Source organism: Epinephelus fuscoguttatus, linkage group LG24, assembly GCF_011397635.1.
Source record: "Epinephelus fuscoguttatus linkage group LG24, E.fuscoguttatus.final_Chr_v1".
Lineage (NCBI taxonomy): Eukaryota > Metazoa > Chordata > Actinopteri > Perciformes > Serranidae > Epinephelus > Epinephelus fuscoguttatus.
The window spans coordinates 16,299,721-16,407,953 of record NC_064775.1 but is presented as its reverse complement, the minus strand read 5'-3'; the positions used below and the strand labels follow the sequence as shown (position 1 = coordinate 16,407,953).

The following is a 108,233-nucleotide window of genomic DNA, read 5'->3' as shown; positions in this document are numbered from 1 at the left end:
CTAGCATAGCTAGCTTGTGATGTTTTTATCTTGTGAATAACGTCATGTGACATGCTCCTCTGGGAAAGCAGCTTGGTTTTTCTCCCGTTTTTGAGTTTAACCGACGAAGAGTGAAGATGTGGCCGTGTGAGACAGCAGCCATGGTGCTGGGCGGGTGGCTGTGTGTTACACTGCTGGCTGCTGTGTCCGCAGACACTGGTAAGACCACCACACCTAGTTACAGTCAGCGTGTCTTTAGACGTGTAAAAGTGTATGTTGTTTGGTTGTATATGTATGTGTATGGTGTGTGTATATGTGCAGGTTGTGTCGCCGTACTGGGATTTCCCACATGGCCCCACCCAGTAAATAACAATATAACGTTAACTACAGAACATTTACACTAATGTAGGCTAATAATCTACAAAGTGCATGAGAGTTGACACTTCAAACACAATACAACACAATAGATTATAATCTACCAATGGAATAGAACTGACATGTATATTGCTGAAATAAATAAATAAAAATAAATAAATTTGCATGGTGATCACGTCTATATATATTTTTTAGAAGAGGAAATATTGAAAAAAATGTCCCAGTACAAAATAGCATGGAGTTTAAATTATAATGGCAAGAGCTGAAAGTCCATTTTAATAGTAATTTTAAACATTTTTTATGAAGTTAATGACAACAACAGCAACAAGTTTTACCTCCCAAGTTACAGAGTATTGTTTTGCACTGGATTGCCATTGATAAATTCGTAATGCACATTACATTTCTTAAAGGTCAAATTTTTTTTTGTCATTGCAGTTCCATGCATGCATTATTTGAAATAATTTTTGTTATTGAGACATTGGTTATTAGCATATTAAAACACACTGAGTCTAGTTTTAAGTTTTAATGTAGGAGGATTTAACAGCATTTCATTCATAGTAACCAATTGTAAAAAGGTTTTTGTAGCAGTTAAATTTAGAACAGCCAGACCATACAGACATATCAAGGGCCTCATTTTCACAGTAAATTAAGTAATTAATTTCATAATAGTATGGATAGCTGAATAATACTCACATGATGACCTCTGAAAATGTTTTAATTTTATGAAGTTAACTTTTAAAGACTGAAGATTAAAATTGTTAAATTGGTGTAAACACTTATTTATGTCACCCCTGTTACTCGTGTCATATCCTGTTACTCTGGACAGGTAACAGGGTTGACCATTTCAAGCTAATTTGCTTATTGCTAGTTAAAACAAATGCTAGCTAAAGCCCATGCTGTGTACTCTGAAAGGCAGCCACCTGTAGATAACATTATGAGAAATAAATAATTGTTTAGATTTATATGTTAGAGAACGGTAACGGGATTTATGTTGCTTGTTCCTACTGGGAAAACCTTAATAAAACATCAAAAATAGCATATCAGAGATGATTTACTGCTCACAGAGATGCTGTTAGTATCCAAGTTTAGAGATAACTTCCTGTAAATCATGTCAAATCTGGCATGTACTTTTATTTTGGAATGACCTAGGTACACCTGTTCAGCTGCTCATTAACACAAATGGCTAAACAGCCAATCACGTGGCAGCAACTCAGTGCATTCAGCCATGAAGACATGGGAGCAATCGACAAGAACACATTTGGGTGGAAGAACAAAGATATTGCTCTAGTAACCTACAATGTTAAAGTTAAATAAATATACCCACATGTTATGAGCCTTAACTAATATATCACGCTTTAGTACTTTGGCTAAATCAGAGCCATAGCGATAGCTATCCCGTTAGTGGGACAACAAACTCTGAGAACTTCCGAGCAAATTTTAAAGTATGCGCTATCGTGATTTAAGTTTTAATGTCTACATTCTCGCGTAAAAAATCCAAAACTACATTCCAAAACTGTAGTATTTTGAAACTTGTAACTTACAATTGCGGTTCCTTTCCTCTGCCATTGTTGCTGCAAAATGCATTATGGGATACGTGGCTGTCCCAAGTCCACAGGTTACCACCCGATGTATCCTCGACAAAATGGGTGGCGCAAGTACACATTTGGATAATTGACTGTACTTGGCGAGATGTGGGATTCTGAATTGGAACAGTATTTGGGCTGAGACTGATGACGTTTCTCAAGTCCACAAGAACACAAGTACAGAGAAGAACGCAGACTGAGAAACAGTCATGGTCAAGACAACCTGCAACCAGTTCAAACCGAAACATATGAAAGATGATTAAAGTAGTCTAGCAGGAGAAATAGGTTCCCATGCACCTGCTTGGCATTGTTTGTAACTTGTTTTTAGGACCTTTTTGTGCCTAGTTAAGAATTCTTCTTGTTGCCAAGGTCAACTCATGGCCCTTGGGCTTTATTTGGCAGCCATCTTGAATTGGCGAAAAATGCCAGTTTTACAATTCCTGAACCAGACAACATACAAAGACAAATTAACCCACTTTTTCATATAATTTAGACACCATGAATCAAACGGAAAGGTCATTGACATGCTACAGCCACTCTTTATTGGTTAAAAAACAACAACAACAACAACAACAACAGGCAAATGACATATTTTAGGCTCATAACAATATAACTTTTGCTATTTTGTTTCACAGTTGTTTCCAGCAATAGCCAAATGTAGCTACTTTATTATCTTACATCAGTCTCGAGGTGATTAAATGGATGAGGTCTATGATACCAAGATGAGTCAATTCCAGGATGGTGAGGAAGACCTCAAATCAGATCAGGTACCTGATGAAGTGTGAATAATGCTCACGAACATCAATTCAAGATGGCCGCCAAACAAACCCAATGGGCCATGAGCTGACCTTGGCAACAAGAACTCTTAACTGGACACCATTAGGGTCCTAAAAAAACAGGTTACAACCTATTTCTCCTGCTAGACTAAAGTGACTTTGAACGTAGCATGGTTGTTAGTGCCAGATGAGCAAGAAATCCAGAAAACAAGACTAATACACAACAGGTGTGAAGGGAAGACTCTGGGAACAGGGAGGGACTAACGAGACAGGTGTGACAGAAAACAGGCAGGAAAACACACAAAGACAGGAAGTAAAACCAGACACGACACATGAAGGGAGAATCTACAAAATAAAATAGGAAACTGGTTAAACATGAATGAGTAACATAAAACAAGGAAGAACAGAGACACAAAACCCCAGAATAAAGTTCACAGGATTACAAAATGTTAACAAAAACCCTGAGTCATGACAAGAATAGAATAGAATAAAGCATAGAGAGTATGGTGAAGCAGGGTGACCCAGAATCTAAATGTGTAAAGTAGAGGAGCAGTTGTACACCTTTAAGCAGTGAGTAGAATAGACTAGATGAGCTAAATAAAGGATTGGAAAACCTTTATTTAACTTGCTGATTCAGCATTCGTGCTTCTAGGAAAACAAAAAGCAGAACAGAAAAGTAAGAATGAACCAAGCAACAGAGAACATGGAAGAGGAGAATAAAAGAACGGAACAGAAGCCAGTTGAATAGAATAAAAAAGAGAGAGACCCACTGTCAGATCCCAACCTCACAGATTCGTCTGTAAAATGTCAGAAAATAGTGAAAATCACCCTTAACACTTTCTTATGACCAAGGTGACAGATATTTCATTTACAATGATCCAAAACAGAGTAAAGCAAGAAAAACAGCACACTGAGCCTCTTGCTGTCCTTGCAGAGATTTCAGTCTACAAGAAGCTGGGCGATGAAGTCGTCCTCAAGTCAGACACCACTGCCGGCACCATCACCAACATCATGTGGAAGCATGGTGAAAACATCGCCGTCCAGTGGGATGGAGTCGAGGTCGATCGCTATCGTCAGTTCAGAGGTAAACTGAGCGAGTTCAGCTCACTTCTTTGGTATATGTGGGAACAAACGTGCTCCAGTCAAATGTTTTGATTGATTAATGCTGAAGTGTACAGTGGTGTAAGCTCTCTGCTGAGAAGCTAACACTCTCTATGCTGGTTTTAAAGATCGTGGTGACCTAAACATCTCAACTGGCGACCTTACGATCAAAGAACTGACTAAAAATGACAGTGGACTGTACACACCAGAAATCAACAACATGATCAACACTGCAACTCATCTCTTTATCATCTGTAAGTGCGGAAATTACACACAGTTTATTCTGGGAAATCACATTGAGAAACTGAAATGACTCTGAATTATTATGACTCTAATGGATTTTTTTTTTCCTGCAATAACAACAGCTCCCGTCCAGAAACCGGATGTTAGAAAATCCTGTGACGATGAGACCAGCTGTATTTTGAGCTGTGATGGAGACACCACAGGTGCTGAACCATTCAGCTACAGCTGGATGTCAGATGACAAGGTCTTAGGTTCATCTAAGACGCAACATATTTCAAAGGTATGGTTTACTGCACACAGTGTGATGATGTTCGACAGTGTGTGTTTTCACTATAAAGTTTTGTTAAAGTTTCTTTAAATGTTTACCAGTTACTTTTCAAAATCCACATGAGCCACTCCAACCATCAGCACAGATTAGATCCACTGCACCGATGTTGCTTCAAAAGAAAATAGGTCACTTTCAAAGCTGGTTCACCATGGTAAATGGACTGCACTTGTATAACGCTTCTCTAGTCTTCCGACCACTCAAAGCTCTTTTACACTACATGTCACACTCACCCATTCACACACACTTTCACACAATGGTGGCTAAGGCTACCGGACAAGGTGCCACCTGCTACTCAGGAATCATTCACTCGCACTCACACACCGATGGAACAGCCATCAGGAGCAATTTGGGATTCAGTATCTTGCCCAGCGATACTTCGACAGGTATACTGAAGGAGCTGGGGATCGAACCGCAGATCTTCCGATGAGTGGAAAACCCAAGAGTCACCCAAGACTTTTTACCCATACTTCCATCAACAAAATGGTTTTAAGTTTCAATAGTAATAAAACGTTTGTTCAACCAAAAATAACCCTTCCATTTTCATTCCTTCAAGGTTCTTTCTGACTGAAAATGAATGGTAGGAAGTAGGTCAGGGGCCACTGGCTGCATTACTTTACTTCCAGGAAACTTTACAGAGAGCGAGGGCAAAACAGCATCGCAGATCAGTCGGAAGCTCACACAAGCTAGCTTAAATAAAATCACAAAACTAAATGCATGTTAGATTTTGTGTCACACTGAAATCTGTGACCTGTCAGATTCTGTGACCCTGCATCAGAACTCCCTTAAAAATTGTTCAGTTTTGTATGTTGTTCGGTGGTTAGGGTTAGGGTTTAGGGGCTGGGTCCCAGATTCTGACAGTTCACAGAATTCAGTGTAACACCGACATCGATATCTTCACTTTACCTATCTCTCCTCTGATTTGTGTGGGTGTGTGAAGGGGCGACACGCTACTGCAGAAAAAAGATATAGGGGTTAGCCTTTATCTTTGGCCAGTTCCCCACAAGAACCTCTTACTCAGGGCCGTTTGGTCTCAGGGGACCCAAAATCCCCTTTCGGGACATTTTTCTGGTGAAGTGATGTAGATGCAAATATTAGAGCACTAAGATGGCATTAATAGTCATACAAGTATGAACTTTGGCAAGGAGTATCCTGACACAAAGGGGAAAGTAGCAAAATAAGAATTTGAGGCTTGCTGCTAGCCTACTAGCCTTCCAGAGAATCTACATGCCAGCAATGTGAACCCGGAAGTGTTGAGTTCCCCCAGAGTTTTATGTTAGAAATGTACAGAATGGGTCCCCAGCATTTAGAAACTGCCGGATGCTAACTTGTGTATGTTGGGCAATTTGCATAATTAATGATAATTAGTATGTATTAGCATAATCACCCACGTAGGCAACTGCTTGTCCGATTTGGACGGTATTAGAGTGGCTTTGGGGGTTATTAAGGATGCTGAATCCATGTCTGACATTTTCCAAATTCAAAATAGCTGTTTAAACCAGATGCTATATTTCAACTCCCCGGAGCTGACTTTGATTAATTTAATGGGATTTCGAAGTTTTAAAAGACGCTGAATCGATTGGACAGGCTTTAAAACGAAAGAACTTCATGCAATTTTTCACAATTGATGTATAAGTATCCACAGATATCTTCGTCAGAGGTGTTCATCAGCACGCTTCTTGTTTAAATCATAAGTTTCAACTTATTACTTATTACTTATAACTTACAAATTTGGGTGCAAATTATCGCATGTTGTCAAATTTCGTTTTTTAGTTTCCATTTTTCAAACACATTTACACACGGGATGACACTGAGTTTTACATACATTTGGTACACTAGATTGTAAATATGATTTGTGTGTGTAAATGTTTGGTTATACTAACTGTTTCACTCTACTTCCAGGCCACCAGTTTAAGTGTAACTGAGTTCAGATGTAAACTGTCGAATCCAGTCAGTCAGGAGCTCAGCGCCCCACTCCCCAACCCGTTCATTGTCACAACTGATCGTAAGTCATCACACTGAAAACACTGAAGGAAATGTCTCATTAAGTTCAGATGTGTACAACGCTGTCGCCGCTGTTGTCGTTTAACAGCACCTGCAGGAAAACTGAACATTTCCACAGGAGTCACAGTCTTCATCAGTCTGCTGATAGCTGTGCTGCTGCTGGTTGCCGTTCACAGATGTAAAGCAGGTGAGAAATCAGCACGCGATGACTTCAGGCAGATGTATGTGATTTGTCTGTATTTTATATTAGTCTAATAATGATGAGAGAAAAATGACTTTCTAATCTTTCTGTCTGATTTCTTCTAGGAATGTGGTTCTTCCAAAAATGTAAGAAACCTTTTAAAGTTACAAAAAGTTTAACAGAAAATACTTTTTACATCATTTTAATAAAGAGGAGTAAAACTGTGTAAATCCTCAAATTGTATGCCCATTGAGAGATTGTTCATGATCAGCTTATAAGAGACTTATAATAGTTCATCAGAACCACTGGAGGTCAGAGATTGGCAACAAACCATCTGACAGTTGAACTGAAGTAACTTCCTGTTTACCACACACTGCATTACAACACTATACTTTGGTTTATTCACCAGACGTCTTTTACTCAGGGTTAAACGTAGACCTGATTGACTGAATGTTTACTGTGAAATTAATGCTAATTAATATGGAAGCCCATTTCCGCCAGTATAATGGAAAAAAGAAAGATCCCGTAAGTCATAACAATTAGAAACTTCCTCAAAATAATAAGCTTTTCGTTATTACCAAGTCATTATTTTGAGGTAATTAAATCATGAATTCTAAGTCGTTATTTTGAGAAAGTTTCTCATTATTTTTGGGAAAAAATCTCATTAGTTTGAGATAGGTAATTCATTATTTTGGTATAGGTTATTATTTAGACAAAGTTTATCATTATTTTGGACACTAAGTAATTATTTTAAGATTCTAAGTCATTATTTCGAAAAAAAAATTATTTTGAGAAAGCGTCTCATTATTTTGAGATACAAAGTAGTTATTTTTAGATTCTAAGTCATTTCGTGACAGTTTGTCATTATTTTGAGAAAGTATCTCATTGTTTTAAGATAAATAAGTCGTCATTTTGAGATAGGTAAATCATTAATTTGAGAAAGTATCTCAGTATTTTGAGATAAGTAAATCTTGATTTTGAGATACGTTTATATTTCAAGAAATTTTTTATCACAAATACTAAATCCTTATTCTGAGAAAAAAATGGTATTAGTTTGGAATAAAACATCATTATTTTGCGATAAGTCAGTCATTATTTTTTAAAAAAAAGAATTTCCTTTTTTCTTTTTTTAGATTAGTTATTATTGAGAGTAAGTTTCTCATTATTTTGAAATCCAAAGTAATTATTTTTAGATTCTAAGTCATTATTTCAAGAAAGATTCCCACTGTGTTGAGAAAGTATGTCATTGTTTTGAGATATATGTTATTATTTTAAAAAGTTTCTCAATAAGTCATTATTTTGAGTTAAGGAAATCATGATTTAGAGATAAGTTATTATTTCAGTTAAGTTTTTCATCACTTCAAGATACTAAATCATTATTTTAAGAAAAAAAAATCCCATTAGTTTGAGATACTAAGTCATTATTCTGAAGTAAGTAAAAAAAAGATTTCTCATTATTTTGAGATAAGTTATTATTTGAGAAATCTTATCTTTATTTTGGAAACTAAGTAATTATTTTTAGATACTGTCATTATTTTGAGAACGTTTCTCATAATAATGACATACATAACCTCTTTTTTTTTTCCATCACACTGGCGGGAATGAGCCTCCATAAAATAAGTAGATATCTGGGCTTTGGTGAAGTTCTTTCATGTTCATATGAAGCAGACTGTGATAAGTACAGACTCTTAACATATTCTCTGCTGTGATTTCCCCCCTGCAGCATCCATGCCTTGGGAAGCAGGTCAGTCATTTAAATTATTTACGCCTTTATACCTTTTTAGACCTTAAAACTCAAACTGCTTGGACCTTTACAGATGCAATAACAGCCTACTTCTGTCATGTATTTTCTGTTAATGTTACCCACCACTGCAGACTTCTGGAGGAAGCATGAGAGAGAGTCTTGTAAGTTTCAGTCTGTTTTCTGTATTTATGTTTCTAACTTTTCATCATGTTGAAAAAACTGATATCCGTACATGCCTATCTTTAATACAGCAAGAGATGCTGCTGAATCTAACGGCAGGGCTGCTCAAGGGAAGGGAGAAGCAGACGGTAAGATACAATCACTTGCCTGTCACTAAATATTATCATTTACAGCAATATATGACAATATGTGTGTAACTGTTTTTTTTCCGTCATTTGGCAGAGGAAACACCAATGAAATAGAGAGCCGAATGACACCAAGTCACGACCTGTCAGGTGTGGAACAAGACGATCCGCAAGATTCACAGTGAAGCTGAGCTATCCCTTAACAGTCATGTCAGCACCAACGCCTCATATTTAGATTAATATAGCCAAAATAAAATATATTTTAGACATAAAAACAGATCAAATGTAGGAATGAGGGCGTTTAAGACTCTTGAAAAGACGTTTTTAAGACTTGAGTCCTGCTGCTTGTTTCGAAAAGAATACATTAGTTTATTTATGTGCTGGAATCTACCTTAAGTCACGTCTATTAAAACAACATTCAAAAGACACAAAAAAAGAGGTACATAAAAGTTATCTAGCATGAAATATAACCATATATAGCCAGGATTATAATCAAAGCTTTTAGACTTGAAGCAGATCTTCCTGAGGTCTGTTACTAGATTTTTTTAAAGAGGCAATGAGGGGCAGCAAAGTTAAGACAATACCAGGAAAGCGTGCTTTTCCTGTAACGGACAGCGTACCTGACACCGACTAACACCTCGAGCTCATTAAAGCGAGCAGGTCTGCTGTGGATCCATGCAGCCTCACAATGTTGGGGAAGTGCTTGGACTGTGTAGGGAGGACCTGGACTAGCAGCGGAGGGGGAAAAGAGATGCCATTGTTTGGTTTGGGCCGCTGGCTCGACCAACAAGCAAGGCATTGTACAGTACTTTACTGCTGACTTGTCAGCAGCAGCTACGTGTGTTGTGAACAAAATATTGAGAGATTTCAAACTCAAAATAAGTCAATCAGCTTTTTTTGTTATTTTTATTTTGATTTTAATGACTGTTTGGAGTGTTTAAAATGGAGGACAGGTTTGTTTTTGCACTTGTCTTTTCTTACTCAAAGTTTTTCCTCGTGAAAATAACAATAGTTGCACTCCAGGGTTAAATCAGCCTTTTTACTGTATAACTTTAAGATTATTTGTTAAACTTTTTTAACACGAAATGCAGCACTACCTGTGGATGTAGCACTACCATTTTTAAATAGTAAAAAAAATTATAGGTGCTACAAATGTCCCACAAAACGCACTGTTATTCATACCCTGTCCGCTTAGTATTTATTGTGGCTTATTAGTGTTTTAGGATGTGAAGAATGTAAATATATAAATGAAGTGTTTTTTTTATAGGCTGTATTTTGTTTTTAAATGTATATGTTTCCTACAGTAAAATAAAGGAATGGTGCAAAGCTGAACCACTTGAGGGCAGCAAACTACATGTGGTAATACAGTTTAAATCCATGTCTGTGAAAACATGGATGCTTCACACACATCATCCCCCCTCGGCAGCACAGAGGATCTACACAATCAGCACAGTTTCAAGGTGGACACCCAAGACTAGTGTCACCAATTCAGTATCTGACCAAATGCAACCTCTTCCTTTTTTTGAGTCATGGTGTTGAATAATGGCAAGAAAAGTGTTGTATGCCAAATACTGTGATGTCAACCTTTGACCTTTTGGATATAAAATGTCAACACTTGATCAGTTTATCCTATTAGACTTAAACGTTTTATAATATTAGACTTATTTTTGTAAAATTTGTCATAATAAGCAAGCATGAATTCTTGAGTTCCAGCCTAAAACGTGTTTTAAGGTCAAAGTGACCAAGACCTTTGACCACAAATTCTTATCAGTTCATTGTTGAGGCCAAGTGGCAAGGTGATCTTGAGATATAACGTTCATGAGACTGGGGCAGACGGGCATATGGGCAGACGGACAGACAACCCAAAAACATAATGCCATTGGCCAAGGCTGTTGCCAGCGTCGAGGCATTTAAAGCAGCTGCAGCCTTTCAGAGGAACAATGAAAGTGTATTTCTAGATATACACCGATCAGCCAAAACATTAAAACCACTGATAGGTGAAGTAAATTACATTGATCATCTTGTTAGAATGCAGTGTTCTCCTGGGAAACATGGGGTACTGGCATTCCTGTGGATGCTACTTGACAGACACCACCCAGCCAAACACCACTGCGGACTAAGCAAACCCCCTCATGGCAACATCAATCCCCAATGGCAGGACAATGCACCATGCCACACTGCAAAAACTGCTCAGGAATGGCCAAATTCTCCAAATCCAAATCTAATCGAGCATCCTTGGGACATGCTGTTATATCATCTCGCAACCCACAGGACTCAAAGAATCTGCCGTGACAACCCTGGTGCCAGATGCCACGGGGCATCCCCAGACTTCCTTTGCCCATACCATCGCATGTCAGAGCTATGCCCAATCCATAGAGGCCCCACTGTGGATGGGCTGTACATCTGGGGTATTGGCATGTCCCACAGATGGTCAGTCAAATTGGAAACTGGGGAATTTGGAGACCAGGTCAATGCCTTGAGCTCTTTGTCACGTTCCTCAGGTCATTCCTGAGCAGTTTTTGCAGTGTGGCATGGCACATTGTCCTGCTGGCATCATGTTTTGTATATTAAAGAAATGTAAATTTAAATATAATTTGTATATCAATTACTTACCCCAAGGTTCCTTAAATTGGTGAAGCAAACTGTGAAATCCTCACATGCCTCCAGGGTGAACCAAGAATTCTAAAACAGACAATTCCTGACAAAGTCATAGGGGTTTGTGTTAAAAAACAGCTGAATTATATCAAAACATATAATCCAAGTTTAATTTATCCAGTCATATTCTTCTCCCACATGCATTTTCACTAAAAAACACATTTAAAAAAACTGTTTTAAATGTACTGTGCATACGACTGGATAAATGACACTTGGATTATACTGCACAAGTTGTGTGAGTTGTAAACAGGTACTGTGACATAGTTTTGCTGCTGTTAAAGGCGGACCCCTTTGTACTCCAGTTCATCAAGAATTTTCAGTTTTTGGATTCTTCGATCACGCTGGAGGCATGCAGGAAGTTTTCTTGACAAATTAAACTTCAACATGGGGTGAGAAATATTACTTTAATACACTTACAAATGACCTTATAGCTGCAGATTATATAGTATAATTCAGTGGCACCAGACAGATCAAGGCCACATACAGCCAATCAAATCACTGCTCATTAGTGTTGTATTTAATGACGGCCCACATTTATACACAGGGCAGAAATTTAAACGCAGTGCTTTTGTTCTTGCACCCATTTTTCAGAGGTTTAATACTTTGTTATGGACACAAAAGTAATGCGAGATCCTAAAAAAAGTTGTTTTTTAAGATCAAACCGCACATTTTAGAGTGACTTCAACAAAAGAAATGATGAATATGGTGCAATAGCAACACTGAATGAGTTGCTGAGTCGCTGCTTACTTTAAGGACTTCAGGGCTCAATGACACGACTACTAACTGTCAAACAGAAAACTCGACCAACAACTAGACACAATGCCCTCTTACATTTCTCTGCTTTTCAGTCTCATGTTTGCTTTTCTTCCTCAGATATCATTTGTAGACTGAGTTAAACACCATTGTCAAGAAAGAGAAATCAGGTCTTGTACGTGCTGTCAGCCTGGAACTAGATTCATCATGCGGGGGGGGAGGTGTTCATCACATCGCTCTGTGTTCAGCTGTAGAAACAGTCGAGATTAAAAAAACACTGACCCCCTATTGAGAAATGCAGAAAAACAAATAAGAATCAAAGAGCGTTTGATCGTCATGCACTGCAGCTGACCAAACAACTCGAACACAGTACCATTATCTTGTAAAGCACCATTTTTACTCGTAGGTTGTAACTCAATCTTCAAAAAACCTTGAAATTCATAATTTATCAACACAGTGCAGCATCAGGAAAAAGATTCAAAAATTAAAAAAAGAGGATTAAGGAGCTTTTCATCCACCAAATGTAATTTAATTGAATAAAAAATAAACATCTGATTAAAGTCAGTGTTTTTCTTTTTACAGCATTCAGACAGATTCACAGTTGCATTTAAGTATCTCAGCAATTATTTCAAAATCACAAAATTAAAAAATATCTATACATCCTGAATGTGGGTACATCTCCAAACGCAGTCGCTACTGTTGTGCCTATTGTATGAAACATTCTCTGGGATTAAAATCTAAAGGGCCACACCTGCTTTTTAAGTGAGCAAATGGATGTTAATTTAAAACCTACTTATGTTGGCTTTGTAGTTCCTTTTGCATCACTGCCTTCCTATGTCCTCTGCAGGACCAAGACAAATGCTTCCTGCTGTTTTTGATGAACCTAAAAACAGCCGTACTTGGCCGAAATATATCGTCACCCAGCATACTGCTGAAAATTAACACTAAAAATAAATTTTATGTTTAATATCCAAATTCAGTGATGTGCATTCAGACTAATAGTCAAATAAGCCTATGTCTGTGTAAATTACTTTCACATTGTATCCAAAGCAACACATTCTGCAGCCTGTTTCAATGTTTAAAATAAAGATAATTCAAAATATTCTGATGCTGCAGCTTCTAAATCACAAAGAGCGTTACAGCAATTCCAAGAACTGCTAAATATTTAATGACAATACATAACACTGCATAAAATCTGCAGTTTACAGTTTCAAATAAATGTATATCATCTGATAGCCTTCCTTATATCATTATAACAATGTGATATGAAAATTTGATTATCAATACAGAGAGGTAATTATACTGATCCGATCAATTTTTCTTTTCAAACATATTCAAACTGTAACATCACAATAGGAGTGTGAATGAACGAAATAAAAGTGATATCTGTCAAACCTGAAAACGCAGTCTGTTTTAAACTAATACTCAGTGATCACATAGTAATCATGGACCTTTATTTGAAGGGTAAATCACTGTCACTGAAACAGGACAGTTCAGCATGTTACAACTCAAAATCCTCCTTGTTCGTTTCCTGTACAAAATACAAACGAAAAACCCTCTGTCCATCGCATGAATGGTCCCTTTCTCTGTGTTTAAAGGGATAAGTCAGATTCTTGAAGTGGGGCTGTATGGGGGACTTCACAGTCAGTGTATTACCTACAGTAAATGTTTTATACTTCTGCATTGAATCGACACCGTACCTACAGCATAGGCTCCGCGTTGACATAGACTCTATGCCGTACCCCATGCTATAGCCTTTCACAGATGAGAAACAGTAAATTGTGAAGACAATAGAGCCCCCACAAAATAGGAATTTAAGTATTGTGTGCGATTTATCTTTTGGGAAATTTATACTTCGGGACTTATCCTGGCTTCATATGGGCAGAGGAAATCTCAGCTCGTCGCTAGGCTAATTTATGCAATGTAAAATGCCATAGGCTAATGCTAATAACGTTAGCATGTTATATTTCTTTGGAAAACGAGTTTAGTATAAGACAGTTGTTTTGTCGGAGAACTTAAACGAGTTTTGTAATGGAGTGTAATTTTGTAACCTTACCTTTGTTAAATGTGGCTGTTGTACCTGGCTTCATATAAGAAAAGTTCGCTAGCTGCTAGGCTAATTCATACAATGTAAAATGCCATAGGCTTGTGCTAATAACGTTAGCATGTTGTATTTGTGGGATAAATGTGTCCAGATAAAGACAAGTGCTTTGTCTGTGAATACTGCGAGTTATAGTGAAGCTGATTTGTGTACTTGTGCTTGACATTGTTGATATTAAGCCATGTTTGATGTGTGTTTTGAATCAACTAAACTTTAGAGTACTTCACAGTAACTGCAGAGTCACACAGACACAGCACCGCACAAGTATAAATGCTCACATCGGCATAGGCAAGGTCTGCTGCAAAAGTATAAATCCCGCTTGAGTTTGAAGAAGCAGACAGGAGTACTGTAAGAGAAGAGAAGCAATATAGTGCTGTGGATAGTGGCAGTCGATTAAAATGGTATTCAAGCCCCATTCACACAAGACTTGTAATAACTGGGACCTCTGGTAATTTGTAATAATTGGGGAGGTCATCCGTCTTAATCCCATGTGACTGCCGTGTCCGTAAAATGTCAAGTTTTTGTTGAGGTTTTTTGGTTTTCTCCACACCTCTTATGAGAATTATGGGTCCTGCATTGGCAATTAGAAATAAAAGTTTTGATAGCATTTTGGATGCAGGAGGTTCATCTCGCTAAGACTCAATCACAGAAGAAGCAAGCCGAAATCCATCAGACGAGCAAACACACAAACATTACTGCTTTTGTCAGTGGAGTCTGGTGGCTTTGAAAAGTCTGCTTCTCCAAACTGGGGGCGTGCCAACAACCATCTAATGTAGGTAATACACCATTTATGGATAAGTACATCATATAACCACAATTCAAAAACCTCTGCACTAACCCTTTAAGATGATTTGTCTCCATATGAAAGCACAGTACCACTTAGTGCTTTGTATTAAATAAAAAACGTAGACTTCTCTTCTCAGTTGCAGCAAACAATCTAATCATCAAAAGCCGTCGGGCACAAGACGCCCGTCTGACTCTTGTAGTGCAGGAGCTTTAGGTAGCAGAGGAGGCACTTGATTGAGGCTCAGCAGCTAACACTGAAACCACTCCGTCGACATCAGAGAATTAAAATTACTGATCCCGCTGAGTCTGAAGGTTCTTAATAGCAAAACTGGGATCTTAACAAGATACTGGCAGAAAACACTTGAAAGGCGATAAACCTTTCCTGTCATTATGCTTTGGCACTTTTGCCGTTTGACAAAGGCTGTGCCTCCGAATCTGCAGCCATGGGGCCGAGCTCTGTGGGCGCCGCCTGCTCATCAGCCCCGCCTCCTCCACTGTGCTGGTTTCTAAAGTGACGGATGAGGACCACAGCCGCACAGACAAAGTAGACGACAGTGAGAATGGTGAAGTAAACGAAGTACACCAGGAACTGTAAGTAAACCAAAAAAAAAAAAAAAACATCTTAAAATCAGATTTAAGACGTGTAAGACAAGTCAGTGAAAATCACAAAATACTAATGGTGGATGACAAAAGTCTGACCTTGCTGACATCAACAACATTAATCTTGTTATTACCAGAAAAACCTGAACTTGAAACATTTCTCAGATGAAGGTTTAAGCCCAGTTCACACAAGTTGAAACGGGCAGCTACATGCAATGCACCGTTCTGCAACGTTGTGAAAACCTGCACGTTCACACCAAGTGAAAGTAGATGAGACAGTGTATCATATCTATGCAACAACTGTATTTCTGTTCTGATTTGCAGCTTTTCAGACCTATCTTGTGGCTGAATACAATTTGTAGCTTCTTAAAATATGAATGAGGATAGAGATAGTGAGATACAGCTGCATTTTTAGTAGTGATGAAACGGTGGAAAACATAAAACGAGCATCAGATGGACTGTATTCTTCATAAATACGCCACAATTATATAAAGTACCAGCGCCAGCAGGTGAACACCCTGTCTGCGGTCATTTTGACTTGACCAGTGGACTTCAATACAAGCCGACTGGCTGTTGAAACACGTGATGTGCTTACGTTTTAAAACCACCCGCCAGCGATTTGACCAGCTGATTCGCATGTGACACCATCAACTGGCTTGAGTCAAGCTCAGACTGCCAATTCACACTTCTGCAACCTTTCTCTGCGACGTTCTAAAATGGTTTTGTCTCGGCATGAATCTTTGGATTGAACTGGGCTTTATATCAATAAATGTAATTTAAGAAGTTCCTCATTATTTCAAAACAAGAGGACTACATTCTGTTTCTTTAGGACAGTCTCAAATGAGGTTAAAAACGTTCACTAAAAGTGCATTTTTACCACTGACGTTCAGAATCTGATAACATTATGAAAAGGATCCCTACAGAAATAGACCTTTTCGTTAAGAGTAAGATGCTTTTTGTTAGACTAGAAACAGCCCCGAAATCGCCATCGTCCAACTCACCAGACTTTATTTAAATTAACAGTAATCTTTCCATAATGTTGTCAGACATCCAAAATGAAAATCTGAGCCTGTCAGTGGCAAAAACAAGCACTTTTAGTGGACATACTGTAAATTAATGGTACACAAATGCCCTGAGTGATTACACTGCAGCCTGTTTGGCGGCTGCCAGCTGAGGTGCTCCCGCTCAATACTGGACAAATTAAAAAAAAAAAAAAAAAATACTGATTACATTAGTCGCTAAGACACAAAAACATTTGAAAATGGTCCTTTGACTAATGACTGTTTTACCTGAGAGTGCACATCCAGCGCCAGGCCTCTCTTGTCAGAAAATATCAGGTTGATGACGCTCTTCAGTATGGTCCCCAAAAAGGTGTTGATACCAAACACTAAAGCACACAGCTCCTTGGTGAGTGATGAGGCTATCTGGAAACTATGGAGAGATGATAAAATGACGAAAGAGTGTGACGCTACGTGTTCAGGAAATTCAAAATGTATCTGTTGCAATCACACACTCACTGTGACTGTAACTTTCTCCTGCTCCACAGTTTCAACTCAGGATTAGGAATAAATGGTGTGTCTTGAACAGTTAAGTTTTGTAGCTTCATATTCAGACAGTAAATGGTATATTTCATTTGGCACTCACGTGGCAATAGGCACCAGAAACTGGTAGAAGCCTCTGAAGAGGACGTAGGCCACGTAGCAAACCCAAATGTTGTCTGTGGTGCCCATGAGGAGCAGCAGGCCTGCCTGCAGTGCTGTGATGACACCAATGACCAGCTCAGACCAGATGTTCCAACGGATTTTCACATAACCAGCACTGAAAGCAGTCAGCGCACCTGCAGAAACATAGACATCGATCATAACTCTATGCATCTGGGTTGATTTAAACAAGCAGCCTATACCTAAGAACTACTCTGTGTTTTATTCCATTCTTTTATCTCTCATCTTTTGCTTCTGTCATACTATCATGGTGGAAATTGTGTCATTTCACCACAAAAACAGTGTGTACAGTCCTATTTTAATTAACCTATTAATTTTACGATAAAAGGATCTAATGTTAGTATATAGTTTACTGTTATTTTCAAGAAATGTCGAAGAACTACGTAACTGACACCACTTTTAAAGGACAATCATTTACCTACTATATTCTGTTTTACAACATCGCTTTTACCACTTGCACATGACGTCAAGGTAATTTAAACCAACTGCTATGTGCTTTTCAGCTGATTAAAAGGGCAATGACTGATAACTAAACCTGATGTGATCACTTATCAGAATAAAGACGGAAGATCAATTATTCAACCTCATGACTACATGTGACAGAAGTCCACAGTCAGTTAAAGAGTAAGTTCATTATTTTTGAACCTAGATTTTATTTTGCCATGTTTCTGTGTCTAAGTGACTAATGGAAACAGGGTTGCTTGTTTTTGTCACTGATAGGCTCAGATTATTTTTGCTCAGTGTCTGACAATATTATGAAAATAATCCCTATAGAGATAGACCTTTTCGTTAAGAAATAAGACCCTTTTAATTTACTGGAAACAACCCTGAAATTACCATCGCCAAACCCACCAAATTCCATTTAAATAAACAGTAATTTCATCATCTTAAAACACACTTCATTCCAAGTAAACAGAAACCCTCAATTCACTCGGTTCAATGTGAAAATATGCTGGCTCTAAACGTGACAAAATTAATGTTTTTGAAAATGGAGTCTGGTGTGTTTGACAATGGAGATTTCAAGGCTGTTTGCAGTTTAACAAAAAGGATCTTACTCTTTAACAAAAAGGTTTGTCTCTGTAGGGATCTTTTCCATGATGCTGTCAAATATTTAAAATAATAATAATTTGAGCCTGTCAGTGGCAAAAACAACCTTTAGTGGACAAACATTGACAGTGGATGGTGCACAAACACCCAGAGTTACATCTAAATTTAGATTGCAAGCTGGGGTTGCATGCCATCATGAATAAAAGCATTGGACTGTGAAACTGAAACCTGACTGCTTTATGAGCACTGAGAAACAGGTCTTCCTATAAAAGTATTATAGCTCCAGAAATGTCTCACTCAGCAAGGTAGAAGCTGCCTCCACGGCTCCATTGTAATGGTCCTTGCTCTCCGTTGGTGGGTAGACTTTGTTCCACAGGATGTGAACGTAGAACAGTACCAGGTAGTACCCTGTGGAGTTGAAAATCCACCACAGGGACCATAGCCTCAGGTTGGGCCTCCTCACCACATTCCCAACCTCCAGCAGCATCTGTACAAAGATAGAATCCTTCCAGCGCGATGCAGAGCACAGCAATGCTGCCGAGGACGGGCTGCTCTCTTTTGGGTTCATTTTGTCCAGCTCTGATTTGGTGGCTACTCCTGCCACTTCCTTTTGCTCTTTATTCAGCGTCCGGTTGAAAAACAGTGAGCGTTTAGGCCACGGCAGGCACAGTGAGAGAGTCAGACCAAAGCTGACGAAACCCAAAGACAGAGCGCAGAGGGTGCGGAAGCTTATTTTGATCAAGGAAACGCACACCTGGCCCAGCACTGAGCTGGTGAACACCCCCAAGAGGACTGAGGAGCGTGAGTATCCAGCCACACGCTGGTAGAGACTTGGACTGACCAGGGAGAAAATGTAGGAGGAGTAGGCCACGCGGCAGGCCATGGTGATGCCGTAGAAGAACTCCATGAACTGCATCTCAAGGAGGGTGGTGCCCAGGAGCAGAATGAGCCAGATGACCACCTGGCTGACGCCCTGGATGACCAGAACTGGCTTGTAGCGCAGAAGATCTGTCAGCAGGAAGGCTGGTACCAGCACGGCCATGTAGGAGTACGTCAGCACAGGAGTGATCTCATTGGTCACCTGGAAATGACAGTAAAGTCATGAGTGAGGTGCACGAAAGCTCCAGTGTTAGTTCACAACATGTAGCTCTGCTGGAAGGACACTTAGTGCCTCAAGTGTAATTCAGTTTTAGAGTTAATCGACTTTCCTCTAAATTTCCAAGATCTCAATCTTATTGAGCATCTGTGGGACGTGCTGGTGCCGCACCAGAGGTCCTACATCCACGCCTCAAAAGGTAAGAGCCAAGTCCAATCCAGAGTGGGGGCCCTGACCTGTTGAGGCGTGGACATAGGACCTTTGGTGGTGACCTGTAGTGTCTGGCATCAGAGTATTGGTGGTGGATCCTTTGAGTCTTGTGGGTTGCGAGGTGGGCTACCGGCACCTCCCACTGATGCATGATCAGATTGGGCTCTGGGTAATTTGGAAGCAACGTAGACACCTTGAGCTCTTTGTCACGTCCCTAAGGCCGGTTTTTAGGTAAGGCATGGCACACTGTCCTGCTGGGGGGCCACTGCCACGTCAACACGTCAAGTGGCATACACATGAATACCAGGACCCAAGGCTTCCCAGCAAAACATTGCATTTGATTGTACCAAGATAATAAATGTTGTTCACTTTATCTGTCAGTGGTTTTGATGTTGTGACCTTCACATGACTGGGATCAATTTTAATGCTGCTACCATCATTTTTGATTTTGACTAATACATATGCAAAATCATTTGTAAAATCGATTTCTATTTAAATCTGCAACAATTAGACAATAAACATCCTTTTTTTAAAATATATCAACTGATCATTTGTCATTTTTCAAGCCAAAGAATGCCAAAGTGTCCAAAAAATGGCGGCTTGTTAAATATGAAGATTTCCTGCTTTTATCTGATTTACATTATTGCACGCACACACACACACACACACACACACACACATATATATATATATATATATATATGTAGGGCCGAACCATTTAAAATATCTAGTTAACCGGTAACCGAATATATTCGGCCGAATATTGCAAAAAAACACACATTCGGTATTCGGTGGAATAAGTTAAAAGCAAGGCCGAATAACAGCGCCGTTTTGATAACGCAATCAAACAGCATGCCGTGACGGCCGGAATAAAATGTCGGTAGTGTGGCGATCCGTCCGTCACAGCACTCGCATTTGCGACTAAAAATAGTTTTGAGCGAGCAAAATAGGCTTAAATCATTCAACACGCTGTGCGAGCAGCCTGCAGATTTCAACCAGCAGCAGAAACAAAAGGCGAATCCCATCAGTTGTGGGTTGAACGGGGGTCACAGACACAGACAGTAACGTTAATGTATTCCTGTCAAATACGGCGGCCATCGGCTTACCGGGCGACGGAGAAGTCGGTTCCAATAATATCCTCTTCTTGGTGTCATGACTGCCCAGAAGTACCTGAACAGCCGAGCCAGCCGAACACAGGTATGTGATGTGTCAGAGGAGAAACGAGCCGTTCACATTTCTGTCTTTGTTCAGTAACGGTCCACAAACCTCACCGCACTTTAGGGACTGTTCATTACTTATGAAGGGACTTGTCAGGGGAGGAGGGTGGCTGGTTGATTCTTATTTTATTCATTTATTTTATTTTGATCCCCCCTATGTTAATCACTTATTGATGCTGTTTTTGAAGTATGAATAAGTCAATAAGTAATTTATTCCATTGAAATATCATTGATGTATTATAGAAAAGTGATTTATCTTTTCATAAATGACAAAAGGCACATCTGCCTCATTTTCTCTGTGGTATCATGATACTACTCAGAACCATGATATTTTCATTGGTATCGCACAGTGGGTCCCAATTTTGGTACAGTGACAACACTAATCTGGAGGGGGTTCATCTGCAAAAACTAATGAAAAACTAAACAATGATATTCGGTATTCGGTACTCGGTATTCGGCCAAGCGTTTAATAATATTCGGCTTCGGCTTCGGCCACAAATTTTAATTTTGGTGCATCCCTACTTTGGTTTCAGGGTAAAATACGAAGATGGAAATAAACAAGTGGACAAGACAAAAGCAGTGTGCCGACACTGCAGAACAGCGGTCGGGTATGTACTTGGAAACACGTCTAACATGCTAACGCATCTAAAGCGACACCACCTGAGTTTGAACGTTAAAAAAAGCAATATCTGGTGCAAACTACGATATCGTCGTCATTTAAAAAGAAAGAGCGTTTCCCTGACCACTGCGCTAAAGAAATAACCAACGCCATTGGAGTTGAGTAAAATTGTTTAAGCTGCACTTTAGATATTGAAGAATGTTTTGTTTACTGCACTTTAACAAAGTGGGAAAGCTAAGTAAGTTCCCTAGTAAAACTGAATCTGAGCAGGCTTTAAAGCTGGCCAGCTGCACTATACTTTTTATTTTAAGTGAGTAAAACTGTTTAAGCAGAAATTTATATTTATATTTTTCATTCAAAAAATGTGTTAAAAAAACAGCAGGATTTTATATATATTTGTTTCATTCAAAAATTGGGTAAAAAGAGTTAACTGCTGTGGTGGTATGTTTTAATAAGGTTACCAATAAGTAAAAGATATTTACATACGGTAAATACGGTACATACCGAACCGTGATTTTTGTGTACCGTTAAACCCCTAATATATATATATATAATATCTGGTGTTTCTGACTGTTGGTAAAACAAAACAAGACATTGGAAGACGCGACTGGATTGTTTTTACACTATTTTCTGACATTTTATCAACTTAACAATTAGCCAATGAATCGAGAAAATAATTTGCAGATTAATCGCTAATGAAAATGATAGTTACAATCCTAATAACTGATGCAATTTAATTTACTGTATGTATCCTGACAGTTCTGCACTACATTAGAACAAACTCTTCACACATGTCAAACACAAATCCAAACAGCATGTCAGTTTCAATTATATGCTTGTTTGACAACAAGTCTGACAACTGAATTTTAAAAATAGAACATGATATGAAATCCCAGGATTAAACTCAAAACACATTTGATTTCAACATAGTGAAACTGGTTCAACTGGAAGAAGTACAAAATCTCTCTGTCAGAGAGAGCCTGTCTGACTTTGATAAGACCGGGTTCAGCTTTAGGTTGTATACACTGCTGGGCTACACATGTAACTAAATAACTTAAATCAGGAGCAACTTGTTCCCTTGGATTTAGTAAATACAGGACTTTGCCGGGTATGGCGGTGACACCAGGGTTTGAAATTATCACCAGCCACCAGCCAACTGCTGGGAAAATATGTAAGTGGCTGCTAGATTTGCTTCACTCACCAGTTGGAAGAAAAATGGTTATCTATTGAGTGTCTAGCAGATTTATGTCCAACTCTGAGCAACACTGTTTCAGATATAAACAAACATTAAGGTGAAATGTGTCCGCAAGAGGTGACTGAGCTGCAAAACTGCCATTCTAATCTCGCAAAGGGTGTTTTCCACACACCCTTGTATCTATTTTGACAGATGCTGAAAATATGTAACATTTTCTCCTGACTTTTTGACAGGAAATCAACTTTTACTGCAAGGTCACAGTTAATTCAGAAAAAAGAAACTAGCTAACAAAATGTACAAATCATAGTCCACTGATGATTTATTAGCCATTCCTTTCTTGTAAACTTTACATGTATCTATTGCACTCACTGACCCACTTTGGAGGAATGTGAACTTTGACCACAGTAAGATGGATCAGCAGACTCCCCACCGGGCATTCATTAATTCTACTGTGTAATGAGTGCTTGACTGCATGTAGAAAAACTTATGAAAGAGTCTGACAGGTTTACTCTGGACTCTCTGGACAGTTTTTTGTGTATGAACCTGGGGTACAACTCTGCAAAACAATGACAGGAATGATGTTCATTTAAGGCTTTTTTGGTCAATATTTACCGTCACTGCACAAAGACAAATGCAGCCTGAGGACAGCACTGACCTCTTTCCTGGTGAAGTTCTTCTCATTGCTGAGTAGATACGGTGTAATGAATGGCTCCCCAGGCTTTACCGACGACATGAACCCATAGAAACACAAGAATATTACAGCCCACTTCCACTTTCTGGGCTCCTTGGTTTCCTCTGGGGGACCTTCGGAGGGAGACAGGCCCTCAGAGGCAGAGATAGCCATCTCTATGTCTCCATCTTCATGTCCTGCGCTGTCTTCAGATGTAAGCGCCTTCACGTCCATCTCTTTCTCCTCTTCTGATCTGTCCCCACTTCCTGCTGTGTCATCTGCAACCATTGTGTGTCAGCTGGACAACTCTGTGAGGCAGAGTCAAACTTTTTCTGCTGTGTCAAATCACCATGTGAGGATTTGTTTTGACGTTGAAAAGCTTCCTATTTGAGACGAGGAAACAAATGTTGACAACCAAACAGTTTCAATCAAGCTGTCTCTCTGTGCATGGGGACACTGAAATGGTATAAATGAACCATTTAACAGGATGATGACAATTTGGTTAAAATGCTACATGCTGTTGTTTGCATGTAAGAGAAACTGTTGACCTTTGCTCCATTCCACACCGTTACATATCCCGACAGCAAGCTATCCTGCAGTTAGGTTTCGTGTCATTGTTAAACCTGAAAAGACAACAATGTCGTCAGTTAGTATCAGACTGTTTTGACACTGTGCAGACAGCTGACAGTAGAGCGCAGCTGTGTTGTTTTGGTGTGTGAGTTGCCAAGTCTCCAATATCATGGAACTAGATGTCACTCAGCTTGTGGTGCTCAACGCGCCAAAAAATGTCGTTTTAAAAACTCAACAGCAATGTCTCTTTCCAGGAAACATGATCCGGTTACTCGAGATAATCCACAGACCTTGTTGTGAGCAGTTTCTTGTACGAACTATTTTCTTTCTCCCAAAAAACACCCGCTCACTGGATCACTGTGCAGAAGAAAGCATGCAGGTATTCACAGACGTGACGCTCGTGCTCATGATAGCACAAGATGTAAACAATGTCCTCCCTGGCTGTGATGTAATGGTAAGCTGGGCTCAGACTACTGGAATCCTGCACAGGAATCCTGATCCTAATCCTAAATTCAAACTGATTTTTAAATTTGGTTGCATCAAGCACAGTAGGAAAAACTTCACAGAAGTTCTCCTCTCTAATCTCAAACATACACACACTACAAGAATTGACAAAATGGTGCATGACACACTACAGGATATTCTTAATATTATTATGCCAGAGGGAGCCGTTACCACCTCATGTGATCCTGTGGGGAAGCTGATGTACACAAAAAGGGGACTGACCTGATGTGACAACTTGCTGTGATGTTAACAATGCTTTGCAATAAGATAAAACAGAAGCAGAAGGCTAAACGAGTCTTTATGAGAAAAATGGTTGGGGAGATGAGGTCAACACTGGTTGTCTATTCTTCACCAAGAAGAAGTGACATTTTAACCTTCAGTTTCAATATCTGTCAGCAGTAGAACTGTAGCTAACGTTAGCCACAAGGGCTAGAATGTTTACTGCAGTTTGGCAACACTGTCAGCTGTTCTGTATTGATGAAATAATGATTATAATCATCCAGATTTTAAATCCTGAATACCAAAAATGCTTAAAATCAGGGCAACCATGATGATCCTGTGAGCAACTTGGACTGGATCTGTAAACGTTACACGTAGTAGTGATTCAGGGATAAATCAGCCCAAAACTCTTGTAGTCTTGGCCTGGCTTAACTAGCTCATTGGTGCTAGGTCAGTAGATGTTGCTCACAACAAGATCTGTGGATTATCTTGAGTAACCGGGTCATGATTTCTGGAAAGAGACATTGTTGCTGTGTTTTTCAAATCTGTTTTTTGGCACTTTGAGCACATCAAGCAGCTGAGTGCCATCTAGTTCCATTATACTGGAGAGGAGGCAGACATCTCTACTGTCGATATCTGCAACACTCTGCAACTCACACCAAAACAATCTAGATTGATAAATAGCACTGCAGGTAAGAGGAAAAATATGTATATTTGGTTTCAGGATCTATGTCTTTAATTCAAACATGGTTACAATTAGGGCTGCCATGATTAGTCGACTAATTGATCATTAATCGACTATTAAAATAATCGGTGACTATTTTAGTAGCTATTTTTCATAGAAAAGCACTATAAAAGTACTCCAAAATACTCTTACTGCAGCTTCTTACATTCAAATATTGGCAGCTTCCAAACTCTCCCGTGACAGTGAACTAAAACCCTTTGGCGTGAGTACGAAACAAGACATTAGATGACATAATTTTGGGGTTTGGACGAGACAGACCAACATTTTAACACATTTTTTGATTAAATGATTAGTCGACTAATCGAAGAAATAGTCGACAATGAAAATAATCGTTAGTAGCAGCCCTAGCTACAATTAATCATTATTACTATAATTCCGTGGCTTATTTTTTCCATAAATCAACTGTTTCGGTGTGGAAATAGTGATGAAAAATGCCTGTCACAAGTTCCTAGAGTCCAAGCAGATGTCCTCTAATAGCTTGGTTATTTAGGTAAGCAGCCAAAAATCCAAAACTACTTATAGAGTAGTAGGAAGACCAGCAAACAAGTGAGATAATCTGCTACACAACACAGGGACATGCTTGGGTTCATCAAGGGTTCCCACTTATATTTTCACTTTAAATTCTAATAACAAATAATGCATTTATTCTGCCTAAGTAGAGATACTTTCTAATGAGTCATATGTATGTGAAACACAGTGTTCCCCAGTTGAACTGACTGCATGGTCTCAGTTACGTGTCAAGAATTTTTAGGGGGAAATGCAAACAAGTTGCACAAGCCATTCACCGGGTAACACAGTGCGTTAGCCTGCCAGAGATTCACTCACTGTTACTTTAGCTGCTAATGTGCTAAACCTGGCTGCTGGCTTGTATGCGTGTCACAACGAGTCAGACGTGCGTGAAATCACGTTAAGGCATAATTTATAACACATGTACTAAATTATAGCTAGCTAGTAAGCTAGCGTACGTTCTGTAGGTACAAAAACAAAGCACTCTTGTAAGATAGCTTTTGTTGGCACAAATAAAAAACCTAATATTTAAGGCAAGTCCCTGCCAGTCACTGTAAGCAACAACAAGCTAGCTTTCTATTGGGAAATAGCCGTTTGGTTGTTTGTAATTTCAGGGTATAAGAAACTGAGTAAACGTTACATACCTCGTGTGCTGTGCTCCATCTGAAGCTTCAGCGCGAGAAGGCTTTCCCAGTTATTTTCACATCGCGGTGGCTTCTGGGAAATGTAGTTCTGCAGTTTTACTGCTGCGACACAGCAGGTAAAAACTTTAATGAACAAAACAACAAGAAATGTAAAAAGGAATCTCTTTTAAGTTTTTTTTTTTTCATGTTTAATAAAATCCGAGACAAGTTAAAGACGATAAAGTTCCAGAAATTAATGTTTAATTTCACATTTTTGTAGGCGATTTTTGGGAGAGGTTTGCCCGCCATCTGCTGGACAAATCATAGTGCAACGACTAATACAAATTATTCTGATAATTATTCTAAAAGCAGTTATTATAAAAGTAATGCAGATTTGTGTTGTAATATGATATTAAATGCATAACACGCTGTATAATATTATAATTAGCCTAAGTGATATGATGTGTTCTGGGAAAAAAATAAAAAAGTAATAAAGGGACAATTCATCCCAAAATAAAAATAAAAACAGATTTTTCCTCTTACCTGTAGTGCTACTTAATAGTCGAGATAGTTCTGGTGTGAGTTGCCAAGTGTTGGAGATATGGGCCATGGCAACTCGCATCTGAAAACCTGCTCCAACACATAATTGTTGTAAGTCGACTGTGTATAAGCTAAAAAGAAGCAGACCAAGAAATCAGATGTAGCAATTTGGATAACAAAAAAAGAGTTTGCAATAATATTCGAACATTTCTGTTAATCCTGCTGGTCCACACATAGATGCAGTAAAACATATGACATTTTTAAAGAAATTTTACTTAAATGATATGTAAATATATTTTCTACATGTAGTTGAGGCAGCTGTACATGCTGCAGTGTTGCTCCCTTTACAAGCATCAAAATGATCAAAAGTTAATGGCAAAACAGTCTCACCACAAGGTACATTAGTGGTACCAGACATAGCACTAATTCTTAAGCAGATGCAGTTTGGTTAGTTCATTCTTGTCCTTCTAAATTTCTGTTTTCAAAGTCAAGAGTGAACTCTTTATCTTGATTATGAAAAGCAGATGTGCAAAATTGCTTGGCATCCATTTCAAGCATCAGATACTACGTTATCTTTTGCAGCTTTGTCACATATGTTTGTATTTTGTTAAGCCAAGAACACAAAAGATTATTTCCACATGATGAGTTCTTAATATTTTATTGGTTAGAAAGACCCTGTGAACACTAACCAACCACTGGTCTACACAATTAAAGCAGTCAGTGTAGGAAGGATTGCAAAGCCTTTTATTTGTAATGATGAACAGTATTTACAGCGTATACAAACCTTATAGGGAATATAAATAAACACAGAAACATCAGCAGGATGATAGAAGTACTGACATAGTGAAGGGTTGAATTCCTCCTGTGTATTTAAAATACATGTCCTCCAAGATAACATTGAAATCATATCCTAAATCCAAATGTCGGTCCACTCTTCAGCAAGAAAAATGGAAATCAATACAAAAAATGAACATAGTTTTGATTGGCTTTGAGGGTTACAGCTGTCCATAGTGGATGCAGACAACAGTAAATTCAATAGATGGCAGCAGTGCACCACAAATTAAAAGCAGAGAATGTGTGACACTCAATATATTACAGATTTTCAGACTTCAGATGGAAATTACTTCCTCTCTGATTTAGGGTTAGGGTTAGGCTAACCCCTAACCCCTAACCCTAACCCTTAGTGAGAGACAAGGGACAATAAAAAATGCTAAACATTATTTTTTAAAGTCCACTGAGGCTTCAGAGAACAGTTCCGTTGCTCTCTGAGGTCTGAGATGTTGACCTGCTGATCTTTGACACCGACACCCTCTCCTGTCGGGATTTCCTCTGAAGAAGTCGCATCATATTGTTCCTGAACTTCTCTCCCACAAAGGCATAGAGGACCGGGTTGATGCAGCTGTGGAACAAGGCCAGGCTGTAGGTTATAACCAAAGCCAAGTTCATTGATCTCCTGAAAGCACAGTCAAACGGTATCAGATCAGCTCTCAGGAGTGTGTCCACCATCATGGTTATGTGGTACGGCGTCCAGCACAGCAGAAACACAATCACCACAGCTATGATCACCTTCATGGCGCGGTGCTTCTGGAACCCGCGAGTGTGCAGCAGCCTTGCGATGGTGATGCTGTAGCAGGTTATCATGACAATCAGAGGAAGCATGAAACCAAAAATATGGCGGAACCCGCGAGTGGCACTCCTCCACGAGGAGGCACTGCCGATGTCAAAGCTTTCAGAGCAAATCATCCTCTCTTTGTCAGGGTCTGGCTTGAAAGCATCGTTGAAAAGTGCAGGCAGAGCGAGGGCCCAACCAAAGGCCCACACTGCTGCACACAGGAGCCGGCTGCACATCCTCTGACGAGTCCTTAGACTCTCGCTGGCGTGCACGATCACAAGATAACGATCGATGCTAATGCAGGCCAGGAAGAGAATGCTGGTGTAGAAGTTTGCTTCGATGATGAGGCTGAGGAGCTTGCACATGAAGTCTCCAAAGATCCATCCATTAGTGAGTGCTACAGCCCAGAACGGGATGGTTAGGGCCATCAGACCATCTGCAATTGTCAGGTGAAACAAGTACACATCCGATGAAGTCAGGGCCTGTCTGCTAGTGCCGATCACCAACCCCACTAGCAGGTTCCCTGTTATTGCCAGGAAAAAGATGACTATGAGGACGAGACACAGCGTCACAGCTGCTGTAGGAGCCAGCGGTTTTATCTCACATGGTATCATCTTTGGATCCGGAACATAGGGTGTTTGATTGTCGTGGATGGTATCATTCAAATAATCATAGTCAAAGGTGAAGATGATTGACTTGGCTATGGATGGAAAACAGATTGATATATATACATTATTACATTACTAAAACACTGATTTAACCTCTGACATTAAGATAACTGAAGCTGCAGAAGCTGCTCTATGTGCTGCCACCTCTGTTGCTCAGGATTGACACCGTAAAACATTTCTGGCATTAAACAAAATTAGACTTTAAAAGATGGAAAAGGACTGCAAGAGAATGCATATTACTTTTCAAGCTTTAAAAAAATTCAGCCCAGTCACCAGAAGAAAATGTTGGCATTGTACATTTATGCAAACCTCGAATACGCTACATTTGTAGTTTCAACCCTATCATATCAAATTTTCTAAAATAGGAGGTGACTTTGTCATCAGTATGCAGAGGGCATGTGCATGTGACATCGCTGCTTTTCCTTCCTCGATAGTGCCATGAAGACGGCTTCTCTGGCCGTGACTGTGCCATCAAAACTGTGTTTTCATACCCAGACTCGATGGGCACAACCAAATGGTTTTTTTGCCCAAATCTAACCACAAACTAACCACAGTTAAGTGTTGAGTTTCAACAAAGTTTCAACAAAGCGAGAACCTCCAGAGCTGAAAAATGAAAACTGCAGTTCCTTGAATGGCCACTTGAGGCTGGCTTCAGAAGCCAGTCAGTCCTCATAGACCCCCATTAAAAATGCCAAACTTTACAGGTGAAATAAACATATTTACAGCCTGGTACGATAAATGGTTTAAGTCTGTGTAGATAGTTTTCCATTCGTGACAACTGTGCCAGGGGCAAATTGCTATATAACATACCCTTTTAAATTTTTATCAAGGCTCAAAGTTACACCTAATCAAGGGTGTGGTCGCTTTGAGTGTCTGCAAGGTGTCACCACATCCTGTGAGTTAGATCTTTCCGTTGCTCCTCTACAGCTCCACCCTCCCGTCTAAATCTGGTCACCTCTGACTCCAAAAACCACGTCAATGTGGCTTCAACATAACAACATACAAATGTAACAAATCCGTGGTTTGCAGAAATGTACAATGGAAACATTTTTCTGGCAACTGATTTAAAAAATTACAATCAGCTATTTCCCACAATTTGCGGTTGCCTGATTGGCATTATTCAGCTTTAAAGCAAGCCTGAGCGAATATTACTGAACAGCAGCTTCTGTGGCTACAAGTGACAGATAGTAAATACTAAAATACAGAGACACAGTAGTACCGAAAGTTTGCTAATATTAGCTTACATTAGCCACGATAAGGGCTGTAGGGTGCATTTGAATTCAACTTAAGGTTATTTTGTTTTTTTCATCATTTCCACCTATGAGAATGAACTACTTCAGACACTCACCTGCCATTATGTAGCTTTCAAAGAAGACAACAGCTCAACACCCAAATGAATCTGTGCCAATGAGCATCTCTTTAAGTGTGACATATGTGTTTTGTGGAGTTTTTTTTTTTGAGAGTTGACCCAATATCCTGTTCCTTTTCACAATACATTACTGCATGTGCCTGCGTCATCACATGTTTTTGCTGCAATATGTCTTTTTAACAAAGGACATCCTGAGGTATTAACATTAAATGATGAGACTCATAGGAATACATGCTTGGTCTACCAAAGCTGATACAAAAACACAGAAAATAAATAACCACAAAATAAAACCAGAGATGAAAATCTTATCCAGCTTCTAAAAAAATCAAAATTCAATTTAAACAAGTAGAAATTATTCTTGAATTGGACTGATCATATCTGGAAGACATGGAGTTGTAAGTAGACAATGCTTAATAAGGGAATAACATAATGATGAAATAATAACTGTGCCCTCAGGCTTATGGCAACATGCCACAGAAACTGCAATAAAATAAATGAGAACATGTCAAATTAAAGTGTTTGCATTGTTTTTAACGTCTGAACAGTCCAGTGGAGAAGTATGTGACCGACACTCGTTCTCATTTGTTGTGCAAAGGACAGGGGCTGTGACCAAGGTAACGATGTAGAAATGTTTGCATCACAGAGGCTAGAAACAATCCTACACAGCCACCTCTGGAATCTAATTCTACAATACAATATCACACTCATGAGAGGAGCATAGGTTATTTGACAAATAACCCAGCCAGCACAGTGTGTGGTGTGTGTGTGTCAAAGTGTCTCCCCTGTACTGTCCAACCAGTCAGGAAACCCAAGCAGGAAAAACACACATCATAATGTGCAGGAACAAATGTTGATTATTCAAATGTCAATTATGAATAAAGCTTTGAGCTATTGAGTGGAGATCCGATACAGTGAACATAATTTCTTTTTGTCCTACATGCATGTTTTGGAGCAACCAGTTCTAATTCGCAAGACGTCCACATTAACATGTAATGGGACCCTGTTGCAAGCCATTGGGTAACCTGGGGTGTGTTCTAAGGTGTTTTACCACACTTTCTGGAAATGAAATATTTTGTTCTTACTCTTGCCATTGCAAAAGTCCAGTATCACTCCCCTGTTTTGCTCCCACAATGTGTCTACTGTCCAAAAATAACCAGTTAGCAGGTATACTGGTTTTATGAAGTTAAGATCAAGTGAGCAAGCAAAGGAACAATGATAACCACACGTTGGTAATGACAGGGGACCACACTGATAGAAGGGCCACACTCACACGCTCCTCCTCTCGATCTTCGAGCTAAATGTGTATCCAGACAGAGAGGTATCTCCTCTACCTCCCCTTTGTCTCCATAAATCACTTCATTCAGGGTCTGAGAGCTACAATGCACAATTATCAACATAGCAGCTTGTTGCATCACTGACGTCGTCCCTACAGCTGTCACATAACACAGACATAAAGTCTCCACATCACTAAACAACAGTATTGTAGGTCTCAGCCTCCATCAGGAAGCGTGGAAGTCCCCTGACAAGACTGGCCTGTTTTTAGTTTCTGGTTACTTTGGTAAACACAGTTTGGATCAACAGTACTCAGAAAATAAACTGAAGGGGAAAAAAAACACTGAAAATGGCAGAAAAAAGCAGAAGCAAGTTACTGTCAGTGATGTCTTTGTGTTTCATCCTGTCTTTCGTTTTTGCTGTTTTGTTCAGAGTCCTGGGTGAAAACTTAAATATTAATTCAGATTTATTTAACAAAGAATTCATGTTTTACCGCTTAAATTACATAATTCCTCTAAAAACTTTCGTTCTTGAGTTAGTGATAAAAAACCATGGCTATATAAGTCAACAACAACAGAGTGAAACTTGGCACAGGTATGAATCTTCTTGGGAGCAAAGATAGATACAGCCCCCTTCTCGTGAAGCGCCTGACTGACATCAGACACTGTTGTTTTTCAGTTCTTTCATCCTGTTCCAGCGAAGAGGAAATCATACACTTTTTGGCAGGGCGATTTTCATCTGTCATTCCCTGAAGTGCTGAAAACATTGCAGAGAAGTTCATTGTCTCATCAACATGTTTGTTTCTAAAGTCACGCTCGAAACTGGGGACGATTTCTGCGAATGATAAGACTGTAATCCCTTTAAAATTCCAGCTATGCTTGGAATTTAGTTTATCCTGAGTGTGACAGTATCCATGCGTTTCCCATAAGATAACAATTTTTATGAGTTTCTTTATTTGACAAAGGACTGCCTTTTGGACATTATTCTGCTGTCACCACCCTGATGTCCTCTGAGCTCTTTATTTTCTGTAGAAGTATTTATTTTTTAAGTTTATTATTTATTCTTCATGTCTATTATTTATTCTTTATGTTACTTTATTCCTTATCTCATTGACTGTTTTAATGTGCTGTTATTTTCTTTATCTTTGCCTGTAATTTGACCTTGAGTGTCGAAAAAGATGCCTATAAATAAAATGTATAATAATAACAATAACAATTTGGGATATAATTGTGTCATATTTTTCCATTTTCAGATAATATACTCATACAAGACTTATGGGGAGACCTGACAGGTAAAACAGTTATTTTATGCATTGGTTTACTTTAACTTGCATGTATAACATGACTTGCAAAAAGCACATATTAAATTAGATAATGCCTCATTTGGATATTTAGACATCAAATTTCCGAAAACTAAGACTTTGTAGTATTATTAGTATAATTTATTAGTATTATAGTATTAGTGGTATCATTTTTTTTTTCATCTATAAAGGCCTTTTTCTTTTTTTTTTTATAAAATGAGTTTTTCTCAAACTCAGCCAGAAATCTCCACTTCAGCTGCACGTAAAAACACCAAACTTTACAGTTTTATTCAGATGTATAACCTGAAAGCTTTCACAAAGGGATTTATTAATATATCATTCATAGCCTGATTTATTGAACATTTTATTCCTAAAACATGTCGAAAATGTATTTTATTATGGCTGCTGACAGGATTTTAAATGATCAAAGGAGGAGATTCCCTCTATAAAAACCTTTGACTCAAGTAAGACAACAAAAAGAAACAAAAATTTTGAAAAAAGCATTATCTAATTGTTAGACTTTAAAAATAGAATTAGAAATGTATGCAAATCAGCATATATTTAATTAGATAATGCAACATGTGCATATTTACACAGAACAAGAAGTAAAGGTATACACAAAAAATGGGGAGGTTTTATGGTGACATTTATTAGTTAAAATGTTTTCCCTATTCACCTGTAGTGTTTCCTCTTATTCAGTAATCCAACAGTGTTACAATACTCCATCACAAGTAGAAGTCCAGCATTCAAAAATCCTATTTTAATAAAAGTATAGATTAAGTATAATCAGCTAAATGTACACCACATATAAAAAGTAGAAGTATTTGTTCTCCAGGAAAGATTGTCCCTGTGACTAACGTATTATCATATTTGACATAATTAGATTGTTAATAGTGATGCATTAGTGTAATATGCAGGGGCTAACTTATGCAGAAAAGCTACAAATTGGTGCACAGAAATCCAGAATGCAGGAAATTAGTGTTTGATGGTTGAAATTTTCTGGCAGAGGACAGCCAAACCCACCATTTCAGGTGTTCCCCCAACGTTGAAACAAAACCTATGCCCTTGTCTGCAAACAAAAAAAATTCATAACCATAAATACTGTTCTGGTCTATATCGTACTCAAAAAAAAAAAAAAATACTATCCATATTAAGAATATTGAAACTTGTTATTATTTCAAACACTTAACAAAACCTAAGAAAAGGTTTTGTTCCTAAGAACCCATCCAATTAATCAATCTTGACATTTGAGACATGGCATGTTTGTTGTGCCAACTACATGGCACCTGTGTTTCCCCTTATCAACATGCCATGTGCAGTGCACTCAAGCATCAACATCAGAGTGAAACCTGGCACAGGTATGAATCTTCTTGAGAAACTCAGACAGAGTCCCCTTCTCTGGAAATGTTTATCGACATCAGGAATGTTCCAGTGAAGTATTAGCACAAGTATTATTTTATTGTTGCAGCTGGTGAGGGCTGGTTACTTTGTATACAGTTAGGTAGTTTAGTCCAGTCCCCTCTAGGATCACAACTTAAATCTGAGGGGTCATGAGATGATCAATAGGAGAGGAAAGAAGAGAAAAGTTGTGATATACAAATTTGTATTCACTTTTTTTAGGGCTTAATCTAATCCAATCTTCTTTTTCTTTTCTTTTTTGCTATATATGTTGGATAATTTTCAAACTTCAAAATACTTTAGTGAACCACATGCACCACAAATGAGCCAGCCATCAGTTGCTAAATGCTAGTTGTACATGTATGTTTATGTCTTTTAGGCATTAACAATATAGTAGTTCCTGTATTACATTCTTGAACTTCTTGTTTTAAAACCTAGTGTATTGTGTTGGTGGTGACAGCATGGACAATCATTACTGACAATTGTTTTGACATACCTTGTAATCTGACTCACACCTTTGTTTAGTTTTACTACTCCGAATACTTCCCGGGTCCCTGGGAATCTGGAGGACAAGGGCGGTTGCTCATTTTGCACGAATGATAATCCATCTTTGCTCATATGATGTGACACCTACCACAGATTTGTTACTATATAATATCAGACAGGTAAATGGTGCCGAAATGGATTATAATGTGTTAATTTCAGTAAGGTTTCACAAGAAGAGATGATTGAAATGGGAAATTCAATATCAACCCATTTAAATCTATTTTCAGACACTTTTCTCTTTAAAAAAAAAACTTCACCTTTTATGTCTTATCTTTCGGATATTAGGACATTTATTTGATGCTAAACTGCTTTAAGAGAAATAGATAATCCTATAGAGACTTTTTACATATTCATCCATCTCTATGCATTACATGAACCCACATTTCTTCCTTGAACAACATTTTGGACATTTTTGCACATAACTACCACTTCTAAAAACTGCTTAGCTCCTTCGTTTTATTATTATTGCAGAAATTTTGTAGTATTTTTTAAATGTTTATCTATTTTTCATTAGAATTTCTTCTATTCCATATGTATTCATCTTGATTTTTGCAATACTTGCATTAATTGCGAATTTATTTATTCTAAATGCGTCAATGTTATGCACCTCTACTCCAGAGGAAAATCTTGTATGAAAACCTACTTTACATCAAACTGTATTCAATCAAAACTTGTTGTTCCGATTTTTTTACAGGCAATATTGCGGGCCGCCTCAACCTACGGGGTCCTGAGTGTAAAATACGCGGAAGTGGCAGGCGGAAGGAGCCTCGACGGAAGCGGTCTGGTCTGTCAAGGGAGGAAAAAATTAGCAGAATTTGACACAAAGAGGTTAATCCCACCAAATAGCACCGATCATTCCCCCTTCTCCTCGACACCGGCGTCCGCTGCAATGATCCTGTTAGAAATCAATAACCGCATTATAGAAGAGACGCTGTCGTTGAAGTTCGACGGCGCATCCAACGGGTGAGAAATCATTGTTACACCTGGCTAGCGCTGCTAACGTCTGCTAGCTTCCCCTTTAGCGTTTCACTCAAGATGATGGCTGCATTTAATGAAGCAGGACGGGGTTTCAGATGCAGCCGATAAACGTTTGCAGCTTTGCACAACTTAGCTAGTTGGTCGTGTTGTACCTGAAAATAATCCTCTTAAATACACAGTGAATTGTGTTGCTGATCTGCCGTGACTGGGTGTGTCTGCACGGCCGGTGTTGTGCCAGAATTTGTAACCCCAATGATTTTTATCTTTCCCGGCGGTTCTCCTACTGTCTGTGGAGGTGAAATATCAAAACATTTCAGACTAGTTTGCTTCCACTGACTTGGCAGTTATTAAGTAAAATATTTTAAAGCAGTTTACGAGGTTGCATAGCATTAAAAATAGCTAGCCGAGCGCTATGTCGCAAGTGTTTGTGGTTTGGTTCATCGGTATTAATAAAGGGCATATCGTTGGATATTTATGTGAAGCTGCAAACTTTTATTAATGACTCGACTAGCCATTTATTAAAGACATTACCTAGTAATACTCCTAGCTAGTGAAATACATTATGTAAGGAGTGCAGGTTTTGACACATCAGGTCTGACAAGAGAACAAAAACTCATATCCGGTTACCTTAAACCACGTCATTAATCATTAACCACACTGTAACAACACATGGCTGCTATTATTATATCGAATTGGGTGTTTCCACTTAATAAAGTCCAGTTATTTGCTTTCCACGGCACCACAGGAGCAGTTAGCGGCTACATGCTAGCTAACCATCGCCCCTCTCTCCAGCTTCCGCATTCCTGTAGTCAAGCTGAGTCAAGTCTTTGCCCAGCAGCTGCTTCTTGGAGCAAGTATGCAGTTTGGACAAGCTGCTGCAGCATCCACGTTAAAAAATATCCATTTGCTACTCACTGTATATCCCCAGATTAGGGGTTTGACTGGTTTAATAAAAGACTATATTGTTCAGGTGATTCATTAAACTAGTGGTAACATGTGTGGTGAATTTTCATAATCAATTTAATTGCAAATTCTCTTCTGGATTGATGGACTAATTATTAGCCTATAAAATGTCACGCTTTCCTGAGATGATGCCTCCAAATTTCATGTTTTGTCCAACCAACAGTGCAAAACCCGCATATATTACATTCACTATTACATACATGAAGCTGGAATTATTAATTATTAATTTAGTTAATCATGGGCATATTTGCTCAAAAATGACAAATTAACACAGACTGAGCTTCACAGTATTCTAAAAATTTAATCGACACAGGGATATTTTCCATGTTGATATGGTTATCGATACACGGGTGCCAAGTATTGCTCTTTTTGTTATAGAAGTTATTAATATTGCAAATTCAAATTACACTTTTGATAGTCTGTCAATATTATAATCAATTGCTTTTTAGTCCAGCACAAACATTTTGCTGCATTAAAAATGACTGAAGTGAGATGAAAACACTGAAAACTTTCATGGTACTATAGATAGATTAAAACGGATGTTGTCTGTCTTTTGGAGACAAAATCTGCAGTGGAAAAAAAAGGAAATAAACTGCAATATATGACAGTATATGTTTCCATTATACTCAGCATATTGCAACACATTTAAAAATCACTGTTATCATATTGTGCCTTATATATCATGATAATATTCTATCAGGAGACCTCTGATTCCCAGAGGTGATATTTTTAAGCAATAAAAGCAAACATTTACTGGTTCCATGCTTCTTAAATGTGAGGATTTGATGCTCCTCTTTGTAATGGATGGTTATAAACTGAAAAGATTTGGATTTTTGACTGTTGGTCAAATAAAACACACATTTGAAGATGTCACCTTGGGCTCTGGGAAATTACACAGGGCATGTTTAATTATTTTCTGACATTTTATCACCAAAATTATTAATACTTGAATGGAGAAAATAATGGACAGATGAGTTGATAAAGAAAATGTAAATGTAAATCAAATGTGAATATTTAGCTCAACTTGATGATTATTGTTTCTATGTGTTAATCATCTCCTACTTTTATTTTCTCCTTCCAGAACCAAGCCAGAGGCCGTCGATGTGACGTTTGCAGGTAAGATTATTGGCATCTCATTTGACAGCTTGCTCTATACTGTATGTAGTTTCTGACCACACGGGTGATACATAACTTGGTTGCAGATTTGAGAATGTTTTTTTAGTGTAGTGATGTTACTGTAAGTAAAACCAAACCATTACTGAAACTACTACATTGCTATTTGATTGCTGAAACACACAGCACATTTTCCAACAGTAATCACTTACTGCTTTTTGCACTATGAATATGATAAAGCTTTTAGGCTGCTGCTAGAGGTGATACAGATTTTTAGCTGTGCTTGCTGCTGCTGTCATCACACCAGTTATCTTCCTGTTATGTAACCTGTTGCACATGCTCAGCTCTGCCAGTAACTGCTGCTTGATGACACAAAGTGTTACATCTCACACGTGAAACTGACTGAAATTATCTTGTGTACTGATATGAACTGAGGTGACTAATTAAGATGGCACAGTTGTCCAAGTACAAAATGTGTCGGTGTGTCAAGTTGCCAGACGGCAAGGGTTAGGAGGCTGTCCCTCGTTAATCACCTACAGGCTTTGATGTTGTTCATTTGTGCTGCAGATTTCGATGGCGTCTTGTACCACATCTCCAACCCCAATGGGGACAAGACCAAAGTGATGGTCAGCATCTCCCTGAAGTTCTACAAGGAGCTGCAGGAGCATGGGGCTGACGAGGTACGACACACGGTTGAGGGAGAAACATAAATGGAAGATAATGGGAAATGTTTATCTGTGCCTACCCAGACAGAAACTGGGCCTCAGCAACTCTCCATTCTGGCTGGTTTCATATATCAATACCGATTTTCATGAACATGTGTGTATACACAAACCATGGCACCTGCAAGTCTTGTGTCTTAAATGTCTTTTTTTAAGAGCTGAAATGTTCCTGTCCTTAAGGTTTTACTCCAAAAAGTAGTTCACTCCAAAAATCAAAAATATTTTTACTCTCATCTATAGTGTTATTTATCAGTTTAGTTTGTTTTGGTGCGAGTTGAGAGTGTGTTGGAGATATCATAATATATATCGGCTGTAGAGATGTCTGCCTTCTCTTGAATATAAAGGAACTAGATATCACTTGGCTTGTGGTGCTCAAAGCACCAAAAAAATACATTTGATAAACTCATCAGCAATGTCTCTTTCAAGAAATTTTGACGAGGTTACTCAAGGTAATCCACAGACCTTGTGAGCAGAATTACACCTGCCAACTGTATCACCGCGTAGGAGGAAGCATGCATCTACTCATAGATGAGAGCCTTCTCTTCAGCTGAGCTGTAAAGTTAGCTATCTCATTGGTGCTATGTGAGCTAGCAGTAGATGCACGCTTACTTCTTATCGGAGAGAAGGCAGATATCTCTACAGCCGATATCTCCAACACTCAACTCGCACTAAAACAATCTAGACTGATGAATAGCTCAACAGGTAAGAGCAAATATATGTGTTTTTGATTTTTGGCGAAACTGTCCCTTTAGGCTTGAGTTTAAAAGTCTTTTAAATGTGTCTGCGGTTTTCACACTCACTTCTCCTCTAGTGTAAAAATAAGCTGGTCATGCAGAGGTCAACAGCTGCTTTCATGATATACTTCTGATTTCTATGATAATTCTCTTTTAGGTTAGCAGTTTAAACTTGCAGTCACACAGCAAACATACACTGCTGCAACAACAAAAGCACTGTCCCTAAGAAGTCAGGGCAAGAATGCTGATACGTTTCATTTCAGTCTGGTTTTGGTGTTAATTTAAGATGATAAAGTATCCAAAAAAAAAAAGCAGAATGAGGTCATGCTCTTTGCACACACATACACACACACCTCCACCACAAGAGCTCTGTTGCCATGTAAGGAAAAAAGCAGCTGCTGAGGCTTCTCATAGAAACAGGAAGTGAGTTTGTGTGACTCACCCCAGGCGAGGAAGTGCTGACTGCGAGCAGCAGCCACTGTGTTTGAATGTCTTGGCTGCCGTCCAGCGCCTTCCCTCCTTGTTCCCTAAAACTGAAGAGCGGAGGGATAAGTGAATGGTTCAGCAGTGTCACATTCAGTTTTTCAGCCTGTGAAAAGTCTATTTGGAAAAGCAGTCAGAGGGAGGCGGGGCGTTATTTGTTAAAGGGCTTGTTTTGTTGTTCTTTTCTTCGTTTTTCATATTTGCTTTATTTGGCTTTGCTGCTCAGATTAGAATTAAGAAAAATACAGTATACTACACTCGTAGACACGTTCATAAAAAGACTGCAAGTTTTACGGCTGCTAAACCTGCCAAGACAAAAGAAATGTAGAATTCTTAAAACACCCTCAAAGGATGAAATCCATTTTAACTGAGCTGCCGAGCAAATAGCGCTGTCTGCCCCATCTCAAGGTCCAAATCATAAAAGATACTGACCTATAATACTGCAGCACAAGCACACATAACGTTTTGCAGCTGAGTGCAATTATCCCCTCATTGCGTCTAATTACAATTATCCATGTGGAAAAAGACTAAATATTGCCTTTGTGCAAAGAACACAGTAGGAAGAACAACAGCAGAAAGAAACTGAAATTTCAACCGACACGATGCAGAGGCATTCCTCAAACTTGGTTGATATTTTGCAATGAAGATGATATTCAGTGTTGTGTGACATCAATTCTACACATGCTAAAAAGCAGAAATCTTCCCAGGGACAATAGAGAACATGTTTCGGACAAAGCGATTTTCCCGGGGATGACTTCAGAATGAAAAGATGCCGTGAACTCACCATCAACGTGTCAGGAAGAGCACCCTGTTGTTTCCCTGTTAATGCCACATTGTAAACAACAAAACCCACGTTCAAATCGGCAGTAGGAGAGCTAGCTAACTTTAGATGTTATTGTTAACAGTTAGCATCAGAGGTTGTATTAGGTTATGTGTGACTATTTCAAGCACTACTCAGTAAAAATGAGCATTGAGCAAAGTTAAATTATAAAGTTATAATGATTTGTTCAAATGTAACCTCGTAACATGTAATTTTTGCTGACAAACCCAATTTAAATCCGTGCAAACAGCTCAGGAGCACTGAGACGCAATCTGCTAGGCAGCGCAGTTCAAGATTCATTTCACTCTTTGAAGAGATTTTGAAAATTACAGTTTCTTTTTGTCTTAATTGTGCAGTTTAGCAGCCGCATTCTTTTGTTGAACGTCAGTGCATTATCATCATACCTGATTTTTATTTGAATATTACAGCAAAGTCTATGTCATGTCATTCCACAATGACAGGTATCCATTAGAGAGGACGCCCCCATGTTTTTGAACACACAGCTCCTTCCTACCATAATAAAAGCCTGTTGCTGTTCAGCGATTTGTCTCTTTCTCTGATTTTTATTGCGGCTGACATTTCTGCTCGTGCCTTCTCTTCTCTTAAACCACCTGTTTAGTCTCAAAGGGATTCCCACAGGCTATGAAAATCACTGAAGTGTTGGGAATTTTGAAAATCAAAGGATGCCAGTTTAATCAAAAGAAATCTCCTTGACTCTAGGGTACCAAGACTGTAGTTTAAAGTTAATATTCTTTTTTCTTTTGCTGTTTGTCTCATTTTCTGTAAGGTTCTTCTGTATTTAGAGAAGTGAGATGCAAATAAAGGTCATATTTTTAATTACAGCTGCTCAAGAGGGTCTATGGGGATTTCCTGGTTTCACCAGAGGCTGGTAAGTTCTCACAAAGCTACTGATTGTTCCCTACACCACACAACCACTTTGTTCCTCATTTCTAGAACACATTTTCCCAGTGTTTGTTAGTTTGTGGTAGCTCACTTGTTCCTTTAATGTTAAACTGTGAAATGGCTATGAGTTGTTACTTGCTGTCCATTTTGTATAATCTGTAATCCTCCTGTCCTCCCAGGCTACAACGTGTCCCTCCTGTACGACCTGGACGCGCTACCAGCCAATAAAGATGAGGTTGTCCACCAGGCGGGGATGCTTAAGAGGAACTGCTTTGCCTCAGTGTTTGAAAAGTATTTCAAGTTCCAGGAAGAGGGCAAAGAGGGCGAGAAGAGGGCCGTGGTCCACTACAGAGATGATGAGTCCATGTACGTGGGGGAGACTTTGAAAGCTTACAGTGTCAGATTTATTTCCCTTTTAGACAGTAAACTGAGATGCGACCAAGTGAAATAAATACACTCTTATTTATTAGAAGATGTGGCTATAAATAATTTACTGTTCTAGCTGGCAATAAAAAAAAACAGCTGATAATGAGACTGCTACCTTTGATGTTACACAGCTAACACAATATTTACAGTCCTGTGGATTGTTGGAATGTTTCTGCAGTAGCTCTCCAGTGTGGGAAAAATGGCGTAATCCTCACAGGATTAAGCTCTTTCTTTTTTAACTGTTTAAACCTCCTGACATGTCCTTTCTTCTCAGGTATCTGGAGGCTAAGAAAGACAGAGTGACAGTGGTGTTCAGCACAGTGTTCAAAGACGACGATGACGTCATCATCGGCAAAGTCTTCATGCAGGTGTGTGAGGCCACATGTATGTAAAAGAGGAAATTTGCTGAGGCTATACTCTGCTTAAGCAAACAAGTCAACAAGCCAGTGGCAAAATGGCTGCTAGTTACACTGAATTAAAACCCAGTGTTAATGCAGTCGATTCAGTCAACTAAAAAGGAGCTGTTCATACTTACTCTCACTGTTGTTTATATACTAACTGTGCATTCCAATACTTACTATCATGCCATACTGTTTAGACTGCCACAAAAAGATTTAGTATGTACCAATACATAGGCTGTCAAATGCAACTGTGCTACATTACAGAGAAATACAAAACTGTACTAATGAACCTTCATTAATATAGGCCTATATTTTATCTACAAGTGCACGTCACACACTGAGCGAGCCGCCTGTTAATGACGCTGTGGGCTAATGGGCATGTAGCTACTGACATGTTTCAGATGATACGTCATGTTTGTAGTCGACCAATGAAGATGAGTTTACATATCACCTTGGGTTCGTCCTTCACCTTCTCAAAATGATCCCACACTTTGGATTTCCTGCCCGACATGTTATTAACTAGCCTGTGGAATAACCGCAGGTACCAGCCCTGTAAATTAGGGGTTGTACACCTACAGCCTGGAAAACCTGAGGTAGGGCGCTGGGTGCTACTCTTTGTGCCTTTTTTGTGCCAGCTTTTAAGAGTGTGGCGGCAGGTTGCGTCTTTTTTTTTTCCTGCAACTAAGCGACCAATGAAATCTAAACAAAAAACCATTAAGATCACCAACAGCAAAAGGACACAACTATGAAAACAACAATGACATTATTATTGGTTTGTTTGTTTCCTTTTAATTTTGGAATTGAGTGTAACTGTAGTATTTGTATGACAAGTAATTAAGTTACTGACTAGAGTGTTACTCTTACGTGTGTTTTATGAACATTTGAAATTAATAAAGTCTGCTGTACACTTACTTGTCCTGTGCAGGAGTTCAAAGAGGGTCGGCGAGCCAGCCACACAGCCCCCCAGGTGCTGTTCAGCCACAGGGAGCCCCCACTGGAACTGAAGGATACAGACGCAGCTGTCGGGGACAATATTGGATACATCACCTTTGGTTAGTACCTGTTAAGCTTTGGCTGAATATGTGTGTGTGTGTGTGTGTGTGTGTGTGTGTGTGTATATATATATATATATATATATATATATATATATATATATATATATATATATATATATATATATATATATATATATATATGTGTGTGTGTGTGTACACTTATGTATTTAGCAAACCAAGTTAATAATTTGACACTGATGTGTATGCACTGTTTTTATGCTTTCAGTCCTGTTCCCACGTCACACCAATGCCAATGCCAGAGACAACACCATCAACCTCATCCACACCTTCAGGGACTACCTGCACTACCACATAAAGTGCTCCAAGGTCAGTTCAACTTAACCAGAAGATCAGCCATGCAAAAAATCAGAACTGAATGCTCCAGTTTCCTTTCAAGGATTTTAAAACATTCTGTAGGGCCAGGGCACCTAGAAAATTAATGCAGTACATAGTAGTATTTGTTCTGGAGTTAGAAATGCTTGTTTTTCACAGATAATCTGTGAATTCTTGTGTTATTTTAAGACTTGAGGCTGATCTCTTAGAACATACAATAAATTTAGAGTCTGAGAATCTACCTGAAACTGATTAAAAATGAAGGAGGCACTTGTCAAATACTCACACTACAAGCTGAAAGTCTACAGGCGAGCAACAAGTCACAGTAATAGTACATTCCATCCTCCTTACAGTAGAGAGCCCAGCCTCAGGTGAGATCAAACCAAGCCCCTTGCTGACGATGACTTGCTCTGCCTCCTTCAGTGATCATACAGGTTCTTAGGGGGCGTTTGTGTACACATTACACACACACAGTGAGACGTGATTCACACAGGCTCCTCTCGACTCTAAACCCTAATCAGTGCCATTTTTTGGCTGACATACATTTCATAGGTATGTGTAGGCTTTTGTGTTATTTAACAAGTGCCTGCAGATAATGGAATTGGATGCTGGAAGCCTCAGACAGCGTGGAGTCTGCGTGGGTGACACAACAGATGGTTTCTCGGACAGTTGTGGGTGGTTTAAGCTTGGGAAACAGGAGATTACACATTGTTAAAAAATTGGTTTTGTGTCTGCTGCACATTGTGTTTTAGATTAAGATGCTGCACCTGATACAAAATGTTGATATCGTATTTCTCACTCAAGAAAAATCTGCATGTGCATCTTTAGTTGATAGATAAACTACGCCGACAGGTGTCTTTGTGATGAGAATCTCTTATGCGTAACATCCTCTCTTCTGCAGGCCTACATTCACACACGCATGAGGGCCAAGACGTCAGATTTCCTCAAGGTGCTGAACCGCGCTCGACCCGATGCCGAGAAGAAGGAGATGAAGACCATCTCGTAAGTAACCTCGCTCATGTCGACACCCATGAAAATTGACATTTTTGCTTGTCTAATCATGAAACACAACGCCATGATTCTATGTTTGTGGTGTTGTTTTGATGCCATGAATCAGTTTTAGGATTTATCCAACTGTTTCTTTTTCAATCTTAATTTAACATATTGTATATTAGTGTTTAAAGCCTCCACTGTTCAGTAATCTTCATCATGAATCCTGAGCTTCATCAAAGCTTTGAGATACACTGTATCTGCATTTTATTTTTCTGTCTGTATCTTTGTGTGTTTTTGAGGTGTGTGGCTGTGTTTGCCCCCTACTGTTTTAACAGTGTTTAACATGAGTCAAGCAGGAATTTTTACAGCACTCTGCTTTGCTAAAACCTCCAGACAGTTGCACCGACACTGTTTTTAGCCTTGAAACTTTGAATATAACTGAAAAATATAAACTGTCAGAGCACAGAGAGTCTTTGTTCTGTGGTTAATGTGTAACTGGAATAAGCAGGGAACCCCCATTATAGCTGGCATTTCCGTGAGCTTCTAAGACGGAGAAACGTTTCATATGAATTCTTGGTTTGGCTACAAGGTAGTTAAAGATGTCAACTAAGAAATGTGAAACAAACGAAGTGTCAATCACATATTGTTTGCTTGCAGATACAATTATATCACAATCCTGCAATTACGAGTAAAACTGTCAAGTCTAACTGACAAATATGACAGGTGACATACCATCTATACACAAGATCTGATTGTGTAACTGGATAAGCAAAACAGAGCAAAAGAAACAGCTTTGTTAATAACTGAAGAATACTTTTGCACAACCGCATCAGAAAAGGTCAGATGCATTGCTACAGTTTTGAGCTTTTGGTTTGACTAGTTTTAAAGCAGGGTTCAATGTTAATGTTTTTAGGAAATCTACATAACAAAAGTCAACCTTTACTTGCAAACGCACCTTATGTAAAACAATATCATTTTCTCTGCCTCGCTGTCAAACGTGTGGCAAACTGCACAATATATAGTTTCGTCCATATTCTTTAACCCCACCCAACTAAACTTGTGTTTTCAGGATAATTCAAGTGCTCGCTTTAGCTCATAGACTTTGTATGTAGCCGCCACCATTTTCTTGCAAGTGCCCGATTTGTCCATCCTGTCTGATAGATTGATAAATTGTCCGATAGACGCTAGATTTACTAGCCCTTCGTGGCACCTTATTTGCCCCAGACAATTTGGGCAATCCATATTATTAAGCCCTGTATATGGATAGTAAAGAATTTTTGAAGTGGGGTGTATTACCTACAGTGGATGTCAGTTGGCACGGCCCCAGAAGCAGCCACAGAAGCTAAGCAATGTACTGCTGTGGACGGGGACAGCAACAAAACATATTTCAGCCACCTAAAAAATGAATATCAGTCAAAATGTATGGTATATTGAGACTATTTTCATTGCTTTACCTTGCCGTCAGACAGCCCTTTCCGGCACTGAACTGAAGCTGTTATATCGCTCTCTTCAAGCCATCAAACTCTACCAACAGAAAAAGCATTTTTACCTGTGGTGCAGTGGTAGACGAGCAGCTCCTGTTTTCTGTGAGGTAAAATTACTTATTTGTGAAAGGACTTTGATGGGTTTGAAGAAAGCGATATAATGGCTTTAGTTTTCAATCAGTAATTGTTGTCTGACGGCAAGGTATGACAGTGAAAATATTCTGAATATAGTGTCCAAACTGGGGGCGTGCCAGCTGCCATGTACTGTATGTAATACACTGACTACAGATAAGTACCTCACACAACCCTACGACCGAACTATCCCTTTAAAGGAACTGTTAATTATATGCTTGTTTGACAAAGAAAGCAAATTAACTTTCCCCCCAGAAATCACTTTTAGATGTGGTTAAAGCAGCCAAAGGATGTTTCAACATACTGTAGTTCCTCATTTGAGTACCAGGGAAGGTAATAACTTGTTGGGTGACATGTCGTTGTTTGGGATCTAATGTGCCTTTGTTCAATTTTTCAGTGGAAAGACCTTCTCCCGCTGAGGCTGACCCCCCCACCAGAGAAATCCAAACCCCAGTGAGCACGCCCAAACGCGCTACACTGAGACTCAACGCCACATCGGACAGGACTCCAGGACGCCTCTAAATGCCCCCGCCCAGCCCCCAAATACGTGTCCAGTCTTTTTTTTTGTTTTAACGAATAATAATGTTGGCTCTATGTAGGGAAAGCCAAGGCTCAAGATAAATGGAAAAAAGGGCATTCCTTGCTTTGCATAGTTAAAGAGAATTATTAGTCCTATATAAATATATATATGAAAAAAATTGAAATTTTTGATACGATATCTTTTACTCCATTTGGTACTCTTGCTTGCCCCTCAACCCCTCACCATCCAATATCCATGTATTGGATGATTTCAATCCCCCCCATTCTCCCTCTCTGTGCTTTCATGTCGTCTGTACCATTGTCATTTGAAAAAATAAATCACTCTTACAAAAAAAAAGCATCTCTGGTAGTATTGTGTAGTGACTGTGACCCTTGTGCAGCCACTTATGTTTTTAAGATTTTTATTAGACTATACAATTTTTTTTTCCTTCTAGTCTAATTATGCTGTTAAAATATATTTCATTACAATATATTAGTAAGCTTTCCAGTTTATGCGTCTCCATTTTACAGTTGTGTTTTGACTTTTCGGTTTAAGTATTACATGATCCTGTGTTGACTGAGAATTTTTACCATCCTTAAACTCACTATATTCTTTTAAAACCACTGATGTATCTGACATTTAGGAGATTTTGGCTGCATTCTGAAATGCATGCTTTTTAAAGTTATTTTTGTACGTACTGCAGCTAGCCTTACAAAGTACGTACTGTTGCATGCAGTATGCATAGTCGGGACAAACTACTTTGGCATTACACTGCACCCTGAACTTTGACCCTCTTGCTCACATATATGTTACCTCACCAGAGATGGAGGTTTTTTTTCACAAATAATGCAAAAGTTGTGAGTATTAAAGTATGTTATATGATGTTTAAAAACACAACAGCCCCATAATTCACATGTCAGAACAGTAAATGAAACACTTGTGGGCATCTTTCTTTCAAAACCAAACGTATTTATTTACTGACAACCTCTTAGTGGCTTTACAGGTTTGGCAACAACAGTAGGAAACAGATGTGATACTTGGCCAAGTGACAGAAAAAAAAGCTTTTTAGGATCAAACTTCAGCCACTTCACTCTCTTTCTCTAGCTCTTCATTCTCAGAGGAGGATGAGGAAGAAGAGGAAGATGAAGAGGAGGAAGAAGAGGAGGAAGAGGATGAACCCTTCTTTTTCTTGGGTTTTTTCTTTTTGCTAAGTGCATCGGGAACTGCTTCACAGACAGCAACCTTGTCGGCCTTTATGAGGTCTCCTTCCACCACTTCAGGCGGTTTATCTGCTTCAGGGGCTTCGGGGGGAGTAGATTTGTCAGAGGGGGAGCTTTCTTGCTTCACGAGGGTTTCATCTGGCTGCTCAGGAACCTTATTGTCAGGCTTTTGCTGATCTGGAAACAAAGATAAATCCGATTTTACATATAAAGCTTCGGCTTTTCTTCAGTCTGTATGATTCCCATGCAGTGTGTGTAATTGCATGCAGTTACAGGGTGCAATGTGCCAGCAACAGTTGAGTGCATCTTAAGTGATATGTAGGAGTGGTATCGATTTTCTCATCTCACTTAAAGCAAGGAAGCAAATACATTTCCCAAAAGTATTCTTCCAAGAAGTGATGTAAAGGATTTCAAGTTTAACTCTACATGTAGTGCTGTTAACTAGCTGTTGGTTTTAAAAGATAAAAAAGTGTAACCCATATGGCCGACAACATTTTTCAGAGAGGAATGTCAGGTTAACCCTTTCTAGGTCTTTCAATTCTCCAGAAAAGAGTCAAATTCTGACATATTCTTTTGGTTTGGTTTTGTTTGTTTGAAAGGAGACAGTCAGTAATTGACCCAGGTCTGTCTTGGTGGTGGAGATACATTTTCAACCAGGTCACAGCACGAACATGATGGAGTCTTTGTGATTTTATTTGAAATTGTGTTTCAAATAAAGGCTGGATCCAGAACTTACCGCTACGCACTGCATCTTCTAAAGAAAACTCCAGGCTGTCAGGGAAGAGCGAGATAAATATGCTAACAGGTTGGAAACCGGTACACTATGCTTTTGTGTGTGTGTGTGTGTGTTAATGCTGTTCTTTTTTAAAGGGACAGTTCATCCCCAGATTTTCAAATAAGCCAATAGAATGCATCCAAAGCTGTGACATCATTCATTCATCATGAATTATTTCTGAGCAGTCCCCACCTTTCGATGTCAGTGGTCAAGCCTTGCATCAGTCGCTGGTAGTTGTTGATTTCCGCCTCCAGCTTCATCTTCACACACAGCAGGTTCTTGTTGTTTTCAACATGGCGCTCCACCTGTGCCCTCACCTCCCCCAGCTCCACCTCTAGCTTCAGTATCACCTGGTTGAGGGGGGCCAGGCGTTGACCGTTCTCCACTTTGGTGCTCCTCAGGGTCTCCTCCAGATTGTGGATCTTGAGGACAGACATGAAGGAATTTTTAAGGCACCAAAGTCACACAATGACAATGATCGTGGCAGTATTAGAGCAGCAGCTCCTCTGTTCTACCAGGTAAAAGTACTGTTTTTGTCAATGGAGTCTGGCTATAGATAAGTTTTACTTTTAATTCAGTTCTCCGTCAGACAGGTATATATGTTTAGGAAGTACTGAGCATATGACTGGATAAATGAGACTTGGATTATACTGCAAGAGTTATGTGAGAGTTTGTAAATTGATGTTTTGATAGAGTTTTGCACCTATGACTTCAATTCATCAAGAATCTTCACTGTTTTTGGATACCTCACTCTCCATAAAATCAACATAACACAGGCTAAGAAAATGACATACAAGTGATCATTTGGAGGGTGACGTAGTCCTTTAAAAGAATACATAATACATCCCTGTGACTTCTCAGGGGCCTTGACCTTTTTCATGTTCATATTTTGTTTTGTTATGTAAGAGCAGATCCAGGTGGCAGTGAGACAGATAAAGAGATTGTCTGGCTTAAAGTATCAGGTTTACAGTATAATGACAGGGGAGTCAGGAATGTTTGTAAGGAGAACAGGTACGCTAACACACCTGCAGGTGGTTTTATCGTTCCCGACATGATTTGATAAATATTTCAATATTTACACCCCCTTAGTGACTGGTATCTACTGTGCGTCTGATGCCAGAGAGTTCAATTTTCAATTCAATTTTATGGCAGTGTGACATAATGTATCTGAAAAGGCTTGTGTGTGGTTACCCTGCTGTGGAAACTCTGGATCTTAATTTCCAGAGACTGCTTCTGTTTGAGCAGATCCTTCAGCTCTGACTTTCCAGCTATCAAGTCCTCGTTGTTTTGGGCCTCCACCACCTTGATGTTATCAAACTGGAGAGGGGAAATCAAGATGAAGATGAGATAAAGAAAGGAAGAAAACAATGACTGACTGTAGGACGATACAAGGAACGTACCTTGCTCTGGTACCACTCCTCTGTGTCCTTCAGGTTCTTCCTGGCCAGGTTATCGTACTGGTTGCGGATCTTGTTGACAACCTCAGCCAGGTTGGAGTCCTGAGAGTAAATCTCCACCTTCACCTCAGAGTCCTTGATCTTCTCACGCAAGACATTCACCTCCTATGAGAGCCCCAGTTACAAGTTTGCCTCAGATTTTAGACAATATTTTATTAGTTGATCACAAAGTGTTTGTTTCCACTCTTACCTGTTTGTGCTCCTGCTCGAGGCGAGCCAGCTCTTCCTTCACCAGATCAATCTCTTTCTGCGTCTGCATGCAGTTCAGCTTGGTATCCTCGATGTTCTTCTTCAGATCATCTACATCTTTTTCTAATTCTTTCCGTGCCTTTTCCTCATCGTTCAGCCTGCACACAGGTAGAGGAACCCACTAATGATCCATACAAACATCACTGACACCTAGTGTTTGGTTTTAAATTGGAATCTGAATATTGAGTATTGATTTCCCCATTTTTTAAAGCTGCATGAAACTCACTTGTTCTTGAAGTCATTATTAGCCAGTTTGGTGTTCTCAATCTGTAACAGCAGCTTGGCATTGTCCATGGTGATGTCTTTAATCTAAGGAGAGGAATGTATGATGAATTTTACTGGTAATATTGTTATTTGGAAACAGTTATTTGATTTAGCTTTAAATATGTATTTTCTCATATTTCTCATATTCTAATAAATAAATAAATGAGATGACCAACCTGCTTCTTGAGGTCATCCAGAGGTTTCTCAACCTGATCCCAGGCGCGCCCCTCAGGTGCTTTCCTCTTGGCCAAAATCTCATCAATCTGTTTCTCCAGGTCGCTGTTTTCCTTCTCCAGTTGTCTCACCCTGCCTAGGTAACCCGACAGTCGGTCATTCAGACCCCGCAGTGTCTGTTTGTCGTCCCCGGGTGCGGCAGGCGCGGCAGGAGCGGCGGAGGCTGCAGGCGTTGCTGGGGCGGCGGGGCCGGAGTCTCTGTCCGTGTCGTTGCGCAGCACGTTACGCAGCCCCTCCAGACTCGCCACGGACACCCTGGAGCCTCTTCCTCCTGCTCCACCAAACATGCTGGCAGCAGTGTTTGAAGGCATTATGACTGCTTGATGAGAGAAGAGCTGACAGTGACAGCGGGCGCTTCAGGCTAGGGAGTCCACTTCATGGATGTGAGGGGTACAGGTAGGTTTTATACCTGTTTTTTACGCATAAATCCGCCCCCAGCGGTGCCATTGGCTCCTAGTGCCCAGCACCACATCTGGACAAACTGGTTCCAACTCAAAATTCAAGTATTTCATGTTGACTTTTTATTTTTCTCACTGTAATATTGCACTTGTCCTCTCTTGATTGGATGGATGCAGAGTTTTGGGCAGGTGATGGGTGGTCCTGGCCCACCTTAAAAGCAGGTGATCCGGAGGGCTGAAGGTGCCTTCACTGCTCACCTGTTCAGTGTCTGGGTTTGATCTCGCTGTTACAAGCTCAATATGTCCAAACCGAGAGATTACAGCAGCCAGTCCTACTCCCCCGGCAGCACGGGACCGGTGAGAAGCTACCCGACCAACAACATCGACCCGTCGGGCAAATCCAGGGAGAAGGACGACATGGTCGGACTCAACGACAAGTTTGTCAGGCTGATCGACAAGGTTTGTACATTTTTAAAATCTATATTTTTTTTTTATTATTTTATTTTTTTAATAAAAAAATATTTATTTTAAATAAAATAAAATAAAACATATTTTTAAACTATTTGCTATCACAGTTCGGTTAAATTAATCAGACGGTTAATTAATATCTAAAGCCTAATATTAATTATTTACCACTCTTTAGAGTAAAAAGACATAGGTCATAACTAAGTAGCCTACATTTATCTATTTACTTAAAAAATTTAAAAAGACAAAAAATGTAAAGAAACTGACAACACAGTATTTAATGTAGACCTATTTTTCCCCCCATCTTTTTAGCAACTCTATGATTCTACAAATATTCTACTTAATATAATTGAATATGCATTTTTATTATTTTTTCCAATGTATCACTCATTTTCTTTTGTTTGTATTTGTATCCATTTATTTTTCATACACTCATTTGAACTTATGCACAATTTAATACAGTATGCTAACGGTCAAAAAACAAAACAAAAAAACAAACAAAAAAAATCAGGTTTTGATAGAGGATATAATATTCTTAAAACATGTTTCCAATCCGGGAGGATGATTTAGTAATTAATTCAGTGACCTGAGGGCATGAAAAGTGTCTCCTTGCCTTTACCACACACTTCATGTAAATACTGTTGGAGGTAAATGTAGGACGCCATCTTGTGGATAATTAGATAACTTCAAGTCTTGGTTCTGTGGGTCATCAACCTGTCACTCAAGCAGATAGGCCTTTACACGGTGGTGTTTTTATGTGGAAATTAAAATGGTGAAGCAACAACAAGTAAAACCAGAAAATTAGGCCTACACAGTAACAATTACACCTGCTTTTTAACATTTCTCACACACTTCAACACAGGTGATAATAGGACCGGGTACACACACCTGTTGTTGTTTACAGTTCGGATAGTCTCTTCCTGCTGCTCTCATGTTTGTTTACCCTCTCAGAAAGATGCTTAATATCCTGAAAACCTGTTCTTGACGAGGTGACACCCCTCCGAATATTAACACTCACGAAGCAAGAAAAAAAAACGTCTTCTCTGACAAGCTAGCAGTTAGCAGTCAGCCATTTTGTCACGGAAATACTACTTTACTTAAATTTGATTGTTTTTTGTTTTGTTTTGTTTTGTTTTACCAAAGGTTTGGTTTTAACAATATCCCACGGCTGGTGGGCATCGATTTGTTTTATCAAGTTTTTCTTCAAAAGATAAACTTTACAATTTGTATGGTAGAAGATTATGTAAACTCCAGTCTTTAAAATAAATACTAACTGCTCAAACAGGCAATTAGCTTTGAGCATGCGCACTGGAGCCAAGTGCAACGTCTGTTGCATTCACGTGCTCTTCGGACTGTCGTAGTTCCCTCGTTCGGAAGTCATTCTTCCGACTTTGCTGTGTTTGAGAGCTTTAAGTAATGTGGAAACAACAGGGACTTTACAAAGAAGATGTGTTGTAGAGTATTTTATTGATCAAAGTATTTAAACAACACCTTCATAACAGTTTGAAGCTTTATAATAGGAAGTGATTTTGGCCTTGACTTGCTACATCCAACCTAAATCTACTAAAATATTCCCTTACCTGATGCTAATATCATCGCTTGACTTAGCACATTTAGCACCCCGGGTAAGCTTCTTCTGGCACCCCAAGAGAAGAATTTTTTTTTAATATATTCATTGTATTTATTACAAACAAGAACAAGTGAGAAAACAACACAAAGAAAAACAATAGTAATAAATAACAGATAACTACAGACTGACTGTTAGCACAAGGTCTTTGGATCATTTTCCCTTATATGTTCAATTACTTAGAAATTCTTTTAAAAAAAATTACTCTAGAATTACATACATTTCTAAACTACTCAGTTCCACAAAAAACACATTTTTCTCTTTTACCAGCAGGTGGCGCTACCCATACATAGGCTATTTGGAGTGTGCAAAAAAATCACCTCACCTGTCATTATCAACATGAACCACATAATAATAGCCTGTGTACAGTATATACTTAGACCTGGCATTCCTCAGATTTAGCATGCCTCAGCATTTACTTCATTGCAACATGTATGTTTTGTTTCTGCTGTCTATGTTCTTTTCTCCTGTTCTTCTCACCATGTCCACCACTTTGTCTGTCTCTGTTTCAGGTGAAAAACCTGGAGGATGAGAACAAAAAGCTCGACACCAAGCTGAAGATCCTCAAGGAGCAGGAGGACTACGAGGGGAAAATTGACGACATTGTTAAGCATGTGGAGGACGAGTTGGAGCATCAGATTGAGGCCTTGCTCCGTGACCAAGAAAAGCTGAAAGCTGAGTTACACAAATGCCAGGAGGAGGTGGAGGACACCAAGAAAAGGTCAGCAGGGTTTAAACACTCCAGACTTCAATATGTCCATTGGTCCTTATGGAAAGAATTTCTCTGTTGTCCACAGTCACAAACACAGTATATTCCCAGAGAACTCAAAACTGTGTCAATAATATCATTGGCACAAATGTTTCACCCTTTATTTTCTCATTGTTACAGATATGAGCATGAGTTTTTGAAAAAAGCTGACTTGGAGAATGAATTTATTGTCAAGAAAAAGGTATTGTAAGCTTTTTCTGGTGCTTATTTATTCAAGCATTCAGAAACATATTATGTGTTGATATTTTGAAAGCAATTTCTTAACTGGCATCCATGTACTTACGTATGTGTATATGTTTAATGTATGCATGTACCAGGATGCAGATGAAGGTCACTTGGCGCTAGTTGATCACGCTCTGGAGCTTGAGGACCTGATGGGAAAACTGGACTTCCTCAGGGTTGGCTATGATGAGGTAATGATGGGGTTTATTTTATTTTATTTTCACATTTCACAAAACACAGCAACATTTCACAAAACACTGACATTTCACAAAACACTACAACATTGTTGTGTTGTATTTGTCAAATGTCAAATTTTGACTCCCAGGGCCACCGTATATTTGGCCTGGAGGGGAAATATAACATCAAATATGTGAATTTTTCCCCCCTCTGACTCTGTTGTACCAATGTCTGTCCCCTGCAGGAGATCAAGGAGCTAGAGTCACAAGTCCAAAACGAGACAGTGGTCTTACGTGACAACAGCAAACGGTCTCTGGACATGGATGAGATCATCGCGAGTGTCAGGAATCAGTATGCCAACATTGCCGCCCGCAGCAGGGAGGAAGCCGAGCAGTGGAACCAGAAAAAGGTGAGAAAAACGAAGATTCTACGCAATAAAACTGTGTTCTTAAGACCAGCTCTACATTTACTAAGTGACCAGTGTGCTGTATGTCCCTGCTTAGATGGATGCCATGGTCTTCAGTGCAGGACAGCGTGAGCAGGAAGTGCGTGAATTAAGGAGGGAGATCTCAGACATGGTGCGCCACATTCAGAGGCTCAATGGGGACCTGGAGGCTCTCGCAAGGAAGGTTGTGATCACACATAAACACTTCTAGAGTTAAGGCATAGGCACACACTTCTAACTGGCCTCTGATGTTTTCCGTCACTCTGTTTTTATGTTAGGAAGAGGCCCTGAAGAAGGACATCAATGACATGAGGACAGAAGGTGACAACAATGTGATGAAGGCCCGGGCGGACATTGCCCAGCTGGAGGAAGCCTTGAGGCGAGCCAAGCAGGACTTGGCTGGACAAATCCGTGAATACCAAGAACTGATGAACCTCAAGCTGGCCCTGGACATTGAGATTGCCACCTACCGCAAGCTGCTGGAGGGCGAGGAGCAGAGGTATGTCAGCAGTGCGAGACATCAGTATGTATCAGTGCACTGACTCATGTTGCTGTTTGATAAAATACACCGTGATGGATTAATGCTTGCACTAACAACTGTCTCTATTTCTCCATCTCTGTGAAGAATGAACTACCTCATGCGCAATGCAGGTGAGAACCGTTCTGACACTTTCTCTCAAATTTCTGAAATCAGCAGCTCCAAAACCCTAAAAAATCTACTAAAATGGTCTTTCTGGGTTCATTTGGTTGCTTTGTGGTGATTTTTACTTTTTTACATGGATTCTAGACAAACATGATGCACTGATCTAATACTGATATCACATATCAGGCCAATACTGACTCAAATAGCAGGATTGGGTCGGTGACAGTGAGGCCAATCAATTCAGTTCAGTTCTATACACCTAATTACACGTGTGCTGCTTTTAAAAGCTTTACACTTGAGTTGTAATTTCTGTTAATTTCAAAGATTTCTAGCAACTTGCTGGTGCACAATTTTTTTTTTACAATGTTAAAGCAATGTTAAGATCAAGCCTGATGTTGCCTTAAGGCCCAGACACATCATACAGACAAAACAAGTGGTGACGAAGGCTGACTGTTGCATTGCCTGTGTCTCGGCCAAAAAGCTGCACATGCAGAAATCACAAACGTCCAGTTAGCATCTAAGTTCCATGCCTGCATGAGAAGAAATAACTCTCCATCGCAGCAGACGGATTTGTCATTCAAAAGAAGACCAACAGGATGGTTTTAAGATGCTAGTTTGTCATTTAGCACATTAACAATATGACCTGATGTTGAAAGAACAAATGATATCTACTGTGTAATAAATACAATAAATATAAATCATAATATCTGGGGGGAACACATTTGCCTAGGGCACCAAATGTGCTAGGTTCAGCACTGACTAATACACTAATGTCTGTACACCAATAAAGCCCTCAATATACCAGAATGCAATGCAGCAAATGTACATAAAGTAGCAGCTTGCCCACTTTGGACTTGTACCACCTGGCTTAAATCTTCCCTGTCAAGATGTTGCTGTAAAGAATTCTGGGAAATGAAGGAAATTACTAACTGCGGTAAACAAAGAAGGTTAAGGGGACCACAAGTATTAAATTTAATATAATTATAATATATGAAATATGCTTTAAAATGGACACAGTAACAAAAACAAACTCTGCATCCATTTCACACATTTCAGCATTCTCATGACTGATTCATTATTTGTGTCCCACTAAAATCAAACCTCTCTTTCGCTCAGATATCTAAAAACAAACCAACCAATCCAAGTCCTTACTTGCACGCAGACGTTCACCTGCCATCGAAGCAACACCTGCCAGAGAAGCCACGAGGACCAGAACCCACCATGTTCCCGGCAGCTTACCCCGCCTCCAAGAAGCGCCTGCTGATCCGGGTGGAGGTGGAGGAAGGCAGAGTCGTGTCCGAAAGCTCCCATTACACTGAAGGCTGACCGGCACTCTCCATCACCCCTCCACCTGCAGCATTACAGTATATCCGCAAAATGTGAATTTGCAAAGCTCAAATTAAGTGAAATTTAACTCTTAGAGAAAAGTGTTTTTAAATGTAATAATCATCATGCTTCTTTTTATGTACTCTCTGGTACAGTCTAACAATAGCTTCTTGGCAGGCTGAACGTTTTTCCTAGAATCTGTGCTTGAAGTTGGAGACATTTTGTTTATGACAAGCATCTTTGTTTGCAATAGCAAAGACGTGTTCCTGGCACAATCGGTGTATTTTTCAGCTTTCGTGCAGTTGTTTCTTTCATACTTTTTGTGGCGGGGTCTGTAACGGTGTAAAGGTTTCTTAAGGATGTGAAAAATAAAATAAGGAACTTGTGGCATTGTGTAGGTGGTTAAAGGAGTGTTTCTGTTCTGTTGGGCCACATCTTGTTAATATCAGGAAGAATGTTAACAAAGATAATGTTTCCTACAATCAGGTCACATTAAGAGGAAGCAAACATGGATCTGGGGCAAAACTGCACGCTCGAAATACTGTAGGTTTTCAGACTACTTTGGAATTGTTCTCCTTCCTTCACATGTATCTGCAACCTTGTGCCTCAAATATTAAAATAAAGGAAATCAGAAGGCTTTACTGTTGAAGTAATGTCTGCTCTCTTTCTTTCACACAAACACACAAATAGTTACTTAAAGACATTTTTGGGATATGCTTATTGTCTATTTTGCCAATAGTTAGGTAAAAAGACTGATGCCACCATCATATCTATCATATCGGTGGTTGTGTCGATATGTTGTAAATATGTAGCTGGAGCGAGGACATGGTTAGCTTAGCTTAGCCTAAAACCTGTAAAGTAGAGGTTGGAGTAAGTCACACATTTGCAAGCCACAAGCAGGTCTCAAGTTAATTTGGTGTGAATCAAACAAGTAGAGTCTTTTTAAGTCAGTCAAGACAAGTTAAGTCACTTGAAATTCTGATGATATGGTCAAATGTTAGCTTTTAGGTGACGTTTGACCGGCCAGTGAGCTAATAAGTAAACTAAAAAGACAGATTCTCACACTTTTTTGTTGTTGTTGTTTTTGTAACAACAAATGAAATTAAATGTCATGATGGTCATGTCTAATTTTTGGGCTGCAGATTTTTGCATACCCCTGTTCTCTTCTTACTACAGTCACCAATAACATTATTCTTGAACCCAACTTTTATCATTTTTTGGACTAGCCACTTCCATAATACCTTGTGCATTAGCCTGATGACAAAGGAGACAAAGAGACACAGGTGAAACACACTGAGACACAGGTGAAACATATTAGGGCGGGGCAAGCAATCACAAAGGAGGAAGACTTGACAGGACGTGGGATCTGAAACAAGACAAGACAATGGCTACCAAAATAAAACAGGAAATACAGGGATGACAAATAAACGTGGATTTAGGTGGCCTGACAGGTCATGGCATGTTTATCTTGAAAAATACAAATATTTAAGTAAAAAAAGTCCTTTCGAGTGATCTGTCTCGAGTCTAAGTCAAGTCTCAAGTCATGAAGTCAAAGTCAAGTCAAAAGGCGAAACAGGGAGGTTTCTTATCAAGCTGTTGTCATGCACTGTTCGTATGTTTTCCCACAAAAGTAATGCACCAAAATTTGCACATATGCAATATAACAATAAGCTAGTAATTTGTGCATTATCCATGAATTTGGGAAGGCTGCGATCACATGATGCTGACAGACGTAAAGAAGGAAGAGGTCTGAGGCGTTTAGGAGGCAGGTAGGGGTGGTGGATGGGTCACAAAACACAGGACTTTCCCCTGAAGACTGGTGTTTAGATCATGTGAACATCTAACCTCAGTAGCTTTACTTGCCTAAACCTAACCTCCATAACTTCATGTTAAGTATGTAACTTCACATTAAGGATATAATGTCATTTGTGGGGGGGCTATTTTGTAGGATATCATACAAACTGCTGTGTGTGCATTTTCGTAGGATATCATTCAGACTATTGTATGAGGATATGCTGACCCTGTTGACACAGTATTTCTTATAAAAAGGCAAACTGACATTTTTACACTTTTTTTTTTAAGAATTAAACAACCTGTTAATTAATAAGCTCTGGAGGTGCTGGTTGGCAGATTTTGTTACATTTGGGCAGAGCCAAGCAAAGCTAATATAGAGACATGAGAGTGGTATCAGTCTTCTCATTTCACCATCATAAATAAAGCAAATGTGCTTCTTCTCAAAATGTTAAACTATTGCTTTTAGAATCCAGACACAATTCGGACAAATGTTTTTCTTTCCACTCAACACAGATGGCAGGCAGTCATTAGGAGCCGGAGCCCAACAGTCTCGTCCTGTCTTCATTTTTCCCTCTTCGGATTTCCGGATATACGTACAAACCAATGTGGAAAACATACTGGAACATGGCTTAGCAAAGCAACACATACAAAAGACATACAGACGATGTACCTTGCCCCCATGATGAAATCCCATCCCTCCTAATGTCCCATAGCAGTTCAGACATTGTTTGCTCTTTAATTTGATTAAAGTCTGCTTTTCCTCTTCAGCTTTTCCACCCACATACTGTCTGTGTACCTTTAAAAACACACTGTGACTGGGGACACAAATAGCATGACACACACTCTGTGTTTGATCAAGTCTCAAATAAAAATCCAATTTCCCTTGGGTGGATCTTTACGACAAAACCTTTAGTCTTTATTAAATACAAGTATCTCTGAAGTCTTATTTTACAGTATTTAACCTTCCTGTAACAGTTTATCTAAATATGGCAGCTAACTCATTTCCAACTTGCACACACGGTTTTCACCTCATGTTTCTTTCCTGCATGTCCTTCCTGAAGCTCTATTTCCTCATGTCTTGTAGATGAATTAGGGACTGTGAATGCATCCCTCTCCCCTCTTCAGCCTGCATACCAGTATATAGATAAACACTAGTGAGGGAAGTAGAAGTAAACATTGCAGGCACGTGGGTGACAGATGGAGAAAGTCTTAGCACTGGTTAACCAGAGCAGGCAGCACAAAGAGAAATTATGATGTCTTTGAGCTTAATTTTTAAGATGCACAACACTGACACAAGGGTAGTTTTATTTAACCTAACTTCATCATGTTATCATACTGAGAATTTACATTTCAGGCATTATTATACCTGCTAAACACTAGCACGTTGGCAGCGTGAGCATGTTGCTCAAATGGTGTTATAGTCGTCTTTGAGACAATGATAAATGTTGTCCTGAAAACATGAACTACCTTTTCTTCATCTTTTCAATTACATCTCCTGACACAACTCTGAAAGTATAATGGAAAACCATCAGAAAGGGGGAGCCAAAGACAGAAATCATATTTCATAACCCAGTGTAGTGGTGGTAAAACAGAAAGTGGCTTTTTGTGTTCAGATCACTGATAAATAATTTCCTCCTGCAGGCCTTGACTAGTGGACTATGGAAGATTATTAGGGCTAAGGGAAAAGGGAGGAGAGGAGGAAGGTTTTTTTTGTTTTGCACTGGGATGAAAGACAAAATAATAAGAATAAAGTTGTCATATTTAGAATAAAGTAAAAGTACCATTTTGAGAATCGTCAAAATGACTATTAACTTTACATTTCAAGATTAAAGTCGAACTTTTGACAATAAATCAACCACTACTGTTAGTGCATATGACTGCCTCCGTGAAATGCCTTGTGTAGATGATTTGCTGAACTTCAGAATTGGCTTTAATAAGAAGGATATTATTTTTCCTTCAGCGCATGAACACAGAGTGCTAATAAATATTAGGACTTTGAAGAGAGCACTGTGTTTGATTAGGAGAAACAAAGTTAGCAAAACGTCAAAATGTTAACGTGCACACAACGTGAAATTCTAACATCATTAGACATTTAAAATATCTTCAACCTGATTTTCTGATGTCATATCGGCATCCGGTACCAGCTGGGTTTCTTCTCAAGATTTCAACTTTTCTCGAAATGCAAAAAAAAAAAAAAAAGAAAAAAGAAAAAATACTTCCTCCCCTGATCTATTTGTGTTTTACCTGGCACTAATACTGGAGATTTAACTTTATTCATAACATTTGGACTTTGTTCTTGACATTTTGACCATTTTCCTCATGCAAAATAAAAAAAAATCTTCCTCCCCCTTTTCTTCCCCTTATGCCTGGCCTTAATAATCTTCCATAATATAGGTTACTGTGGGCATCAACCACCATCATTTCTTCCAGATACATCTTCATAAATATTCCTATTTGTCAGTATTTTCTCAGACTGCCACCTCCTCTGATCCCTGCGTCCTTCGGCTCCATCTGTCTCTTAGTTTCTGGAGTAGTTTGTGTGCAGGTTCTGTATACTGCCTGTTGGCTAGTCCGAGCACCAGCGGCACCACTGCCATGCTTCCAATACCAGTGCACGACAGTATGATATGAGTGGTGGAGCTCCACTTGGTGTCCGTCATCAAGAACGCCATGCAGACGTGCATGTAAATGAGATAGGGTACCCAGCATGCGAGAAATGTAAACGACACTGCCACCACGCATCGAGTGTACCGCAGGTTCAGCCTCTGCTCTCGGTCCGAGGCCTGGCTTCCCCGCTCCACTGAGCGATGGAGGCGACAAATGTCCTTCAGCTGGCCTCGGGTGATCCATAAAACATGGCCAGTCATGCCAGCGATGGTAAGAATAGCAGGTAAGACGAGTCCATACACCTCCAAGTAGATAAAAGCATTGGGGAATACTCGCCTGTACGAGCAGCACGTGGTTTTGTTTGTGAAACAGTTTGAAAGTGACGTTATATTTTGGCTACCTGCACAACAGCCGTTCCAATCTGGCCCTGTCCAGTTATTCCACCCAAAAGCAGGTAGAGATGCATACAGAAGTGGTGGCGCCCAAACCACAAGCAGTGCCAGAGGAAAGCTGCGATGCATCCACAGGTTATTGTAATGCAGGGGGTCAACGATGCAAATGTAGCGCTCATAGTGGACCATTACCAGGTTGAAGAGGAATGCCAGGAAGAGGAAGTTTGGGAACACGTGAGCCACCAAGCAGGAGCTAAAACTCAACTCCCGGTTCAGGCCCATTAAAGGGATAAAAGGCAGCGCCACGCCTGTGCACAGATCTGCCACTAACAGGCTGAGGAAGAAGTAGTTGGTCGTGTTGTGGAGCTGGCGGTTCCAGGCGATGCCTAAGATGATGACAAGGTTGGCCAGGATGATGGAAGTTGACAGCGGTATGGTGATGGCATAGATGAGGTGCTCCCCAGAGAGCAGAGCATGGGAATCGTTGCAGTCCATCATGTGTGAAATCTGCCGACTTCCTCCCCTTTGCAGCTTGGCCCCACTCCCTTCAAGGTACAGCTGCGGGGAAAGAGAAACATTGTTAAAGTAGCTGCCGAGGCCACAAAAGCTAGTTGGTAAGGGCTCGTTTATGCTCAACCTCAGACATGTATACAAACACTAACGAAACCCTGCATTTATTTCATCCATATTTGTGCACGTTTTCTGAAATCTTATAGAGGAAATGGAGCAGTACAACCGAAAGTTGTGGCGGCAGTGTAGCGTAGGTAAAGCAAGACATGACCCTACTGGTAATACAGTGAAAAGAACTGTCCATCCACTCTGCCATCTTGTGTCATCTAGTGGGTGTATCTATGCCAACATAAAGGACGCATAGAAGTATGAGGGCAGTGATGGTTACAATGTTTAAAATGACCCTGTCTATCTAGGTGCATAAAAGTAAGGAAAAATGAGCCTTAAGATGAAACCGTTGTGTGGTTTGGTTTCATGTATCACATCAAGTAAATTGAGAGTTCTTGCTAATCTTTTTTGTGAAAATGTAGTTTGTTGTTGTTGCTCCAAAAGCTTTAACAGACTCGAAGGAACTTGCAGAGGAAATGCAATTTACTGAAGATGAAAAATGAGATTTAATAGAAAAGGTAGCAGGCTGTGGAGCAGAGTGGATTATCAGAGATGGATTGTAGAATCAAACCAGCAAGAGGAAAACTCTAAACTGTGAGCTATACTCCAGATATTCAAGAAGATACAGTTATGGGAACCTCTTTAAAGTCAATTTAACTGAATAAATGCTACAACTTCACAGCTTGACATTTCAGCAAAGATCATGCATTGTGAAGCATCATTTAAACTCCTGGGGTGGCACATCAAAACCAAAAGCCGTAACTGAATATCAGGAATTTGAATACTGGCAACAGGTGACTTCAAGTTTAGGGGAGACTCATGGGTACCCATACAACCCATTTTCATTCAAATATCTTGAGGTGAGAATTCAAGGTATCCTTTTGAAAATGGCCATGCCAGTTGTTCCCTCACAAACATTTAGCCTAACTTTGGAGGATTATTTAATCCCTTTTCTGGTACGGTGCATCATGTGTCACGCGTTAAGCGTTGCCCCTAGCATACACTGGACATGTCGCACTGCAGCTCGTTAATAGACAACCGCTTTTACTGAAACATCTGCACCTCTGTGTTAACTTAAGATCACAGAGTGGAGAGTCCCTTATTAAAGGCAATATCTTTTTGGCCGTTGTCTTTATAATGACGGAACCGTGGGTCGTTTAGCTCGGGATATTTCTCGACCTCAACAACAAGTCTCTCGTCACCCAGTCTTTGTCACACAAGAAATATATCCATATATATCCATGGTGAGGGGAGGAGTCGAGCTGCCACAGGAGCGGAGAAGAAGAGCTGCTACGGGAGCTGGTACGTACAAGTGAGCGGGGGGGAAATGCATTTAATTCCTGGGGCGACGAGGCTGGAAACAGGACAGTGGTGTAAAGTGCTGCGGGGTGGTGCACCCAGGTGTGAGGTTGTACAGTGATAAAATAATAGGGGTGTATTTTTTTTTTTTAAAGCTCAGCGTTTACTGCTGGTGTGTTTTGGCCTTTAAAGACAGTAAGGTTGGTCCCAGTGATTATTTATGCTAGGTTATCATGGTGGCCGTGGCCCCCCTGGTCCCTTCTTGGGGGCGCCACTGCAAACAACTATCACTGGGAATAACAAGATAAACCCTCCTTATTGAAAGAAAAAAAAATCATATTTCTATTCACTTATATAGCGCAGTTCCATTCTACCATCTCTGAAACAAATTCAACCCCTTTGTTAGTTAACAGCTGAGATAAGAGCATGTGTTAGTGGATGTGAGGCTGCTGCAGTCATTCAATAATTCATCAGCTGAGACTCTGGAGTTACATCCCGCTTTGTACCTATTATATTTTAGACCATACATTTCCTGGAGATCATTTTACAAGTCTGTCTTTATGAACAAGTCAGTTTATGGTCAGGGCAAATTCACACAATACACTTAAACCACACATATATATGACACAGTTTTATGTCTATATGCTTTGTGATTACACTTTATTATTTCTGATTATCTAGTATTACTTGCAACTGTGGAAAGACGGACACTATATACTATGATGTTAAAAATAAATATTGCAGCATGCTAGTATTTCCATTGTCCACATATATTATGTACGATTTACAAGCAAGCTCAATAAAGGAAATTTTATGGTATCAGAGTCCTGTTACAATTTAGCAAATAGCTTTTCTTTTCAACAATATGTCTTTAATGCTATTTTGTTTGTGTTTTCTGCCTGGTTATGTTGGATTTATCTGTAAATTTATGTTCTTTCCCCCCTGAAATGTGATTTAAAACCATTTTCCAGAGTTTTATTCTCATTAAAGGAGGACTTCAAACAAAATATGATGCAAAATATGAACTTTTTTAGACAAAAAGCAACAAAACTAAGTGTTTTACCTTTTCAGGATGAACAGTCTGGTCATGTATCCTTTGGGAAAGGAAATGCAAATAAAACACAGCTTCTTATCACTCTCCTGATAACTTCAGGCCTGTTCCCCTGCATGTCACATCCACGAACAGGAGGTGCAGCCTCAGCCATAAACAACAGAAGCTTCTTCTTTATCCTTTAAGATCCTTTCAGCCACAGCAGCCTCACCACAAACTACGAGAGAGACAGAGCGAGCAGTGTAAGGCTGTTCCTCTCAGATACTTTAAAGGGGAAGTGCACACTGAAGGAGGAGGAGGGAAGAGGTGGCAGCAGTTATCTGTCATTTCCTGAGCCGGGGGTTCGCTGATCAAGCTGAGGATGAGGCAAGCCGTGTCCACTAACCCTTCACCTACCAACTCGCTTGTTTTTTCTATGCTCTTCTTCTTTGCACTCACTTCCCTTCACCACAAATGCAGTGTACGTCTGTGGATGGATGGAGGATGGAAAGCTGTTATCATAAGAACATGATAAGAACATTCCTGGGTAACATCAGTTGGTCTGGCATGTGGTCTGGTTTCACACCCTCCATGATGGCCCCCAGACATTTCTACAACATGTATCATACATATTTATGGTCTTCAACTAAAAGCTCAGGGTATGAGCATATAAAGTGTATCTTATCTTTTTTTCTTGGTATACATTTACAAGTGAATAAAAATGATCTAAGTTTGAAAAATAAACAATATAAATGTCTCTCAAATACACAAATAATTTTCAGAACATAATTTTCAGTTTTTTATAGTCTCAGGTGAAAAATAATACTGTTATCTGAATATTTGAAGTGTCAACACAATTAATTCTTGGATGGGTCTATAATGTTGAGGATGTTGAGGATGTAGGGGATCCAAATCTGTATCTGGCTATTTCATTTTTATTTTATTTTATTTTATTTATTCCTTTTTAAAATTAAAAAAAATCAGCACTAGTGAAGTAGTATCTGTGCCCAAAATTGGCTGGGTAAATAAATAAATAAATGGGCATGGTACATGAGTAAAATTCATGTATTAATAAATGAGGAAATAAATAAATACAAATATTAATGTATAACAGTGCATACTCAGATTTGTTTGCTTTCACCGCCAATGCTGCAATGTCTAAGTACCAAATACTTTTAAATAGCCCACTGCAGAGGCGCCATCTTGTGGCATAACATATTTTTGAATGCTAATTTAGACTTATTTTTAATGTTACCATATGGCTCATTTAAGGCTCACATTTTTTACAGCTTCATATGGGTAGAGGAAATTGCAGCTAGTCGCAGGCTAATTTATACAATGTAAAATGCCATAGGCTTCTGCTAACAACGTTAGCATGCTGTATTTGCTTGGAAAATGAGTTTAGTATAAGACAGTTGTTTTGTCAGTGAACCTTGTGAGTTGCAATGGAACCAAAATTTGTAACGTTACCATTGTTAAATGTTGCTGTTGTCGCTTCATATGAGTAGAGGAAATGTCCGCTAGTTGCTAGGCTAATTTATACAATGTAAAATGCTATAGGCTTGTGCTAATAACGTTAGCATGTTGTATTTGTGGGGAAAATGTGTCCAGATAAAGACAAGTGCTTTGTCTGTGAATGCTGCGAGTTGTAGTGAAGCCAATTTGTTTACTTGTGTTTGAAACTGATGCTATTAAGTCACGTTTAATGTGTGTTTTAAATCAACTTAACTTTACAGCACTTCACAGGGGAGTGTATCTATGTTTCCAGGGTTCTACGTTTCCCGGGTTCTATGTTACCCGCTCAACCAAGCGGGAAACATCTATCCTTTTTGTGTAAGCGGGGAACATAGAAGCTTTTTTGCAGGGTTAAGTGGGGAACATAGAACCCAGAAAACCTACAGTAGAACCCTGGAAACATAGGGATGACCCCCTTCACAGAAACCTCTGCCGCTGACTAGTGTTTTGGAGGTGTAACTGCAGAGTGACACAGTATAGGCTATGGCATGAGAAACAGCTAGCCTTTTTATCCAAAGTTTAAAAATATTCATTGATCAATATGTTGTATCTTAATTCAAATACAAACATGGATGTAAAAACACGTTATGATGAGTTACTGTAAATTTGGCTGCTAGTCGTTGCACCAATTAACTTTACAGTAAGTCACTGTAATTTGTTGTTATATCTGTCTTTGTATTTGAATGAAACTAATAAGATAAAAATATGTTAGTGAGGATTTTTTTTTAACAAAGCAACTAGCAGCACACTAAGTTACCTTACTGACTGTCCATCCAGATAGGTTTTACATACACAAGCACAGGATTTTCTTGTTTTTGCTTTCAAAAAGCTTTCAAAACTGCCACCCATTTTGTCATGCCATACTCTAAGTAGGTTAAAACAAATGCCAAGATGTATTTGCTCCATGTATTTGCTCCTTGACTGACCTAAACATATACATATACAACAGTGTGTACATCTGAACTCATAACAGCTGTCACACACTTCTCATATTTAAACACAGCGTTGGATGGAAGGCCAGTGGTGACCTATTCTGTTAGCCAAACACGGAAGACTCCTTCACTGATAGTCTGGAGCAGACCTGGTGCTGGTAGAGATGGACGAGCTCCAGTCAGATAATGGTTTTAAACAGAGATGTTTCTGAGCCAGGGAGCGTCTGGGAAGACACTACACAGGGAGGACAAGCTGGACATGAAACCACAACATCTTCACATTACAAAGGAGAAGATGGAGCATCTTGGTTGTCCGGGAACACCAAGTCCTTTTCAACAGTACACCAATGACCTAATCTTTTACTCTTTTATACTCAGTGGAAACATTTTGTGTTTTATGTGATATGATTAATTAAAGGTCATCCACTACCTAGGCAAAGGACATCAAAGCTGATTTTGGTGACTTGTCCCAGGCTGGAGTTGTTCCAGTTTTTAACTGCAGGGCTGCAGTTAAAACCGGAAATGAGTTACCACTTTGCACTCACAGTTTCGTTGTCTCGAAGTAAATGGTTTTTTTTAATGGGTTTTTGGTTAGGTGCCTGAAATAAAGTCTGCTTAATAGACTTTTACGTTTTGTTCTACGACATAAAACACGTCCATAAATACCCAACTTGAGAATTTTGAAGCTTTTAGGGGCCTTAAAAAAGATGGTTGATGACAAGTGGCAAAATGAGACTACAGGACGCCAGCCAAACACAGATTTACAGCCTCGTGGTGGCGACCATGGAAAAAAAAAAAAATCATAAAAGTGGTGTTCATTTGTGAAGATTATCTCGCTGAACAAAACATGTTTGTATTATAAATTTTAGTTTGCCACAGAGTTTAGATCTGCAATAATCCAAAATCCAATGGGAAAATCCTATTAGATTTTTGACAAGGTAACCAAGGCGACGCTAACTTGCGCATCGGCCCACAGAAAAACCTCATTCCTGGAGTACTCCATTGACCATGTATCATGCCATTGACACTTTTCACAGGCTCTCATGCCACATGTCCATGGCAGATTATGAGACAATGGGTCCATGGGCTCGGATATCGAAAGGCCCCTCCACCCTGCTACATAAGAGCAATACATACAGACTTTGTGGTGGTTTTGCCTCGAATTTTGCATGTGGTTATTTCATGTCCCATTAAGATCTTTTTCTCTTTTTTGCCCGTTTTTGTAGTTATTATATTTTTTAGGGCTTTTTGCCTTTAATCGATAGGACAGTATTAGCGTGAAAGGGTGAGAAGGAGAGAGGTGACGACATGAAGCAAAGGGCTGTGGATCAGAATTGAACCCCCGGCTGCTGCGGCAAGGACAGAGCCCTTATACATGGGGGCCTGCTCCACCAGGTGAACTACTGGGCACCCTTACTTTACTTTGCATCTCTTTGTTGTCATCTTGAGCCTGTTTGTACCTGGTATTATCATGTGTCTTGGGTGATCTGATCACACTGTTGACCACCTCTAAATGTGGTTTTAGTGATTGGATCAAAATGCATCTTGGTGGTTGTTTAACTGTCCATGTGTGATCAGATCACCAGAGATGCATGATAATACCAGGTTTAAACAGGCTGTTTGAGTCTGTTCCTGGATGTAGTCACAGCCCTCTCCATGCTACATACACATATTCAAAATATTTTAATTTGAATATAATAAAATAAGATAAATAGGCAAAAAAGAATATAGTATATCTAGATAGTACCTGATATTATCACTGGCATGCACCATAGTTTATTACAGTACAACAGCTACCACGATTACATAAAACCTATGTCCTCCTTTTTTATTTCATAGATAATAACATATTTTAATGATAATGACACCCAAACTGGAAATGTCCCCAGCTGTCATTTCCAAAATCTGGGGCACCTTGATGTGGCACCATTTCCTTGCTCTTGAGGACACTGGACGATGATGTCGTACAACTCAATAGCAGCATAAACTGCATCCTAAAAAAGGATCATTAAGTTGAATCAACGGGCAGATGAGTGTATAATATTCCACTGGTATTTTCTATACACTTAAGTTGTTAATATATCAATAATAGGACCAACTGAATCCCTTACTAACAATATTTTTAAACAGGTAATGTCCTGTTCTCTGTAAATGCAAAGTGTTTTTGTGAAACAGATGTATTTTTGATGGGTTTTTCACTTGCCTCCTCTTCCCCCCATCCTGACATGTTTACCTTGGCATCCGCATCCGACTCTCTCTGCTCCACTGATTTGTTCAGCATCTGTTGTCAGCACAGCAGCCCGCAGAGAATACGAGCTGCGATTTAATAGATGTGGCTTCGGCCCTGTCGAGGTCTAAAGGTGATAATCCTTTAGGCCCCTCCTAGCCTTTGTGTTCGTGCAGGCTGACCTTTGAGGCCAAACACACTGCTATGACAGATGAGGAAAACATCCTCCTGCCAGTGAACGCTGCACATGACAGGTGTTACTTTCCCCTGGTCGCTGCAGCTGCAGGCAACAAAGCAGCTGTTGGATAAGTTTTGTGAAACATATTTTGAATAACGCAGAAATAAATAAATGTGCATGGCTTTTTTTAAATTCCGTGCCCACACTACCAGGCTCAACCTGTTTTAACAATGCTTTTAAGAAGCAGGCAAACATGTTTGTGCATGCAAGTGTTTCACCGCCTGTCTGTCTGGTGAGTTATGCATGTTCATGTGTGCAAATTTGGACACAGACAATGACTGCATGAGCTGAGGATCCAGGTACAAGGAAGAAGCACTTGTACACAGGATACCGACAGACAAATAACCTAACAATAGAGCTAAAGGAAGAGATCAGGTTTTGGCCTTGAAATAAGACTTTTAAACACTCATAAGGAGGAGCAGGGAGGAGAGCAGCAGTGCTCGGAAGCCATACATTACACCAAATCCCAAGGAGTTTCCTCTCTGTTAACTCTGGTCTTTATCAAGGTCTGATTTCATACCCATTAACATGAGGGATTTTACACTGGCCTCTGCAGCGAGTCACTGCTGAGGTGTTTTGAAACTGCAGTAACGCTGTGACCTTTTCATTTAACACACACAGATAGCAAACACTCCGTCTCACACACACCGATGTGACCAGCAGCTCGGCCTGCGTTAAAGCACTGACATAGCAACAAGTGCGAAAGTGGCCGGTGAGCTAATGTACTTCCTGTTTGTCGGAAACACGCGTCAGGGGAGTTAAGTGTCGTGATTGCTCTGTTTTGTACAGTCAACAACATCCATTTGTTTCACTGCTACAGTTACACAAAGGGTTTTTTTGCACTTATTTTATCATCATCAAAAGACAAATTCCTTAATTCTATTAAGTATTTTCTATTGTATATATTTGTCATTGTCGTGAGGAGACAGGAGGATATATGTGGTGTTCAACAGGAGTAATGCCTTAATAAAACTCTCAATAGATTCTGTGTAGTGCTGGAGGCACCTTGAGCTAAGGATGACCTCATCTATTAAATGATAAAAAGCTAAATTTGGTATTAAAGATGAGGTATTACACATTTGGGCTTTTCTAAATCAAGGTCAGCTGTTATGACTGTGCTCACCACCTTCAGATTTACAGTCTTCTACCTTGAATCATATCGCGGTTGTGGTTTTGGGAAACTTCCTTAAGGGTCCTGTCGTCTCCAGACTGACTCCTCTTTTTACTCATATCTGATAAAACAGATAAAGCGGATCTGAGTTAAAACTGAATCAGTCTAAACAAGGAAAGAGCCCACATAATTTTTCCCATCCCTCTATGTTAGCGTGACGTAAAAAAATGTCCACTTTTGTCCTCAAGTATGAACTCAGTGCTTTGTCTCCTCTAAACTGACACATAGACAAAAACAGATTAAAGCATGAACTATTTTCTCAGATGAGGTTTAAGAAGTGGGGGTGGACATTAGTCACACACGACATGGTCCTTGGTTAAAAATGAGCTTCCATGCTTACCCAGAACAAAGTATATTATTTATTATTTTGTATTTACACTTGAGTTTACATCAAAAACTTGGCGAGATAATTCCTGCGTCTGGAAGACCACACACACCATGGAGGGGTTAAGTAGGACTTTAAGAAATTCAGTCCTGACATTAGACCAAAAATAAATCCAATTATGGAAGAAATCATGGTGACATCAAAGAGAATTCCTCTTTTCTGTCTTGTTTTATCTTGAAAAACATTTTGGACAGAACATTAAAAAGGGATGTCAAAGGCAAAGCACACTGTAATGTATCACTCTGACTATTTTCCTGTTTAGTCTCTCAGATTCTTCAACAAGAGCATACTTAACAAAGTAACAAGGAACAGCTTGTTATAAACAAAATGAAACTCCCGTGTTGACAAGATCAAGACTACTTTAGGTGTGTTTGAATTATCGCAACTGAAGTCCTGATGAAAACTGAAATTATTATCTTTTGGATGCTACAATCCTTCTAAAGCAGGTCAGGTAAGATGGTGACACCACACCTTTTAAAATCCTGAGGAGCTGGGAAACATGTTCTCCGATGTCAGAGAGCAAAAATAGTCTGATCATGAAATGTCTCTGCTATTTCTCTTGAAATATTTCCTCCGCTCTTCTTCCCATCTCCTTTCCTTGTGCTCTCTTTACCGATCAGGTCTTTGGAGACAGAAGACTTTGGCCTGGTGGTCTCCTGAAGCAGTTACAGCGAGAGTCGCTTCCCTGAAGGACACATCAACCACAACGAGAAAAATCAACCCAATGTCAAATTTTGACAGAGACAATACCTCATGTGGAAATAGTCGTACCTGTTGATGGTGAAGTCAAGGACCTCTGCGACGTGGCCACGATACTCGGACACCATGTTGCCCGAGCGAGCGTCCCATAGGCGCAGCGCTCCGTCTAAGCAGCAAGTGGACACCACAGAAGAAGACTCTTCCCACTGCAGGTGAACGATGCCAGCCTGGAGGAACACAGAGAGGGGGTGTAGGTCATGGCAGCAGCTGTGAACAGTTGGCATTTCTAACTCTAAACCCACCGTAACACTGGTTAGGCAGCTAACTGAACCAAAACTGAAAAGGTGATGATATGTCAACAGCAAAAAAAATATCTATATCGTGGTTAATGCATGATTAATGTGTATGGAAGCCCTTAAGAAAAGATTTTTTTTTTAGGTAATTATAAATGAATATCTAAAATAAAATGAGAAATGATACAAAGTCACAACTTCAAAAAGCCTTAAGATACTAACTCTCTGTTTTGAGATACAAAGTCATTACTTTGAGAAAGTTTCTCATTAGTGTGAGATACTAACTCATTATTTTAGACACTACATCATTATTTTAACCCTTCAGATGTCCTTCACAAGTATTTAAACCTTTGGACTTTGTTAAAACCTTTGAACCTTTTTTTCCCTCAAAAACATGGGGGGAAAAAAGACAATGAGCAACTTGGTAAGGCCCATAATAAATTTAGAAAATTATTTTTAAAAAATGAGGGGAAAAACAAACAAAGCTAGGGACAATGTATATATATATATATATATGTATATATAATTATCATTTTACAATTTAAAATTATGTAACAGAATTATCATAATTTTAAGCACTTTTTCAAAGTCTTTTTTTCTAAATACTAATTTTCTTGTTTATAATTTTCTCTTCTTATTAACAGGGGTTAAAGCAAGAAAAAATTTTGTGCCTGAAATGTGGAGCATGGAAGATTTGTGTGCCTGAAATCTTTTCCGGAGCGGGGGGGGGGGCTTGGTGTTGTGGTCACAAAATGAAGAAATAGAAATGTATGTGTTACAAAGGAACGTGTTTATTATCAAAACGAACAAAAAGATTATAGCTTTAGTAGTTACTTTTCAGATTAAACTTTTATAGCATAATGAGTTTATAAATAAAGATTAAACTTTCAGTGGTTGCCAGACTTTTTGACTTATAGCTCCTACATCTCTTTTTGCCTTGGTGCTATTTATTATTAGAAGCTAAATCATTTAGGCTGTTTGCAAAATTGTATCGCACTTGATGTGAATTAAACAGGCAGTTACGTCGAAATTTCGCCTCTGGGCAAGCATGTCATCATTGAAATGGATCATATAATGTTGTGGTGGTGACTTTAAAACTTCAGCATAGAGGATTTTTATTGCAACTTTCATTTCTGTCTGGTTTCTGTTACCTTACCTTCAAAATTACCGCTGGCTTACCGGAGCCTCTCCTACTCTGTCTGTGCTCTGTGTCTCAATGTGACATGATGTGAAAGCATGCACAAGCATCAGTGTTGATTGGCTATCACTTGTGCCGTGTAACCAATCAGAGGGGGATGTAGGCGGGACATTGTTACAAAGCTCAGTGCAGTGGGGACTGCATGCTAGGAGGGACACGGCTGTATCTTGTAACTTGTGTTGTAAAATACATTTATTTGAACGGTTATTGATGAATAAACATCCGATGCCGATTATGGTAAACAGTAGGTTGTGTTTACTCGCACACTGTGCGCCTAAATCATTTTCCCGGTTCGCACATACAGTGGTGGGAAAAAGTTTTCGGACACCCTTAAAATTTTACACAATCTCAAATATTATCATGAAATATCTGTGGAAAAATCTTTTTCATGTTTCAAAAGGTGTGGCTGTATTAGACAGATACAAACAAATACAAATCATATTGTTTTGTTTATTGTTTACAAGAAAAACTAACAAAACTAAATTCTTGACAGTTTCAATATGTCAGTTCTCAACATTGTCTGTATCAAAGTCAACAAATAACAGAGAATGTGTTCAAAACTGAACAAAAAATAAATAAACCATCACATCATCAAATTGATATTTAGTAGTCCTGCCATTGGCACGTAGTAGAGCTCTAATCCTGGCTGGCATGTTCCCCACGAGCCTTTCACACTGTTGAGGGGTAATCTTGTCCCATTCTTCTTGAATTACTGCTTTTAATTCTCCTAAATTCTTTGGTTTATGCTTTGAAACAGACCTTTTGATAATCTACCACAGATTTTCAGTGGGGCTCATGTCCGGGATTGAGCTGGCCACTAGCAGACCTGGATACTGTGCTCCTGCCTTAAGTTCTACTGGCCTTGGATGTGTGGCAAGGGGCATTATCTTGTTGAAACATCCAGTTTTTACCTCGACGGAACAGGGCATGTGCAGAAGGGAGCATGTGGGTTTCGAGAATGGTACAATACTTGGTAGAGTTCAATGTGCCATTACAGACAGTGAGATGACCAACACCAGCAGCACTCATGCATCCCCAAACCATGATACTGCCTCCACCATGCTTGACAGTAGGTACTGTACATGCTGGAGATAATGCTTCGCCTGGCCTTCTGCGTACCCTCACATTAGTAGGAGGAAGATAAAGCTGGAAACTGGACTCATCTGACCACAAAATCTTCTTCCAATTCCTGGCTGTCCAGTTCTTGTGTGCCTGGGCCCAACGACGCCAGGCTAACCTCTGTCTCTCATTGATCAGGGGCTTCTTGATAGCCTTGTAGGACCTTAAGCCATGATCTAAAAGTCGGCCACGTACAGTGCGGGTGGAACACTGGACACCAGTTTGGTTTGACCACTGCTGCTGAAGCTCCTGTGACGTCATTCGGCGGTTTTGCCTGCACACGCAGATCAGGATGCGGTCATTTCTTGCTGAAGAAACCCTTGGATACCCAGATCTTGGTTTGTCTTCCAAGCTGTTGGTTCGTCTGTATTTCTGCAGAGTGTATCCAACTGCTGAAGGACTGCATCTGCACTTCCTGGCTATCTGGCGGCAGCTGTACCCTTCCTGGCTGAGAATCTTTATCTTCAGGCGTGTTTCCTGCGTTAGGTTCCTTGTTTTAGCCATTTTTGTGTCTGAGGAACTTTCAAATGTGCTGGCTTTATGTAGACACGAAGCTTGGCAACAAAAATTGTGTCTTTTAATAAAAAGAACGACCTTCATCACTGGTACCAAAATGACCCAATACTCAAAATTTCTTATGTATTTTTATGGAACCAATCAATTTTAAGTTTTTAATGGCTTTTTTAGGATTTATTTAGTATTTTGGCTGTGACTGTACTAAAAGAAACTGCACTTGAAGACCTAAGAGTGATTCTTAATGCAATATTTCACAAATGCACAGGGTGTCCGAAAACTTTTTTCCACCACTGTATATATATTTTTAGGGGCAAATGCAAGTGAAATGCTCGCACTGTAGAGCACTTCTGCCCGTGCCGGACAGAAACTTCGCCACACTGGAAATCCGGTGCTGTGCTGGACAACTTTAACCCCTGTATTAATTTCTTGATAATTTTTGGGGAATTTCTTCTTTCATTGCTCATTGCCTTCTTCCCATGTTTTTAAAGAATAAGCCACTTTACTCAGGTTTCAAAGATATTAAGATACAGAGACATTTTTTTGAGATGCTAACTCACTATTTTGACTGCTATGTCATTATTGTAAGATACTTAGTCATTATTTTAATATACCAAGTCATTTTTCAAAAAATACTAAATCATTATTTTGAGATACTAAGTCATTTTTTAACATACTGCATCATTACAGACAAAACTCACTAATTTAACATACTATGTCATTATTTTAAGATGCTAAATCATTTGAAACACTAAGTCATTATTTTGAGATTAAAAAAGTCATATTTTGAGATATAACTCATTATTTGAGATACGAACTTCAAAATACGAACTATTTGAGAAAGTTTCTCATTATTCTGAGATACTAAGTCTCCATTTCCAGAAGGTTTCTCATTATAATCAGTTACAGGCAGTGCTAGGAGTCAGTACTCAATACCTTTAAGGTATCAACTGACATAGCCCAGTAGCAAGTTGTATTGAAACTTCTCTTTCAAACCGTATCTGCATTCAATCTTTTATCTACACAGAGCTAGAGAAAAATTACTATTTGTTTGGTTTGCTCACAGGCAATCGTCCCAAGCATTAATTTAGTGTGACCTGTGACTGGCCCAATACCACAGAAGCTGCGAGCCATACAGCCTGTGGTGTGGTGAAGTCAAGCACAATGTATTTGATGGAGCTGCTTTAACAGTTATTTAATAATATTTTTAAAAATGTAGTCGTGTAAAAAAGATTATCTGCCCACAAAAAACATCAGCTCAACTAGCCCTCCATGACGGTACCAGAAGTGGTTGCTAGGAGATTTTAAATATACAGAGTTATGACTAGTGAGAGAGTATGCATGACGAACTACACTAAACAAACTGTCTGCTGCTGGTTACCTCATGTTGGCACCTGTGCCTCAGGACATGTGTTGACAGGTCATATATGGCCAGAGTCCCATCCAGGTACGCCACTGCTACGAGAGGCAAGCTGCAAGAGAGGTGAAACGTTTAGGAAACTGACGCAGAAATGTGAAACGATGTCAGTACGGACACTTTTCTGCACTTTAACGTGAGGTTTCAACTCACACGTTGCAGAATCCCACAGATTCAACAGAGTTGGATTCTTCCTCGTCTCTTGACCCTTTGGCTTTGCCTCCCTCCACAGAGTACTCCCCGACCACCTTTACACACAAACAACACATTCAGATTGGACGCTGATGAAGAACACTTAATGTTTCCGTGCTTTATTACAGCACACGACACAGCGTTCTCCATCTTTTATTAAGTTGCTCCGACACCCACCTTGCCTGTGGTGGTGTTGATGAGCTTGGCAGAACCGTCCACTGAACCTGTCAACACCAGGGAGCCGTCCTTGTTGCACGCCAGGCAGGTCAGCGCCCCCTTGTGTCCTTCCTGACCTGTTGAATGAGACAAAAACAAATCATTAACATAATCATAAAATGTATTTTCTCAGTCTTATTCTTCAAAGAGACCTTCAAAGAGACTCTGATCCTGTTTGTATTGTGGACCACCAACTGTTTTAAAATCAGGCCTGATGACTGAGTTTATTTTTCTTACAGAATTAGTTTACAGAGTTTATGTCTGCTGCTCTTTTCTGTTTTATTGGTCTCCAACTCTAATGTCTGATTATTTTACAGGCTCACTTACTGGCTTTTATTTATTGTAGTCTTCTGTTTGTTTTCTTCTATTAAACAATGACCTCTCCTAACCCTGTCTCATCTCAATAAATGCCAGAATGACTTTCCTTTTGTGGTCAGAGCAGCTGAGTCACATGAAACGTTCCTGTAACAGGTTCTTAACTTTAACATAAATATCTCTTCATTGTCTCTCCTCAAATCTTTATAAATGCATTTATAAAAGTAGACTCCAAGTCACAGAGATAACAAAAATCTACTTAAAATCTGAAGAGGAAAAGCTACCAGCAGGATGAAGCTACTTTTCAGAGGTGCCAGACTCACCTTTAATGACGTGGACAGCATTTCCCTGCTTTAAATCCCACACACGCACTGTCCCATCCTCGTAACCCACCACAGCCCGCCTCCCTGGAGGAAAATGAAAACAATATAAATGAATAAATACACATTTAAAGACATTTAAGGCCTTTATCCTTTAATCGAGTTCATTCTGTCTGATTTATCATGTGTTTTGGGCCCAGACACAAATAGTGAGCAATAAAGAACAGGGTGAAAACGCTAAATTTTGATTATTTTATTCCCTTTTTTAAGTGATTTTCTTACACATTATAGTCTCCACCCCACCTGCATCACCACTGCCCCCAAGATTATAAAGCTCCACCCTTCATGCCTGTGACTCTCTTTTTCTCTCCAAACATGCGAGGCAGATAAAAGAGACGACTGATATACCTGAGTTTAAACTGTTGTTAAGAGAAAAAGAGTAATGCCATAGCAGATGCACTGATGATTGTGTCTTATTTTCCCATCCCTCACCATCAGGCAGGACTTTGCCGCTGGTGGCCTGGCACGCAGAACTCTGGAAGGTTTTACAGTCTCCTGCAGGGATCTTCCACATCCACACATTGCCGTCGTCTGTTCCTGCCAGCAGCACCGGCGCGCAGGGATGCCACTCCAACCACTGAGGAGGAAACAGGACAGACAACCACAAATTTACTTTACTTTAATTTCACAGTGATTATTTCCTTCTTATTACCACTGCAATTTTCTACTAGTGGCCAATGAGCAGATCTTGTAATTATTGTGGGTTGTGTGCCTTGCTAAATGGCAACTCAGCAGTCGCGGTTGATCATTCACTTCCTCCGCAAGACCACAAATTCTTAGCCTGAGTGCTCATCCCCTCTTACTTCCTCATAAATTCCTTCAGCCCTAATAAAAGGCTTTACACAAGTGCTCACAGATGCACAAACTAAACAGCTGCACGTTCAGGCTGATGCAGTGTTTCTGGATTACACTCTTAAAATTCTCTGCACTGAAGCCCTACCTCCAGGTCCCCCACTTCAAAGGACCAGATCTCCTCTTTGGTTTCTATTTTCCACACTTTAATCATGCCGCTCATGTCACCCGAAGCCACCATGGATGAGTCGTGGCTGAACACGGCGCACGTCACAGAATCTTTGTGGCCTGAGGAGACAAAGAGAAATAAGTGATTTAGTAGATGCAGAGCTTGTTCTGTCACAACTACAGTTTAACTGCAAATTTCCTCAATTGGCAAAATAAACTGACTGTGAACAGAAGGATGCAAACATGCTTGTGAACGCTCTCACCTGTACACTCTAACAGAACTTCTCCATCGCTCACCCTCCATACGAATGCCTTATCGTCCTCTCCTCCTGTTACAGCCATGCTGTTTGTCGCAGGATCCAAACTCACGCAGAACACTGAGCCTGGACACACGACGGGAGAGAGCCATTTAAAGGTTTAACAGACCGAATCTATATAATAATAACAGCAGATAATTTAGTTAAGGTGCTACCATTGTGTTTGGAGAAGGTGAGCTCGCTGTCGTCCTGGTCTGCCTCAGCTTCCATCTCGTCCTCAGTCTCCCAACCTTCGTCATTATCTGCGTTTCCAGCGTCTTCAAAGTCGACATCTCCCAAGTCGTCAGCCAAGTCATCTTACAGTGAGAGAGAAAGAAAATTAATTGTAATAAGGACATTTTTTTAGTGGTTTTACTACCTTAGAATGAGCTGTTTATATCTACATAGGGAGCAGGTCCTCGTCCACTGAGTCTGCCATGTTGCTCCACTATGTTTCTGTGTGTCCAGAGTAGACATACCTGGTTCTAGAAACGGTCGTTTGTGTTTATGCATCAGCCACCATAGTAAGCAGCCTCTCTGCAACCAGAGCGTGGGAAAAACACTGATTTTTTTTAACGTGAAACTACTTTATACAGTGTTTTACCAGTTTAAATTACCTGGGGCCTCATTTATAAAAGAGTGCTTAGGATTCATACTAAAAGTTGACGTGCGCCCAAAAGCTGAAAATGGCATACACCAAAAAATAATCTGATTTATAAAACCGTGCGCACACACACTTGCACGCAATGTTCTCTTTATAAATCACAGACCTCCTGGAGTTGTGCGCACCCAGATCCGCCTCATATTCCGCCCTCTACACGCCCTAGTTCAACCATAAATGGTCATGCAGATCACCTCATGAATGCGATCTGCATATAAATAAGCCGGCATGCGAGTGTTCTCTCGTTGTGAGTCACGGCGATAGGTGTGAGAAACGAACCAAAAAATGGAATTTCTCCAAGACTGAGCTAGAGACCCTTTAACGGGAGGTGGAGGACTGAAGAAAGATTTTATTTGGTGGCCACAGCAGCGGGATCACTAATAAAAGAAAGCAAAAAAAGTGGCAACACATCAGCGCTGCTGATGCTGTCAGCTGTGTCTGTGGGACTGCACGGACAGTGACAGAGGGGGGGAAAAAAAGTGGTCTGAACTAAAGGCAGACCAAATATTTCTACTCCTTTACCAACATGTAGTTAATGTGTTGCTTTTAAATTTCAGGATGTTTGACATTGATGTGCGACATAAAGAATCACATTTATTAAAGGTGGAGGCAAAAAAGAGTATGTGGCAGTGCTATCTTGCGCAATTACACACAAGTGTCACTGCAGTATTTATATGTTTATGGCAATTAGTCTGATCAGACACCTGGCCTGAATTACAGCATGAACCAGTGGTATCCCTGTCCCAAAATACAACGTGTAATTTTAAATACAATTCAAAGATGAAAGTGTAATAGGCGAACACGTTTCTTCATGTCGGTTTTGTCATGAACAGCACATGTCTAAGTAGGGCTGATGAAATGAGTGTAACGGTTGTGCTTAATGGCTGTATTTCGAGACATGATAAATGCACTGGAAATACTTTGCTAAATAAATAAATATATTCCATGCAGTGGCGCCATCCTCTCCCCCTCCTGCGCTCACAGAGTGGACAATGAGACGTTAGAGGCAGTGCGGATTAAACATGTATTTAGAAAGAATTTCAATTCAGGATTTGAGTTTGTTTTACAACGTTTTTATGAAACAATTATCACTCACTCCAAGCACAAAATAAGGCTGCTGGATTTAATTTCAGTGATAATGTGGATCTAAGGTGGATATAGCGTGACATTAAATTTGTGTGAGACATCAATAAAAATCTGACTCCACTTCTCCACCTCGCCGTCTGCATCGCCACTTCCCAGTGTCTCCAAAATGTGCGCACGCATGACTCAGAATTTGCTTACAGGTGCACACATTCTCCCGCCAAGTTTATTTTTATAAATCACAACCTTTGCGTGGGAAGTGGCGTACGCCACTTTCAAGCCGCGTTTTGTGTGTAAGCAAGCTTTATAAATGAGGCACCTGGTCTGTTTGTTTTGGAGAGGAAGGGACCTCTGCGGATGATTCAGCTCCCGATAAAAACCTTCTAAACATTTAAAGCTGTAAAAATCCTAACCAGGAAAAGTTTCACCCGGTTGCAATCTACAGTCCTCGCCACTAGATGCCACTAAATACCCCTACACCTTACACACTGTTCCTTTAAATATGAATAGAAAGGAAGAAGAAGACCACACAAGTTCAAATAAGGGACAAAATATGACACACAAAATATATGTAAAGTAAAATAAATTAGACAGTTATTACAAATATATAAATTGAATTTAAACCCTAATAGAGTAAATGTATAATTATGAGTACGTGTGTATAAATATACAGTTTTGTGGGCTGTGGGATGAAGCTGTCCCTGAGCCCGGTGGTGCGGTAAATAACAATAAAACAAAATAAACAAGAAAAATAGAACAGTTATAAGGAGCTCGAGACGCGGCAGGGATCCTCGGCGCCATTTTACTCTGTTCATTTCATAATTAAGACAAAAGGTGATGATTTAAGGGAGCAGTCAGCCAGAAAATGCCCCACAAATCCTGAGGTACGCCCCCCAACCAAGATACCAAGTATCAATTTAGCTGAGTTGTAGAGCGACTAAATGAAATACAAAGCAAATTTCTAGTCTGACACTAGTTGTCAAAAGTGACTTGTAGTACAGTAATAAACAGTTTTCAACCAACCAGGACAAGGCCCCGTGTCGTTTAGGTCGATGACTTCGATGATTTCCTCATCTCCGTGGAGCTCAATCTGACTCTCCTGCGTGTTATCCATGCTGCTGTTAGCGGGCTAAACGCTAGTTAAACAACCGAAAACTAGTACAACACCGCGAGTAAAGCTAGCTAACCTCACTTTAGGCTAACTCACTTTTAGCTACAGACTTGCAGAGTCTTAATGCGGGTTAATGTCACACTTTCACTCGTTACACTTAGTGTAATGTGAATTTAAATAGATAGTAGTCAAGTGTCGGACTGTATCCCCATGTTTTCTTCACATGCTGAGGCGACTGGAGGGACAGACGCACAATGATGACGTTTGACATCGTCACACCTTTCATGTTGTTTACTTCCGTGTCCGGAAGATGGCGGTGTTTAATAAATAAAGTACATAACAATACCGCTCAGAAAATAAAATAAAATAAAATAAGATAAAATAAAACACACCCCATAATCAGTTTGGAGTGTGTTTAAATTGCCGGAGTTGATTTACAAAGATGATATGACCTCTTATTGTATTATTTCTCCTCATAAATATTCTCATTAACCTGAAACAAATCGTTTTGTATGAGACCTTATCATTATATCGTTATGTCACTTTCCCTTTTATATACTTTTACATAAGATTTTACAACTGCGAACACCTAAATATTAGCAGTAGTATTTAATAATATGGGATGCAGTTTGTAAAGTGACTCAAAGTACATGTCAAATAAAATTTCTCCAAACATGTTTCTTGTTATATTAGGTAGTTATTATCACGCTAATGTATGTTCAAATGTTCATTTCCCCCGATAAGTTGGTTTTAATTCGTTATTTGAGTCTATAAACACAGTCTGACCATCTTGAGCTTTTATTTTGGTACTTCCGGTGACCGGCAGTGTGCATTTGCATGTTAGCTAAATACTTAGTTTCACCCAGAACATTTAGATTTAACATTTAACATTTAGATTTCGATTTCGATTTAATATTTATATTTATATTTAACATTTAGATTTAGATTTAGCATTTACATTTAAAATTTAGATTTAGATTTAATATGTAGATTTAACATTTAACATTTAGGTGCCACATTTAATATTTACATTTAACTATTTAATATATTTCTAAGTTAACAAATATTGCTGTAAATTTGGTAAAAGGTGACGTTAAAAAATTCACAACACTTTTTTAAACATTGTTTGAAGCTAAATTTGGCAAAATGTTGATGTTATTTTCAGCGTGAGCCACTTTACAAACGGCACCCCATATATTTAATTTCATTATTTTTATTTATAGAAATTCATATATTATCTTTCTTTTTTAATATACTTATATATTTTTATCCTTATATGTATAGTGTATATAGTGTGAAACTTTGGCAACAAAAAAATCAGCTTCAAATGTTATGGCCCACACAGGTTTTATTCCATCTTTAAATGATTAATATTGTGAGAGAATGTATCACCATCAGAGTGAAAAGGACATATAATTACAATCAAACACTGAGGAACACTTCACTGGGAGATTTTAACAGAGAGTACAGCAAAACTGTGTGATATGTAGGTAGAAAGCTCTGATGACCACTTACCGTCAGATCCCCACTGATCCTGTTGTCAATGTGAATAGGTCTAATTAATGAAGTTATCGGTGCTGCGCCATGTGCGTAAAATGCGCACAGCGGCCCTGCCAATGTGGAGACGCACATATCGATTCAGCTGCTGTGTGATGACTACAAATAGTTGATAAGCGTAAAAAGAAAAGAAAAGTAGATGCAAACAGTCGCAGTGAAGCCAGCTACATTCATACACAGTTAGATATGGACTTGATCTCAGGTGTTTTACAGGCTGATTCAATCAAACTTTACATCACAGAGGTGAGGTGTGACTGTAACAACACGCGTGCGCGTCATGAGGTGAAGGATTCCATGGTTGCTATGGTTTGTCTCCAGGTGCATCATTTATACAAGATCATCATATATATATATATATAAGACAAACAAAACCGAGAACGGTCCACAAAAGTTTTTCACAACTTACAGTCGACGATTTCTTCCAACTCAACTCTTGTGCTGAGGACTTGTTGTCTCCTGACAAGGACAAAAGACTCACAGAGACTCACTGAAAGACGCTCAACTCACTTCCATCATGGAAACTGTAAGATTTATACTCTTTGACTGTTGCTGTGTTTGTGTGTGTTTTACTGTCGACGCTTTAAGTTCACTAACACATTATTAACAGGATCTGATCGCCATGTAGAAGCAAATAAAAGACATCATTTTAATTTTAACAAACACCGAATGCTTAATATTATGCTTAATATACTTTTTCAAGGTTCACATATTCAGATACATGGTTTATCACAGTAAAATATTTCAATGCTATGAATTCAGAGGTGTTTACATTTGAATATTAAGTGTTCAGTGGCCGTAAAATTAAAACAGCCTTTATATATTTTCTCTTATTTGCTTTCACTCCCCACTCCAGGTGTCACATGGTACACAAAATATATTGAAGTGGAAATCAATATTTATATTATATTAATATTTATTTATTGCAGGGAAACCTGTACTGATCAATTCATCTGTTCATTTAAAAAATAACAACAATGCACATAATCAAAATGGCCGCCTCACTGATGACAGAATAATTTCTTGTTATATTTTTAGACATGTACATGAACTTAGCATATAATTCCCACAAGATATGTGAACTAAATGGTTTGTGGTAATTTAGTAGATGTTTTTGTAGTAATATGCAGCACTGAAACATGATAGCAGCTCACATTATGAGGGCCTTAAAGTGAATCTTGATTTATTACCTGACCTTGGTGTCTGGTCCCCAAGAAGGCCGCTGTGTCAAAGTCTTATGACCTTTATTATTTAAGTTTTTTTGCTTACATGTTGCAAAATGAAAATATTTATTCAGATTACCACAGCAGATGTGAGGCCAGGTAATATTTCAGCACAGAAAAACTGTACACACACACACACACACACACACACACACACACACACACACAGTGTGTGAGGAACGAGGATTAACAGGGGCCCAGCAGCTCATTTTGTCCCGGGGCCCCTGGCAGGTTGATCTGATCTTTAATGGGGACATTTTAGGAAACAAAAAACTCCATGTGTTAAAGGACTAACAGGCGAACATGCTCATGAAGAGTAATGCCATTTTCTAAAGAGAGGTTGATTTTTTTTGCAGAAAATTGTCACATGAAATTGGTATCATTCAGTGCTGTGTATCATTTACTGTACTTGTGAAGCCTCAGTCTAACATGAGTGTGTCTTGTAGCTGTGTACTGTGCCCAGGCTGGAGAGACACAGGCGGCGTGTGGCCCGCAAGTGTTCATGCTGCAGCCATGACCAGGTCAGACATTTGATGTCCCACATTGTTGTGGATGTAACCCTTAATAACTAGAATCAGACAGCTTTACAAATGTTTCATTTGACAAGGTGGTCCTCTGCAGAGCGTCTGATGTCTTTGTCTCCTGTCAGATTATAAAAGTGTGTTGTTAAATAACAAGTTTACTGGAGCCTGACATCCTCCTGTGTGTTGCTGACCTTCCCCAGGTGTCCACCTCCGAGCAGAAGTACCAGCCCTTTGCTTCTGCTGCTGCTCCTCCCCAGAAGAGGAAGAGGACCTCCGTGGCTCGTCCTTGCGAACCCTCGGAAGCTCCAGAGGTGGTCAGTGCTGTTTCCACGCCTCAGCCCTCCACATCGGACACTGACATGCTGTCTTTTTTAAATCTGGTCCCCAGGCCTTCAGCCACCATCTCACCTGACGAGCTGCCAGTGTGCTCCGGTGTGGCCCCCGGCCCCCAGCCTTCCACTGCTCCGCTGCCTGATGACGGCCCTCTGAGGATCCACAACCGCTCCGTGGAAGAGTACCAGCGGCTCTACCACGAAGTTGTGGACCCCATGCTGAGGTGTGTTTGAGTCAGAATCATCTTTCAGTCAGATCATCATCACCTTCTTCAATAATTATTACTTCAGAATCATATTGAAGCTTTTTAATCACATGTATCCTTATGATTTAATTTCTGTTTCTTCTGCTCCTCACAGGTACAAGGATGGCCGGCTGCGTCCTTACAGTCTGGCGTTGGGGAGGTGCATCAAGCAGAGGCTGTGGGAGCGACTGAGCGCCCAACGCTCACTGAATCAGTCACTGAGGACGGACTGGTTCATGTGGACGTGTCATCGGGTTGAACACCATCCTCCCTGTATGACGTGGACACTTCAGGAGAGCCCGAGCCCTGACACCGCCACACGCCAAACGAGCTAAGCACTAAATATTAGTCCTATTAGCTCAGATATGTAAATAGTTCTGTAGTTCAAGTTAAGTGTTGTAGTTCAAGTTAAGTGTTGTAGTTTTGTGCTGCAACAGAACAGACCTCTCTCCACCTCTGTGACTCTGCTGCACATCTAACCTCTGCCTCCACCCTCTGACAGCAGCTTTTATCATCCAACTGCTGCCCCATGCTCCACCTGCTAATTCTCACACACAGTTAAAGGAACGCCTCCACCAGCTGCCTCTGAAGTGTCCATATCCAACCTTCACCAACGGCCTCTCACTGCCACCTTCAGGTTTAAACTCATCTACAGCCTCTGCCAGTAACCTGCAGCTGCCGCCTCCACCTGCAGGTTCTGGCAGACAGCTGCGGTGAAACCGCCATCGACTGCCTCTAAAGTGTCTTGCTCCACCAGCTACACCATGTCAAACCATGCGATATTTAAACTTCTGTCAACCTCCATCTCCAGCCTCTGCCAGCAACCTGCAGCTGCCGCCTCCACCTGCAGGTTCCTGCAGACAGCTGTGGCCAGTCCTCCACCTACAGCCTATGCCAGCGATCTACACCACCAACTCCACCTTATGACTCTGGCAGACAGCTACCGTCAAGCCTCCATCTACAGCCTCTGCCAGTAACCTGCAGCTGCTGCTTCCACCTGCTGCCTCCACCTGACCTCTAAAGTGTCTCGCTCCACCAGCTACACTATGTCAAAGCGCTTAAGAACCATGCAATTTTTAGATTTCTATCAACCTCCACCTACAGCCTCTGCCAGCAACCTGCAGCTGCCGCCTCCACCTGCAGGTTCCTGCAGACAGCTGCTGTGAAACCGCCATCGACTGCCTCTAAAGTGTCTTGCTCCACCAGCTACACCATGTCAAACCATGCAATATTTAAACTTCTGCCAACCTCCATCTCCAGCCTCTGCCAGCAACCTGCAGCTGCCGCCTCCAACTGCAGGTTCTGGCAGACAGCTGTGAAACCTCCACCAACTGCCTCTAAAGTGTCTTGCTCCACCAGCTACACCATGTCAAAATGCTTAAGAACCATGCCATTTTTAAACTTCTGTTAACCTCCACCTACAGCCTATGCCAGCGATCTACACCACCAACTCCACCTTATGACTCTGGCAGACAGCTACTGTCAAGCTTCCATCTACAGCCTCTGCCAGTAACCTGCAGCTGCTGCCTCCACCTGCAGGTTCTGGCAGACAGCGGCGGTGAAACCTCCACCAACTGCCTCTAAAGTGTCTCGCTCCACCAGCTACACCATGTCAAAGTGCTTAAGAACCATGCCATTTTTAGATTTCTATCAACCTCCACCTACAGCCTCTGCCAGTAACCTGCAGCTGCCGCCTCCACCTGCAGGTTCCTGCAGACAGCTGCTGTGAAACCGCCATCGACTGCCTCTAAAGTGTCTTGCTCCACCAGCTACACCATGTCAAACCATGCGATATTTAAACTTCTGTCAACCTCCATCTCCAGCCTCTGCCAGCAACCTGCAGCTGCCGCCTCCACCTGCAGGTTCCTGCAGACAGCTGCTGTGAAACCTCCACCAACTGCCTCTAAAGTGTCTTGCTCCACCAGCTACACCCTGTCAAAGTGCTTAAGAACCATGCCATTTTTAAACTTCTGTTAACCTCCATCTACATCCTCTGCCAGCAACCTGCAGGCTCTGACAGACAGCTAATGCCAAACCTCCACCTACAGCCTATGCCAGCGATCTAAACTACCATCTCCACCTTGAGATTCTGGCAGACATCTACCACCTCCATCTACAGCCTCTGCCAGCAACCTGCAGCTGCTGCCTCCACCTGCAGATTCTAGCAGACAGCTGCATCTCCACCTCCAGCCTGTTTTCCAGCCTCCTGCCCCACTGACTGCAGTCCTGTCCCCATGTGAAGACCTCAGTGGAACAGCAGGGACCAGAGATACACTTGTAAATAGAACCATTCAGATACAGTGCAGAAACATAGCTGTATACTAACAGCACGCCCTGGCTGATAAACTTTCTGGTTACATCATCTTCTTCTTCTCAGGTATTTCCAGACGCTGTGTGAAAGAAGAGCACACACCCATCAGCACAAACTTGACTGACTGTTAAGCTGAGCTTCATCTACCAGAGAGAGCTCTTCTTCCTCCCACTCGTCTGAACTCAAGGTAGTGTGGATCAGGCTGGTGTATAGCACTATGAGATATCTGGATATTTGGGAGATATTTCTCAGTGTGTGGTCATGAATGTTCAGTTAATCTGATCTTTGAATGCATGTTAGAAATGATCAAGTCTGTAGAAGTCACTGAGTGAAAACAGGGATGTTATATATCTGTGTAGTAGAAGGTGTTAGAATAATATCTGAGGTGGGAACTCTATGTGGTTTTCTTCAGGCCCTGTTGGACTTTACAGACCTTAACATTCACTGAGAGCTGATCAAGGCCAGGAGGACCAGAGATGCCGCTTCCTCCAACATCTACCTCCCCCTCTCTTTCTCTCTACCTCTCTCAACCCAACCAGTCGAGACAGATGGCTGCCCACCATAGAGCCTGGTTCTGCTCGAGGTTTCTGCCTGTTAAAAGGCAGTTTTTCCTCGCCACTGTCGCCAAAGTGCTTGCTCATGGTGGGAATTTGTTGGGTCTCTGTAAATGAAAGAGTATGGTCTACACCTGCTCTATATAATAATAATTTGGCACTATATGAATAAATGTGATTTAATTTGGCTGATAAATGCTTGTGTGTGTCGTTCACTTTCTTTTAATTCTCATAAGTCTACAGTTAGAGATGTTAGTATGTCGTTAATAACAAGTCTTGAGGTTTTCAGTTTCTAATAAGCCATCAGCAAAAGCTCATCAGTCAACTGCAATTATAAAAAAAAACCATTAATAAATCATGTATAAAAGATTCTCATGGTCATTTATTAATCTTGCAGTTGTTGATGTTGATAAGTTGTTTATAAATTGATTTTGTTCTTGAGACAGCCCTTTGCTAGAAGCTAAGTGGTCAAATATTTATCTTCCTTATGAATTAAAAAACGAGCTGATTATGCTGCTGCTGCTGCTGCTGCTGCTGCTGATGATGATGATGGAGGCCTCCCAAAGGATCTATAAAGACAAAAATAATGGGCATATTAACAATAAGCAAAGGCATTAATTAATGCTTATAAACTCATAATGCTTAAAAAATTCACTCATCAGTATAATTTGAAGGATGCTACACAATAATAACCATTTAAAATGGCAGGAAACCTGTTTGGGCAAAAACAAAAAACTCTTGTGGTTGATTTTTTTTCGACCCAAGGACTCAAGTCTGATCTAAGACTTTGTGTTTCAGGACCTACGGGCCACAATATAAAGTATTCACATAAGGATAAGTATAAATATTTATTCCAAAAAAAGATGATATATTAATTAAAGTAATAAATAAATAAATAAATAAATAAAATGAAATAAAATAAAATAAAATTAAAGTAAATTAAATTGTACTTTGGAGGTGTTGACACAAGAAGAAGAAGAAGAAGAAGAAAAGAAAGAAGAAGAAAAATGTTTCTTTGTAAATTAGCTCCAGCATTTAAATACACTCCAAACTGGTTATGGAGTATTTCCTGAACAGTATTTATTTATTCATTATTTAGAGCAGTATTATCATGTAATAATTTTACTTTCTCCACATCTCACCACATCATGAGATGGTTGTATTTTTCCAGGGAAAAATGGAGGACCTGGGCTGCCAGTAAAACTTATTTGGGCATGCAGTGCGCCCTGAGCCCTGCCAGCAGCGTATAGCAAGAGACATAAAACCCCAAAAACCTGAAGGAGACAAACTGGGTTAAGTGTTCATAAAATATCTCAGGCCAGGGAACTTTTGATGGAGAGATTAATGAAGAGAGGAGGGCTCCTTTTAAAACAGAGTACCGCTCTGCTTCTAAAGGTATTCCTGTGGTTTACTGCAGTCTCACAGATATTCCTAAATGCACACAGAGGTCAGAGGTCAGGATTCAAGTTGGGGGAAACCAAGTGGCAACCTTCAGGGCTGAAAAATGAAGCCAAGGAAGAGTGGCAAAAACTGCAGTTCCTCAAATGGCCACTTGGGGCTGAGTCAATCCTCATAGATGCCCATGTTTGCAACCTGGTACAAAAAACAGTTTTAGTCTCTAACGCTAATTTCAACATTCATGACCGCTGTACTGACAGTGAATTTTTATATAACTCACCTGTTTACATTTTATTAAGGCTTAAAGTTACACATATGCAAGGGTGGGACCACTTGCGTGACAGGCTGTCTGTGAGGTGTACAAGTCAGAACCCCCCTTGCTCCTCCCTCCTGTCCGAATATGGTTATGTCTGCCGCCAAAATAACCAAGATGCCGACGGCTGAAATGCCAAACTCAAGGATTCAAAACTGAAGTCCACAAGCCGATGGATACATTGTATCTGTACGCTGTACAGAATGAAGCCCAAATATCTGCACAGTAGCGGTCTCTATTGGTATCAACTACCTGTCCCTACACCTGTGCGACCAATCACAGACAGTGCCATGACAGTGAGCACACCAGAAAGCACACACAGCTATCAGTCATGACCTATATTCCCCCTTTTTTTGACATCAAATTACTTCTTATAACCAAACTGGTCAGATAAAGGGACACTTGGACAAACAACAGTGTGATAAGAACTACCTAAAATGACAGAAATCATCTTTGCTTGGAGTTTAACACTAACATGGAGGAGGTGGAGTTCATGACCTATACTGCAGCCAGCCACTAATGTGAGACATGTCCCCTCCCCAATATTTAGTGCATTTGTTCCCCCCCAAGACAAACATGACAGTAGCTAGAGGTGTTTGTTTTGACAAAATTAAAGACATTTAAAACCCAAATTGATCCAGAAAATGCTCAAATTGGTGCTTTTACACTGACCAGAGTACAGGAGGCCCACTACTGCCCACTAAGGCCCTCTACTGGTGTGACTGCACTGAGGTGACCCGGAGGACACTCTCACTTTTCACAATCCTACTTTCATCCCCAACAGTTTCAGATTTACTCTCTTAAATCTCTTTAAACAGAGTCCTCTGACTGTACAGCTGCCAAAATCATGATGACACAAGCTTGATACTGTCACATTATTCACCATCAAGCGTCTATCAAGAAAACTAAACCTGATTTGAAATAACGTTCTCCCCTTAATAATGCAGGCATCTACAGAGTGTTTCTAACAGTACTGATATTTCAGTTCAAAGTCCCACAATGCACTGCTTAACCTCTGCTCCAGTAGTAACAGACGTGTAGCCTAAATTACAGTTTGTGACACTTGTCAGTAGTGAGGCATGATGATTCACAAGTGTGTGAAGTCCCAATTTACTGCTCACTACAGAGAAGGCCACTGAGTGTTAATCATGGAGGGAACGAGAGAGAACCATTTCTGTTCTCCTGGCAAGATTCAATGCAGCATAATCACATTGTGAGAGAAGGAAATGTATCACGATCAGAGTGAAAGGCACATATTATTACAATCACACAATGAGGAACACTTCACTGGGAGATCTGAACACAGAGTAAGTGGCCAAGATTTTTTTTTGCACATGTAAGGATTTTTGCTTCCTGGATGAACCAAAATAAGAACTATGTTCAGTTAAAAAAGGGAAATTGTTACCTGCAACATGCTGATGATGAAACTGACTATTATTGATAGTACCAGGAGTAGTCGTGGGAATTTAACTTTTAACTTTACTCCACAATGACACGTCAAGATGCACATGAAAATGAAATAAAGCAGATAACTGAAATCAGGTGGGAACATACAAAACGTTTCAGAAAATGTTGAGCAAATGAACAAATATACAAAATGAATATTTGCTATTTCCCTTCATTCATCAGGAAATCTCCTCCAATGAACTGTTGAACCACTTAACTGCCAAAAAGTTGCGAGGATCCACACCAAACCTATGTGTAATGTAACAGCAGACTTTTTCAGACATTCTGATGTGTGAATAATAAACTGAATGATAATAAACATTTCTGTGATGTGGTCTTATGACCCTTACTGAGACTGGTTGGTCAAGTTAAGAGTCTGTAGGCCCGCTGCAAAGTACCGCGGTAGGTGTGTTACAGTTAACGGTGTTGCGCCACGTGCGTAAAATGCGCATAGCGGCTCTGCCAATGTGGAGACGCACATATCGATCCAGCTACTAATTTCTTTTACACTTTAAAGTTCAAAAGACCAAAGTGAAAAAGACACAACTCAACAAAACTCAGAGATATGTTTCATAAATATAAGTAATACTCTATGAACAGGAACTAATACAGTCCATGAGGCTGCAGTGAGCCCATGTTGCTGTATCAAACCTCCATAAGTAGGCCCGTTCATGAGACTGAAAGCAAACCTGTAGCAGACAATATGAGTGAGGACGCAGTCATGTGTGGAGGCTACATTTATACACAGTTAGATATGGACTTGATCTCAGGTGTTTTACAGGCTGATTCAATCAAACTTTACATCACAGAGGTGAGGTGTGACTGTAACAACACGCGTGCGCGTCATGAGGTGAAGGATTCCATGGTTGCTATGGTTTGTCTCCAGGTGCATCATTTATACAAGATCATCATATATATATATATAAGACAAACAAAACCGAGAACGGTCCACAAAAGTTTTTCACAACTTACAGTCGACGATTTCTTCCAACTCAACTCTTGTGCTGAGGACTTGTTGTCTCCTGACAAGGACAAAAGACTCACAGAGACTCACTGAAAGACGCTCAACTCACTTCCATCATGGAAACTGTAAGATTTATACTCTTTGACTGTTGCTGTGTTTGTGTGTGTTTTACTGTCGACGCTTTAAGTTCACTAACACATTATTAACAGGATCTGATCGCCATGTAGAAGCAAATAAAAGACATCATTTTAATTTTAACAAACACCGAATGCTTAATATTATGCTTAATATACTTTTTCAAGGTTCACATATTCAGATACATGGTTTATCACAGTAAAATATTTCAATGCTATGAATTCAGAGGTGTTTACATTTGAATATTAAGTGTTCAGTGGCCGTAAAATTAAAACAGCCTTTATATATTTTCTCTTATTTGCTTTCACACACTCCCCCCACTCCAGGTGTCACATGGTACACAAAATATATTGAAGTGGAAATCAATATTTATATTATATTAATATTTATTTATTGCAGGGAAACCTGTACTGATCAATTCATCTGTTCATTTAAAAAATAACAACAATGCACATAATCAAAATGGCCGCCTCACTGATGACAGAATAATTTCTTGTCATATTTTTAGACATGTACATGAACTTAGCATATAATTCCCACAAGATATGTGAACTAAATGGTTTGTGGTAATTTAGTAGATGTTTTTGTAGTAATATGCAGCACTGAAACATGATAGCAGCTCACATTATGAGGGCCTTAAAGTGAATCTTGATTTATTACCTGACCTTGGTGTCTGGTCCCCAAGAAGGCCGCTGTGTCAAAGTCTTATGACCTTTATTATTTAAGTTTTTTTGCTTACATGTTGCAAAATGAAAATATTTATTCAGATTACCACAGCAGATGTGAGGCCAGGTAATATTTCAGCACAGAAAAACTGTACACACACACACACACACACACACACACACACACACACACACACACACACAGAGTGTGTGAGGAACGAGGATTAACAGGGGCCCAGCGGCTCATTTTGTCCCGGGGCCCCTGGCAGGTTGATCTGATCTTTAATGGGGACATTTTAGGAAACAAAAAACTCCATGTGTTAAAGGACTAACAGGCGAACATGCTCATGAAGAGTAATGCCATTTTCTAAAGAGAGGTTGATTTTTTTTGCAGAAAATTGTCACATGAAATTGGTATCATTCAGTGCTGTGTATCATTTACTGTACTTGTGAAGCCTCAGTCTAACATGAGTGTGTCTTGTAGCTGTGTACTGTGCCCAGGCTGGAGAGACACAGGCGGCGTGTGGCCCGCAGCAAGTGTTCATGCTGCAGCCATGACCAGGTCAGACATTTGATGTCCCACATTGTTGTGGATGTAACCCTTAATAACTAGAATCAGACAGCTTTACAAATGTTTCATTTGACAAGGTGGTCCTCTGCAGAGCGTCTGATGTCTTTGTCTCCTGTCAGATTATAAAAGTATGTTGTTAAATAACAAGTTTACTGGAGCCTGACATCCTCCTGTGTGTTGCTGACCTTCCCCAGGTGTCCACCTCCGAGCAGAAGTACCAGCCCTTTGCTTCTGCTGCTGCTCCTCCCCAGAAGAGGAAGAGGACCTCCGTGGCTCGTCCTTGCGAACCCTCGGAAGCTCCAGAGGTGGTCAGTGCTGTTTCCACGCCTCAGCCCTCCACATCGGACACTGACATGCTGTCTTTTTTAAATCTGGTCCCCAGGCCTTCAGCCACCATCTCACCTGACGAGCTGCCAGTGTGCTCCGGTGTGGCCCCCGGCCCCCAGCCCTCCACTGCTCCGCTGCCTGATGACGGCCCTCTGATGATCCACAACCGCTCCGTGGAAGAGTACCAGCGGCTCTACCACGAAGTTGTGGACCCCATGCTGAGGTGTGTTTGAGTCAGAATCATCTTTCAGTCAGATCATCATCACCTTCTTCAATAATTATTACTTCAGAATCATATTGAAGCTTTTTAATCACATGTATCCTTATGATTTAATTTCTGTTTCTTCTGCTCCTCACAGGTACAAGGATGGCGGCTGCGTCCTTACAGTCTGGCGTTGGGGAGGTGCATCAAGCAGAGGCAGTGGGAGCAACTGGAGCATACAACGTTCACTGAATCAGTCACTGAGGACGGACTGGTTCATGTGGACGTGTCATACGGGGTTGAACACCATCCTCCCCTGTATGACGTGGACACTTCAGGAGAGCCCGAGCCCTGGACACCGCCACACGCCAAACGAGCTAAGCACTAAATATTAGTCCTATTAGCTCAGATATGTAAATAGTTCTGTAGTTCAAGTTAAGTGTTGTAGTTCAAGTTAAGTGTTGTAGTTTTGTGCTGCAACAGAACAGACCTCTCTCCACCTCTGTGACTCTGCTGCACATCTAACCTCTGCCTCCACCCTCTGACAGCAGCTTTTATCATCCAACTGCTGCCCCATGCTCCACCTGCTAATTCTCACACACAGTTAAAGGAACGCCTCCACCAGCTGCCTCTGAAGTGTCCATATCCAACCTTCACCAACGGCCTCTCACTGCCACCTTCAGGTTTAAACTCATCTACAGCCTCTGCCAGTAACCTGCAGCTGCCGCCTCCACCTGCAGGTTCTGGCAGACAGCTGCGGTGAAACCGCCATCGACTGCCTCTAAAGTGTCTTGCTCCACCAGCTACACCATGTCAAACCATGCGATATTTAAACTTCTGTCAACCTCCATCTCCAGCCTCTGCCAGCAACCTGCAGCTGCCGCCTCCACCTGCAGGTTCTGGCAGACAGCTGTGGCCAGTCCTCCACCTACAGCCTATGCCAGCGATCTACACCACCAACTCCACCTTATGACTCTGGCAGACAGCTACCGTCAAGCCTCCATCTACAGCCTCTGCCAGTAACCTGCAGCTGCTGCCTCCACCTGCTGCCTCCACCTGACCTCTAAAGTGTCTCGCTCCACCAGCTACACTATGTCAAAGCGCTTAAGAACCATGCAATTTTTAGATTTCTATCAACCTCCACCTACAGCCTCTGCCAGCAACCTGCAGCTGCCGCCTCCACCTGCAGGTTCCTGCAGACAGCTGCTGTGAAACCGCCATCGACTGCCTCTAAAGTGTCTTGCTCCACCAGCTACACCATGTCAAACCATGCAATATTTAAACTTCTGCCAACCTCCATCTCCAGCCTCTGCCAGCAACCTGCAGCTGCCGCCTCCAACTGCAGGTTCTGGCAGACAGCGGCTGTGAAACCTCCACCAACTGCCTCTAAAGTGTCTTGCTCCACCAGCTACACCATGTCAAAATGCTTAAGAACCATGCCATTTTTAAACTTCTGTTAACCTCCACCTACAGCCTATGCCAGCGATCTACACCACCAACTCCACCTTATGACTCTGGCAGACAGCTACTGTCAAGCTTCCATCTACAGCCTCTGCCAGTAACCTGCAGCTGCTGCCTCCACCTGCAGGTTCTGGCAGACAGCGGCTGTGAAACCTCCACCAACTGCCTCTAAAGTGTCTCGCTCCACCAGCTACACCATGTCAAAGTGCTTAAGAACCATGCCATTTTTAGATTTCTATCAACCTCCACCTACAGCCTCTGCCAGTAACCTGCAGCTGCCGCCTCCACCTGCAGGTTCCTGCAGACAGCTGCTGTGAAACCGCCATCGACTGCCTCTAAAGTGTCTTGCTCCACCAGCTACACCATGTCAAACCATGCGATATTTAAACTTCTGTCAACCTCCATCTCCAGCCTCTGCCAGCAACCTGCAGCTGCCGCCTCCACCTGCAGGTTCCTGCAGACAGCTGCTGTGAAACCTCCACCAACTGCCTCTAAAGTGTCTTGCTCCACCAGCTACACCATGTCAAAGTGCTTAAGAACCATGCCATTTTTAAACTTCTGTTAACCTCCATCTACATCCTCTGCCAGCAACCTGCAGGCTCTGACAGACAGCTAATGCCAAACCTCCACCTACAGCCTATGCCAGCGATCTAAACTACCATCTCCACCTTGAGATTCTGGCAGACATCTACCACCAAGCCTCCATCTACAGCCTCTGCCAGCAACCTGCAGCTGCTGCCTCCACCTGCAGATTCTAGCAGACAGCTGCATCTCCACCTCCAGCCTGTTTTCCAGCCTCCTGCCCCACTGACTGCAGTCCTGTCTCCATGTGAAGACCTCAGTGGAACAGCAGGGACCAGAGATACACTTGTAAATAGAACCATTCAGATACAGTGCAGAAACATAGCTGTGTACTAACAGCACGCCCTGGCTGATAAACTTTCTGGTTACATCATCTTCTTCTTCTCAGGTATTTCCAGACGCTGTGTGAAAGAAGAGCACACGCCCATCAGCACAAACCTGACTGACTGTTAAGCTGAACTTCATCTACCAGAGGGAGCTCTTCTTCCTCCCATTCGTCTGAACTCAAGGTAGTGTGGATCAGGCTGGTGTATAGCACTATGAGGTATCTGGATATTTAGGAGATATTTCTCAGTGTGTGGTCATGAATGTTCAGTTAATCTGATCTTTGAATGCATGTTAGAAATGATCAAGTCTGTAGAAGTCACTGAGTGAAAACAGGGATGTTATATATCTGTGTAGTAGAAGGTGTTAGAATAATATCTGAGGTGGGAACTCTGTGTGGTTTTCTTCAGGCCCTGTTGGACTTTACAGACCTTAACATTCACTGAGAGCTGATCAAGGCCAGGAGGACCAGAGATGCCGCTTCCTCCAACATCTACCTCCCCCTCTCTTTCTCTCTACCTCTCTCAACCCAACCGGTCGAGGCAGATGGCCGCCCACCATAGAGCCTGGTTCTGCTCGAGGTTTCTGCCTGTTAAAAGGCAGTTTTTCCTCGCCACTGTCGCCAAAGTGCTTGCTCATGGTGGGAATTTGTTGGGTCTCTGTAAATGAAAGAGTATGGTCTACACCTGCTCTACATAATAATAATAATTTGGCACTATATGAATAAATGTGATTTAATTTGGCTGATAAATGCTTGTGTGTGTCGTTCACTTTCTTATAAGTCTTATAAGTCTACAGTTAGAGATGTTAGTATGTCGTTCATAACAAGTCTTGAGGTTTTCAGTTTCTAATAAGCCATCAGCAAAAGCTCATCAGTCAACTGCAATTATAAAAAAAACATTAATAAATCATGTATGAAAGATTCTCATGGTCATTTATTAATCTTGCAGTTGTTGATGTTGATAAGTTGTTTATAAATTGATTTTGTTCTTGAGACAGCCCTTTGCCAGAAGCTAAGTGGTCAAATATTTATCTTCCTTATGAATTAAAAAACGAGCTGATGACGATGATGATGATGATGATGATGATGATGATGATAGAGGCCTCCCGAATCCTATCACTGAAGGCTGCCAAAGGATCTTTAAAGAAAAACATAAACATTATTATTAACCATTTATTAGGCCATAAATGCTAATACATTTATAACTTATTAACTTTTAAGACTTTGTGTTTCAGGACCTACGGGCCACAACATAAAGTATACACATAAGGATAAGTATAAATATTTATTAAATATACATATATACACACACACACACACACATATATATATATATATATATACACACACATATACATATATCAGTAAAAATAAAGTAAAACAAATCAAATTAAATCAAATTAAAATAAATTATACACTGGAGGTGCAGACAGAAGGAGAAGAAGAAGCCGAAGAAGAAGAAGAAGAAGAAGAAGAAGAAGAAGAAGAAGAAGAGAAGAAGAAGAAGAAGAAGATGGAGGTGTTAACACTTGTAAAACCTTGTGTAAAATTATATAAAATGTAAAGTCACATGGCAATATAATGGTAAAGTCTCATACGAAATGTAATACTGGATTAGTTTAGGGTTGATGAGAATGTTTATCAGGAAAATAACACAATAAGGGGTCAAATTATCTTTGTAAATTAGCTCCGGCTATTTAAACACATTCCAAATTGGTAATGGAAAATTTCCTGAACAGTATTTATTTATTTAATGCAACTTTTTTAATCTAATTTAATTTCAATATTCATGATCGCTGTACTGACGGTGAAGTTTTATATAACTCACCTGTTAACATTTAAGGCTTAAAGTTACACATATGCAAGGGTGGGACCACTTGAGTGACAGGCTGTCTGTGAGGCGTAGCTACACTCTATGAGTCAGACCACAAATAAACATGATTCAACCATAAAATTTGATCAGCTTTTGTACCTTGTCCACTTTTATGTCAGGATTGGCTGTAGACTGAGCATTAAAGTGTTGACGAGCCAGGACAACAGGTCTAAGATCAGCAGAATGAAGTATTACCCAAAATGTAATGTCCTCGTGAGGATGCAGGGTCTCAGGAGGATACATGTGGAGTTTTATTTTGCACACACATATGACCAATGTCAGCAGAGGTAACAGGCTAGGACACTGTTAGATTAAAAGTACTCATTTGAGGACACTGGGACTTTATTATTGTATTATCACAGCATTTCATATATCGGCCAGTAAGGTGTGACAGACTGTTCCTAGCTTGGAGTGTGGCAAGAGAAAAATTCATTCAGAGCTAATATGATAAGTCATATACAGCATGAAAAGGAGTAGCGGGGGTGGAGGAGAGGATGCAGCAACAGTAGGCAGGTCAGAGCAGTTTAAATAGGGCACCCTGAATGAGATTTGACATCATGTCCTACCTGAACTAACGCTATGTTCCATATTTGTCTTGCACAGCCATGTTGAGGTACTGAAATGAACAGTTTTGAACAGCTGTAGACATGAACAGTGACCTCTAACCCACAGAGTTACACAATGTTTTCAGTTTTGTTTTTGCACAACAACTTTCAGGCATTGAAATAAACTGTTTAATACTTCATTACACACTTGTGACTATTAAAAATAAACCCATTGTCCTCATATGATGACATCTTTCTTTCAAAAACTACTCACTGTCCAAAGACGATTAGTTTTTTATACTTATCAGGTCCTACTAATCCCAAATAGCTAGGAGAAATTGAAAGTGCACACCAAACAAAAGCTGAGGTCTCAGGAGAATATCCACACTGTAACACACCTACTGCTGTACTTTGCAGCAGGCCTACAGATTGACCAGCCAGTCTCAATAAGGGAAAGAAATGTTTATTATCATTCAGTTTATTATTCACATATCAGAATGGCTCACTTCCTGATGAATGAAGGGAAATATCAAATATTGATTTTGTATATTTGTTTATTTGCTCATCATTTTTTCCTGTAATGTTTTGTATTTTATAAGTTAAATTCCCACGATAACTACTGCTACTACTACTAATAGTCAGTTTCATCATCAGCATGTTGCAGGTAACAATTTCCCTTTTTTTAATTGAACATAGTTCTTATTTTGGTGCTGAGTATTTCATCCAGGAAGCAAGAGTCCTTACATGTGCAAAAAAATTCTTGGCCACTTACTCTGTGTTCAGATCTCCCAGTGAAGTGTTCCTCATTGTGTGATTGTAATAATATGTGCCTTTCACTCTGATCGTGATACATTTCCTTCTCTCACAATGTGATTATGCTGCATTGAATCTTGCCAGGAGAACAGAAATGGTTCTCTCTGGTTCCCTCCATGATTAACACTCAGTGGCCTTCTCTGTAGTGAGCAGTAAATTGGGACTTCACACACTTGTGAATCATCATGCCTCACTACTGACGAGTGTCACAAACTGTAATTTAGGCTACACGTCTGTTATTACTGGAGCAGAGGTTAAGCAGTGCATTGTGGGATTTTGAACTGAAATATCAGTACTATTAGAAACACTCTGTAGATGCCTGCATTATTAAGGGGAGAACGTTATTTCAAATCAGGTTTAGTTTTCTTGATAGACACTTGATGGTGAATAATGTGACAGTATCAAGCTTGTGTCATCATGATTTTGGCAGCTGTACAGTCAGAGGACTCTGTTTAAAGAGATTTAAGAGAGTAAATCTATCTGAAACTGTTGGGGATGAAAGTAGGATTGTGAAAAGTGAGAGTGTCCTCCGGGTCACCTCAGTGCAGTCACACCAGTAGAGGGCCTTAGTGGGCAGTAGTGGGCCTCCTGTACTCTGGTCAGTGTAAAAGCACCAATTTGAGCATTTTCTGGATCAATTTGGGTTTTAAATGTCTTTAATTTTGTCAAAACAAACACCTCTAGCTACTGTCATGTTTGTCTTGGGGGGTGGGGGGGGGGGACAAATGCACTAAATACTGGGGAGGGGATGTCTTACATTGGTGGCTGGCTGCAGTATAGGTCATGAACTCCACCTCCTCCATGTTAGTGTTAAACTCCAAGCAAAGATGATTTCTGTCATTTTAGGTAGTTCTTATCACACTGTTGTTTGTCCAAGTGTCACTTTATCTGACCAGTTTGGTTATAATAAGTAATTTGATGTTAAAAACGGGGAATATAGGTCATGACTGATAGCTGTGTGTGCTTTCTGGTGTGCTCACTGTCATGGCACTGTCTGTGATTGGTTGGACACACTGTAAAAAAAAAAATCCTAATTTTACGGTAAATAACTTTAAATTTTTACAGTAGTTTTCTGTCTTTTAAAAATAGTATACAAAACTGTAAAATTACAGATATTATCTGTAAATTAAGAACCCACCTGTTTTTTTAAAGTGTCATACCAGTAATGACAAACTATGTTTATTTCTCATTTTTTTACAGAAAATATACTGTATTAATTATACATTATCTTTCTGCTTTCTTAAATTACAGTCAAATTTATGTAAAATGACAATAATTGTCTGTAATTAAACATGTAGCACATTATATTTATGGTTTATTTCTATACTAACAATCTAAAGTTTTTCTCTGTAAATTAACAATAAATCTTATTGTTTTTATATTCATATGTACTTTTACATTCAGTCTCTGTAATTAAACATGTAGCTTGTTATATTAAGGTTTTTTCTATACTAACAATCTAATGTTTTTCTCTGTAATTTAACAGTAAATCTTATTAGTTTTACATTTATATGTACTTTTACATTCAATGTCTGTAATTAAACATGTAGCTCGTTATATTAAGGTTTATTTCCGTATTAACAATCTAATGTTTTTCTCTGTAAATTAATGGTAAATCTTATTAATTTTATATTTAGCCTATATGTACTTTCACATTCAATGTCTGTAATTAAACATGTAGGTCATTATATTAAGGTTTATTTCCATACTAACAATCTAATGTTTTTCTCTGTAAAGTCTAAGTTAGGGTTAGGGTTGTGATATTAGGGTGTAGAAAACATCTATCTGCGATAAGTTTCTACTTCGGGTGTGCTTCAGCCCACATGCCCAAAACTTGACAAAAAACAAGATATCATTAAAAGAAAACATTAACAGAGTGAGTAAAATATTTCTGGGTGGTGATACAGCATCCACAGCAACCCATACAAACGATAGAAAGCCTGGAAAGATCTCTGTAATAACTGACAAACAAAACATCATATGCAGTCATTCAACAGAGAAGGACGGAGGTTTCTCCATTTAATTGAGGATAGTAGTATATTTTAATCTGTCTTAGATCACTGGACAGGACTAATGAAAAAAATTGTATTCATACACTGCAATGAAAAAAACATTTGGACAATCAATTAAATATAACAGCCTATGCGATGAGGGATGTAGGGGAACGTTATTTAATTTATTTATTTATGGGGGGGGGGGGGTCTTTTTTTCTTTTTTGTAATAAGAGTACAGCAGATACTAACCTATGATTGATGATCTTGAGTTTCCTGTTATGGGCTCTTATTGTGAAGGGTGAAAGAGCGGAAGTGGTATATGACTATATTGACTGGGAAAAAGGGAGAAGTCGTCCTTAAGTTACTGGAGCCTCCGTGTTTATTATTTTATAGTTTCACCAAGGCAGATATAAACCCTTGGCTAAACGGTAATGCAAAAATTTAGATGCCAACCGCCCTTAAACACAGAAGAAGAAGACAAAGAAGAAGAAGAAGAACTGCCCAATGACAACTCTGCGCGCCTTAATTTGAAAATACGTCAGTTTGAATGACTGCTGCGGGACATCGGCGCGACTGACTGCCCATCGAATAACGTTACCTAGATTAATAACTGGCTTATTTTACACCTGCTTGCTTATTTAGTGAGTCGTGGCTTGTCATTGTTAACGGAGAACAAAAAAAAAACTGGAATATGGAGACAACGGAAGGGTCCGGCGGGATCTGTTTCGTCTTCTAACTACATGAACTTCATCTTATTACTATTATTCGGGCGACATCAGGTAAGAACCATTCCCTGTTATATTTTCTGTAAGTTGATAACCTAACATAACGTTATTGTTTGTAATTTCATGTCAATTACTGTCTGTAACCGTCAGGATACTAGCTAAATTAGCTAACGTTAATGTTACAGGTAAGTTAACATTGAAGTTAGCTAACGTTATAACGTTAGCTTGTTGGCATGATTAATGCCAGCAAAACATAACGTTAATATTGAATGGAGAGTAGTCGGGAGGCTTTACTTGTTCTGTTTGTAGGCAGCAATTCTTTGTAATGATATTAACATTATGTTACGTTACAGTTGGTTGTTGCTGAGTTAAGTTAACCTAACGTTAATAACGTCCAGCACTGTTGGTGAACGAATTTGAGATGTAAGCTTAAAGTAACGTTACTGTATAATGCAAACCGTAATGGTCTTCGAAACGTTAGGGGGTTGATATAGACACAACTTAAGAATTTCATCAAAACTGTCATGCCCCTTTTTCATAGAGAGAGAGAGAGAGAGAGAGAGAGAGAGAGAGAGTACATATACAGTACAGGCCAAAAGTTTGGACACACCTTCTCATTCAATGCGTTTTCTTTATTTTCATGACTATTTACATTGTAGATTCTCACTGAAGGCATCAAAACTATGAATGAACACATGTGGAGTTATGTACTTAACAAAAAAAGGTGAAATAACTGAAAACATGTTTTATATTCTAGTTTCTTCAAAATAGCCACCCTTTGCTCTGATTACTGCTTTGCACACTCTTGGCATTCTCTCCATGAGCTTCAAGAGGTAGTCACCTGAAATGGTTTCCACTTCACAGGTGTGCCTTATCAGGGTTAATTAGTGGAATTTCTTGCTTTATCAATGGGGTTGGGACCATCAGTTGTGTTGTGCAGAAGTCAGGTTAATACACAGCCGACAGCCCTATTGGACAACTGTTAAAATTCATATTATGGCAAGAACCAATCAGCTAACTAAAGAAAAAGAGTGGCCATCATTACTTTAAGAAATGAAGGTCAGTCAGTCCGGAAAATTGCAAAAATTTTAAATGTGTCCCCAAGTGGAGTCGCAAAAACCATCAAGCACTACAACAAAACTGGCACACATGAGGACCGACCCAGGAAAGGAAGACCAAGAGTCACCTCTGCTTCTGAGGATAAGTTCATCCGAGTCACCAGCCTCAGAAATGGCAAGTTAACAGCAGCTCAGATCAGAGACCAGATGAATGCCACACAGAGTTCTAGCAGCAGACCCATCTCTAGAACAACTGTTAAGAGGAGACTGCGCGAATCAGTCCTTCATGGTCAAATAGCTGCTAGGAAACCACTGCTAAGGAGAGGCAACAAGCAGAAGAGATTTGTTTGGGCCAAGAAACACAAGGAATGGACATTAGACCAGTGGAAATCTGTGCTTTGGTCTGATGAGTCCAAATTTGAGATGTTTGGTTCCAACCGCCGTGTCTTTGTGAGACGCAGAAAAGGTGAACGGATGGATTCCACATGCCTGGTTCCCACTGTGAAGCATGGAGGAGGAGGTGTGATGGTGTGGGGGTGTTTTGCTGGTGACACTGTTGGGGATTTATTCAAAATTGAAGGCACACTGAACCAGCATGGCTACCACAGCATCCTGCAGCGACATGCCATCCCATCCGGTTTATGCGTTTAGTTGGACGATCATTTATTTTTCAACAGGACAATGACCCCAAACACACCTCCAGGCTGTGTAAGGGCTATTTGACCAAGAAGGAGAGTGATGGAGTGCTGCGGCAGATGACCTGGCCTCCACAGTCACCGGACCTGAACCCAATCGAGATGGTTTGGGGTGAGCTGGACCGCAGAGTGAAGGCAAAGGGGCCAACAAGTGCGAAACACCTCTGGGAACTCCTTCAAGACTGTTGGAAAACCATTTCAGGTGACTACCTCTTGAAGCTCATCGAGAGAATGCCAAGAGTGTGCAAAGCAGTAATCAGAGCAAAGGGTGGCTATTTTGAAGACACTAGAATATAAAACATGTTTTCAGTTATTTCACCTTTTTTTGTTAAGTACATAACTCCACATGTGTTCATTCATAGTTTTGATGCCTTCAGTGAGAATCTACAATGTAAATAGTCATGAAAATAAAGAAAACGCATTGAATGAGAAGGTGTGTCCAAACTTTTGGCCTGTACTGTATGTACTGTATATACATAATATATATACACACAGTATATATATGTATGTGTCTATGTATGTACATATATGTACAGAGAGAGACATAATTGACAGATAGAGACAGAGCATGTGAAAGTATGTGTGTAAATGATTAATGTAGATCCTCCTGATGAGCTGGTTGGCACCCCTAGCACCCACTATGAGTGTGTGAATGGGTAAATGATAGACATGAATTTAGAGCACTTTGAGTGGTTGATAAGACTAGAAAGCCGTTATATAAGTACAGTCCATTTACCATATTCTTCACTGTGTCCAAACTGTATTTCACACAGTAAAGGACCCCTTGCAGTGCATCACCTGTGAGATCACAAGAAGGCTGAAGAACCAGGAGTGACAAGATATCACTGAATGGTGGGTGCATGATTAAACCCAGGGACAGATGGACAAACAGAGGCAAGACATACATTATTGGATTTGTTTCATGAAAGCAAGTTCAGATCAGTTACAATGAGAATGTTTTCTGTGAAGCTGTTGAGTAGTACTTTGCATGCTCATGTCTCCAACAGTAAGCCAGTGGTTGATAATGTTTGTGTATCTGTGTGTGTTTTCCCCTCATGATCCAGAAATTTTGGGAATGAAAAAGCTCCTGCCACAAGATCTTCAGAGCCAGTGAGTATTTACGTTATCCTGACATAAAGACAGTGATATCAAAATGTGGCAATATGCATTGTTGAAATGAAAAAATGTATTGTGGTATCAGCTCTTATTACTTCTGAATACCTCCAATAAAACCGGCAAACCTGCCTTGAGGGATGTCACTCACATTTTTTTATTTGCTCATTATATTATGATTATAAGCTATAACGTGTTACCACACTAACACTTACCATACAGTTTCATAAGAAATGGATATACAGTGAAAATGGCATTGTTATGCATCCCTTTAAGCCTTTAAAATAAGCGAAAATATTTTTTTCAATCATACATTTTCTTCATTCAAGTTCTGTTCCAATAGGGCTGGACAATGTACCGATAATAGATCTTATTGTGATATGAGACTAGATATTGTTATGTTGTCAGATTTTTTAGATCATAATATTGTTTTCCTGGGCTTAAAGTGATAGTTCAGTTTTTTTAAAGTGGGACTGTATGATGTACAAATAGCCTCTAAGTATATTAGATGTAGTAGATTGCTCTCAAAATAATACCACAGTTGTGGTATTATTAAGTGTAAGTGTACGCCATGAATACTATTTTTTCCAGTGCATTAATTGGTCGGGAAAAAGTTTACCTGGAACTAACCGACTCACGTCATGTATTCCTCCACGCAGCCTGCGCGCTGAACTCGCCAGCTCTGTGTTGACACATATTGTTGCAGCTCTATATGATACCGCTTGTGCTTGTCTTGGAGAAAGTTACAAAGATGTAATATAGTATTTGACACAGCCTTGTTATGTATGTGCAACTGCCTGGTTCATTATGAGTACAATTTACATTCTCACCTCCAACACTGATGACTGCTAATGATGAGAAACTTGCTTATATTTTTTAGGACAAGCATTGGAGCAGGGTTTACGGGGGAGAACAGGCACCTAGACCATCATTGGTAAGTATCAACTGCAGATGTGACCACTATTCCAAAGCTTAGATTGTGATTGTGATTGTGATATTATTAATTATGATTTTTATTGAGTGTGGAGTGCACTGTGAGGCGCCTCCAAATATGTCACCTGCGTCCAGATAAAATTCAAATGTAATAGGTGGGTTTCAACCTGTAGAGGGCACTCCACATACAGATTTTAAAGGGATAGTTCAGGTTTTTGTACATGAAGTTGTGTGAAACGCTGACCATCTGTAGCTCTGATGTGACGGTGTCACTACTGTCAACGAGCCTCCTGCTCTGAGAAATGGCCGTAGTTTACCAGAGAAAAAGTAGTTCTGAAGATAAAAGGGGGACACGTAACCAAAAGGTTTTAAGCTACAAAAAAGTATGCATGTGTTTTGTTAGACTATTTCAGTAATTTTAAAACATCCCCGCATTACATCAGACCTTGCTATCAATGTAATGCGGGGATGTTTTAAAATGATTGAAATGGTCTAACAAAACACATGCATACTTTTTGTAGCTTAAAACCTTTTGGTTACGTGTCCCCCGTACATCTTCAGAACTACTTTTTCTCCGGTAAGCTACGGGCCATTTCTCAGAGCAGGAGGCTCGTTGACAGTAGTGACACCGTCACATCAGAGCTACAGATGGTCAGCGTTTCACACAACTTCATGTCCAAAAACCTGAACTATCCCTTTAAACTACTTGCACTAAAATGTCAAGATTTAGACCTGAATCAATCAACAGCATTGCTAAATAGTAGTAGGTCTTTGTTAAGATGTGCTCTCTCACTATTGGTGTGTGGCGCTAAACCAAAACTACAGTTGCATCCAAATTACCCAGAGGTAAGCAGGTAGTACACACAGATCTTCAGAAAAGGTAGACATGTCTCGATTTCACCAGTTTATTTGGCCATGTCAACTAAATATGCTAATGCATGAAATGCTCTGATGAAAGCCACCAGGCCGAAACGTTAGCATATTTAGTTGACATGGCCAAATAAACTGGTGAAATCGAGACATGTCTACCTTTTCTGAAGATCTGTGTGTACTACCTGCTTACCTCTGGGTAATTTGGAAACATTGCCAAATATCCAGATAGTTTTCTGCTGAACGAAAGTGGTTTACGGGGTTGACGATCTCATAAAAAGTACATTCGCAAGACATTTCCACCAATAGCGATAAAAGAACTAACCTTATT

The 108,233-nt window shown here is 39.9% G+C and overlaps 8 protein-coding genes and 1 long non-coding RNA gene across 12 annotated transcripts in view; 4 read left to right on the top strand and 5 right to left on the bottom strand.

Moving 5' to 3' along the window:
• LOC125884741 (T-cell surface antigen CD2-like) overlaps positions 1–9,948 on the top strand; it is a 10,054-nt gene extending 106 nt beyond the window's left edge. The window contains exons 1-11 of the mRNA XM_049569884.1: positions 1–198; positions 3,648–3,797; positions 3,943–4,068; positions 4,180–4,337; positions 6,285–6,387; positions 6,475–6,573; positions 6,693–6,713; positions 8,291–8,311; positions 8,443–8,472; positions 8,563–8,619; positions 8,714–9,948. The exon at positions 1–198 is cut by the window's left edge and continues 106 nt beyond it. Of these exons, the coding sequence (XP_049425841.1) occupies positions 117–198; positions 3,648–3,797; positions 3,943–4,068; positions 4,180–4,337; positions 6,285–6,387; positions 6,475–6,573; positions 6,693–6,713; positions 8,291–8,311; positions 8,443–8,472; positions 8,563–8,619; positions 8,714–8,733 (867 nt within the window). The 5' untranslated portion in view covers positions 1–116 and the 3' untranslated portion in view covers positions 8,734–9,948. The remainder of the gene's footprint in view (positions 199–3,647; positions 3,798–3,942; positions 4,069–4,179; positions 4,338–6,284; positions 6,388–6,474; positions 6,574–6,692; positions 6,714–8,290; positions 8,312–8,442; positions 8,473–8,562; positions 8,620–8,713) is intronic.
• Positions 9,949–12,531: 2,583 nt separating this feature from the next.
• On the bottom strand, positions 12,532–26,565 carry slc19a1 (solute carrier family 19 member 1). 3 transcript variants are annotated; one of them, XM_049569869.1, is made up of 7 exons: positions 26,476–26,565; positions 23,835–23,909; positions 23,272–23,669; positions 18,577–19,360; positions 17,156–17,348; positions 16,801–16,942; positions 12,532–15,500 (listed from the first exon to the last, which is right to left on the bottom strand). In XM_049569869.1, the coding sequence occupies exons 3-7, from the start codon at positions 23,572–23,574 to the stop codon at positions 15,300–15,302; spliced, it is 1,623 nt and encodes a 540-aa protein (XP_049425826.1). In that variant the 5' UTR covers positions 23,575–23,669; positions 23,835–23,909; positions 26,476–26,565; the 3' UTR covers positions 12,532–15,299. The 3 variants fall into 3 exon arrangements, with proteins under 3 accessions (XP_049425826.1, XP_049425825.1, XP_049425827.1); XM_049569868.1 differs by having other exon boundaries at positions 23,272–23,909; XM_049569870.1 differs by lacking the exon at positions 23,835–23,909 and having other exon boundaries at positions 26,476–26,494.
• Positions 26,566–27,717: 1,152 nt separating this feature from the next.
• On the bottom strand, positions 27,718–30,683 carry LOC125884738 (C-X-C chemokine receptor type 1-like). The gene is made up of 2 exons (XM_049569880.1): positions 30,623–30,683; positions 27,718–29,306 (listed from the first exon to the last, which is right to left on the bottom strand). Exons 1-2 carry the CDS (start codon positions 30,627–30,629, stop codon positions 28,237–28,239), a joined length of 1,077 nt encoding a protein of 358 aa, XP_049425837.1. The 5' UTR covers positions 30,630–30,683; the 3' UTR covers positions 27,718–28,236.
• A 5,217-nt stretch (positions 30,684–35,900) lies between these two features.
• Positions 35,901–47,382, top strand: arpc2 (actin related protein 2/3 complex, subunit 2). The gene is made up of 10 exons (XM_049569879.1): positions 35,901–36,122; positions 38,182–38,216; positions 38,781–38,893; positions 41,816–41,861; positions 42,055–42,241; positions 42,576–42,669; positions 43,628–43,754; positions 43,984–44,084; positions 44,992–45,092; positions 47,097–47,382. Exons 1-10 carry the CDS (start codon positions 36,049–36,051, stop codon positions 47,116–47,118), a joined length of 900 nt encoding a protein of 299 aa, XP_049425836.1. The 5' UTR covers positions 35,901–36,048; the 3' UTR covers positions 47,119–47,382.
• Positions 47,383–48,185: 803 nt separating this feature from the next.
• Positions 48,186–51,878, bottom strand: LOC125884731 (keratin, type I cytoskeletal 18-like). Its single transcript, XM_049569872.1, has 8 exons — positions 51,361–51,878; positions 51,147–51,229; positions 50,862–51,018; positions 50,615–50,776; positions 50,406–50,531; positions 49,407–49,636; positions 49,176–49,210; positions 48,186–48,616 (listed from the first exon to the last, which is right to left on the bottom strand). Exons 1-8 carry the CDS (start codon positions 51,727–51,729, stop codon positions 48,291–48,293), a joined length of 1,488 nt encoding a protein of 495 aa, XP_049425829.1. The 5' UTR covers positions 51,730–51,878; the 3' UTR covers positions 48,186–48,290.
• Positions 51,879–51,991: 113 nt separating this feature from the next.
• Positions 51,992–58,135, top strand: LOC125884735 (keratin, type II cytoskeletal 8-like). Of its 2 annotated transcripts, none has more exons than XM_049569875.1 (9): positions 51,992–52,275; positions 54,421–54,629; positions 54,798–54,858; positions 54,995–55,090; positions 55,321–55,485; positions 55,580–55,705; positions 55,800–56,020; positions 56,147–56,172; positions 57,327–58,135. In XM_049569875.1, the coding sequence occupies exons 1-9, from the start codon at positions 52,117–52,119 to the stop codon at positions 57,488–57,490; spliced, it is 1,227 nt and encodes a 408-aa protein (XP_049425832.1). In that variant the 5' UTR covers positions 51,992–52,116; the 3' UTR covers positions 57,491–58,135. The 2 variants fall into 2 exon arrangements, with proteins under 2 accessions (XP_049425832.1, XP_049425833.1); XM_049569876.1 differs by having other exon boundaries at positions 57,281–57,466.
• A 1,293-nt stretch (positions 58,136–59,428) lies between these two features.
• On the bottom strand, positions 59,429–65,473 carry LOC125884739 (G-protein coupled bile acid receptor 1-like). The gene is made up of 2 exons (XM_049569881.1): positions 65,264–65,473; positions 59,429–62,841 (listed from the first exon to the last, which is right to left on the bottom strand). Exon 2 carries the CDS (start codon positions 62,779–62,781, stop codon positions 61,753–61,755), a length of 1,029 nt encoding a protein of 342 aa, XP_049425838.1. The 5' UTR covers positions 62,782–62,841; positions 65,264–65,473; the 3' UTR covers positions 59,429–61,752.
• Positions 65,474–71,649: 6,176 nt separating this feature from the next.
• LOC125884733 (angio-associated, migratory cell protein) lies at positions 71,650–82,409 on the bottom strand. The gene is made up of 11 exons (XM_049569874.1): positions 82,064–82,409; positions 79,473–79,613; positions 79,264–79,383; positions 78,981–79,120; positions 78,473–78,617; positions 77,984–78,067; positions 77,307–77,422; positions 77,091–77,185; positions 76,902–76,992; positions 72,470–72,624; positions 71,650–72,383 (listed from the first exon to the last, which is right to left on the bottom strand). The coding sequence occupies exons 1-11, from the start codon at positions 82,152–82,154 to the stop codon at positions 72,308–72,310; spliced, it is 1,254 nt and encodes a 417-aa protein (XP_049425831.1). The 5' UTR covers positions 82,155–82,409; the 3' UTR covers positions 71,650–72,307.
• Positions 82,410–102,839: 20,430 nt separating this feature from the next.
• Positions 102,840–107,020, top strand: LOC125884743 (uncharacterized). Its single transcript, XR_007448757.1, has 4 exons — positions 102,840–103,287; positions 105,760–105,838; positions 106,051–106,096; positions 106,980–107,020. It is a non-coding gene; the product is annotated as an uncharacterized LOC125884743 (long non-coding RNA).
• The last annotated feature ends 1,213 nt before the right edge of the window (positions 107,021–108,233 follow it).

Excerpts from the sequence above, each read along its gene's own strand:
- LOC125884735 (XM_049569875.1), top strand. The coding sequence starts at position 52,117 with ATGTCCAAACCGAGAGATTACAGCAGCCAGTCCTACTCCCCCGGCAGC. Across the intron at positions 54,630-54,797 it reads GTGGAGGACACCAAGAAAAG|ATATGAGCATGAGTTTTTGA; the intron begins GTCAGCAGGGTT and ends TCATTGTTACAG. Across the intron at positions 55,091-55,320 it reads TCAGGGTTGGCTATGATGAG|GAGATCAAGGAGCTAGAGTC; the intron begins GTAATGATGGGG and ends TGTCCCCTGCAG.
- LOC125884739 (XM_049569881.1), bottom strand. The coding sequence starts at position 62,781 with ATGATGGACTGCAACGATTCCCATGCTCTGCTCTCTGGGGAGCACCTC.
- arpc2 (XM_049569879.1), top strand. The coding sequence starts at position 36,049 with ATGATCCTGTTAGAAATCAATAACCGCATTATAGAAGAGACGCTGTCG. Across the intron at positions 36,123-38,181 it reads TTCGACGGCGCATCCAACGG|AACCAAGCCAGAGGCCGTCG; the intron begins GTGAGAAATCAT and ends TTCTCCTTCCAG. Across the intron at positions 45,093-47,096 it reads AAGGAGATGAAGACCATCTC|TGGAAAGACCTTCTCCCGCT; the intron begins GTAAGTAACCTC and ends TCAATTTTTCAG.
- LOC125884733 (XM_049569874.1), bottom strand. The coding sequence starts at position 82,154 with ATGGATAACACGCAGGAGAGTCAGATTGAGCTCCACGGAGATGAGGAA. Across the intron at positions 79,614-82,063 it reads CGACACGGGGCCTTGTCCTG|ATGACTTGGCTGACGACTTG; the intron begins GTTGGTTGAAAA and ends TCTCACTGTAAG. Across the intron at positions 78,068-78,472 it reads CGGCAAAGTCCTGCCTGATG|GGAGGCGGGCTGTGGTGGGT; the intron begins GTGAGGGATGGG and ends ATTTTCCTCCAG.
- slc19a1 (XM_049569868.1), bottom strand. The coding sequence starts at position 23,574 with ATGGTTGCAGATGACACAGCAGGAAGTGGGGACAGATCAGAAGAGGAG. Across the intron at positions 19,361-23,271 it reads AGAACTTCACCAGGAAAGAG|GTGACCAATGAGATCACTCC; the intron begins GTCAGTGCTGTC and ends TGTCATTTCCAG. Across the intron at positions 17,349-18,576 it reads GGCAGCTTCTACCTTGCTGA|GTGCGCTGACTGCTTTCAGT; the intron begins GTGAGACATTTC and ends ATGTTTCTGCAG.
- LOC125884731 (XM_049569872.1), bottom strand. The coding sequence starts at position 51,729 with ATGCCTTCAAACACTGCTGCCAGCATGTTTGGTGGAGCAGGAGGAAGA. Across the intron at positions 49,637-50,405 it reads TCCAGAGTTTCCACAGCAGG|ATCCACAATCTGGAGGAGAC; the intron begins GTAACCACACAC and ends TCTGTCCTCAAG. Across the intron at positions 49,211-49,406 it reads TTGACCACTGACATCGAAAG|CCTGGAGTTTTCTTTAGAAG; the intron begins GTGGGGACTGCT and ends CTTCCCTGACAG.